This window comes from Oryzias latipes, chromosome 18, assembly GCF_053564925.1.
Source record: "Oryzias latipes strain Hd-rR chromosome 18, Olatipes_Hd-rR_3.1".
Lineage (NCBI taxonomy): Eukaryota > Metazoa > Chordata > Actinopteri > Beloniformes > Adrianichthyidae > Oryzias > Oryzias latipes.
Genome location: NC_136254.1, coordinates 9253339 through 9397517, shown reverse-complemented (window position 1 = coordinate 9397517; position 144179 = coordinate 9253339). Strand labels below are relative to the sequence as shown.

Below are 144179 nucleotides of genomic sequence, written 5' to 3'. Positions count from 1 at the left end.
TGAAGGGGTCTCATTTATCTTGGGAAATGATTTAGCCGGGGGCAAGGTTCTGCTCAACCCCTATGTTACTCCAGTTCCTGTGAATCAGGGTCCCGATGACGCAATGGTAAAACACCCAGGTGTTTTTCCTGTGTGCGCTGTAACGCGTGCACAGGCGAGACGGGAACAAGAGAAAACTGGAAAGGGTTGTATGGACTTAAGTGGCAGCTTCATGGCTGATCTTGAGGCATCTACCAGACAGTCAACTGAATCCCATGCTCACACTGGTGATTGTAAGCCTTTGACCCCAACTTCCTTATGGTTTGGACATTCTCCTCCCTCAGGAATTGCTTCAGAAGGACTGACGGTCATCTCCCGAGAGCAGCTGATTTTTGAACAACAACGTGATCCTTCACTGAAGCCCCTATTTGATATGGTTGGTGATGTTTCTAGGAAGAGAGGTGGTGATTATTCCTGGTGTGGTGGAGTGCTTGTGCGTAAATGGTCACCTGTACATGCACAGAAAAATGATAAATGGGATACAGTGACACAAATCATTGTGCCCACTATTTATAGATCTGATGTCTTGACCTTAGCACATGACAATCCCCTTGCTGGCCACTTGGGGGTCAACAAAACTTATGATCGTGTTCTACGATGTTTTTTCTGGCCAGGTTTGAAGCATGATGTTGGGCAACATTGTGCTTCATGTCATATATGTCAAGTAGCTGGGAAACCCAATCAGGTAGTTCCACCCTGTATCCAATACCAGCTATAGGAGAGCCATTTGAGCAGGTCATAGTAGACTGTGTGGGCCCTTTGCCAAGGACAAAATCTGGGAACAAGTTCCTCCTGACCATAATGTGTCAGTCTACCCGCTTCCCAGAAGCCATTCCATTGCGCAAAATCACTTAACTTATTTGGTCCATTGTCCATATGTTTTGGCCCCTTTTTGATTTACCCCTAGACTGGGACAGGTCTGCCTGTCCGGGGGCCTTAACAGTGCAGCTGCATTTGAGATCATCTGCAGAGGTTTGATTGTTCAGGCTGGTGTTCCTGTTCCAATAATCAATCCCAGTTCATGACAAGTGTCTGCAAAGGAATCAGCTTTGGTTTCAGAAAACTACTTTGATTGTTTCAGAAGCAAATCTTTACTTTGCTTTGTCTAAAATTGAATGTTTTGATTTCAATAGAAATAAAATTTTTCTTGTCTTTATTAAATCAGTTGAAATACTTTTTGTCTTCCTTCTCAGTCGAGGACGTTGTGACAGTTGTGTTATTGTTGTCTTAAAGAAGGAAACTAGAAGTTAGTGAGTCTTTTCCATTCTATCTTTACAGAAAACATCATGTTTTTTTAGTTTCTCACAGTTCTTTGCTTTTCCTGAAACACACTTTCATTTTTCTCTTTTCCATCAGGATTTTCTCATCAGTGTGATTTGATTGTGAGGATGGGACACACTCTGCTCTGTAAACTGGAGTTCATCTGTGAGTTTTTCACAAGAACTTTTGCTGTTTTCATCACATTCATCAGGAAAAATGTCAAACCAAAAAAAAACTATTTTTGAACTAAATTGTTAGAATTTCATGTTTCAACTGCAGCTGTTTTCTCCACAGGATTCAGCTGAACTCTATCAGGGATCATGATGAACAGTTTTCTTTAGAAAGAAATCATTTTTCTTGGTTTATTTACTAAAACTTTGACATTATTGTTAGAGAAACCATTGACTTAATGTCACATTCATTGACAGTTTTAGTTTCATTTCTTTCTATTGTTGAAATATTGTATCAGTTTCTGAATCTCTGATGTTTCCATCTTTCATGTACAGTAGTGCTGTATTCACTCCTCCACAGTGGACACACTGAAGGTGACACTTTTGGACTTTTTGTTGTTTCTTTTCATAGTTTTTACATTCATGTCAGTTTAAGTAGCATTTTTAGACAAAGTTTCTTTATTAAAAACAATGTTCCTTTCTGTTTATGTTTGTTTACATTGTAAAATATAGAAATATAGTTGTTGTTTTTATTTTAATTAAATTGTGCTTTGTTCTAGATGCTGTGTTGACCTTTGAACCCCAAAAGTCAACTTTTTTTCCTGGAGAAAATTTAACCTTCAAATGTGACATGAAAGAAGGAAGAACAGATGACTGGAAATACATATTTAATACAAGTGATTGGACACCTTATCCTAACGTGACACGACAAGATTTCAAAATAGATTTTCTGATTGAAAGTCACAGTGGTGATTATCAGTGCTGTGGTCTCAGGAAGGGTTCAGATTATACAAAGTGCAGCAGAGTCTCTATACGTGTATCAGGTAATTTCTTAGTGTGTTTTTGACATGACTCATTTAATGAGAAAATTCATTTTTAAGAATTTATTCATGTTGAAGAAACAAAAGCATCAATTTAAGATGTATGTTTTTACATAATCATTGCTAAATGTATAAACTCTACTTATGGATATTACTGATGCAACATTATTCTCATAATTAGTAAGTGTAAATGTGTTTGTCAGACATTGCAGACAGAGCCAGAGCCACACTGACAGCAGCAACAACAACTGTGTCAGTAGGAGACAGAGTGACACTGATCTGCTCTGTGGAGAAATCTGCTGGTTGGAAATTTGAGTGGTTCAGAAGAACCTCACACACCTCTGAAGACACAATCAATGATGGACTAAATGGAAACATCAGAGTCTCACAAGGAGGAATCTACAGATGCAGAGGATATAGAGGAGAACCAGCCGTCTACTCTGATAAAAGTGATGAAGTCACCATTCAAATAACCTGTGAGGGATTTCACTTAATTGAAAGCTTTTCACAATCATTGATTTGAACATTAAAAATGTGTTTTATTGTTTTTAAATCTGATGGAAACAGTTTCCAACAAAGTCAGTGTAACCCAAAAACCCAGCTGGTCTCAGATCTTCAGAGGAGAGAGGATCACTCTGACATGTGAGGTTCAGGGAGGTGAAGGAGTTCAGTGGGAGTATGAATGGAGAACACCTCAGTCACAGACATTCAGGACAAAGCAGAAAGACTGGACTATCACTGCTTCCATCAGTGGAGACTACAGCTGTAAGAGCAGACCCACAGATGATTCATATTCTGCAACAAACTGGAGTGAAGCTTTAAGGTTGTCTGTTTTAGGTAAGAGTTTTATTTTTAGCAGAATGTAGAGATTATTTTTAATTCTCTGCTACCTTTAACTGTGACGGACTGATGACCTGTCCAGGGTTTCCTCTGCCTTCGCCTGCAAGTGGCCGGGATAGGCTCCAGCAGCCCCATGAGCCCAAAAGGAATAAAACGGAATAGAAAATGATCAAACCTTTAACAACAACTAGAACTTGAAGCCCAAAGGCTCATCTTTATCAAAGTGTTACTAGCCATTTCTATAAACAAAACATAAAATGTAAAAACACAACACTGATGTGAAAATAAGTTACAGACTTATGCTTAAATGTTTAAAAATCATGGATTGCAACAAAGAAAATCAAGATAAAATCATAAAAACTGCAGAATTCTGCAGGTTGCAGCCAGGGCTTACTCAGGAGACTGATGAGCTGGAACTTGCAGTGTGCAGAATAGACACCAGAGGGCGCTGCAAGTGACGGGAGCAGCCAGCAGACTGAGAGTATGGAAGCGATTCTGTCGCTTAATTAAAAATGAAAGTCAAAACCAGAAATGCTGTTTCATTTTTTTTAAAATGAAGCTGCATTTTCTGACTCAAAATTAAAATGAAAGAGCAATTTTTCTTTTTCTTCTTCAACACTGCTTTTCTGTCACTTAATTAAAAATGATAAATAGTATAAATAGTATTTGGCATTTCATTTTCAAAAGGTTCTCTGGTAAATACGTTGCAAAATTAATTTAGAAATGTTTAATTTGAAAATTAAAATGGTTTAACAGAAATGCTTTTTCATTTTCAAAATGTAACTGCATCAAATGACTCAAAATTAAAACAAAAAATCAATACTTCTAAATGCTTTTTCATTTCTACTTAAAAACTGCATTTCTGTTATTCCCTTTTAATTTTTCCAAATGAATTTTGCTACACATTTACAAGAGAAATTTTTGAAAATGAAATGTCAAATACCATTTTCTTTATTTTTCTGGAGAACCTGGAGCATTAATTTTGACAGGATAGTCAGTCAATAGCTTGAACTCGTGAACAGAGATCATTAACGTGGCTGGTAGTCAGAAAGAATGGCTAGACGTTCCGACGTTGACTGAAGCTGCAGTCATAAATACTGAGGCGCACAGCAGGTGGAGAGAATCAGACCTGATGAGCAGCCGCTGCGAGGGTGAGGCGACATCCCTGTCATGACAAAAACAAGATTGTCGGCAGAATAATTATTACGAAATAATGTATGCACAAAAATGATGTCACAAGAACAGACAGACGGCTGGATCTAAATGCAGCAGGGGGGTATTCCAGAAAGCAGGTTATGCTAGCTCCCACGATAAGTTTGAGGCTAAGGAAGTTGATAACCTCAGCTTTCGGTTCCAGAAGTGAGCGACCTTGGGAGCATTTCGGTAAGACAACTCAGGCAGGCTTTACTTAGGCCACTCCCCTAGGGCGGGTCAGTTAATCAACTCACTTGTGCAGCATCCTATTTAAGTCCAGGTGTGTAAGTTGTTCATCCTTCTTTACTGCAGCACTGCGTTCTTTGCCGGTTCGCCGTGCTCGCTTTTCTTCTTCTCCTTCCGCGTCATGATGTTCTACCCACGTTCTTTCGAGTGTGGGTCCCCCTTCTCACGGGGGACGGGGGACGTCCGTCTCCCCGCGTCTGCCCCTCTTTTCGGCTAACAGCTGTCCCGGCTCCCGGCGCATCTTCGGAGCCGCGTTCCTCGCGTATTCCAGCGCGTGTCTGTGGAGAAGCGTCCTGGAACATTTCGGTTGTCTGTGGCGATCGATTGGGAGATGTATCGGTCTTATCGAGTGTCATGATCGCGGGATGGTTGGTGAGCGGCGTTGCTACTATCTCTCACGCTTCTGTGCAGTGTTTTCTTCCGGATTCTCTTCCTGCTTGGCGGTCGTGGGTGACGTCACCCCCCTAAGGACCCTGGGACTTGTAGTTCTTTTTAAAGGCACGGTGCGTTTCTTCGGAACCTGGTCCGGTTTCTGCTTTGTGGGCCGTCATTCAGTGCTGTTTTGTCGTGGTGGCTTTGTTTTACTTCTTTTCTGTTGAAGCTGTGTGCATTTGCTGGTTTCACCTGCATTTGGATTGGTCAGTGTATGGTCTCCTCTCTTCTGTGTAAGCGTAGGAAATGTGAGGAGCGTTCCCCTGGCCTTCAGGGAAATAAATTCCTTCCCATTGTGTATGTGTCTGTTGTGCGTGGCCCTGTTTTTCTCTGACTCACTGATGTTTTGTTGTTTCTCTGGTTTTAGGGCTTTGGGTTGATTTGTGGGGGGGTTTGTGATGGGCTCTTCCCTGAGCCCTATTATTTTTTCCGTTTTGATTCGGTCCTAAGGTGGCCACTCAGGCATTTTCAGGTGTGACGCGGTTGTGTCGTCTGTCTTCCTCGGTTCCTCCATTTTATTTATTCATGTATTGTTATTTGTTTTTTGCATCAGCGGCTTTTCCCTTGTGATCCTTCTGGTTTTTGTTTTGCGCTCAGCTGGCTTTGCCATCCCTGTGATCTTTTCCACCGGACGCTGTACATGGCTGGGGGAGGCTGATTCTGCTGATGCTCCTGCTGTTCTGCCTCTCCATTCCTCCCGGCGGCGTCTTCTGGCTTAAATGGGGTTTGACGTGTTATGTGTCGGTGTTCCTTCGGCTGTCGTATCTGTCATGTTTAACTTCAATTGTCAGAAACCCTGTGCTGGATTTAGTGTAATTCTATTGGGCCCCCTTTGTTTTGCAGTTTTCTTTTTTTTTCAATGTTTCTCTGTTCTGTTTTCCTCGTCGCCTGGCTTTTGCAACTCTGTGGTCGCAACTCGTTTTGGATCTCTGTTTCCGATTTATTTAGTTTTCTGAATATGTGTAATGTGTAAATCTGTGTAATTCTTTATTGTTTTGACTACGATAATCGAACTTAATCAAATCAAATTTAAGGAAGGCATTTGGTTCTCTGCCTGTCCGGATTTATTTTTACACGGATCTCTGGTTTATGATGCATACTTCTCTGCCTCCATGTAGTCTCTTGCGTTTGTGCGGCACGTAATCTTTCCCATTTTTGGAGGTACGATATGAATCGGTCGCTGTTGGGCCACCTGTGTTTTGCTGTGTGCATCCTCCCCCACTGCCGTCTGTTCATCTTGTTTCTCGTTCTGGGTTGTTCCTTCCCGGGCCCCCGTGTTCCCTTGTTCTGGATTTTCTGTTTTGCTTTTCTGGTCTCTAATTCTCTGCGCTTAGCGTGGTTTTATTATTGCGATGTTGTTTCAGGTCATCAGTCTCCCTACACTTGTTTTGTGGCTCCACCCTCCTTTGGGGGAGAGGAAAATGTATGAGGACTTGTTTATGAATGTCCGGCCACCAGAAAAAGTTTGGTCGTTAATCCAAACATTCAGCTCTACTGGTCCATCAACGGCTCATGTGGTTCTGAGAGAATTCATCCGTGGAGATTATTACAACGCTTATTTCAAGAGTGCGATAATAGTAATGTGCCATCATTTAACATGGTTTAGTTTTAAATAACTTGTATTATGAGCTAAATTCCTGGCTGTAGAAATTATCACTGATGCTCTTTAGCTTCAGCATCAAGAGTAAAACTTTGGGTCGCAAACCAATCCTCAGTCTGCCCTGCTTCAAGCATATGACGCTCGACTAAGAGTATCTCCTTTTGAGTCTTATTCTTATCCGCCTCTCAATGCATGAGGTTCAGCCATTTTATCAGACCCTACGATCTCTCTTCAAATCTCAAAATTTTCTTCATTATGGTTTCCAGGCACCCCTTTGGCAATTAACTTTAAGTTATACGTGCTTTTGTTGTCCATCTATTGTGAACCAATGATGTCAAGTTGTAACCTCAAATCTAGCCGAGCTGCTGTCCATGCTATGTGGGATGGCGACCTTCCTCATCTACGTAATCTCCTTGGACCTTGGTTATTCTTTTATTCGCCTGCTCCTCTGTGGCCTTCCTAAGGTGCGTCCTTCCAGGAATGACTAAATGTTACTTCTCTCTTACTAATGGTGCATATATAAAATATATTTTGGTGATATATTACGTGCAGATTCTGTATTGACTGTCTTTCTTGTTGGGATCTATGCTAATGGTTTTCTATGGTACTATGAATACAGCACCTTCTCTTTAAACTCACTACTTGATATCTCCTTCTCAGAGTTGTTCTTAAAAGAATTCATTCCCTTTCATCATAAGCTTTCTAAACTAATCAGGTCTAAATTATTTATGTATTCATTGCCAAGACTAATACTGCTTTGTCTATCTATGCATCGCTTCCTGAGCCTGCGGCCCACTCTCCCCGGTCAGCAATCCAGTTTCTGGAGGATGATGTCAAACCCTTGACAAAGTCGGATGGTTTCCAAGTTCCAAGTCTCTGCTCGTCCTGCTGCTCCCCTGCAGATTGTTGCCCCTTCACCTGATCTGGATATGCAACGACTACTGCATTCCACGCACCTACTCTGCCCTGAAGTGGTGGGGTGGTAAACCTCTTCCGAATTTCAATGACTTATCTTACTTGAATCAACTGATGTTAGTATCAGAATGGCATACAAAATTTCAGATTAGATTTTATGAAAATTATTTGCCAGGTGGAAGCCTCAAAATTAGGATGTTCTTAAGCTGTGTTACGATATGTGTTTAGTCCGAAATTCGAGGTTACTTGGGCTCGTATCTTATGAGCCGGATGGAAGCATTAAAAAATTATAGCGTTAGCTCATTCATAGTTCTCAAATGGAAGCTTTTAATTATGGATATCACTTATGCTTTATTATATTATTCCAGTGGAAGCTTCAAACTTGTATGTTAAGTTGTGCCGTCTACTTGCCGCTACTCGGAATGGAGTGGCCCGACGGTCTATGGTGCCGGGTCACATAACAGATCCACCAGATAGTGTGTTTCCTTCTTGGCATTCTGCTCGAACGGGAGCGGCCCAATGGTCTATGGTACCGGGTCACACATAGCAGACTCAATAAATAGTATGTTCCCTTCGTGGCGCTGTACTCGAACGGGAGCGGCCCAACGGTCAAAGGTGCCGGGTCACACATAGCAGATCCACTAGATAGTGTGTTCCCCTCTTGGCGCTGTACTAGAATGGGAGCGGCCCAACGGTCAAAGGTGCCGGGTCACACATAGCAGATCCACTAGATAGTGTGTTCCCTTCTTGGCGCTGTACTCGAATGGGAGCGGCCCAACGGTCAAAGGTGCCGGGTCACACATAGCAGTCATACTTGTAAGTCTGAACATGGAATGCCTCTGAAACACACTTCATCTGATTACATACTGATATACATTTAATTTCTTTCCAACCTTGATTAAATTGGTGTTGGGGGTAGTTATTACCCAAAAGTTTATGGAAATTTCTCTCTCTTGGAATTGCACGGAGTTTTATGCCAAACCAAAGGAAAGTGAAATGCAAAGTCAAAGGAAAGTGAAATGCAAAGTCAAAGGAAAGTGAAATGCAAAGTCAAAGGAAAGTGAAATGCAAAGTCAAAGGAAAGTGAAATGCAAAGTCAAAGGAAAGTGAAATGCAAAGTCAAAGGAAAGTGAAATGCAAAGTCAAAGGAAAGTGAAATGCAAAGTCAAAGGAAAGTGAAATGCAAAGTCAAAGGAAAGTGAAATGCAAAGTTAAAGGAAAGTGAAATGCTTACTTGGAGGAATATGAAATGCTTACTTGAAGGAATATGAAATGCTTACTTGGAGGAATGCGAAATGCTTACTTGGAGGAATGCGAAATGCTTACTCAGAGGAAAGTGAATGCTAAGGAAAGCGAATGTCAAAGAATGTGAAAGCAACAAGTATGTGGAAGCAAACTAAAGATGTGAAAATAAATATTATTACTACTGCATGAGTTGTCTGACTGAAATGGAGGTATGTTTCAGGGTAGGTCAAGTTACCATGGCAACTCATGCTCTGAACATAACATGGTCCGGAGCAGGTTTAGTTGAAACTTAGTTTGTTTACAGAGAGGTGAAGCAGCATGACGTGTCCATTTGAAGATGATTTATTGGATGAAGAAGCTCAAATAATACTTTTTCCACCATGAGAGAGTGATAAGACCACATATGGATGTCGGAAAGAAACTTTTTTACTTAGAAAGTTCAAGAAATATAAGTAATTAAGATGGAAAAAAATAATGGAGTAATGTGACATTTAGTTAGATAAATACATAAATTTGAGTTGTATAAACAATTATTGAGTTTGAATAAATTTAACTAAATTATTTAAATTATTTTTCAGCCGTGTTATTTTTTTGATGGACTTATAATTTCTATCCGCCGTCATTAAAATCTCAGACTGCGTCTCACTTCCGTCTCAAGTGTCGCGCTTTCTTTTTTTTTTTTTCTTCACGCGTTTCCATGGTGACTCCAGAAATCGGCGATCTATTGAGAATTTCTTTATGTACCGTGCGTTAACCCAGGGTTACCAAGTCGAGCGTAATTACGCCAACTCATATCTGGTCTTTTGGAACCGACATACCCAGAGTAAGCAAGTTCAGGCGGATTTCAGCCAGAGTTCAGGCTTAAAGTCAGTGTAGTTTAAACATGCTTCCTGGAATACCCCCCTGGCAGTGATGGCTGGTCAATAAGGACACTCACAGTTATTAATATACAAGAAACAAGAAACTCTGAATTTATTCTATCAACCTCTTTGAGATGGAAACATGTGATGAAATTTTTCTCTATATTGTTATTAAAGGCATCAAAATAGATGACAGGAATCCATATAAATAATTAAATTAAACAAACATGTTTCTATTTAAGAAGATGGTCACATATTTAATTTCTTATATTTTAAAAAAAAATCATAAATTTAAAGTGTATCATGATTTTTCTTGTAAATGCATTTTAAATTAATAAAATCTGTTCCTTTTATTGTTTTGAAATCTATTCCAGATCCTCCAAAGGCTCAGATAAGTAGAAGTGGAGGAACTCTGACCTGTTCTGTGAATCCATCATCATCTGGTTTGAGTTATTATTTTTACAGAGGAGAGAAAAACCAGGAAGTGCTGACAGTGCAAAATACTGATTTCCATTCTAATAGAGAAATCAGAGTTTCACAGGGAGGAGTCTACAGATGCAGAGGAGGAAGAGGAGAACCAGTTTATCACACAGAGATCAGTGATCCAGTCACCATTGTTGGTGAGTTTCTTTGTGTTTTCTTTCTTCATTATTGAAATAATCAGCATGAAAACTTCCAGAGCTTTAAGAAGTTCAGACATTCACATTTATTAGTCATTGAAGTCACTCACTGTTCATCTGAGGAGCTTCTTCACTTCTGACTGCTGGTGAGGAAGTTCTCTTTCTTTCTGTCTGTTCTGACCATCTCCAAGCTTTGACACAAACGTTAAATAACTAGACGTCATGTGATCAGATCCAAAGGTCAAAGATCCAGTTTGGATCAGGATGGTGGACTAATGTCTCATTATTTAAAGAGAGTCTTCATGTGGTTTAGTGCTGATGAGTCTGGTTACTGCTCTGTTATGGTGTCAGTTGTGAATGGGAGCCCAGATTCCTGATAAAGGATGTCAAAGATGACAGAGGACAGAAAGTGGGTCACCCCCCCCCCCCCCCATGTTTCTCCATTTGGACATAGATTTTTATTTATTTATTTAAGGATCCCCATTAGTCTTAACCAAAGGAAAGACTACTCTTCTTGCTGTCCGCATTAAAAGACCACATGCATTGATACCCAAAATCATGAAAAAACATACATCAAAAAAACAATACATAGGAAATTAATACATTCAAGATAAAACTCAAAAACCAAAAATAAGAGTCTATTTTATTTAAACAAATGTTCAGTGAAATTAAGTTATAAAATATTGATTTTTGTAAATTCATTTTTCAGAGGCCTCTGGTTCGTGGTAGAGAGAGTAAAAGTAACAGAAGCTTATCTAGTGTTAAAGTATCTTTTATGTTGGTAGGCAACAGCTGCAAAAGTGAGTGACCTTGGGAGAATTTCGGGCAGATTACTCTAGCAGTGCGTTTACTTTGGTTAATCCCTTAGGGCGGTTCAGTTAATCAACCAGGGGGCTATTCCAGGAAGCATGTTTAAACTAGCCTGACTTTAAGCCTGAACTCTGGCTGAAATCCGCCTGAACTTGCTTACTCTGGGTATGTCGGTTCCAAAAGACCAGATATGAGTTGGCGTAATTACGCTCGACTTGGTAACCCTGGGTTAACGCACGGTACATAAAGAAATTCTCAATAGATCGCCGATTTCTGGAGTCACCTTGGAAACGCGTGAAGAAAAAAAAAAAGCGCGACACTTGAGACGGAAGTGAGACGGAGTCTGAGATTTTAATGACGGCGGATAGAAATTATAAGTCCATCAAAAAAGTAACACGGCTGAAAAATAATTTAAATAATTTAGTTAAATTTATTCAAACTCAATAATTGTTTATACAACTCAAATTTACGTATCTAACTAAATGTCACATTACTCCATTAATCTTTTTTCCATCTTAATTACTTATATTTCTTGAACTTTCATATGTAAGTAAAAAAGTTTGAGCCGGAAGTAATTTTTGAACTTTCATATGTAAGTAAAAAAGTTTGAGCCGGAAGATATGCTCATTTTTATAACTATAAAAAGAACGGAAAAACATGCACGGAATGCAAAAACTCATTAAATAATTTTCCATCACTGTCATGACAGATGTAAGTGGTAGGGGTGCAATATTAACTCATCATCCTCTCCTTTAATCTCACTCATGGTGCAGAGACGTAAGCATAGTGGGACAAAATAGCTCGGCAAAACATGGTGAAACACAGTAAAACAGCTAAACAACTAAACACATTTGGTCAAAAACCCACACTTAAACCCAAATCCGTCCAGACAGGCAAAGGGAATGATATCCCAGAATCCCTTGTGGTGCCGATCTAACAGCAGCATCAAAGTTACACCTACTTAATTAAATTAATTTGAAAGAAAGGAAAATAATTGTCTGAAAACTACGTGTTATTTTTAAGGTGACCTAACAAAAAAATGATGAACTGAAGCAAATAATTAAGTTAGATCAAAGTAAAAAAGTTACATTTTCCAACATCCATATGTGGTCTTATCACCCTCTAACGGTTGAAAAAGTATTATCTGAGCTTCTTCATCCACTAAATCATCTTCAAATGGACACGCCATGCTGCTTCACCTCTCTGAAAACAAACTAAGCTTCAACTAAACCTGCTCCGGACCAGGTTATGTTCAGAGCATGAGTTGCCATGGTAACTTGACCTACCCTGAAACATACCTCTATTTCTGGAACCGAAAGCTGAGGTTATCAACTTCCTTAGCCTCAAACTTACCGTGGGAGCTAGCATAACCTGCTTTCTGGAATACACCTCTGTTCAGCGTCCCATTTAAGTCAAGGTATGTAAGCTGTCCGTCCTTCTTTACTTCAGCGCTGAATTTTTTCGCCCACCCCCCTCCACAGCTTCCAACTGTGAGCTCTGTTAGGGGTAGTTATTACCCAAAAGTTTATGGAAATTTTTTCAAGGAATTGTACGGAGTCTTATGCAAAAAACTGAAAGAATGTGAAAATGCAAAGTTAAAGGAATGTAAAATGCAAAACAAAAGATGTGAAAATAAATACTATTATTACTGCATGCGTTATCTGACTGAAATAAGCTAAAGGGTTTGTGCAGGGTTCAGATTTTATGCAGAAACAAAATTAGACTACATGCAAACCTGTCCTGAACCTTCATGCATGAAAGACACGGATGCATCCAGTCTGTATTAGTCCTAAAAGGACAACCCAGAGCTAATCTTGCAGCCCTGTTTTGCACTTTCTAAAGTCTTTCAAGGTCATCTTTGTTTGCATTTGACCAAATAGCAGAGCAGTAATCTAAGTGACACATGACTAAAGTCTTTGATCTCTCTCTTTCATAAGTTGCTGTAGATCAACATCCAACCAAGGAGCTTGACTAGATCTCTCAGTTACTTTCCTTATTGGTGCATGTTTATCACATTTGGCTGAAAATAATTTATAAATATCTCTATAAAGGATTCTGCATGTGTGTGACATAGTACTTTGTACCATTGCACTTTCAACATTTCACTGTGATGTTGTTTATTTTCATAGTTTTTACATTAATGTCAGTTTAATGCATCATTTGTGAACCAAACACCTGATTGTAATTTTTTTTAATGAAAGATGTTCCTTTTTGTTAGTGTTTGTTTACATTGTAAAATCAAGTCAGTTTAAACTAAATTGTGTGTTTGTGTTTGTCCTAGAAGCTGTGTTGACCTTTGAACCCCAAAAGTCAACTTTTTTTCCTGGAGAAAATTTAACCTTCAAATGTGACATGAAGGAAGGAAGAACAGATGACTGGAAATACACATTGAAGAGAAATGATTGGACACTTTATTCTGACATCACACAACAAGATTTCAAAATAGATTTTCTGTATGAAAGTGACGGTGGAAATTTTCAGTGCTGTGGTCTCAGGAAGGGTTCAGATTATACAAAGTGCAGCAACAGAGTCTCTATACGTGTATCAGGTAATTTCTTAGTGTGTTTTTGACATGACTCATTTTATGAGAAAATTTAGATTTAGGAATTTATTCATGTTGAAGAAATTAAAGTATCTATTTAAAATGTATGTTTTTACATTATCATTCCTAAATATATAAACTCTGCTTTTAGATTTTACTGATGCAACATTATTCTCATAATTATTAAGTGTAAATGTGTTTGTCAGACATTGCAGACAGAGCCAGAGCCACAATGACAGCAGCAACAACAACTGTGTTAGATGTTGGCCTCTGTTTAGACAGATAAATACATCTATTTTTGAACTCCACACTCACAGCACACAAACCAAAGGCTGAACTGAAGATCACAAAGTCTCCAGTAGGGGGCAGAGTGACCCTGAGCTGTTCAGTGAAGCCTTCATCATCTGGTTGGAGTTTCTTCTGGTTCAGAGGAGAGAAACCCTCCAAACTGCTGAGAACACAAGATGCTGATTTCCTCTCAAATGGACAAATCAGAGTTTCACAGGGAGGAGTCTACAGATGCAGAGGAGGAAGAGGAGAACCAGTTTATCACACAGAGTTCAGTGATCCAGTCACCATTGTTGGTGAGTTTAAACAGGTTTTACTGGAATACCAAATCTTAAAATATAAACATTTTAAAGCTTGTTATTTTTAACTATATCTATAAAACTGTTAAATTTTGGTTCTAAAGCTCTTCACTCTTATTTTTTAAGTACAACTTTTTCTTCACTTTTAACTAGAAAGTCACTGGAACTAATTTGTCTTCTAAAAAGGCCAAAATGAGCCCTGCTGTAAATGTAAACACATAAAACTAACAAAAGGATGTTGGTGTGACACTGTGTGCTTGATTTGAAAACAGCTGTAAAATATTAATTCTTGATTATTAAATTACTGTTTTATTTTTTATGGTTTTCATTGGCATATTTTAAAATACCCAGCAGGGAGGGGTATTGGTAACTATAGAGCATAGCTGTGTTTCTGTTGCAGTTCCTGCAAAAATCAAAGTGTTGCACGCTGACAGAGTTGGTCCATCATCTGTAAAAGTGAAACATTGACAATAAATGATCTCTGTTGAAGAGAAGCTGCTGATCATTTCTTCCAATAGTGTAGTTTGTCATAGAGGCTCTGTCATAGAGCAGCAGAAGTCACAGCAGAGCAGCAGAGAGGTCAAAACAATCATGAAGAAAGTGAAAAATCTCCTTCTTCATTTCTGTCTGACAGCAGAGTTATCAGAGTTCTGTCAACCTGTGGAGCTTCTTCTATCAGAACCAAAGGTGTCACATGAAAGAGTTTGGTCAGAAACACAACAAAGTCACTAAAAACAACACTATTTCTCCACCAGAACCTGTCCTGAGAGTGTCTCCATGGTGGTTGAGTCCTGGAGCCTCAGTGACTCTGAGCTGTGAGGTTGAACATGTGTCTGCAGGATGGAGCTTCTACTGGTATAAAGCTGTTCCTGATCTATCACACAAGTCTGGCTCTTACAGCTATGAGCTGCTGCCTGCTAGCTCCAATGGGACTGCAGACAACTCCTACATCATTCATGGACAGACACACACAGCAGGATATGTGTGCAGAGCTGGAAGAGGAGAGCCACACTTCTACACTCTTTACAGTCAGCCTCACTTTGTCTGGTCTGGAGGTCAGACTTCTGATTGTTGATTCATTTCTGTCAACACTGAATGATTTCTCTTCACATTTCTAATGCTGTCAGATTCTGCTCTTTAGTTTGCTTCTTTCCACTTATTGCTAACAGTCAAATGTCATTCAAAATGTTGTAAACAAATGTTTCTTTTTCATTTGCATAGAGCCATTCTAACTCCAAGCCATTGAATGAAAATCCATTGAAACACATTTGTTTTTGTGTCTCTTTGCTCTCCAAATGAAGCTAAAGTGTGCTGATCTTCATCCTGTTTGTTTTCAGATCTTCATCCATCAGCGTCTCTCTCAGTGAGTCCTGACAGAGTCCAACACTTCACCTCTGACTCTGTCTCACTGAGCTGTGAGGGAAACTCTGCTGAGTGGAGAGTCAGCAGGTTTCTGCTTCCTGACTTCCTGTCATTCTGTTCTGACTGGGGAACAATGAATGGATCAACATGTCATGTTCAGAAGATCCAGTCCAGTAATGCAGTGTACTGGTGTGAGTCTGGATCAGCATTCAGCAACGCAGTCAACATCACTGGACACTGTGAGTGGAAACATGTTTGGATTCCTATTTTTAGCTTGACTTTCATCATTGGATTGATTTGAAACACATGCAGAAGTTGAAGATGGATTTAGATGATCAACTGGATGTCAAAGCAGAATGAAGCAGACGTCAAACATGTTGGGATCATATGTGATGAAGATGAATGTTGATGTTTCCAGATGATGATGAGCTTCTCCTGCTGAGTCCTGTCCATCCTGTGACTGAGGGACATTCTGTTACTCTTGGCTGCAAGTTGAGGACAGAAAATCTTCTTTCTAAAGTGTTTTTCTATCAAAATGACACAATCATCCAAAGTGAGAGCAGAGTGGAGATGATCATCCCTGCAGTGTCAAAGTCTCATGAAGGCTTCTACAAGTGTCAATCCTCAGGAAAAGAATCACCACAGAGCTGGTTGGCAGTAACATGTCAGCAAATCTCTATTGATTCATTGTAAATCCTTTAGGTGATAATATTTACATATATTTGAATAAAACATGTTTTTTTACAGCTACATCCAGACCTGACAGCTCCTCATTTCCTGTCTTGGTTGTTGCTCTAACTTCTGTAGTTTTGGTCATTTTTCTATTCATGATCTGGTTTCTCTACAAAAGATCAAGAGGTGAGAAATATTACTATTATTAGATAATATTCATAATAATCTCATGTTAATCAATAACAGATTTTTCTTTTTTCCAGATTCAGACATCATCAGGTTTGTGCAGCTCTGTGTTTTTATATTTAAAGTGTGACAGATGATTTTCTTGGAGATGATGTTTTCAATCATTCTAATCTTTCTATTTCTTTCTTCCAGCAGCTCTCAGGACAACAACCAGAGCTCTGCTGCAGACCACAGAGAAGCTCAGCACAGAAATGACTCCATGCTCCTCCATGGTTAGTCTAAACTTTGACTGGTCTGGATTTATTCTAGAAGTTTGACTTTAGAACAAATGAACTGAACAGAACAGTTTCATCTCTTGATGTCTGATCTGGAAACTGATGGAAACATTTTGTTCCTGTTGGTTTAGAAGAGGTTGATTCTGTCTTTGTGAAATTCTTTTTTAAGGTGGTTCTTCTCTGTTTCAATCACACAAAGGTCCTGAGGAGATTCAAACTGATCCAGAAGATGAAAACAAAGGTAAAATGAAAGAATCAGTCAAGATTAAGAACATTTATCTGTTCATTTACATCTAAATTATTATTCTGTGGTACAAAAATGACAGATTTTCTCTATCAGACATATAAAAATCAGAAAAGAAAATATATTTTTATTGTAGACTTTTAGATGAAAGAAGAAGAAATGTTCCAAATATAAAAATATGAATAATTGATGTTTCAGGTGAATCCAGGAAGGTTACATATTCTTCAATCAAGCTTAAAACCGTCACTAAGAAAAGTGAGAAAATCAAAACATTTATTCAACATTTAACTAAAGAAAAAGCTTCAAGATAGATTTATGAACCAGTTGAGTCAAATCCAATGTTTTCTGACAGAAAAGAGACAGAAAGCAGCAGAGGAGACAGTTTACTCTGATGTGAAGACAGGAGCGTCTGCAGGTAAGATCTGCCACTACATGGAAACATCTTCTCCATCCATGCAGCTGCCTTTCCAAATGACTGTCAGGCTGTCAGCTTCTGTCATGTTGGATGTTGTTTGCTTTTAGATGGCAGTCAGCTGTATGCACAGATCATGAAGAAAAACAAAGGTAAGTCAAATCTTCATCTTTGTAACTTCACTGACTGAAAACTGCTGGAAAGGAAACTGCAGGATTCATTCAAGTCAATATTTTCAAGTCATTCACTTGTCACAATGTGAAATGAACACAACTGTCTTTATTGTTTTCCAGTTTCTACTTAATATTTGATTTGATTTTCTGACAGGAAAATGGTCTCATTCAGCTGATGAGATGCTTTACTCTGAAGTTCAATGAGGACAAACACTTGGTAAGTTTCCATCTGATTCTCTAGAGATCAAATCTGATAGAAATGATAGAAACTTGAATTTGTTGATGTAGGTTCTGCATCAAGACCATGCTCCACCCTCAGCTGCTGAGTAACTCTGCATTTTGGCTTTTCTTGTAGATCCACAGAGCCAGCAGCATCCATCAATGTGATGAACAAACGTCTCACCTGTAGGTGGCGCTGCTAGGACAGCCGCACGTTTGCTGGGCTCCAAACATTTGCCTCTCTTTTGGTCTCATTTGAGTATTGTTCAGTTTTTTTATTTCATATGTGATCTTAACAACTTTCCTGCAGCTGCCTAACATATAATCCTAAAGGAACTCAGGGATGAATTGAATCTGCTGAGATTTTCTCTGGATTGTTAGTTTTTCCTTTACTAACCAAACAGATTCAACTTAAAGTCTCACTCTGATCATCTTTTGATCTATTCTAAAAGCGTTCCCAGTGGTCTTTGAATTATGATTTCACTGTTTTTAGCCAAAATCAATAAACTTATGTGGTTTTCTCAGTTGTGGGCAGGAATTTTGATGTGGAGTAAGCCTTCCCCCGTTTCCCATCATTCTCTGCTTACACTCTCTCCAGCTAGCTTACAGCCCCTCAAACTAACTTTAGCAGTGCAACAACAATGGCCAGCAATACTGGAACTATCCAGCCAACAGTTTTGATCCAGATTCCAGATCAGACGAGGAAAACAAAGACGTTCATGGATCTAGTCGTCTACAAGTGATGCATCAGAATGGAGCAGAGCAGGGAGCTAGTGGCCCAAAGATTGTAGGACCTACATCACACCTACAAGGTTCTTCAAGAGGCATTTTTTCATCTGCTCCTCATTCCCAATGATTTCATTGAAAAATGCATTTTTAAATTTATTTTTCTTTATAAATATCCTCCATCATTAGAGAAATGCTGTAAAAACCTGTTTAAATCACCAAAAACACAGTTTTCATTAGAGTGGGTCTAAAATGCTAACAGATGATAAAAAAGAACATTAATAACAGACGACTTCAAAGAAAATTGTAGTTTTTCTCTCTTGTCGCTCTGTTCTTTAAAAAGATGCTTGTTTTGGCCTCAACTACAAAAGGGGTTTATTCAGACATACCTTTGGTTTGTCTGAAGATTAATAACCCCTCTTGTTAAAGTAAAATCTGTCCAACACAAGAGGCCCTCAGCTCTCATCTGTCTGCCCAGCTGTTGGACAGGACAAGTTAAAAACAAAAAAAATGCTCGTTTTTTTTTTTTTTTTTTGGGGGGGGGGGTTAAGATTTTTTATTACATTTAAAAAAAAAAAAATATATATATATATATATATATATATATATATATATATATATATATATATATATATATATATATATATATATATATATATATATATATATATATATATATATATATATAATACTTTTCATATTATAATTGTGTGATGATAAACATATAAATATATATACTGTATATATTAACTGGTTTCTTTGGACTTTTTTATATCAATAAAAACTTTTTTCACACGTGCATTTATGATTGTTTTCATCATTTCTGTTCTTGTCATTCTGGGATTTTTATTTGTAACATTATTCAGTTTTCACTGTGAGCTCATGAGAGATCCTTGAAGAACAAAACATTAACAACCTGCATCATTTCCTGAACTGCATGACATGTTCATTCTTGAGGAACAGAGACACAGAACAACAGAATGAATCAACCTCAGATGTTTTATCAACAGAACTTTTAATTTTTATGGAGGATTTCAACAAACCTGCAAAGACCTCTGAGATAATTCCCCTCTGAGAACTTGATTCATTCCCTGACCTTAGTGGCTCAGGTGGGTGAGCAGGGTGTCCACTGATCCAAGGCTCAGTAGTTAAACCCCCACTCCCCCCTGCTAACTGTTGTGTCCTTGGGCAAGACACCTCACCTTCCCTGCCTCCAGTGTGGCTCCACTGGTGTATGAATGTCCTGGTGATGGTCTGAGGGGTATGGAGTTAATTCTGTCTCAATAATCAGAAATGCATATAAACTGATTTACAGATTTATTGATGCAGACATGTAACATAAATTCACATATCCACATGAAGTGTTTTCACGAATGCACACAAACTGTTTCACAAACATAATTTTGAAGAACACTTGTAATGTATGAATCACATGAATGACAGAATGTGCATTTACGAATCGCCTCTCATTTGTGAATCTCTGTATATGTGAGAAATGCGTGTGGTGAATATTGAGACTCTATTAACTGGCCAGGTCTTGCCAGCACAGAGGTGCTAATGCATGCTTTTATTTCCAGCAGATTAGATTACTGTAATGCCCTGCTCTCTGTTCTTCCCAGAACAAGAATATCAAACCTCAAACTGCTGCAAAATTCAGCAAAACGCGTGTAGAGGACCAGGGGGCGGGAACATATTACACCCATTTTAAAATCGCTGCATTGGCTCCCTGTGTGCTTCAGGATTGATTTTAAAGTTCTTTTATTGGTTTACAAATGTTTTTATGGTCTCTGGCCTTCATATTTATCTGATAGGATTTTAAAGTATGAGCCCTCGCGGACCCTGAGGTCATCTGAGACCGGCCTTTTGGTTATTCCAGAAGTTAGAACAAAAACATACGGCCAGGCCTCATTCAGTTTTTACGGACCTCGCCTGTGGAACAGCCTCCCAGAGAGCCTCAGGGCTGCAGAGACTGTTCATGTTTTTAAAGGAAGGCTTAAGACCTACCTTTTTAATTTAGCTTTTAGTTGAATTTTAGGAATTTATTTGATATTTTAATAATTTATTTTCTGTTTTTGCTAGTTTTATATGTGTATGTATATACATTTATTTATTCATTTATTTATTTGTAATATTTTATTTATTTATTTTTAATTTTTTTAGTCACACTTACCATTTCATATGTCTATTAAGGTTTATGTAATTATTTGTTTCTTGCTCATTTTTTAAATCTATTTTAATTTGAATTTTATTCCTTTTACATTTTATTACACTCCAGTGTAATGACCCTTCTCAGTGAGCGGGGTCGCTGCAGTGGGATGTCCTGGGTCTGACTTTTTTGATTGGATCTGGGGGGTTCTGTGGTAGTGTTCTCTGTGAACTTGGGTGGGGGGTCGCTGATGTGGACATGTCCCCAAAATATCGTTTCCCCACTTCAGGAGGAAGCCAGGTCTCTAGATTCCATCATTTTATCACTTTTTATTATCATGGTGTGCGTATGTGTGTGTGTGTGTGTGTGTGTGTGTGTGGGGGGGGGGGTCGGCACTGTTTGTCTTGTCATCTTGTTTTTAAATTTTGTTGTATTTTATGCACGGCACTTTGAGTGACCTGTGTTGTTGTAAAAGTGCTTTATAAATAAAGGTTGATTTGATTTGAAATATCCTCAATGGCTAATGTATCTGTCAATGTATTAATTCAACAGCCAATCGGGCGTGTTTACTTTCAGCCAATCGTATGAATCTGTGTATCAATGTGAGAACTGGGCCTCTTCCGGCGGAAGCATCACACAGACTTGGAGGAGATATTGACTTTCGTGGAAGAAGAAATGATTGGAAGTGGACAGCTGCAGGGATATCGATGGCTTCATCAACGGGCATTGCAGAGAGGTTTTGTTGTTTCTCAAGAGATAATTAGAGCTCTGATAAAGATTTTGGATCCTGAAGGGGTAAATTTGCGTCGGGCACGCCGTCTGCGGCAGTATAAATGCAAGGGTCTGAACGCATTATGGCATGTCCTATGACAAACTAAAGCCTTATGGAATTGTAATAAACAGTTGCATCTATGGATTTAGTCGTCACGTAATGTGGATGGAAGCATATACCACCAACAGCGACCCCAAAGTTATTGCTGATTATTACATGAACACAGTGACGCGCGTTGGAGGATGCCCTCAGCGCCTGTGAGCTGATCCTGGGACAGAAAATGCGTATGTCAGAGAAATGCAAATGTTCTCCGCAGACATCATACGGACCATCACGCCGGACAACAAAGCTTCATCTATGGTTCCAGCACTGCCAATCAACGAATTGAATCATGGTGGGGGATCCTTCAGAAGCAGTGTGCTCAGTTCTGGATGCACAAACCCTCAAAGATGATGGTCATTTTACGGGCGACCTCTTGGACAAGAATCTGGTGCAGTTCTGCTTCCTCAATTTAATTCAGGTATTCATTAGAAATATCTTTAACACCTTTCTCATCTTTCCCTGACAACAACTTGTTTTAGATAACACTTTAGATGAGTAGTAGTTTGAGCCAAAACGGACAATTTAGACAAAAGAATTTGGAGCACAAAACATGACATGAAGCTATATGTTTCTACTAGGTTCCTAAAATACATGAAGTCATTTTTAAATAAACATTTTTAGCTGACCCTAAAAGTTATTATTATTTTTTCAGATTTAACAATGTAAAATGTGTACGTGACTTTGTCTTTACAGGAGGAATTAGGGGAGGTTGTGGGAACATGGAATTTGCACCAGCTAATGACAAGGCCTTCACAGAGTTTACTCAGAGGACGCCCCATCCTTCTCTACTCCATGCCACAACTCTATGGAGCAGAGGACAACCTCCAGCTGGTGAACACAGATGACATTGCTGTGTGTAAGGAAGAGTGCACACCAGAAGGACAATACCCTTGTGATGAAACGATCTTTGAACTTTGCATACTGCTAATGAGTGAAAACAACTGGAATGCTCCTGAAGATGCCTACAGTGCTGTGGAACTGTATTCCACCTAAGAAATGAAATACTTGATCATCTTTAATTAAGTCTGTATGTCAGACACATTTAAGGTTCAGATTCTTAAAATATATATGACTTAAATCCAACAAAACAAAGTAATAATCCCACCAATGCAATTTAATGTTCTGTTTAATGATGTGAAGTTCTGTTTGTCTAAAAAGCTTAGTAAATGTTACACTAAGTCCTGAAGCTAACTCTTTTACCTCGTAGATTTTGTTATGAGCCGGGTGACGGTTAAAAAATGTATTTTTTATATATATTTTTTGCTTTGTATGAAAAATTGTAAGCTGCCCTGTAGCAAGTGAAAGTCTTGAATTTGAATTATTGTGGGGGCTAGAAGGAGATCAGCAGAATACCCCCAGAGATAACTAAATATGTGAGCTTACAATGGAAGACAAAGCTCTACTGCTGTATGTACAGGCAATTTTATTGTTAAACTTGAATTATTTCATGTAAATAAATTACATAACAAACAAAGTAAAATGAAGAACATGTGCTTTTTCTCAAAACTTTAAGACACCTCCCAGGTGACTGTACTGTACTGGACTCCTTCAGGATGCAGAATGAGACCAAAAAATACTCATAATGTTACAGTCATGAGTTTTGGAGGCACAATACAGTTTGATTTCAGTAATATTAGATGTTTTGTTTTTCTTAAAATAACAAAAATAAACTTCCTCACATTTTTTTGACAAGCTTCCATTCCTTGTATGAACAGGTGAAGTGAAATTCTATAAAAGTAGAAATATTTTAATATAAACATAAAATTACAAGAGAGCAGTCTGAATTTTTATTTTTTTAACTTCAAGAACAATATTTGAAAAAAGTCAAAAATGTTTACTTACAGATGCCAGAATACTGAGATGTAACTTTACTTTTGTCAAAGCAATGTGGGATCCCCAGTTTTGATTACACAATATCCATTATCCAGACGTTGTTCTTGAGAATTGAGTTAAATTCACTCCAAAGTCAGGAAAATGGTCATAGCTGTCAGAGAGTTCCAGGACCATCCCACAGGTATGTGCAATCTGCCTTCTTTTGTAAGTAGATTTACTGGTAAAATCAACTTTGATATTGTTTCTACCTAACACATCTGAGCCAGTGCAAAATCCTCATTCAGCTCTCTGATGTATCTTTTCAGGTGTTGTGCCACCTCTGTTTGTTTTGGTGTCATCACAGAAAGGAAGTTTAAGAGGGCAACAACTTTTTTTGCCGTTGGTTGGAGGTCCTTGTATGTTTTAGTCAACTCCCCAGGGTTTAGGTTCACATGTGCTTTTGTGACCTCTTGCCAGCAGTCTATGACAAACATAGGTTTCTGGACAAGTACCTTGTGTGAAATTTCATCCAAAATTCCTGCTATATTAATTGCAGTGACCATTTTTCTGCACTCATACATGCTCAAGACTTCCATTAGTTCATCAATATCAGCAGATAAAAAAATCATGCAATGCATTCCTTAGAATGTCCTGTTCTTGTGTGCTCACAAATTGCAGAAATGTTTTTTTAGGTCACTGGTCACCTCCCCATACAGCAATTGTTCTAAAAACGGTGGGGCAAGTTGGATTGGCAAATACTGACAGTCTCTAAATCCTTTCAGAAAAATTCTTCCGATTGCTTTCCATTTAGCTGCACAGAAGTCATGCCTGAGGAAAGGATCTTTCAGAGTTTTTCCTAGGGTGCACCGTTCCTAAAACTCTGTCCAAAAACTACTGTAGACATCCCTGATCACACCTGAGCCAGTTGCTTTTTCAACTGAATTGTCGGGGAGCAAACGTTGGATGTTTAAGTCTTTGTCCAGGATGTTTGTGTCACTAAAAGCCTCAATCATTTCATTGAAGCTGTTTGCATGGTGTAGAATCAAGGTTACTTCAGGTATTACAGGCTGAGGGTTTTGCAAGATGTCATCTGGATCAAAGATAATTGTGTCACTGAGAGATGTAACTTCTAACTCTGATGAATGCTGTGCACCTATTATTATTTCAGGGTCAGAAGTCTGAGATTCATTAATTTCAGTGAGATCCAGTAGAACTGCATAGCTTGGTTCACCAGAAAATGTGACATTTTGGATTTCATTGTTAAATGTGCTTGATTGTGAATGTTCGTGGTTGGAAGAAGAGTGAAAACTGCTTCTTGTAGAAACATTGCGCAAATCTTGCATAGAGTTTCAAGGTAGTTCTGCAAAATGTGACTGCTCATCTGTGTTCATGTTTGAATTTTGACTACAACTTTCCTCTGAAGTAATTCATTCAATATCACTGGGATATCTAACACAACTATTTGCATCTTTGCTATTGTCATCGATATCATCATCATTTTCAAGTTCTTTAAATTCAGTTGCAATGTAGAAACGCAAGACTGGTAGCTTCACAGAGTTATATATCTTTTCAATTGACACATCTCTGGGGAAGCAATTTTGTCCAAAATCCCAAACATCAAATTCAAACTTGGATTTCAGCCCTTTGTTAGATTTCCCCCTGGAAAAAATAGTGCTTTTCCTTCTTTTAGTATCTCATGTAAACCTGCTTTAATGTTGACTTTCACTTTCCTTGTCCCTCCACCTCGTTTTGTCCTAATCTGCTTTGAAACTCCATTTTCACTGTGAATTCATCCAATTTCAATGTTTCTCATGACCTGTTTTGATCTACTTAATGACTGGTTGACTGTTTCTGGCATTTCTTTAGACTGCTCACTTTCCCTTCTAAGTTTCAGGTTTTGTCTTAATTTCTCAAAAAGAACACGTTTTCTTTCTGATGATGTCGTTTGACGCCTGCAAAAGTTAACTAAAGCGAGTCTATCTATATGATGGAAGATGATCTGCAAGCTGAGCATCCTCCATGAGCAGCACAACCTCTCTGTCACTCTGTGAAAATAAAAGACAATAATTTAGCAAGGTCAAGGTACTAATTCAGGACTTCAAGGTTACTTCAGGATTCCATCAGCACTTGTAACACTTTCCTTAAATCTGTGATTAGCTTCACCAGTCAGCATCACTTATCAATCTCCAAAATATAAAGACAGCAGTTTCATGATAGAGGGCTTATCACCAAAGACTGTTTAGAAAAGACAACTGGCAGCTGGTTACCCTCATCATAATCCACAGGACCTATTGGCAAAGCTGAGGCTTCATGGAAAGATTCTCAAAGGTCTTTCCCAACTTTTGTGTCTTTTCTTCTAATGGAAATATATTTAATTTCAAAAGGCATATTTTCTTAACTTAAAATGCACCTTCCTTTTGCTGAAGCTACAAGTTAACAGTTACAGTTAACAGGCGTTTAATAAATGATCCAAGGGATCAGAATTTGCTGCCACTCATTGATTAATAAAGGATTAATAAACAAAGGAGCTTCAAAATACATACAATGTTCTTAATAAACATTCAGCTTACCTGAGAAGTCGGTCTGCTGCTGCACATGCCGTTCACATGCTGGACTATATTCCATCGATTTAAATCTCTTAAATTTACGAGATAATTTCTCGTAGATTTAGGAGAAAAAAACTCCTACATTTTTTATTCGTAAATTTCCTACATAAAATCTCGTTATTTAACTATTTTTTTATTTTTTGGTGGCCCTCCACCAATAAACATACACATCCTCATTCTACAACAGAAGTTTCCATCTCGCGAGGAAATACGACAAATTTACTGCGTTCTAATTATTCATTTCCATTGTATTCATTTCTATTACAAGCTGCGTGCGTTCTTTAGTGCGCCACACGGCCGCCTGCTGGAGGATTTTGTGTTGGGGGGGTCGCAGAGTCTGCTGCTTCCTGCTTCATCACAGCGGTGATCAAAAATCCCACACCATCACAGCTCTACTCCAGAGCAGTTTAATAAAGAATCTGTCAGTGTTGTGCAGCGCAACGTTACGTGTGTGTATAAATAAAGGCGGAGCCTCCTGCCTCATGTTTTTCATGGGTGTCAACGGCTTCATGGCCACCGGAAAAGTGGAAAAGTGTCTGCAGTCTCGTTTATCACTGGGCAATATATAATATTCTGAGAAGATGTCTGTGCCAGAGAACAGAGGTGAAGGCTCACGTGCAGCTAGAGAGTGGTCCACTGCAGAAGAATCAACACGCACCAACAACACACTTGTGTGCCCTCCTTCCTCCTACACAGGCAGCGGGCTGTATATATACATAGTCATTTTACAACACTGGTATATATACACAATATATAGTTAGTTCATTAGTTAGATAGGTAGTAGTTAGTTGTTACTGTTATTTGTTAATAAAGAATACTGCGTTGTAATTGTACTCATTTCCAACGCGGCCGCCGGGGGATTTTGTGTCAGGTGTGGGGGGGGGGGTGCAGTCAACCGTGACACCGCGCCCCCTGCTGGTTCAAAAATCCTACACCGTCACAGCTCTACGTGTTTCAGTCTCATTTCTTGTTTTGGTTGCTCCCTCTTTGCTGAAGCCTTTTGCTTGTCACTAAAACTGATCTTTACCAGAACTTTTTGAAGGAAGTTTTCAGATCTCAACATCCATAGATGAGTCTCTCTGGAGAAACCAGGACTAGTTTTCCTCCTTTTTCTGTCATTTTTCTTTCTTGAACCTTCAGGAAAGAGAAATGACTCCTTCATGTTTAGTCTGGGACATGGCCACCAGAGGGCGACATGTCACCTGACTGCACTGAGCTCATTCATTTGTACTGGCTCCCTTTGTATGTGTGCACGTGTGTGTGTGTGTGTGGGTTCTGTGTAATCTTACTCTGATTGCTTCCCAGAACCGGGTCTTTGTGAGAATCTGCCTGCACTTCCCTGCTCTCGGTTCCAGGATCATTCAGGACTGGCCTCTCAAAACAACATCTGGGGAACTTCTACAGAGCAACCATAGAGAGCATCCTCTGTCAGAGTGCTACGGTGTGGTACGGGAGCTGCACCACTCAAGACAGGAAGGACTTGGCCCGGGTGGTGAAAACCACACAGGAGATTGTGGGAGGACATCTCCCACTACTCGACTTAGTGTACGACAGCCAGATCTGATGGAAGGCTGGTCGTATAGCTGCAGACCCCGCCCACCCAGGACACCAACTGTTTGTACCTCTTCCCTCTGGAAAAAGATACGGGAGAATCAGAAGCCACACGAACAGACTGAGAAACAGCTTCTTCCCCAAAGCTGTGAGGTCCATCCACCCCCCAATCACAATTCTGCCCCCCCTCCCACAGATTTAATATAACCCACTGGAAGCTTGGAAGCCACCAGGGCGGCTCCAACCCTACAGCATGGATTCACAGTGAGAGTCCAAGACCTTGTGTGTTCATGTTTGTGGATTGTCTGATATGTGTGAACTTAAGTTGTTCTGATTGCAGATAGATTGAGAGTCGACTTCCTCGCTTTGAGCCCAGAAGTGGAGCTGACTCCAGCAGCTGCTTCAGGTCAAAGGTCACAGAGGTGGTGAGAGGTCGTCCAGATGAGGAACTAACACATCCCTTATCAGAGCTGAAAGAGAGCAGGACAAACGCTCAGAACTGCTCCAAACAAAAGTCCACAACTTAGCTCTCATTCCCAAAAGAACTGAGGATTTCAAACTTCTATGTTAGACCATGACACTCATCTGATGTTAGCGGATTTTAGCTAACTTTTTTGCTCCCTCTGTGCTGAAACCATCTGCTTTTCACTCAAAAAGATCTTTTTGAGGGAAGTTTTCAGATCTTAACATCAAGTCAGAAAACAAAATAGAATAGAATAGAATAGAATAGAATAGAATAGAATAGAATAGAATAGAATAGAATAGAATAGAATAGAATAGAATAGAATAGAATAGAATAGAATAGAATAGAATAGAATAGAATAGAATAGAATAGGTATTTAATAATCCCTAAGGAAATTTAAAAGTGGCCATCTGCTCATGCTCAGAAAACACACACACATTAAAAACAATAAAATAGTAAAAATTGCAATAGATTAAAAAGATTAATAGATAAAAAAGAATTAGATTTATCATTTAAAAATCAGTGGGTAAAAAAAAATTGAACATAAAATAACAAGAAATTCCTTTTAAGATGCTCTGCCAGAGAGTTGTATTGCCTGATGCCACGAGGAACAAACGATTTCTTCAGTGTTTCTGTGGAGCAGCGCTGGGACAGCAGTCTGTTGCTGAATGTGCTTCTCCTGCTGTTGGTGAAGGCCTCATGTAGAGGATGTGAGGGATTCCTCATGATGGCCCTGAACCTGGTCAGAGTTTTCTGCTCTCCCTCCTCCTCCACAAGATCCAGCTTCAGTCCCACCACAGAGCTCGCCCTCTGGATGATTTTGTTGAGCCTGGAGATGTTCTACTTGCTGGTTTTGCAGCAGCACATAGCAGCATAGAGGAGAGCACTCTCCACCACCGACTGATAGAACAAGTGCAGCAGTTTTGTGCAGATGTTAAAGGAGCGCAGCCTCCGGAGAAAGTACAGCCTGGACTGGGTCTTCTTGTAGAACTGGTCTGTGTTGGTAGTCCAGTCCAGCTTGTGGTTCAACCCCCAGGTACTTGTAGGTCTGTACCATCTCCACTCTTTCTCCCTCTATGTGCACAGGCTGAGGTTTTCAGGCTTTCCTTCTGAAATCCAGACCCATCTCCTTGGTCCTCTGGATGTTATGAAGTGCTCAAAGATCACTTCATAAACACAGAAAAATGTCTTCTTCAAGCTAAGAAATTGGACCTCTGGAGGGGAAATCTAAACTGTTGTTGTGGTCTATATTTAAGACTTTTACTTTCATTTAAAAACTTTTTTCCTGTGCTAAATATTTTTTTCTTCTTTCAATCAACATTTACACTAAAAACTTAGTAACTGACAATAAAGTCCTTCAAAGAGGTTAATGTGCAAACTTCCAACAAAGATTCACCCAAAAAAAAAAGAATTTATCTGTCAGAATGGGTCAAACCCTAAAACCTGTGTTTTCTTAGAGGTTCAGTTTCATGGAAGCGATTGTGTAGCATGAATAAAAAGAAAAGTCAAAACCAGAAATGCTTTTTTATTTTCAAAATGAAGCTGCATTTTTTGACTCAAAATTTTTCGCATTAAGATCCAGGCATCCAGGTTTGAGCAGTCCAGGTCCAGCGGTTTGTGAACAGGACCCGGTTTTAGGTGATCTTAATGTGAAAAATGCAGCAGAATGTTCCATTAGTGCCCTCGTGAATCAGAAGCTGTGAATCGCAAGCCAACTTCAGCGTCTGACCGCTCAGATTTAAAAACATATGATCGAGCAGAGCAGGCCTTTAAATATAATCATGACAGTAATAAAAGCACATTATGAAGATAGTCTCCTGCAGCTTCGTGCTGAGTGAGTGTTTTGGTCCAACCTGCGAACGTTTAGCATCGAGAAATCTGCTATCTGTTGATGGGGCTCCGGCTGTCATCAAACAGCAAATTCAGCGCGAAGCTGCAAATAAATGTGTAAATATGTGGGAATTACATCAGTTTTTATTTTTGTTCTGGACACCACTGGAAACACAAATTCATATGATGGTTTCTCAGATCGTAGCAGCATTTCTGCCTTCAGCGATCATCGGAGCTTCGCGCTACGCTTTGCGAAGGCAGCTGGCGGTCCAAAGAACAAAGCTTGTCCGCGGTGCGTCAGGAGGAAGACCGCAGAAGGCGGACATGCTGCTACGTAGTCCATAAAAGCTGTGTAAACTCATCAGAAGTTCACAACAAACACAAAACCGTCTTCTCTGCCGCTAACACAGTCTGCTCTTAGTCTGTCTGTGTCTCTTAGCAGACGGACACACGGAGAAAGCAGTGACGTCATCGCCCCGCCTCCCAACTGGAAATGCTTTTTCTAAATGAATATTGAGACAAGTTTCCCAGGGTGGATGTGAAAATGCGAATGCAATCCCCTCTTTGCATTTTCGTCTTAATTATGACACACAATAAGCAGTTTTAAGTATAAAATGAAAAAGCATTTTGAAGTATTGATTTTTCATTTGAATTTTGAGTCGAAAAATGCAGCTACATTTTGAAATTTAAAAAGCATTTCTGTTAATCCATTTTAATTGTCAAATTAGACATTTCAAATTCAATTATGCTACACATTTACCAGAGAACGTCTTGAAAATGAAATGTCAAATTCCATTTTAATTTTAATTTTAATTAAGTGACAGAATAAGCTGTGTTGAGGAAGGAAATGAAAAAGCATTTTGGTGGATTGCTTTTTCATGTTATTTTTGAGTCATAAAATGCAGCTTCATTATGAAAATGAAAAAGCATTTCTGGTTTTGACTTTTCTTTTTATTTATGCTACAGATTCGCTTCCATACAGTTCTGGACTTAAACCAGGTTAGACCGTCAGAGTGAACCTTGACGTCTGCAGATTTCAGCTGCATTTCTATTTTCCTCTCCAGTAAGAACAAGTTCTTCTTCCTCTGAGGAAGAGCTTTATTTCTGTCTCTTCTCCTGAATCAGCAGCTGAGGCAGCATCTCATCCTCAGACTCAAAAGTCCTAAATGAGACACGACCACCATAAACCCCCTGATCGTCCACACAGCGCCTCATCAGATGAAAGAAAGCAGAAAAGATGAACATTAATCCAGCTCCCCAACAAAGGAAAATGTTTTCTTTGGCGCCACCTTCAGGCCAAATGTGCTATTATTTTGAAAATCACATGAGGTTCTTTGCTGATGTTTCCTATAGAAATAAAACCCTTCTGTAAAGCTGTTCTGGATCTGTTTATATGTGTGATGCCTCAGATGAGCCAAGTTTTCCTAAATTGGCAGAACTTACTGATTCCTCCTCTGCTTTCTCTGTTTTCAAATCTGTTTGTTTTCCTGAACACAAACATGCAGAAACCACAAAAGGCCATGAAGAAAGTCAATCTTTTCTGTTAGTGTAGAAACTTTAGCTTCTAGATGAGTAAAGGATTGATTTGGAACTGGTCATGGTAGTTAAAGCTGACTTGGATGTTGCTTCTGTTCAGGTTATGACACAGTCCACTCCTCTCCTTCATTCTCATATTCTCATTTCCAGGCTAGACTGCTGCTCTTTTGGGCATTATCAGCCCTCACCACCACCTCTGCTCCACCTTTAACCCATCTGGACAGAACATTACAGGCAGGACTTGTGCTTTTGTTTTGTTTTTTTTACCTGGAGTTCCATTTTTTTTTATAAAACTAAGATTAAAAATAACAGCTGGTTAAATTCCTTAAACAATAATTTCAGTGAAATTCACTTAATCTTCTCTTTCTACATCACTGACTCTATGGTCACCCTAAACCATCAAAACTCTCACCTTACTTTGTCCTGTCTGATTGTTCATTTCTAACATGGCCACGCCCCTTCAGGGCTTCATTTACACCTGTCAGGATCCTTGGGGTGACATCAGGAATCATCAGTCCAATTCATATATGAATATGATGGAACTACCTATCAGCCTCTAGATTTCTCTCTGCAGATTCTCTCTATTCAGTTTAATTCAAATATTCAGAGGTCAGAAGATCTCAACGTGCTGCAAATGAGGAAAGCAACACACGATCTACAGGACAGTTTAACACCTGCAAATAAAAACACAAAAACTCTGTCAACACACCAACACAGCAGCACTGCAACAATGGAAAAACAAGGAGACACTGCAAGAATTTGACCAAATGGCGGCGCTGACAGCTGGCTGACAGACAGCCACACTCCTGAACACTGCTCACATATCATGTTATTTATTATACAGCAGAGGAACCGGTTCCGGTCCGCATGGAGTAAGCAGCACGAAGGATCAGCTCCGAGCTTGATTAAATTGTATTATACTTCCCAGAGTTACACTCTTCCAGTAAGCCGACTACTACGTGACTGGAACTTAAAAATGGATACAAGGAGAGGAAAGAAATATACGCAGACGACGATAGAGGCGGGCGCGCAGCTTTCAACTGAGGAGAAAAGCAATACAGCTGACGCTGGCCGCGCCCCCCCGAAGGAGGAAGGGACAATTTCGCTCGCAATGCTGCGTGCTGAGCTGAAAAATCACTTTGAAATATACAGAGAAGATATGAAAAGTGACATTAAAGCCCAAATAGAAATCCACTGCAAGGAAATACGCGATGATATTGCTTCCTGGAGATGTCAGACTGAAAGCAACAAAGAAACTATCCGAGCTGAATTCGCAGGCCGGGTAGACAAACTAACAGCAGCACAGAAAGAAGCTGCAAAAACACAAGATGACATGGAAAAATCTTTAAATGACATGTCTGACAGAGTGGTGGTCCTTGAAAAATCATATCAAGTGCTGGTAGATGATAATAAGAGGCTGGCGGACAAATGCTCTGACTTGGAGAACAGAAGCCGCAGCCAGAACATTAGAATTGTTGGGATCGCAGAAGGCATTGAAGCAAGTGATGCAAATAAGTTTGTGGCTAGATTTCTCGGGGAAGTGCTCGGAGAAGAGAATTTCAACCGGGCTATTCTGATTGATAAAGCTCACAGAAGCCTCGCACCAAAACCACGCATAGGAGAAAAACCTCGTGCCCTAATTGTCCGGCTCCACTACCTCTCTGACAAAGAGAAAATGATGTCTCTGTCCCGGGCTAAGGGTAAATTAAGCTTCGAAGGATCCCCAGTTCACATCTTTCCAGACGTGAGCCCGGAGGTTGGACGACAACGAGCAGCGTTCAACCAGGTGAAGGCAAAGCTTCGCAGCGCGGGAATCCCATGCAGCATGCAGTTTCCAGCCAGGCTTGTGGTAACAGTGGATGGCATGCGACACGTCTTCAGAGATCCACCATCTGCGGAAAGATTCATCAGGTCCAACTCCCTGTGCCCACAAGAGGAGAGCTGAAAGTCTAGCCAGTCAAAAACTTTATGAGCTGGGAAGTACCGGTAAATATTAAGCTTATTAAAAAGTTATGTTGTTCACAGGAGCTTAGTGGTAAGTCATATGTTCTCTTACTTCTCTGAGTTTATATACTCAGATTTTTCTCTTTGTAGTTGCACTCTTTAGTTAGGTTCTGGCAGAACTGTTTGTTTAAAGAGTTCAGAGAAGGAACAGTGTGTTTTCTTGTTTTGTTCATATTTTCCCCTGCAATTAATCAGAATATTGTTATGGATAGAGGTTGTCTGTAAAATACTGAAAATGTGATCTTTTTGTCCTTACAATCTAAATGTCTACTGATAACAGAACGGGTTCTACTGTAGAAAGGGGGGTGAAATGGGTGTCGTGGAATTGCAAAGGATTAAATGGAGCAGTAAAACGGGGAAAGGTTTTGACACATCTCAGAAAATTAGGAACTGACATTGGGTTCTTACAAGAAACTCATTTAAGAGAAAGAGAAAATAAATATTTAAGTGCAAAATGGATAGGACAAACTTTTCATTCCAACTTTACAGCTAAGAGCAGAGGAGTAGCAATAATTATCAGAAAATCAATCCCTTTTTTTCCTTCTACTGTAACATCAGACCCTCATGGGCGGTATGTTATGATCACAGGAAAATTACATAATGATTATGTTACTTTAGCTAATATCTATGCTCCCAATATTGATGATGAGAATTTTATTAATACTTTTTTTCATAACTTCCAAATATATATTCTCATAAATTGATCATTGGAGGAGACTTTAATCTAGTTATGGATCCAATTATGGATAAATCATCACAAAAATTATCTGCCATCTCAAAATCAACAAAAGCTATAAAAACATTTATGGAAAAATATAAATTGTTTGATCCATTTCGCACGTTGTCACCAAACCAAACTATTCTAGAATAGATTTTTTTTTGGTGGACTATACGTATTTATCAAAAATCAGCAATTGTGACTACGAGGCGATCATAATATCTGATCACAGCCCAGTAACTCTTCAAATAGCAGTAGATCAGAACCCAATGAACAAGAAGTGGAGATTTATTAATACACTTTTGGGAGACCGCAAAATTGTAGAAGATATTAAAAAAGAAATGAAGATATTTCCTGATATAAATGACAAGCCGGAAATCAAAAGATCACTTAAAGTGTACATTCGAGGGCAAATTATTTCATTAAGTAGTCATGTAAACAAACAACAAAAGGAAAAAGGATTAAAACTAACCGAAGATTTAATCACAATTGACAGACAATATGCCATATCTCCTACACCTGATATTTACAACAAAAGGTTGTCTGTACAGAGTGAACTTAATTTGCTCTATACAACTGAGACTGTAAAACTACTAACACAACTGAAACACAAATATTATGAACATGGCGAGAAGACTGGAAAATTATTAGCCCAACAAATTAAAGAAAATACAGCATCAAGACTAATTACTGAAATACAAATAAATTCAGGGCAAACCACCACAACTTCGAAAGTAATTAACAATGTGTTTAAACGTTTTTACTCCAAACTTTACTCCTCAGAATCTATAAAAGACCAAATCTTAATAGACAATTTCTTTGAAAATATTCATATACCCACAATCGGCTTAGAAAATAAAAAGTTGTTAAAGGAACAAATTACAAAAGAAGAAATAAAATTTGCAATTCACAGCATGCAAAGTTCCAAATGCCCAGGTCCTGATGGGTATAGTGCAGAGTTTTATAAAATGTTTAAGGATCAGCTTGCCCCACTGCTGCTGCAGGTCTATAATGAAGCTTTATCAACAGGACATTTACCACCAACTATATACGATGCTAACATCTCATTAATCCATAAAGTTGGCAAAGACCCGACCGAACCGGGATCTTACAGACCAATTAGCCTTTTAAATGTAGACAATAAAATACTAGCTAAAATATTAGCTAGACGTTTAGAAAGCATTCTTCCAACTGTTGTGTCTCAAGACCAAACAGGATTTATTAAGGATAGACAAATGTTTTTTAACATCAGAAGGTTGTTTAATATTATTTACACCCGTAACCCTAAAAATGAAGGGTTGGAGATGAGCTACTCTCATTGGTCGCAGAAAATGCGTTGACAGGGTTGAATGGGATTTTCTCTTTTTAACCCTGTCTAGGTTTGGCTTTGGACCTAATTATATCTCTTTGATAAAGTTACTTTATGCCTATCCCAAGGCATCAGTACAAACAAACACCATTTGTTCAAGTCATTTTTCTCTTCAACATTCAACAAGACAGGGCTGCCCCTTATCTCCCCTTTTATTTTCTTTGGTCATTGAACCCCTCGCCATATCCTTGCGTTCCTCTAGCACCTATAAGGGGATTATGAGAGAAAATACAGAGCAAAGAGTGTCTTTATACGCAGATGATCTGCTTTTGTACATTTCAGACCCTCTCACGTCAATACCTTCAATTATGACTATCCTTTACTAAATTTAATGACATATCAGGATACAAGATTAATATTTCAAAGAGCATATTGTTTCCCATAATTTTCAGCAATACAAACTTGAATATACTGGCATCATTTCCTTTTGTTGTTTCGAACAATTTCAGATACCTTGGCATTAACATAACAAAAGATATATCTGGACTTTGGAATTTTCTGAATCTTTACCAACAAACAGATAAACAAATTAAGCGTCTAGGTAATCTACCCATCTCATTAGCTGGTCGTGTAAATATAGTTAGAATTAATGTATTGCCAAAATATTTATTCCTTTTCCAATGCATCCCTATTATAATTCATAAAAAGTTTTTTTTTTTAAATTGATTCTCTTATCTCATCATTTATTTGGAATAAAAAAACACCCAGAATTAAAAAGGTTTTTTTGCAAAGACCAAAATTCTTGGGAGGATTAGGACTACCTAGCTTTAGTCTGTATTATTGGTCCTGTAATATTCGATGTATGTCCTTCTGGGACGGAAAAACCAGACCTGACTGGGAACGGTTGGAAAATCAAGCTTTCTTCCCAAATACAGTAAAGTCACTGCTATATTGTGCATCAGATTTTTCTAAATTTAAATGCCAGAACCCAGTTGTATCTCAGTCCCTTAAAATTTGGTCCCATATAAGGAAACATTTTAAATGGAATTTTTGCTCAGTACAAATGCCATTGACCAACAATCAAGCTTATAAATTACTATCACATGATACATTTAAACAATGGGGCTCTAAAGGGATCCACTTAGTAGCGATTTGTTCATAAATAAGACCTTCTCTACATTTGACCAATTAAAACAAAAATATAATCTTGATAACAAAGACTTTTTCAAATATTTACAGATTTGCGACCTTATTAGGGCCATCTTTCCCACCTTTTCCAGTCAACCAGAAGAAAATGTTATGGATGAGATTTTACTCAATGAGCCATTGAAAAAGGGCTCAATTTCTAATATATCATAACCTTTTTAACATTGAATGTACTGCTAGATTGGATCATCTGAAAGAAGCCTGGAGTTTGGACTTGAAAACAACAATTACAGAAGAACAGTGGATAAAAGCTCAGCAATGAGTTCAGTCCTCATCAGTGTGCAGCAGACATGGTTTAATCCAGTTCAAAATCCTTCACAGACTTCACTTGTCCAGGAAAAAACTATCAAGAATGTTCTCAGGAGTGGACCCTTCATGTGAACGCTGTGGACACGCTTCTGCCTCACTGTCCCACACATTTTGGGACTGCAAAAAAATCATTCCTTATTGGACAAAAATATTAAAATCTTGTCTCTAATATTTAAGGTTAAGTTTGCATTGGTCCCTATAGCAGGATTATTTGGAGTGCCAACTACTGGAATTTGCTTAAACAGTAAACAAAAAAATGGCTTGAATTATGTTACCCTATTGGCTAGACGTCTAATCCTACTCAATTGGAAAAGCAAATTTCCCCCAACATATCTTCATTTGGTAAGAAACATAATGCAATACTTAAATTTAGAAAAGATTAAATTTTCATTGAAACAGCAAGAAAACCTTTTTTATGAATCATGGCAACCATTTATTGATTATTTCAACAGTATATAGAAAAGTTAACCTCTATTTAGACATGTGATAGTAAAATAGCAGGGTTTTTTCTTTTTTTTTTCTCTTTAACTTCTTTTTTTTTGTTGCCCTTTTTGTAGTTGTTGTTTTGATGTTGTACTGTTTGTATTGTTTGCTGAAAAAAAAGAATAAAAAAAAATAGATAAGATGGAACTACCTCTCAGCCTCTAGATTTCTCTCTACAGATTCTCTCTATTAAGTTGAATTCAAATGTTCAGAGGTCAAAAGATCTCAACGTGCTGCAAATGAGGACAGCAACACACGATCTACAGGACAGTTTAATACCTGCAAATAAAAACACAAAAACTCTGTCAACACAACAACACAGCAGGGGCCTGTTTCAGAAAGGAGGTTAAGTGTAAACTCTGAGTGCATTAACCCTGAAATCAGGGAAACCCTGGGTTTTCTGTTTCAGAATGGGAGGTTTGTTAAACCAGAGAAAGCAGAGTAAGTCAAACCCGTTTCTGAAAGAGAGGTAACTTATACTCGGAGTCCGTATCCATGGTTACTTATGCTGTGAACCTAACCTGGTCGGGAGCAGGTTTTATTCTCCAAACTCAAAGTTTCTGCCGGTCCCCTCCCCTTTTTAAAGACGAAGCGGCATTTTTCGCTTTAACCTTCATTGCCCAAATTTCCGTCACACAGAGACGGTCTAAGTGACAAGAATGGCTTGTTCTTTTTTGGAGGACCCAATAGACGAGGAGGCTGCATTAATTCGTAGAGAATTACATTTACGTCGTGCGAGGATTTTGAGAAGACTCAATATTTTGTCATTTCCCCATACGTTTTTGTTTGAGCGTTACCGTTTTTCGTTGCAGTCAATTACATATATACAATGAAAACAACATTAGATATGTATTGCTATGTAGATGTTTCATATGTCAAATATTGTCAACAAAGCCTACATCCATGACATGCTCAAATTTGACCGGATTGAATTATGTTTTATACTTCATTTTTAGCTGCTGCCATGTTCTTTTGATTCCTGCAGGATTGCATCTACATGAAAATGAAATAAGGGACATTGAATTAGATTAATGTAACAATTACTTTTTGGAAACACAATTTGCTAGTACTGCTTACTTTCTTAATCCCATATAAACCTATACCACTTGATCAATACAAGGGTAGTGTTGCAGCGTGTGTGTGCTGAGCGGGGTGCGAGCCACGAGAGACAAGGGGAGGGGCGATTGCAGGTGCAGATGGGGGGGGGGGGGGACGGAGCGGGGGTGTGTGCGTGTTATATATTGTGTGTTCGGAGGACGGAGCACTTAGTTCAATAAAGAGAAGGTGTCATTCCCAGAATAACTGTTTTGGAGTCATTCTTAATCCGCTCTGGAAGTTGAGGGTTTCCAACGGGAAGTGAACCCCGAAGGAGAATTCCCTTCAGCCCTGAAGGAAATCTCCCCTGCGCTTCTGACCACGGTCGGAAAGACGAGAAAAAAGAAAGGAGAAGTCTTCGCGCAGCGAAAGGTTCAACAGTAGACAAAAGTTCACTTTTAAAAACACAATTGCATGTATTAATATTAAACTGACCAACGTTTGCAAGAGGGGGAGGTTAACAAAAAAGTCCTCTAAACATTACAGTCGTTAAATGCATTTTTCCCCCAGATTGGTTCTGTACACTATGCAGCATTTCATGCAATTACACCAGGAATAACACTTCAAAAGTACACCTAAATATCGCCATTTTTATTTCACACCTTACGCTATTTAAAAAGTTATAACAGTCAATATTTTATAACAATGATTTAAATGCAAACTTACGCATTAACTTGAGCAGCTATGTTTTCCCACGCTAACTGTCTCTGTTTTGCAGATGCAGCAGTGTTGCTTTTCTTCTGGAATATGTGCTCATATTCACTGTAACTCTGCAGCAGCACGTCAAGTTCAGCTGGCGAAAAATACGCAGACCTCTTTTTTTCACGGTTGCCATGGTGACTCGTGATATCTGCGCTCCATTGATAATGGCTTCTTATAGACGCGGTGCGCACGCTCACCTCCGAATCAGTCCACTCAGAGTTGATTGATCTAACTCGGATCAGCTTCTCTGAAACAGAAAACTCAGAGTTGTTAATCTCCCGATTGACCAACTCAGAGTTCAAGTTTAACCTTAGAGTTGGTTGAATCTCCTTTCTGAAACAGGCCCCTGCACTGCAACAATGGAAAAACAAGGAGATACTGCAAGAATTTGACCACATGGTGGCGCTGACAGCTCGATGACAGACAGCCACACTCCTGAACACTGCTCACATATCATGTTATTTATTATACAGCAGAGGAACCATAGAGATTAAGATAACATTATACAGTTTTATCTTTGTTATAGTATCATTATTTTATTGTTATAAAGGGAACCAAGAGTTTATAATATTCTCATTTACCATGTTCAATCAAGTGGAGAACATGCATGATCAAGTATGTTTCCAGCAACATACATGTGATTGTTGCACCTTTTTGGAGACTTTAAATTTGAAAATCTGTGTAAATTTATCAGAGTTTTGAGGTTATTTTAAAATATGAAGTTTTGTGCTGATTGAGCTGCAGTTTGTGTGACTATTGATTGTTGTTACTGTGATGCTAAACACTGATCCCAGAATGCAACACAGACAGATGCTAGAAAGCTGAAAGCATTGTGTTTGAAACAATAAACATTTAAAATGTCTAAATCTATGAAAACATTTTGAAATTATTTCATTTGAAATTTATTTTTATGGTCCAATGAACACAAACAAACACAATGAAGAGATCTTCAGTCAAGTGCTTTTGTTTACAAGCTTTGGTTCAAAATAGAAATGTCTGGTTAAAGGCAGTGTGAATCCAGACCAAAAGGAAGGTTCAGGACTGGATCCAGACCAAATTAAGTGGACTCAGTCCGGACCAACAGACTCAAATGACCAACAGAATCAAATGACAAAAGACATAAATCCAAACAGCTTTGTGTGTTCATGTACATCTGTGAGTGTTGTTGTGTCTGTCCATGAAACTTGTGATGTTTCATTCATGGTCAATGCAGCTTTTGAACACTTTTATCATATCACGACTCTGGAGAGGTTGAACGTTGTCAGCAGGTTTAATGATATTTAAAGAGTAAAAGCAAATGATCAATACAGTTAATGTATAAAAATATCCATAGCATTCCATCATTACTGTACAAAACTCATAAAATAATAGACTGATAAACATATTTATTTCACCAAAATCAAAAGTCATAAAACTAAATGTTCACCACGTACTGGCGATGCAATCTTTGAGTTGAGACGTATGCAGCAAATTCTTTAAATGACACAAATAAGTGCGTGGATGCATGCATGTCTTTCCTGTTTCTGAATGCGCAATTCTTTACGAGGGATCTCCATCGCTGGTAGATCTATTGTCGTAAGTCAGCTCGCCGATGATACGACTCTCTTTCTTAAAGACAGCTCACAAATTCCACTAGCAATAAATATAATTAAGTTATTTTCCAAACATCCGGTCTTTCATTAAATCTGAAAAAAATGTGAACTCCTCCCAATTAAATCTTGTGATTCAGATTCACTCTTTAATATTCCTGTAAAGACATCAGTCACATATCTTGGTATAATAATATCAAAAACTGAAAATGATAGAGGTAATACTAACTTTTTTCCAATTATTGATAAAATGAAAAAGAGGTTTAACCTCTGGCTTTTACGTGACCTTTCCATTAAAGGTCGAATTCTCCTCTCCAAGGCTGAAGGGCTCTCCAGGGTCATTTATGTCTCAGTCTCTTTATGTCAGTAACATCGTTAGCAAAACTGTTGATAAACTGCTATGCGACTTTGTCTGGAAAAACCGAACTCATCATATAAGGAAATCTGTTCTAATGAATGATTATACTAGTGGGGGTCTGAACTTTCTGGATTTCAGTACCTTAAATATGACTTTTAAAATTAATTGGATAAAAATACGAACTCTCTGTGGAACTTCATTCCAAATTATATTTTCTCCCAGGTTGGTGGCCTCGACTTTTTACTGCTCTGCACCTACAAGCCCGACAAAGTGCCCATCAAACTTTCTTCATATCATAAACAGATGTTACTTGCTTGGTCCATGATTTATAATCATAATTTTTCTCCTCACAGGTTTTACATTTGGAACAATAGATATTTTCTTTACTGTAATTCCCTCGCAGTCAGTCCAGACACAAGTGGTTTTCTTAAACGGGTGTCTTTATTGTCTTACACACACCGTGAAAACTATAGAAAGCACAAAAAAAACAATTAATGCTTATCAAAACAAGTACAAATTTCGAAAATAAACATTTACACTCACAATAAAAATACCAACATAAAATAAACATACCTCGTTGGCTGTATGCTGCCAAAAAAGGGAATTAGAACCTCTTTGGGAATTAGAACCTCTTTTCTTTCTTAAGTTTCTTTTCTTGCTTGACGCTGATCTTCCTTATGGATCTTACTTCGTGCTCTCTTTTTCCTTCTCTGCTTTTCTAACTTAATTTGACCGAAGCGACATCTACAGGTGGCTTATAAAACTACACATTTAAAATAACCTTAAAACCCTTCAAAAAAGACACACTAAATTCAAAAGAAAATGTGGCAGCTACATTTACAAAAACAAATCTATCTTTATCCAACAGTGGTTTGATAATAATATCAGACTAGTTAGTCAATTATTCAATCAACAAGGTCAACTTTACACTTACATCGAATTCCTTCAGTTCTACCAGATCCCTGTTTCTATGAAGGACTTTTCGGTGGTTTTTGATGCCGTTTCCCTCAACCTCACCTATCTTTATAAAGGAACTCCTACTCCATCTGCCCCCCAACCACAGCTTCATGTGACGGACACTGCTGTCGGAAAACTCTGCTTCTCTGCTTTGACAAATCAAAACAAAGCCATCCGAAGACTGTTCCAGCAGGAGCTAAAACCAGAATCCCCGGCCATAACTTTCTGGACCTCACTTCATGGTCAAATGTGTTGGGAAAAGGTTTGGCTTCTGCCAAACAAATATCTTCTAAACAACAAAGTGAAAGAGGTTTCATTCAAGATCATTCATAGGTTTTATCCAACAAATCAGTATATGCAAAGGCTAAAAAGGGATATTGATAAAAACTGTTCTTTCTGTTCTCAGTCAGAGGAAACGTTGGTGCATATTTTTTGGACCTGCAAGTACACTGAAAGAATATGGGACAGATTGACAAATTTGATAAAAACTCAAATTTATCCACATTTTAATTTAACCTGGAAAAACATCTTATTTGGTTACGTTAATTATAAGACATTTTTATCTCAATTTTATTTAATAAATCTTCTGATTTTATTAACCAAGTATTATATTCACAAATCTAAATTCAGCAATAAAGCTCCTAATTTTCTTGATTTACTAGCCCAAGTTAGATGTTACTTACATTCCATTTCCCCCAGTACAAACAAAAAAGCTATTAAAACGTATCACCTTGCCCAGCTGTATAATTTAATATAAGTTTATTTTTTTTGCTTGTATATCCCCTGGCGTTTATTTTGAACATTCGATGTACAGTTTATTGTTCCTTGTTCTTTTGCTGTATGTCACTTTTGTTCTGCATAAAAAAAAAAAGTGCGCAATTCTCAATAAAGTTTATTCAAATAAATGCGTTGTACAACAATACCTGTAGCAACTGCTAGAGGTCACTAAAAACAGGTCGAAAAAACTCAGCCCACTGATAGAACATTTAAAACACATTCATGGAACCCTTGTGCTATCCTAGGCACTTTAACATTGGGAGTTGGGTCGAGAAAGACGAGAATGGAGCAACATTCTGTCGTCCCGCAATGTCACAACCAGCATTGGTCAGGGTCCACAAAAACTAAATATCTGTCCTTTGAACAGCTATATGGTGGACATGCCACTATCTCTTTCAAATTTTACGATTAATGGCAATTTTGAATTTAATTTTAAATAAATAATTCTGTCTTCCTAAAGCTGACTTTTATGCTCGGTACAAAGTTAACAGGCTCCATGTAAAAAAATAAATTAATTAATAAAACTGTTTTTGTCGTTGTTGACAGCTAATGTTCAGATTTATTGTTAGAAATTACTTTTAAAAGAATCTTGGAAGCTACTTGTGTATTTGTTTCTTTAACACACTTTGCTTCATCATCTGGACAATAACGAGCGGTAAGAGATGCACAATGACGCTTTGATTATTTTATCATCACCATATGATCCTACTTTCTTCCGCTACAGTGCCGGCTCCGCACTTGTAGTCATGACAACGCACAGCACCACATAAAAAATAGTCCGCTTGTTGTGAAAAAGTGATCTGAACTGAACAAAAAACAAGAATTAAGTACTAAAACTGATTGATTTTTTTTCTTTTTTTGCAAGAGACCATGGTACAAGCAGGATAATGGCCTTAGAAGTTTGCATTATCACTTTTTAACACACTACGCGGAAGCAACCGTCTGACGCAAAGGCTTCCACGGCCTTTGATCTTTGGGGCACAGATGGAAATTTGCTCCTAAACTGATGAGAACTGGTGACCTCCAATGGAGGATCTGACATGGGGCTGTTCTTTGGAACTGCTTTATCTTTGTTCTCAACCTTACTGTTTCTGACTGCTGCCCTTTTTGTGACCTAAGGGAGACACTTTCTCATGATTTCACTCTTTAAACGGCTCTGTTTACTCGAGATTTTTGATTTTTATTTATTTATGGGTCAGGGTTCAAGAAGGTGGACAAAGAGAAAAGACAACTGCTTCATTTCATTGTTGGAGAAGCCAAACTTGCAGTTCATGTCAGCAGGAAGCATAAATTTGTGGATCAACCTTTTACTGATTCTGTCTCAGTGACTCAGTGACACTTTCTGAGTTCAAACAAACTGAACTGTTATAATAGAAATAATCCATTAAATCAACCAAAAAATCCCCTCAGATTACCTATGTTGGCATAATCTGGATTATTTTCTGGGTCTTCAAGGCGTCTGAGTGACTCATAAAGAGGAACATCACCTTCAAATACAAAACCAGAAGAAAATGAAATTAGAAATTTCATACAAACTTTTCAAACATGTTCATTCAATGATTTCTTCATGAAAAATAAGAAGTAAGAATTCAAGCTGACCATGGAGCAGAGAGGCATATGTGTTGTGTTGAGCATCAATCTCATCTGGAACACAATTCTGATTTTGTTCATCAGACCTGCTGAGATGAAAGAAATCAATAACTAAATAAACACAGACATCAATCAATAAAAGCTGAAAAGTACCAACCTGATGGAGCTTGAATCTGTAAATGACAACATCACATGTTTGTAAAGTCAACAGCATCATTGCAAAACAGTATCAATCATATTGTCATCAATGGGATTTTAAAAGAACATTTCTCACCTTTTGACTTTTTGCAGAAATAAAACATCAGTGGGAAAATCATCAGTAAAAAGACACAAACTGGTCTAACAACCAAGACAGGAAATGAGGAGCTGTCAGGTCTGGATGTAGCTGTAAAAAAACATGTTTTATTCAAATATATGTAAATATTATCACCTAAAGGATTTCCAATGAATCAATAGAGATTTGCTGACATGTTACTGCCAACCAGCTCTGTGGTGATTCTTTTCCTGAGGATTGACACTTGTAGAAGCCTTCATGAGACTTTGACACTGCAGGGATGATCATCTCCACTCTGCTCTCACTTTGGATGATTGTGTCATTTTGATAGAAAAACACTTTAGAAAGAAGATTTTCTGTCCTCAACTTGCAGCCAAGAGTAACAGAATGTCCCTCAGTCACAGGATGGACAGGACTCAGCAGGAGAAGCTCATCATCATCTGGAAACATCAACATTCATCTTCATCACATATGATCCCAACATGTTTGACGTCTGCTTCATTCTGCTTTGACATCCAGTTGATCATCTAAATCCATCTTTAACTTCTGCATGTGTTTCAAATCAATCCAATGATGAAAGTCAAGCTAAAAATAGGAATCCAAACATGTTTCCACTCACAGTGTCCAGTGATGTTGACTGCGTTGCTGAATGCTGATCCAGACTCACACCAGTACACTGCATTACTGGACTGGATCTTCTGAACATGACATGTTGATCCATTCATTGTTCCCCAGTCAGAACAGAATGACAGGAAGTCAGGAAGCAGAAACCTGCTGACTCTCCACTCAGCAGAGTTTCCCTCACAGCTCAGTGAGACAGAGTCAGAGGTGAAGTGTTGGACTCTGTCAGGACTCACTGAGAGAGACGCTGATGGATGAAGATCTGAAAACAAACAGGATGAAGATCAGCACACTTTAGCTTCATTTGGAGAGCAAAGAGACACAAAAACAAATGTGTTTCAATGGATTTTCATTCAATGGCTTGGAGTTAGAATGGCTCTATGCAAATGAAAAAGAAACATTTGTTTACAGCATTTTGAATGACAGTTGACTGTTAGCAATAAGTGGAAACAACCAAACTAAAGAGCAGAATCTGACAGCATTAGAAATGTGAAGAGAAATCATTCAGTGTTGACAGAAATGAATCAACAATCAGAAGTCTGACCTCCAGACCAGACAAAGTGAGGTTGACTGTAAAGAGTGTAGAAGTGTGGCTCTCCTCTTCCAGCTCTGCACACATATCCTGCTGTGTGTGTCTGTCCATGAATGATGTAGGAGTTGTCTGCAGTCCCATTGGAGCTAGCAGGCAGCAGCTCATAGCTGTAAGAGCCAGACTTGTGTGATAGATCAGGAACAGCTTTATACCAGTAGAAGCTCCATCCTGCAGACACATGTTCAACCTCACAGCTCAGAGTCACTGAGGCTCCAGGACTCAACCACCATGGAGACACTCTCAGGACAGGTTCTGGTGGAGAAATAGTGTTGTTTTTAGTGACTTTGTTGTGTTTCTGACCAAACTCTTTCATGTGACACCTTTGGTTCTGATAGAAGAAGCTCCACAGGTTGACAGAACTCTGATAACTCTGCTGTCAGACAGAAATGAAGCAGGAGATTTTTCACTTTCTTCATGATTGTTTTGACCTTTCTGCTGCTCTGCTGTGACTTCTGCTGCTCTATGACAGAGCCTCTATGACAAACTACACTATTGGAAGAAATGATCAGCAGCTTTTCTTCAACAGAGATCATTTATTGTCAATGTTTCACTTTTACAGATGATGGACCAACTCTGTCAGCGTGCAACACTTTGATTTTTGCAGGAACTGCAACAGAAACACAGCAATGCTCTTTAGCTGAAATGGACTCAGTATTATTCAATTCTGTCTATTCCACAGTTATGTTGGTTTTTCATCACAAATTGATCCTGTCACTAAGTTGCTATAATTACCAGTACCCCTCCCTGCTGTGTATTTTCAAATATGCCGATCAAAACCACAAAAAAGGAAACAATAGTTTAATCATTAAAGATGAGAACAATTGTTGTTGATTTTTAAATAATTTTACAGCTGTTTTCAAATAAAGCACACAGTGTCACACCAACATCCTTTTGTTAGTTTTATGTGTTTACATTTACAGCAGGGCTCATTTTGGCCTTTTTAGAAGACAAATTTTTTTCAGTGACTTTTGTAGTTAAAAGTAAAGAAAATGTTGTGCTTAAAAAATAAGAGTGAAGAGCTTTAGAACCAAAACTTAATAGTTTTATAGATGTTGATCCAAATAATAAACTTTACACATAAATATTTTCATATTTTGTGCTCCAGTAAAACCTGTTTAAACTCACCATCGGTGGTGACTGGATCACTGGACTCTGTGTGATAAACTGGTTCTCCTCTTCCTCCTCTGCATCTGTAGACTCCTCCCTGTGAGACTCTGATTTGTCCATTTGAGAGGAAATCAACATCTTGTGTTCTCAGCAGTTTGGAGGGTTTCTCTCCTCTGAACCAGAGGAAACTCCAACCAGATGATGAAGGCTTCACTGAACAGCTCAGGGTCACTCTGCCCCCTACTGGAGACTTTGTGATCTTCAGTTCAGCCTTTGGTTTGTGTGCTGTGGAGTTCAAAAAATAGATGTATTTATCTGATATTTTATGTCTTATCCTTTGTTTGAACAAACGTAAAAAATACAAACAAGACTAATTTACCTAAAACAGACAACCTTAAAGCTTCACTCCACTTTGTTGCAGAATATGAATCCTCTGTGGGTCTGCTCTTACAGCTGTAGTCTCCACTGATGGAAGCAGTGATAGTCCAGTCTTTCTGCTTTGTCCTGAATGTCTGTGACTGAGGTCTTCTCCATTCATACTCCCACTGAACTCCTTCACCTCCCTGAACCTCACATGTCAGAGTGATCCTCTCTCCTCTGAAGATCTGAGACCAGCTGGGTTTTTGGGTTACACTGACTTTGTTGGAAACTGTTTCCATCAGATTTAAAAACAATAAAACACATTTTTAATGCTTAAATCAATGATTGTGAAAAGCTTTCAATAAAGTGAAATCCCTCACAGGTTATTTGAATGGTGACTTCATCACTTGGATCAGAGTAGACGGCTGGTTCTCCTCTAAATCCTCTGCATCTGTAGATTCCTCCTTGTGAGACTCTGATGTTTCCATTTAGTCCATCATTGATTGTGTCTTCAGAGGTGTGTGAGGTTCTTCTGAACCACTCATATTTCCAACCAGCAGATTTCTCCACAGAGCAGATCAGTGTCACTCTGTCTCCTACTGACACAGTTGTTGTTGCTGCTGTCAGTGTGGCTCTGGCTCTGTCTGCAATGTTTGACATTTCAATATAACAATTATGAGAATCATGCTGCATCAGTAATATCTATAAGTAGAGTTTATACATATAGGAATGGTAGTTGATAAACATACATTTTAAATTGATGCTTTAGTTTCTTCAACATGAACAAATTCTTAAATATAAATTCTCACATAAAATGATTCATGTCAAAAACACACTAAGAAATTACCTGATACATGTATAGAGACTCTGTTGCTGCACTTTGTATAATCTGAACCCTTCCTGAGACCACAGCACTGATAATCACCACTGTGACTTTTATACAGCAGATTTATTTTGAAATCTTGTTGTGTGACATCACAATAAAATGTCCAATCACTTGTATTAAATGTGTATTTCCAGTCGTATTTTCTTCCTTCCTTCATGTCACATTTGAAGGTTAAAGATTCTCCAACAAAAAAAGATGACTTTTGGGGTTCAAAGGTCAACACAGCATCTAGAACAAGCACAAACACACAATTTACAAAAAAAAACAACAACTTGATTTTACAACGTAAACAAACACTAGCAAAAAGGAACACTGTTTTTAATAAAATCATTAGTCTAAAAATGATGCATCAAACTGACATGAATGTCAAAACTATGAAAAGAAACATCAAAAAGTCCAAAAGTGTCACCTTCAGTGTGTCCACTGTGGAGGAGTGAATACAGCACTACTGTACATGAAAGATGGAAACATCAGAGATTCAGAAACTGATACAATATTTCAACAATAGAAAGAAATTAAACTAAAACTGTCAATGAATGTGACATTAAGTCAATGGTTTCTCTAACAATAATGTCAAAGTTTTACTAAATAAACAAAGAAAATGATTTCTTTCTAAAGAAAACTGTTCATCATGATCCCTGATAGAGTTCAGCTGAATCCTGTGGAGAAAACAGCTGCAGTTGAAACATGAAATTCTAACAATTTAGTTCAAAAATAGTTTTTCTTTGGTTTGACATTTTTCCTGATGAATGTGATGAAAACAGCAAAAGTTCTTGTGAAAAACTCACAGATGAACTCCAGTTTACAGAGCAGAGTGTGTCCCATCCTCACAATCAAATCACACTGATGAGAAAATCCTGATGGAAAAGAGAAAAATGAAAGTGTGTTTCAGGAAAAGCAAAGAACTGTGAGAAACTAAAAAAACATGATGTTTTCTGTAAATATTGAATGGAAAAGACTCACTAACTTCTAGTTTCCTTCTTTTAGATAACAATAACACAACTGTCACAACGTCCTCGACTGAGCAGGAATAAAAAAAGCTAAACTGATTTAATAAAGACTGATGACAAGAAAAAAGTTATTTCATTCTGGTAAGTCTAGAATACTCACAGTGTGGACTGACTGATAGTAGTTCTGCTCTTTGTTCATCCGTGTCCTCTCTTCTAACAGCAAATGTCTTCATTCTTCTAAACCACTAAGATCAGCTTCTGGGATGTGAAGAGTCACATGGTCTCAGTGCAGAAACATTTTCTATTTCTGCATTTTATGGTCACTTCCTGGTTGAAGTGTTAACCTCACATCATTCACACCAGATGAAGAAGAAAATATAAAAACTGCTGCAGCATGAAGTCATGAGAAGATGAACTTTGTCCATTTTCATCCTTTCAGTCGCTCATGTTCTAAAGAATTTTCTCCCTGAAATGATTTAGTCATTTGTTGCAGTTTCTTTGTGTTTCAGAAACACTTTGAAGCTGCTCTGAAAGTCACTTTTTGTGTGAATAAAGCCTGAACTTCTCCCAACAAAGAACACTGCCCCCTTTTTCATCACTTCAACCTTTGATTTACAGACTGATTGATTTCACTGTTGTTTCCATCTGAATGAACAACAATGTGTCAACAATTGGTGTTGAAGCAGTGAAGGTGACCTGCTTGATGCTGACATGAGTTGTGAGTCAAATGTTTGGAACCAGGAGGAAGATCAGCTCCTCTCACAGCAACAACAGAGAGAAGCAGGAAAACACCAGCAGACCACAACCATTTGACTCCTTCATGCTCAGCTGAGAGATTCTTGACTTTGTTACTGTCAGATCACAAAATAGCAGATAAACATAAACACATGATGTTATTTCGTAAAAATAACTACTAAAATGAAGTTTTGTTCTAATCAAAAAATCTTAATCTTTCAGAATTATTTAAATTATTGTTTGATATGAGAATCTATTTCAGAAAATCATTTGAGCTCTCTCTAACTGTGAATGTGGTTTGTCTGCTTCCTCTGTCTCACACTTATCTGAGAAAAACTGCAGCAGCTCTGACCGCAGCGTTTCTTTTTTTACTGTGATTTTTTCTGCTCAATGCAGTTTGTGGGCTGGAGTTTCTTCTTCCTGAGGAAGTGTAGCTGCTGCTGAGCTTTTTTAACCAGGGCAGAGGTGTTGGCCATTCAGGAGAGGTCTGCAGAGATGTGGACCTAAAGGAATTTGAAGGATCTACTCGCTCCACCTGTTTGCTGTTGATGAACAATGAAGCTTAGGATGCTCTGTTCTGCCAGAAGTCCAGGATGAGTTCTTAAGTTTAGGTGATGTTCAGTGCCAGGTTGATGAATGCACTCTAGACTGTGGAGGCCTTTTGAGTCCAGACTGAAATGATTCCAGCTTTATGACATGGTCCTGCTGGAAGTAGCCATCAGACGTTGGTCCACTGTGGTCATAAAGGGATGGACAAAACTAGAGCAAAACTTAGAACAAAACTTCATTTTATTAGTTATTTTTATGATATAGCATCATATTTTTATGTTTAACTGCTGTTTTGTGATCTGACAGTAACAAAGTCAAGAATCTCTCAGCTGAGCATGAAGGAGTCAAATGGTTGTGGTCTGCTGGTGTTTTCCTGCTTCTCTCTGTTGTTGCTGTGAGAGGAGCTGATCTTCCTCCTGGTTCCAAACATTTGACTCACAACTCATGTCACCATCAAGCAGGTCACCTTCACTGCTTCAACACCAATTGTTGACACATTGTTGTTCATTCAGATGGAAACAGCAGTGAAATCAATCAGTCTGTAAATCAAAGGTTGAAGTGATGAAAAAGGGGGCAGTGTTCTTTGTTGGGAGAAGTTCAGGCTTTATTCACACAAAAAGTGACTTTCAGAGCAGCTTCAAAGTGTTTCTGAAACACAAAGAAACTGCAACAAATGACTAAATCATTTCAGGGAGAAAATTCTTTAGAACATGAGCGACTGAAAGGATGAAAATGGACAAAGTTCATCTTCTCATGACTTCATGCTGCAGCAGTTTTTATATTTTCTTCTTCATCTGGTGTGAATGATGTGATGTTAACACTTCAACCAGGAAGTGACCATAAAATGCAGAAATAGAAAATGTTTCTGCACTGAGACCATGTGACTCTTCACATCCCAGAAGCTGATCTTAGTGGTTTAGAAGAAAGAAGACATTTGCTGTTAGAAGAGAGGACACGGATGAACAAAGAGCAGAACTACTATCAGTTAGTCCACACTGTGAGTATTCTAGACTTACCAGAATCAGAACATTTTCATTTCTTGGTGACTGAAAGAAGTTCACTGCTTTGTGGACAATCTGGACTTGAAGATTTCTCTGCAGCACATTTGAAAAAGACATGAAATTGTCTGATAGGTGCAGCTGCATTTGAGATCATCTGCAGAGGTTTGATTGTTCAGGCTTGTGTTCCTGTTCCAATAATCAATCCCAGTTCATGACAAGTGTCTGCAAAGGATTCAGCTTTGGTTTCAGAAAACTACTTTGATTGTTTTAGAAGCAAATCTTTACTTTGCTTTGTCTAAAATTGCATTTTTGTGGCTGATGATGTTTTAATGTCTTTCAATCATAGATAAAATCATTAAATATCATTTTTCTCTTTTCCATCAGGATTTTCTCATCAGTGTGATTTGATTGTGAGGATGGGACACACTCTGCTCTGTAAACTGGAGTTCATCTGTGAGTTTTTCACAAGAACTTTTGCTGTTTTCATCACATTCATCAGGAAAAATGTCAAACCAAAGAAAAACTATTTTTGAACTAAATTGTTAGAATTTCATGTTTCAACTGCAGCTGTTTTCTCCACAGGATTCAGCTGAACTCTATCAGGGATCATGATGAACAGTTTTCTTTAGAAAGAAATCATTTTCTTTGTTTATTTAGTAAAACTTTGACATTATTGTTAGAGAAACCATTGACTTAATGTCACATTCATTGACAGTTTTAGTTTCATTTCTTTCTATTGTTGAAATATTGTATCAGTTTCTGAATCTCTGATGTTTCCATCTTTCATGTACAGTAGTGCTGTATTCACTCCTCCACAGTGGACACACTGAAGGTGACACTTTTGGACTTTTTGTTGTTTCTTTTCATAGTTTTGACATTAATGTCAGTTTAAGTAACATTTTTAGACAAAACCCCTGATTGATTTTAAAATGTGCTAGTTTGTTTATTTTCAAAAGTTTTTTTTGTAAATTGTATGTTTGTGTTAGTTCTAGATGCTGTGTTGACCTTTGAACCCCAAAAGTCAACTTTTTTTGTTGGAGAATCTTTAACCTTCAAATGTGACATGAAGGAAGGAAGAACAGATGACTGGAAATACACATTTAATAGAAGTGATTGGGCATTTGATCATGACGTCACACAACAAGAATTCAAAATAACTTCCCTGATTGAAAATCACAGTGGTGATTATCAGTGCTGTGGTCTCAGGAAGGGTTCAGATTATACAAAGTGCAGCAACAGAGTCTCTATACGTGTATCAGGTAATTTCTTAGTGTGTTTTTGACATGAATCATTTTATGTGAGAATTTATATTTAAGAATTTGTTCATGTTGAAGAAACTAAACCATCAATTTAAAATGTATGTTTTTACATTATCATTCCTATATGTATAAACTCTACTTATCGATATTACTGATGCAACATTATTGTCATAATTATTAAGTGTAAATGTGTTTGTCAAACATTGCAGACAGAGCCAGAGCCACACTGACAGCAGCAACAACAACTGTGTCAGTAGGAGACAGAGTGACACTGATCTGCTCTGTGGAGAAATCTGCTGGTTGGAAATATGAGTGGTTCAGAAGAACCTCACACACCTCTGAAGACACAATCAATGATGGACTAAATGGAAACATCAGAGTCTCACAAGGAGGAATCTACAGATGCAGAGGATTTAGAGGAGAACCAGCCGTCTACTCTGATCCAAGTGATGAAGTCACCATTCAAATAACCTGTGAGGGATTTCACTTTATTGAAAGCTTTTCACAATCATTGATTTTAACATAAAAAAATGTGTTTTATTGTTTTTAAATCTGATGGAAACAGTTTCCAACAAAGTCAGTGTAACCCAAAAACCCAGCTGGTCTCAGATCTTCAGAGGAGAGAGGATCACTCTGACATGTGAGGTTCAGGGAGGTGAAGGAGTTCAGTGGGAGTATGAATGGAGAAGACCTCAGTCACAGACATTCAGGACAAAGCAGAAAGACTGGACTATCACAGCTTCCATCAGTGGAGACTACAGCTGTAAGAGCAGACCCACAGAGGATTCATATTCTGCTACAAACTGGAGTAAAGCTTTAAGGTTGTCTTTTTTAGGTAAGAGTTTTATTATTTAGCAGAATGTAAATATTATTTTAATTCTCTGCTACCTTTAACTGTGACAGACTGATGACCTGTCCAGGGTTTCCTCTGCCTTAGCCCGCAAGTGGCCGGGATAGGCTCCAGCAGCCTTGTGAGCATGAAAGGGATAAAATGGAATAGAAATCGATCAAATGCTACCTTTAACAACAATTAGAACTTGAGGCCCAAAGGCTCATATTTATCTAAATATTACTAACCTTTTCTACAAACAAAACATAAAATGTAAAAACACATCAACACGGATAGGCTATCAATAGCTTGAACTCGTGAACAGAGATCATTAACGTGGCTGGTAGTCAGACAGAATGGCTAGACGTTCCGACGTTGACTGAAGCTGCAGTCATAAATACTGAGGCGCACAGCAGGTGGAGAGAATCAGACCTGACCAGCAGCCACTGCGAGGGCGAGGCGACATCCCAGTCATGACAAAAACAAGATTTTTGCCGGGATAATTATTACAAAATAATTTATGCACAAAAATGGTGTCACAAGAACAGACAGACGGCTGGATCCAAATGCAGAAGGTTTCTTAGCGCAGTTAAAAGTCCACAAGGTTTAATCAGGATCAGTTAGAGAGGGGTCCATAACAGCCATAAGATCATCAGAGGGGGGGGGGGGGGGGGGGTGTAGTAGTCAGGATCCAGGCCAGGGTCGGGGCAAGGCAGCACGTAAATAGAGTCAGGGTCAGGGGACAGAAGATCAGGTCCAAATATAACGCTTAGTAAGGAAGGCAGAGTGGCACAAACAATACTTTGCACTCAGCTCAGTGCAGTGCAGTGATTAAGTCAGTGTTTTTCAACCAGTGTGCCGCGGCACACTAGTGTGCCGTGGGAGATGGTCAAGTGTGCCGTGGGAAATTGCCCTCATTAACTGATCTAAAAACATTTCCCATCTCCAGGAAATCAGCTATTTGTTCATCCAAACAGGTCCTGATAAAACACTGAGTAGTTAGGAATATAAACGATCATAAAATACTTTTTTCTTTGTGTTTATTTGATTCTATTAAAGACATTTTGATAAGAATGACGGCACCGCGATTTAGCTGCAGCTATTACTGTGTAAAGAAAAGTCCCGCAGCTTTTACTGTCTGCACGACTCCACCAATCATTCTTGAAGGCTTAATCACATGTCATCAGTCTGACCAATCAGAAGTGGTTAAAGTCTCCACTTCCTTGTTCCAATTTAGCTCATAACTCACTCAGTTCCAACAAAAACACCAGCTAAAGCTCGTCTTTAGCGGTGTAGCTTTCCACAGAATCCGGTATCAGACCGTGGAACAAGTGAACAAAACCATGAAGCTCAGAGACGAGAGTCTTTCTGCCGTTTTCTCGCAGTTTTCACACTACATCTCCCATGATGCATTGGCTTAAAGGGACAGCGTACAATGAGTCGTCCTTCTTACACGTCTTGAAAACACAACGAACATACAGTTTGTATGTAACTTAACTTTTATTACATCTTTTAGAAAAACATCTGCAACTTCCTACTTTTTCTGCCACAATTATCACAAAAATGCACGTCAGATTGCCGGGAGGGGGGGCTGTAGATCAAAACAGACTATGAGTTTCTGCTTTTTTTTTTTTTTTTTGGGGATGCTGGTGTGCCGCGGGATTTTTGTCAAGGTTAAAGTGTGCCGTGGCTCAAAAAAGGTTGAAAAACACTGGATTAAGTATGCTGTGGTTGATTGAATGAATCAGAGTCAGGCGTGCAGCATCTAGGAAGTGAGCACTGGGGATGCTGGGAGCTGCAGAGAACTCATGGGAACTCTGGACAGTCCCCGCCGGTGAGCAGAAGAGGAGATAGAACTCAGACTTCTGATAAATGGTTGATTTTACAACCAAGGAGAATAAGTTTACTGGGTTATGGCTTAAACCACACAAAGTCAGAAAAACAAGAAACTCACACCTGTAAACAACAAAACGCACCTCCATCAGCTGTTCATTCCTTCAGTCCTTTTAAAAAAAAAGAAGTCAGGTTAGACACAAGAAAATGTTTTTATGGTCAATTATCTCCACAAAGGTTTTATCTGAACTCAATCTAAACTGCTGGTTGATCAACAGCTTTTGTCATTGAGACTAAAAAGGACTTTTTACAGAAAAACACCTGAAGACTTCAATAGTTTGATGTAAAACAGGAAGTTCAAGAACACAAACAAAACATTGTGTTCAAAAATCGAAAACTGAGACCCAGCTGTCACATTCTGAAGCTCTTCTGGCAGTGATGGCTGGTCAATAAGGACACTCACAGTTATTAATATACAAGAAACAAGAAACTCTGAATTTATTCTATCAACCTCTTTGAGATGGAAACATGTTATGAGTTTTTCTCTATATTGTTGTTAAAGGCATCGAAATAAATGACAGGAATTATTTTAGACAATTACAGTTAACAAACATGGTTATTTTAAAGATGATGGTCACATATTTTATTTATCATATTTTAACATGAAATTATCAATTTAAATTTATTATGATTTTAATTGTAAATGTGTTTTAATATGAATAAAATCTGTTTATTTTGTTTTGAAATCTATTCCAGATCCTCCAAAGGCTCAGATAAGTAGAAGTGGAGGAACTCTGACCTGTTCTGTGAATCCATCATCATCTGGTTGGAGTTATTATTTTTACAGAGGAGAGAAAAACCAGGAAGTGCTGACATTGCAAAATACTGATTTCCATTCTAATAGAGAAATCAGAGTTTCACAGGGAGGAGTCTACAGATGCAGAGGAGGAAGAGGAGAACCAGTTTATCACACAGAGTTCAGTGATCCAGTCACCATTGTTGGTGAGTTTCTTTGTGTTTTCTTTCTTCATTATTGAAATAATCAGCATGAAAACTTCCAGACCTTTAAGAAGTTCAGACATTCACATTTATTAGTCATTGAAGTCACTCACTGTTCATCTGAGGAGCTTCTTCACTTCTGACTGCTGGTGAGGAAGTTCTCTTTCTTTCTGTTCTGACCATCTCCAAGCTTTGACACAAACGTTAAATAACTAGACGTCATGTGATCAGATGCAAAGTTCAAAGATCCAGTTTGGATCAGGATGGTGGACTAATGTCTCATTATTCAAAGAGAGTCTTCATGTGGTTTAGTGCTGATGAGTCTGGTTACTGCTCTGTTATTGTGTCAGTTGTGAATGGGAGCCCAGATTCCTGAGAAAAGATGTGAAAGATGACAGAGGACAGAAAGTGGGTCACCCCCCCCCATGTTTATCCATGTGGACATAGATTTTTATTTATTTACTTAAGGATCCCTATTAGTCTTAACCAAAGGTAAGACTACTGTTCCGGGGGGTATTCCAGGAAGCAGGTTATGCTAGCTCTCACGGTAAGTTTGAGGCTAAGTAAGTTGATAACCTCAGCTTTCTGTTCCAGAAATGGAGGTATGTTTCAGGGTAGGTCAAGTTGCCATAGCAACTCATGCTCTGAACATAACCTGGTCTGGAGCAGGTTTAGTTGAAGGTTAGTTTGTTTTCAGAGAGGTGAAGCAGCATGGCGTGTCCGTTTGATGATGATTTAGTGGATGAAGAAGCTCAGATAACACTTTTTTCACAGTGATAGGGTGATAAGACCACGTATGGATGTTGGAAAAATATTTTTTTTATTTTGATCTAACTTAATAATTTGTTTCAGTTAAGATAAATCATTTTTTTTTGTAAGTCAGTTTAAAAATTACACGTAGTTTTCAGACAGTTATTTTACTTTCATTCAAATTAATTCAATTAAGTAGGTGTGACTTTGGTGCTGCTGTTACATCAACACTGCAAAGGACTGTGGGATATCATTCCCTTTGCCTGTCTGGATGGATTTTGGAAGTGTGGGTTTTTGACCAAATGTGTTTAGTTGTTTAGCTGTTTTACTTTGTTTTGCCATGTTTCGCTGAGTTATTTTGCCCTTCTGAGCTTACGTCTCAGCACCATACCTGAGAGTGAAGCAGAGGATGATTAGTTTATATAGCACCCCTACAGCCTTTACACATAATGGTAATGATGGTAAATTCTTTATTGAATTTTTGCACTCCGTGCATTTTTACCCCGTCTTTTTTAATGTTATAAACTTAGACATTTGAGAGTTCAAGAAATATAAGTAATTAAGATGGAAAAAAGATTAATTGAATTGTAGTAATATGTCATTTAGTTAAATAAATACATACATTTGAGTTGTATAAACAATTACTGAATTTTATAGATGTGAAATGAGGTTGAATAAATTTAACTCAATTACTTGTTACCAATAGAAGTAATTCCTTTAAGTTGGCAAAATTGGATACGTTATATATATGCGTCACAAGGAAAATGGAAATAAGATCAGAAACTCGTGCGTTTACTTTGTCTGTTCTTTTACTACAAGCAGAAACTTTCTTTTGCTGATGCAGCCGTATTACTTTTTGATGGACGTATAATCTTTATACTCCGTCATTAAAAGCTCAGACTCCGCCTCACTGAAGTGTTGCGCTCTCTTTTTTTCTCCACGCGTTTCCATGGTGACTCCGTAAATCGCAGATAGATTGAGAATGTCTTTTTGTATTAACCCAGGGTTACCAAGTCGAGCGTTATTACGCTAACTCATATCCGGTCTATGAGATATGAGTTGGCATAATTACCAATGAGTTCTATCACTAGAGGAGACACGCCCGCTTTAGGAGCCTGGCCGACGGTGGCAGAGCGCGACGCCATCTTGGTGAGGTCGACGACGCCCACATGACAATGATTTCTATTGCTTTTAGTGGTGTCTAAGTAGCTTTTATATACTATATATATATTTTATATTAATATATATTTATACATATATGTAAATATATTATATTTATATATATAATATATATATAGATACATCATTTGTTGTTGTTAAAGAAGAGAAACAGTCAGCCTTAAAAGCTCAAACTTTCATGAAAATGCATTGTTGCAGGACTTCTTACAAATAAAAAAATTATTACAAAGAATTTTTAAAAATAATTTCTAAACATTTAGAAGTTTAAATGAATTACTTCTATTGGTAACAAATAATTGAGTTAAATTTAATCAAACTAATTTCTTACATCTATAAAACTCAATTATTGTTTATACAACTAAAATGTATGTATTTATCTAACTAAATGTCATATTACTCCAATTCAATTAATATTTTTTCCTTCTCAATTAATTATATTTCTTGAACTTTCATATGTCTAAGTATGAGCCGGCAGATATGCTGATTTTTATAACAATAAAAAGGACGGGGAAAAAATGCGCCTTATACACAAATTCATTAATGAATTTTCCATCATTATCATTAGAAGTTTGGCTGGTAGGGTGCTATATAAACTTATGATCCTCTACTTCACTTTTGCACATGGTGCAGAGACATAAGCACAGTAGGGAAAAATAACTCGGCAAAACACAGTAAAACAGCTAAACAACTAAACACATTTGGTCAAAAAGCCACACTTAAACCCAAATCCATCCAGACAGGCAAAGGAAATGGTATCCCAGAATCCTTTGCAGTGCCGATCTAACAGCAGCACCAAAGTTACACCTACTTAATTGAATTAATTTGAATGAAAGTAAAATAACTGTCTGAAAACTACGTGAAAGTTTAAAACCGACTCACTAAAAAAATGATTAATTTTAACTGAAACAAATAATTAAGTTAGATCAAAGTAAAAAGGTTTATTTTTCCAACATCCATATGTGGTCTTATCACCTTCTCACGGTAGAAAAAGTATTATCTGAGCTTCTTCATCCACTAAATCATCTTCAAATGGACACGCCATGCTGCTTCACCTCTCTGTAAACAAACTTAGCTTCAACTAAACCTGCTCCGGACCAGGTTATGTTCAGAGCATGAGTTGCCATGGCAACTTGACCTACCCTGAAACATACCTCCATTTCTGGAACAGAAAGCTGAGGTTATCAACTTCCTTAGCCTCAAACTTACCGTGAGAGCTAGCATAACCTGCTTTCTGGAATACCCCCCTGTTCAGCGTCCTATTTAAGTCAAGGTATGTAAGCTGTACGTCCTTCTTTACTTCAGCGCTGAATTTTTTTGCCCCACCCTCCTCCACGGCTTCCAACTGTGAACTCCGTTAGGGGTAGTTATTACCCAAAAGTTTATGGAAATTTTTTCAAGGAATTGTACGGAGTCTTATGCAAAAAACTGAAAGTATGTGAAAATGCAAAGTTAAAGGAATGTGAAATGCAAAACAAAAGATGTGAAAATAAATACTATTATTACTGCATGCGTTATCTGACTGAAATAAGCTAAAGGGTTTGTGCAGGGTTCAGATTTTATGCAGAAACAAAATTAGACTACATGCAAACCTCTCCTGAACCTTCATGCATGAAAGACACGGATGCATCCAGTCTGTATTAGTCCTAAAAGGACAACCCAGAGCTAATCTTGCAGCCCTGTTCTGCACTTTCTAAAGTCTTTCAAGGTCATCTTTGTTTGCATTTGACCAAATAGCAGAGCAGTAATCTGAGTGACACATGACCAAAATCTTTGATCTCTCTCCTTCATAAGTTGCTGTAGATCAACATCCAACCAAGGAACTTGACTAGATCTCACAGTTACTTTCCTTATTGGTGCATGTTTGTCACATATGGCTGAAAATAATATAAAAATCTCTGTAGAGCTGATTCTGCATGTGTGTGACATAGTACTTTGTACCATTGCACTCTCACCATTTCACTATGATGTTGTTTATTTTCATAGTTTTTGCATTAATGTCAGTTTAATGCATCATTTGTGGACAAAACAATCGGATTGTAAATTTTACTAATGAAATATGTTATTTTTTGTTAGTGTTTGTTTTACATCACGTTATTTTTAAATTAAATAGTGTATTTGTGTTTGTTCTAGACGCTGTGTTGACCTTTGAACCCTGGTCAACTTTTTTTATTGGAGAATCTTTAACCTTCAAATGTGACATGAAGGAAGGAAGAACAGATGACTGGAAATACACATTAAAGAAAAGTGATAGGACACTTTATTCTGACGTCACACAACAAGATTTCAAAATAGATTTTATGTTTGAAAGGGACGGTGGTGATTATCAGTGCTGTGGTCTCAGGAAGGGTTCAGATTATAAAAAGTGCAGCAACAGAGTCTCTATACGTGTATCAGGTAATTTCTTAGTGTGTTTTTGACATGACTCATTTTATGAGAGAATTTAGATTTAGGAATTTATTCATGTTGAAGAAACTAAAGCATTTATTTAGGATTTAAGTTTTTACGTTATCATTCCTAAATGTATAAACTCTACTTATAGAAGTTACTGATGCAACATTATTCTCATAATTATTAAGTGTAAATGTGTTTGTCAGACATTGCAGACAGACCCAGAGCCACACTGACAGCAGCAACAACAACTGTGTTAGATGTTGGCTTCTGTTTATACAGATAAATACATCTATTTTTTAACTCCACAGCACACAAACCAAAGGCTGAACTGAAGATCACAAAGTCTCCAGTAGGGGGCAGAGTGACCCTGAGCTGTTCAGTGAAGCCTTCATCATCTGGTTGGAGTTTCTTCTGGTTCAGAGGAGAGAAACCCTCCAAACTGCTGAGAACACAAGACGCTGATTTCCTCTCAAATGGACAAATCAGAGTCTCACAGGGAGGAGTCTACAGATGCAGAGGAGGAAGAGGAGAACCAGTTTATCACACAGAGTTCAGTGATCCAGTCACCACCAATGGTGAGTTTAAAAAGGTTTTACTGGAGCACAAAATATGAAAAAATAAACTCTTTAAAGATTGATATGTTGAACAATATCTATATAACTGTTAAGTTTTGGTTCTAAAGCTCTTCACTCTTATTTCTTAAGCACAACATTTTCTTTACTTTTAACTACAAAAGTCACTGAAAAAAATTTGTCTTCTAAAAAGGCCAAAATGAGCCCAGCTGTAAATGTAAACACATAAAACTAACAAAAGGATGTTGGTGTGACACTGTGTGCTTGATTTGAAGACAGCTGTAAAATGTTTTTAAAAAATTGTTAATCTTTAACTATTAACCTACTGTTTCCTGTTTTATGGTTTTGATTGACATATTTTAAAATACACAGCAGGGAGGGGTACTGGTAACCATAGCAACTTAGTGACAGGATCAATTTGTGATGAAAAACCAACATAACTGTGGAATAGACAGAATTGAATAATACTGAGTCCATTTCAGCTAAAGAGCATTGCTGTGTTTCTGTTGCAGTTCCTGCAAAAATCAAAGTGTTGCACGCTGACAGAGTTGGTCCATCATCTGTAAAAGTGAAACATTGACAATAAATGATCTCTGTTGAAGAGAAGCTGCTGATCATTTCTTCTAATAGTGTAGTTTGTCATAGAGGCTCTGTCATAGAGCAGCAGAAGTCACAGCAGAGCAGCAGAGAGGTCAAAACAATCATGAAGAAAGTGAAAAATCTCCTGCTTCATTTCTGTCTGACAGCAGAGTTATCAGAGTTCTGTCAACCTGTGGAGCTTCTTCTATCAGAACCAAAGGTGTCACATGAAAGAGTTTGGTCAGAAACACAACAAAGTCACCAAAAACAACACTATTTCTCCACCAGAACCTGTCCTGAGAGTGTCTCCATGGTGGTTGAGTCCTGGAGCCTCAGTGACTCTGAGCTGTGAAGTTGAACATGTGTCTGCAGGATGGAGCTTCTACTGGTATAAAGCTGTTCCTGATCTATCACACAAGTCTGGCTCTTACAGCTATGAGCTGCTGCCTGCTAGCTCCAATGGGACTGCAGACAACTCCTACATCATTCATGGACAGACACACACAGCAGGATATGTGTGCAGAGCTGGAAGAGGAGAGCCACACTTCTACACTCTTTACAGTCAGCCTCACTTTGTCTGGTCTGGAGGTCAGACTTCTGATTGTTGATTCATTTCTGTCAACACTGAATGATTTCTCTTCACATTTCTAATGCTGTCAGATTCTGCTCTTTAGTTTGCTTGTTTCCACTTATTGCTAACAGTTAAATGTCATTCAAAATGTTGGAAACAAATGTTTCTTTTTCATTTGCATAGAGCCATTCTAACTCCAAGCCATTGAATGAAAATCCATTGAAACACATTTGTTTTTGTGTCTCTTTGCTCTCCAAATGAAGCTAAAGTGTGCTGATCTTCATCCTGTTTGTTTTCAGATCTTCATCCATCAGCGTCTCTCTCAGTGAGTCCTGACAGAGTCCAACACTTCACCTCTGACTCTGTCTCACTGAGCTGTGAGGGAAACTCTGCTGAGTGGAGAGTCAGCAGGTTTCTGCTTCCTGACTTCCTGTCATTCTGTTCTGACTGGGGAACAATGAATGGATCAACATGTCATGTTCAGAAGATCCAGTCCAGTAATGCAGTGTACTGGTGTGAGTCTGGATCAGCATTCAGCAACGCAGTCAACATCACTGGACACTGTGAGTGGAAACATGTTTGGATTCCTATTTTTTGCTTGACTTTCATCATTGGATTGATTTGAAACACATGCAGAAGTTGAAGATGGATTTAGATGATCAACTGGATGTCAAAGCAGAATGAAGCAGACGTCAAACATGTTGGGATCATATGTGATGAAGATGAATGTTGATGTTTCCAGATGATGATGAGCTTCTCCTGCTGAGTCCTGTCCATCCTGTGACTGAGGGACATTCTGTTACTCTTGGCTGCAAGTTGAGGACAGAAAATCTTCTTTCTAAAGTGTTTTTCTATCAAAATGACACAATCATCCAAAGTGAGAGCAGAGTGGAGATGATCATCCCTGCAGTGTCAAAGTCTCATGAAGGCTTCTACAAGTGTCAATCCTCAGGAAAAGAATCACCACAGAGCTGGTTGGCAGTAACATGTCAGCAAATCTCTATTGATTCATTGGAAATCCTTTAGGTGATAATATTTACATATATTTGAATCAAACATGTTTTTTACAGCTACATCCAGACCTGACAGCTCCTCATTTCCTGTGTTGGTTGTTGCTCTAACTTCTGTAGTTTTGGTCATTTTTCTATTCATGATGTGGTTTCTCTACAAAAGATCAAGAGGTGAGAAATATTATTATTATTAGATAATATTCATAATAATCTCATGTTAATCAATAACAGATTTTTTTCTCTTTTCCAGATTCAGACATCATCAGGTTTGTGCAGCTCTGTGTTTTTATGTTTAAAGTGTGACAGATGATTTTCTTGGAGATGATGTTTTCAATCATTCTAATCTTTCTATTTCTTTCTTCCAGCAGCTCTCAGGACAACAACCAGAGCTCTGCTGCAGACCACAGAGAAGCTCAGCACAGAAATGACTCCATGCTCCTCCATGGTTAGTCTAAACTTTGACTGATCTGGATTTATTCTAGAAGTTTGACTTTAGAACAAATGAACTGAACAGAACAGTTTCATCTCTTGATGTCTGATCTGGAAACTGATGGAAACATTTTGTTCCTGTTGGTTTAGAAGAGGTTGATTCTGTCTTTGTGAAATTCCTTTTTAAGTTGGTTCTTCTCTGTTTGAATCACACAAAGGTCCTGAGGAGATTCAAACGGATCCAGAAGATGAAAACAAAGGTAAAATGAAAGAATCAGTCAAGATTAAGAACATTTATCTGTTCATTTACATCTAAATTATTATTCTGTGGAACAAAAATGACAGATTTTCTCTATCAGACATATAAAAAACAAAGAAAAGAAAACATCTTTTTATTGTACACTTTTAGATAAAAGCAGAAATGATCCAAATATAAAAATATGAATAATTGATGTTTCAGGTGAATCCAGGAAGGTTACATATTCTTCAATCAAGCTTAAATCCGTCACTAAGAAAAGTGAGAAAATCAAAACATTTATTCAACATTTATCCCCAAAAAAGCTTCAAGATAGATTTATGAACCAGTTGAGTCAAATCCAATGTTTTCTGACAGAAAAGAGACAGAAAGCAGCAGAGGAGACAGTTTACTCTGATGTGAAGACAGGAGCGTCTGCAGGTAAGATCTGCCACTACATGGAAACATCTTCTCCATCCATGCAGCTGCCTTTCCAAATGACTGTCAGGCTGTCAGCTTCTGTCATTTTGGATGTTGTTTGCTTTTAGATGGCAGTCAGCTGTATGCACAGATCATGAAGAAAAACAAAGGTAAGTCAAATCTTCATCTTTGTAACTTCACTGACTGAAAACTGCTGGAAAGGAAACTGCAGGATTCATTCAAGTCAATGTTTTCAAGTCATTCACTTGTCACAATGTGAAATGAACACAACTGTCTTTGTTGTTTTCCTGTTTCTACTTAATATTTGATTTGATTTTCTGACAGGAAAATGGTCTCATTCAGCTGATGAGATGCTTTACTCTGAAGTTCAATGAGGACAAACACTTGGTAAGTTTCCATCTGATTCTCTAGAGATCAGATCTGATAGAAATGATAAAAACTTGAATTTGTTGATGTAGGTTCTGCATCAAGACCATGCTCCACCCTCAGCTGCTGAGTAACTCTGCATTTTGGCTTTTCTTGTAGATCCACAGAGCCAGCAGCATCCATCAATGTGATGAACAAACGTCTCACCTGTAGGTGGCGCTGCTAGGACAGCTGCACCTTTGCTGGGCTCCAAATGTTTGCCTCTCTTTTGGTCTCATTTTAGTATTTTTGTTCAGTTTTTTTATTTCATATGTGATCTTAACAACTTTCCTGCAGCTTCCTAACATATAATCCTAAAGGAACTCAGGGATGAATTGAATTTGCTGAGATTTTCTCTGGATTGTTAGTTTTTCCAACATCAACCAATCTGCAGCTGCAGTCCAGGATCAGCTGATGTCTCTGGTTCACACAGTCTGCTCTATCAAGGCTGATCATGAACAACGTGGAGCTTCAGACTTTTCTGTCCTTTAAGATCCTGGACGTCCAGATCCAGGTCAGTCTGGACTTTCAGACAGAGTCTTACTTCCACCAGAACCATCAGGAAACAACTGGACTTGTTCTGTTGTTGAACTGAACGCTGCAGAAGGAGTCTGAGTCCTTATATGGTCAGACTTTGAGACTATTCTTCTCCATAATTAATTACTTTTTTTAAACTTCTGATTTACTTTTTAAACTTTTTTCAAGTTCTTATAATGTAAAATGTTTTTAACTTTACTAACCAAACAGATTCAACTTAAAGTCCCACTCTGTTCATCTTTTGATCTATTCTAAAAACGTTCCCAGTGGTCTTTGAATTATGATTACGTCATTTTTAGCCAAAATCAATAAACTTATGTGGTTTTCTAGAACATAGTTTGTGCAGATCAGCAGGAGTTCAGTAGAAATTCACCTCTGAGATGTTGGTAGGACAGTTGCCATGGACTAAGCCTGCCCCCATTTCCCATCATTCTCTGCTTACACTCTCTCCAGCTAGCTTACAGCCCCTCAAACTAACTTTAGTGCTGCCACAACAATGGCGAGCAATACTGGAACTATCCAGTTGTACAGTTTTGATCCAGATTCCAGCTCAGACGAGGAAAACAAAGACGTTCATGGATCTAGTCGTCTACAAGTGATGCATCAGAATGGAGCAGAGCAGGGAGCTAGTGGCCCACAGATTGTAGCACCTACATCACACCTACAAGGTTCTTCTAGAGGCATTTTGTCATCTGCTCCTCATTCACAAAGATTTGAGGCAGAAAATTGTAATTTCAAACGTATTTTTCTTTATAAATATCCTCCATTGTTAGAAAATTACTGTAAGAACCTGTTAAATAAACGTTTTCATTAGAGTGGGTCTTTAAAATGCAGATGATAAAAAAGGAACATTAATAACATCAAGAAAATCCTAGTTTTTGGACTTTAGGGAGATGATGTGTTTTTTTTTAAGTTTTTAATGTTTTTTATTACATTTAAAGTCAAAATATATATTCTTTTCATGTATAAATGTGTGATGAAAAACGTATAAATATATATACATATACCTTAACGGAGTCTTCTTTGGACATTTTTATATCAATAAAAACTTTTGTTACACTTGAGTTTTTCATGGTGTTCATCATTTCTGTTCTCTTCATTTGGGGATTTTAATTAAGTTTTCACTGTGAGCTGATGAGAGATCCTTGAAGAATAAAACATCAACAAGCTGCATCATTTCCTGAACTGCATGACATGTTCATTCTTGATGAACAGAGACACAGAACAACAGAATGAATCAACCTCAGATGTTTTATCAACAGAACTTTTCCTTTACATGGATAATTTCTCATTTTGAATGTCCATCAATGTTTGATACACTTTTTAATTGTAATTTTGGTCTGGTGGAGGCGTGCTGCAGGGCGGTTACTGGCAAGAAGACAGCTAAGAAGGTACGCTGGAAGGTGTTCATAGATTGCCAAGACAACTGTGAGAAGCAAAGTTGTATGAATGATTCTGCAGATTTTAATGAGTTGCTGTGTCTCATTGTTGTGGTGTTACTGCATTGTTTTAAGAAAATTCGTAACAAACTACAAAGTAGCTTTTAGGATGACGTCACAGCCGTGTGCCGCGTATCAAGACACAGAAAAACACGTCAGAAGTGTTTTCAGCTGTGTTGAAATAAACATTCTCAAATAAACAGCTGGACTCTTTTCTGGTTGATAACACGACAATGGTTGCTTTATAATTCTCTAAGACTCATCCTTTGCTTCTTTCCTTCTTTGTTTACATCACATGATGACCGGCTACGGTGGCCATTTTGATCCACGTGGTCTGAGCACTTAGTGTTTTCAGACTGAGAGAAATCTGAGAGAGAACAGAAGCTCAGTTCAACTGGAAACACTGAGACCAACACGAAAGACGGGTCAGAGAGCAGTTCCTGGTCCCAGACCAGAGTCTGCTTGGGTGTATTCAGACTGAAAGTTTGTTCCAGATTATCAGGGGAAACACACTCTGGTTCATTTTAACAAACCAAATAATTCCAGTCTAAATATACACTAAGTAGTTGCTAGGGTTAACAGGTCAGAGCAACAGAGAGTGGAGGAAGGAGAGGAAGAGGTTTGTGCAAGAAGCAGGTTAGAACAGGTGGAGGAAGACTTCAGGTGTGATGTGTGACTAAAGAGTTTAAGCAGAGTGAAAGGAAAGGTGAAGAAGACTGTGGTGAGAGCAGCCATGTTGTTGGTTTAGAGACTGAGAAAGAGACAAGAGGCAGAGAGGAAGATGTTGAGTTTCTATAGTGACGAGGATGGATAGACTCAGGAAAGAATACATCAGAGGAACAGATCATGTTGGATGTTAAATGCAGGGAAACAGATTGAGATGGTTTGGACACGCTGAGAGGAAGGACAGGCTCATTTCACAGGGAGGAAGAGGAGGAAAACCCAACGTTCAAGGCCATCCTGGTTCAGCTGGAAGCCACCAGGGCGGCTCCAACCCTACAGCATGGACTCACAGTGAGTCCAAGACCTTGTGTGTTCATGTTTGTGGTTTGTTTAATATGTGTGAGCTTAAGTTGTTCTGATTGCAGATAGATTGAGAGTCGACTTCCTCGCTTTGAGCCCAGAAGTGGAGCTGACTGCAGCAGCTGCTTCAGGTCAAAGGTCACAGAGGTGGTGAGAGGTCATCCAGATGAGGAACTAACACATTCCTCATCAGAGCTGAAAGAGAGCGGGACAAATGCTCAGAACTGCTCCAAACACAAACCCACAACTTAGCTCTCATTCCCAGAAGAACTGAGGAAAACTGGGATTTCAAACTTCTATGTTAGACCATGACACTCATCTGATGTTGGAAAAAAATCTGCAAATCTTTAAGTAACATAGAATGCAAAGAAACAAAATCTAAATCAACTTTATTTTCATGTTTATTTCAGTCTCATTTCTTGTTTTGGTCGCTCCCTCTGTGCTGAAGCCTTCTGCCTGTCACTCAAAATGATCTTTTCCAGAACTTTTTGAAAGACGTTTCCAGATCTTAAGATTCACTCAGAAAACAGATGAGTCTCTCTGGAGAAACCAGGACTAATTTTCCTCCTTTTTCTGTCATTTCTTTTTCTTGAAACTTCAGGAAAAAGAAATGTCTCCTTCATGTTTAATCTGGGACATGGCCAGCAGAGGGCGACACATCACCTGACTGCACTGAGCTCATTCATTTGTACTGGCTCCCTTTGTATGTGTGCACGTGTGTGTGTTCTTTGTAATGTTACTCTGATTGCTTCCCAGAACCGGGTCTTTGTGAGAATCTGCCTGCACTTGCCTGGTCTTGGTTCCAGGATGAGATCCGTCTGATTGTTGTCCTCAAAACAGGAAGTGCTCAAAGATCACTTCAGAAACACAGAAATATTTATGGAATTACATATCTGCCATAAACTGAAAGGGCGTAAAGACAACTAAGCGGGCGTATTCAGGAACTGAGTGAGTGAACCTTAAAACCGCGCAGGCGCAATTCTAACTGAACAGTGATCTTGCGCGGTCAATTCCTTTTTGCCCGCTCATGTGGATTTACGCTCAGTGTTAAGGGGGCGTTTTTGTCAGTTTTGGGGCAGGAACCTTTCTGGTTTATCTGATTGGCTGAAATTTGCATGGCTTATCGGCGAGGCAGAGGGGCGGGACTGCCATTTTTCAGTGCAGGGGGGGGGGGGTAACAGGCGGCTCTTGAGCTGCATGTCGCTCTCTGCCTTTTATCATATTTTCTATATTCAGTACTTTCACAACCATAAGGTGAAAGTCTTACATTTTCTCCAAAATGTACAGAGCGGCCCTAATGTGTTGTTGTGTGACTTCAGTAAAGAGGATCTAGGAGAGAACAGCATGAGAACGGTACGGAGAGAGGAGAGGACGTGATAGAAGACCCCCCCCCCCCCCCCCCCCCCACAGTACAAAGGAGCAGATATGTGAATAATGCAGAACAACTTCGTTTTGGAAACCCTGGAAATGCAAAGACACACGTTTATGAGGCATAGTTTAAACTGCAAGCTATCAGCTACGCAGAGGAACACGGGAATAGAGCAGCTGCAGTTCGGTTAAATTAGATCTTCACAGATTCGGACTTCCTGCGTCAATAACTCTTCTGATAAACTTTCAAATGTGTCAGCAAGTATCTCAATCATTTTGTATTAACACAGAGAGTGAACCACAAATGCATTTCTGAAGAAAAAAGATCGTTTTTTTTCCCTTTTAATCAGAATTGTTCGTTTTAAGCTGTGAATGCAAACAGAGCAGCGAGCCGGCTGCCAAGGGACCGTCAACAAAGTGCGTAACCTGTGAAACACCATTCTGTAAAAATCAGTGAACTTTTAAAAAGCGAATAAATGTCTATATTTATATGAACTGGTAATGAAGACTCATCAGCATAGTCATGCTACATTATAATTTATTATACTAAATTTTGTTAGAAAGTCAACCTCCATTTTATTGCTTATAGTTTTTAAAATTTAATAGAGATATGAATCATAACATAAATGCTCAACAGCTCTGAAGATACTAATGCTTCTGTCACCAAACCTCCTGTACTGACTAATCATGACCTTATTGTCCTACTGCAACAAAGATTATGTCATAATTCACGTTGTTTATTGTTAGGAATTTTTCATATTTAAATATTGATCAGATTTGGTCAAAAATGCTCAATGGCTTTGAAGATGCTGTAGTTAGTGACACAAAACTTCCTGTACTGACTAATCATGACCTTATTTTCCTACTAAAATAAAGATAAAGCATAAAGATAAGCATAAAATAAAGATGGACTTTCCTACAAAATATGTATTGTAACAAGAATATGCTTTATAATAATTTTTTTTTTTTTTTTTTAGGATTATTGATTTTTACACAGTGGTGTTTCACAGAGGTTGCACTTTGTTGACACTCCCTTGGCAGCCGGCTGCTGCATGTCTGCATTCACAGCTTGAAGCGAACAATTCTGATTAAAAGGCAAAAAAACGATCTTTTTTCTTCAGAAATGCATCTGTGGTTCACTCTCTGTGTTAATACGAAAGTATTGAAATACTTGCTGACACATTTGAACGTTGATCAGAAGAGTTATTGAAGCAGGAAGTCTGAATCTGTGGAGATCTTTCTAACTTATCGAACAGCTGCCAGAGAATTTGAAATGATGAATCCATGGTTCACAAGTCTGGACGCTGGAAAACCAACTCCGACAAGACAAGAAGACGCAGCAGCAGCTGAGTTTCCGCGGAAAAGGAAAGGCCTGTGTTGGAAGATCGAGGCTCAGCGCTGCTACTTCCAGCAGATGACAATGAAAAGCTGTCCCTCCTCCCCCCTTACTGGGACGCAGGGCCGGCAAGTTACGCCACACTTCGGGACTGCAGGACTTAAACTTGGCCTGAGGTGTCTGCTTTCACTGTTCTTTGGACCCGCACGGCTAAGAGACGGACTCTGATGATGAGGAAAGTGAAGCAGGCGTGTCTGATAGAGATGTAGTCCAGCTGTTTCAGATGCAGAAGATGAGGACTTTGATGGATTTTAAATGCTGATTGATGACTGAAAAAATAAATCACAACCAACTCAGTTTTGCGCTCGCTGCCTTTTTTAAACACACACCAGCGTGCACGTTTCACCGGTATGTGTGTTTACGTTAAATACAGAAAAAACACTCAAAACTGAAACGGCGCCGTTTAATCCAGTGCTGTTGTAAGTGTAGCCCATGTAATATGTTTTGTGTTAATTTCACCAAAATCGCTTTTGTTGTCTTTATTTTGTTGTTTTTATGGGAATGTTTTAAGCTGAGACTTTTATTTTGATGGTTCGCTGCTACTTCCTGTCCTTTCGCGGCATTCACCTCAGTCTCTGTGAGGACTGCCGAGAGGAGGTAAGCAGCAGACTTTGCTCTAACCAGTTTGGGTAAAAAGGGGAGTTTAGTTAAAGTTTAAAATATAAAAACATGTTAACAAGTTAAAACTTTCCTCACATCATTTTTATTTTTTCTTATCGCGTGAAATATATTGTTATGGGCAAATGCAGCACTTGGCGGTATGCTAGCCTTGACGGGACTTGAGCTAGCATGTATGGTCTCACATGTGACTCTGGGGGTTTTCTCCGCCTTCCTCAGGTGTGTGTGTGGAAGAGTGAGACCCGACGCGACGTTTATGTGCTGTATTTTTGTTTTCACACAGGTATGTGAGCATTTATTTTCATCAGATATATTTCATTGCCTTTTGCTTTTTATTAGTTGATTTATATTTGTTTGGGGTATATTTTATTACACAGTGTTATTTGTATTGATGTTTTGTAATTTGAAATGATACAAAAATGCCATTCAATGAGCGGAAGTGTGCTATATATGTACTTTTGTAATATGTAGAGTCTCTGTGAGGACTGCCGAGAGGAGGTGTGTGTGTGGAAGAGTGAGACCCGACGCGACGTTTATGTGCTGTATTTTTGTTTTCACACAGTAAATTCCCTCATATGATGGCAATCCCGGTGTGAGACTCTTTATTCATTGAGGACACAACGCAGAAGTTTTTAGCCGATGCTGCACACACCCAGCAGCAAGAGTGTGCCCGGCTACATTGGTGCCGTGACCCGGATCCACACCGCTCAGAGTGGTTCTACATCGTTCCTGGAGCTGTGGATCAACGCCAGCTTGGTCACCAGAGGTTGCTGCAGAGCGCCCCAAAAGGGGTTATTTTCTACTTAAGCAAAGAGAAACGTAACAGACGTTTGTATGCAAATTTACCAGACACTTTTCTTTTTCGGTTTAAGAGTTTGTACAGTACTTTGTTTAACTTCAGGTAATTTGATTACTACACTACAAAATGGCATTTTTTGATGATGAGGTAGGAAAACCAAAAGTTCCTACTCAGACGTTTTCTTTCGGCGTGGGTAGAGGGAGACGTATGAGTGAGTTACTCCAAACTCCGGTCAGAGATGCAGATACTAGGTCACCAGCCTTTTGTTCCACCCGCATCTTGGGGAGTGTACCTACTGGCCCTAACCAAAATGAAACTGTTTCAAGTTTTCCTGTTGTTACTGACTCAAGTTTAGACTCGTTGATAACGCATATTGCTCAGCAAGTAGGGCAGACTATAAAGGATCAGTTAAAAAGTGAGATGGGACAAGGATTGAATGAGACACCTGCCCAGAGTTGTGTGAGTCAGCCGTTTAGTGATCCCAGTCACCTGAATTTGTCCGGTGCAAAATTTGTTCTCCAACCAGACGCGAAAGAGCCTCCAGTCTTCAGGGGAGATGGTTCGGACAAGAACACAGTGTGCGAGTGGCAAGAGTTAATGGAAACTTATTTCAGAAAAAGAACCATACCTCTTGGTGAACAGCATTCTGAAATAATGTCTAAGCTAACAGGCAAAGCTAAAGATGTGGTAAGGATAACTCTGCGCAGCAGTCCATCCATGAAGCCTCAGGAAAATCCCAAACTCATCTATGACATTCTCAGACAGCACTTCAGTGATGTGACGTACTCATGTATGCCAATGGCCGATTTTTATTGCACAGTCCCGGTGCCAGGAGAGGCCCCAGTTGAGTACTGGTTTCGACTGAATAAAGCTGTAGATGCTGCTGAGGAAGGGTTAAAGCGGCTAGGGAAGCACATGGAAGACCCTTGTCAGGAGGCAACCATGATGTTTGTTAAACACTGCCCGGATCCCACACTTCAATCCATTTTCAGATTCAAAGCCCCAGACAAATGGACTGCTAGTGAAGTCCAAGAGCACATTGATCGTTTCCAGGTTGAAAGAAAAGAGCAGGCCCTCTCTAGGCATGAACACACTCGTCCTGTTACAGTTCATGTCCAAATGCCTGAACCCAGCCCGTCAGAAAGTGCAACTCCTCCAGCAGAGCCAGTCAAACAGAAGGATAACCTTAATCCCTCATGTAACGACGACTGTCTAAAGACATTAATGACTATTTTTGATCGTGCACTATCACAGAATAACCATGCAGTTTCTGATTCTATCAAACCTGATCATTTTCAGCGACGCTCATGCAGAGTTTGCCAGTCCCAAGAGCACTCCACTCTTGCTCATTGCAGACAAAAGCGCTTGTGTTTAGCATGCTTTGAACCAAACCACTTAAAGAGGAACTGCCCTAACGATAAAGCCACCCAAAAATCAGGCACATCCACCCAGCAGAACACCCCGCCTTTAAACTAGCTGGCCCGCATTGGGTGAGGGAATGTGTGGGCATTCGTAATAATACCCTCGAAAGTGGTGATATGCAAGAACACTACGTTAAAGCTTGCAGTGTAGCACCAGCTGGTGCTAAGGTGATTGTGCAGAACACGCAGCGATTGGGTTCTTATGATGAACTGTTTTACACAACTGTCAAGTTTAACAACACATTTGAAGTACAGGGAATGTTAGATTCAGGATCCATGGCATGCACTCTCAGCGAAAAAGCAGAGTTGGAGATGTTGAACAAAATGGTGCTCTCAGGTCCTATTCCCTTAACTCAAGAGGTTGTACTTGTGGGTTGTGGGGGAGCATTGAGTAAACCTAAGTGCATGTATGAAGTGGAAATGAAGCTTTATGGACAGGACTGCATTGTACCCGTTCTTGTGGTGTCTGGACAGCGTGATGATTTGATTATAGGAACTAATGTAATCAGATTTTTGATGAGTCAGTTCAGGGTGACCAATGATTGTCTGCATTTAGTTTCCAGTGGCAGTCTTTCTCCAGAGTGTGAGCAGTTTCTTAATCTCATGGTTAACTCTTCCCAATGGCAATATGATGAGCTCCCAGATAAGATCGGGACAGTTAAGCTGCAGCAGTCAGTGACTTTGCTAGCCAGGCAAGAACACTTGGTTTGGGGTAAACTCCCGAAAAATGCTGTCATTTCGCTTGGTAGCACAGTTGTTGTTGAACCAACAACATCCAAGTCCATGCCACGTAACATCATGGTTGGCCGTGTAGTCACGCCATTGTGGGGTGACAGGTGGGTCGCTATGAAGGTCACTAATCTTTCTGATAAACCTGTCACATTAAAGAGGAATGCTAAGCTGGCAGATGTATCTACATGTGTTGCAGTAGAGGAGTTTTTGCTTTCACAAGGCTTGTGCCAGCTTGAAAATTTTGAGAAACAGGAGAAGTCGGACAGCTACCCCCTAGATGTAAAACAGAAACTGAAACAGGTGGGTCTTGCTGACATTGACCTAGACCAGTGCCAGGCAAGCCCCAGTGGTAAGGGAAAGCTAGTTGCTCTACTGGAACAGTACAATGACATTTTTTCTAAACATCCATTAGATTGTGGTGAGGCAAAAGGTTTTGTGCATCGTATCAGGCTTACGGACGAAAGACCGGTTCGAATGCCCTACCGGCGAGTACCACCTGCCCACTACCAGAAATTACGACAAGTGTTGTCTGAAATGGAGGAGCAAGACATCATTAGGAAATCAGTGAGTGAATATGCTTCCCCGCTTGTCCTAGTGTGGAAAAAGGATGGTAGTCTTAGACTCTGCACCGATTTCAGGTGGCTGAATGCCAAGACTTTCAAAGATGCACACCCACTCCCGCATCAGTCAGACTGCTTAGCTGCTCTAGGCGGAAATGCCTATTTTAGCACAATGGACTTGACCTCTGGATTTTATAATATCCCAATGGCAGAGAGTGATAAAAAGTACACCGCATTCACAACTCCCATGGGACTTTACGAATATAATCGAATGCCACAAGGATTATGCAACAGTCCGGCCTCATTCATGCGAATGATGCTCAGTATTTTTGGAGATCTAAACTTCAGCAGCCTTCTTTGTTACCTTGATGATTTGTTAGTGTTTGCAGCAACAGAACAAGAGGCTTTGATGAGGCTTGAGGTGGTTTTTCAACGGCTTAGGCTCCATAACCTAAAATTAAGTCCCAAAAAGTGTCACTTAATGAGGTCATCGGTTAAATTCCTGGGCCACATAATTGATAAGAACGGAGTTGCTGTAGACCCAACAAAAGTGGATGCGATAACAAAAATGACAAAGACAGATCTCATGGAAGATGATGGTTGCACTCCATCTGCAAAGCGAATTAAGTCCTTTCTGGGCATGGTGTTGTATTATCAGCATTTCATCCCAAACTGTTCCAGCCTAGCTAAGCCACTGTTTTCTCTTACGTCTGGCCAAAAGAGGCGCGGTAGAGTCAAGTTAAACAGCAACCAAGGCTCATACAGAAAACTCAAGCCCTCCGATTGGACAGATGAGTGTGAAGTGTCGCTTTCTAAACTCAAAGACAGTCTTTTAAACTGTGTCGTTCTTTCGCATCCAGATTTCACTCAGCCTCTGATTTTGTCCATTGATGCTTCGTTAGATGAGCTTGGTGCTGTGTTATCACAGGTTCACGCTGGCGAAACAAAGGCCCGGCCCATTGCTTTTGCAAGCAAGACTTTGAGCACCTCTCAAAAGAAATATCCAGCCCATCGGCTCGAATTCCTAGCCCTGAAATGGAGTGTGTGCGAGAAATTCAGTCATTGGTTAAGAGGCCATTCATTTACAGTATGGACTGACAACAATCCTCTTACCTATATAATGACTAAGCCTAAATTAGATGCCTGTGAGCAACGCTGGGTGTCTAAGCTAGCTCCTTACACATGTGATTTGAAACACATCCCAGGGACAAAGAATGTTGTAGCGGATACCCTCAGCAGAGACCCCTTCGCTAAAACAGTTGGCGAAAGACTCATAACTGAACAGTATGAACAACTACTTGCTGAGGCTGAGAATACCACCCCGGACAGTATTCAAGACACCTTCAGATTAAAAGTCCAATGTCAGAGAGTTAACAGATCAAAGCAGAGAGACACAACTCTTCAGTCTAACCCGGCCCTAAGTTGCTGTGATGAAGATGTGAGTGCTCTGCTGAATGTTCATAATCAATGGGAAGCTGTTGCTGAGACAAGAGCTGTGCAATTTATTCAAGCAGTGCAGGATTTGTTGCCTCCAGGACAGGACTCACTTCCAATGTTCACACTGGCGGAACTGCAGCAGAGTCAGGAAAATGATGTTGCCATTTCGGCTCTCATGCCATTTGTCAGTTGTAAGAAACGCCCATCTAGACGTGAAAGAGCAAAATTTGATTCAAGAACTATGGTTTTGCTAAAGCAATTTGAGAGACTTAAATTTCAAAATGGGGTTCTTTACAGAGTCACCAAAGATCCCATTAGTAAACAGAAGAGGCATCAGTTTGTTCTTCCAGAAAGTCTCAAAGAGAAAGCTTTGTGTGCTATTCATGACTTTGCAGGACACCAGGGACAGGCGAGAACAATGCATCTCGCAAGGCAGAGATTTTTTTGGCCGAAAATGGAGCTTGACATAAAAGACTATGTGAAGTGTTGTCAAAGGTGCATCCTGGCGAAGACTCCAGACCCTTCTGCTCGTGCTCCTTTGGAGAGTATTCGAACTTCTGCTCCTATGGAGTTAGTGTGCTTGGATTTCTGGAGTGCTGAGGATACGAAGCAGCGGTCAGTAGATGTACTCGTCATAACAGATCATTTTACAAAGCTGGCCCACGCATTCCCCTGCCCAAATCAAAAAGCTAAGCAGGTGGCAAAAAAACTGTGGGATCATGTGTTTTGAGTGTATGGTTTTCCCGAGCGCATTCACTCCGATCAAGGCACAAATTTTGAAAGTGAACTCCTTGCTGAGCTGCTCAAGTATTCAGGAGTGTCAAAATCCCGCACAACAGCATATCACCCCATGGGGAATGGTGGGACAGAGAGATTTAACCGAACGCTTGGAAACATGCTTCGGTCTCTCCCCCTGAGACAAAAGGAAAAGTGGCCTCAGCAGATACAGACCTTGACATTTGCATACAATTCAACAGTGCATGAAACTACTGGATATGCTCCTTTTCAGTTGATGTTCGGAAGGATTCCAAGACTGCCTGTTGATGTTATGTTTAAACAAGTGTTGAGTGATACTGTGGTGGTGGATTACAAAAACTATGTTAAAACACTCATGTCACATCTTCATGAAGCAGCTAGGATTGCTCAAAAACACAGCACTAAAGAACAAGACAAACAAGCTGAGGGCTACAACCGTAAGATCAAAGGCACTCATCTGAACATCGGAGATAGAGTCCTCATGGCAAACAAGGGTGAACGAGGCAAGAAAAAGTTAGCTGACAAGTGGAGCCCCACAGTGTACACAGTCAAGGACAGGAACACACAGAACCATACCTACAAAGTAGAAGACTTCAACGGAGTAACAAATGTTGTGCACAGGAACCTACTATTGGATGTGAGCTTCCTGCCAGTTGTGAAGGCTTGTGATGCTGATGAGGAGTTGTGCACACCTGACTCGTTTGATGTGGACAACAGCATGGTGCGGACTAGCTCGTGGATAATGAGTGGCTCTGAGTTTTCATGCAGTCAGATGGACCAGGGTGACAGAACATCTCATTTGGACCAGACAAGTCAAGATTCTCCAGAGCCAGACAGTGAAAGAGAGTCTCTGAGTGATGTAATTCCATCTCAATGCCTAAGTGAATGGAGCCCTCAGAGGGATGGAGGTGATGATTTGGATAGTCTGGATGTTGAGAATGTTTCCAATTCACCCCTTGCTCAGTTATCTTCATTGGAGCCTGAAGCTGACACACTGGCAGACTTGCACCTAGTTCACCCAGACCCTGATAAGGACACTTCTGAAGTGCTGACTCAGGCACATCCGGTGAAAAATGAGGAATGTGTAGTCACGACTCGAGTAGGGAGAGTTAGCAGAAAGGTCAACCGACTTATTGAAACTATGGTTCAGAGGCCTTTGGGTTTGAGAGAATTTGCAAGTTCTCTTAATAGGAAGTCTCAGTCATTGTTGACGTTCTTCTGAAAGTTCAGGGGATAGCGTGTTTTTTTGTGATACATGGTATTCAAGTATCCCTCAGAGTCTATGTGTACTGGTGGCAAGGTACTTGTATGGTGTAAACGGCATCATATTAATCTAGGAGACATTAAGGTCTGATCAACCTTATGACTACTCTGAACCTGTATGACAGGTAATTATCTAATTGACTGTGAAGCTTAGAGCTTTCTTGGAGCCCTTGCTTAGTGATGAGGTTTCGTTTTCTATTAGATACATTTTGGCGAAATCTAGGAGAGGAGGATGTAGCCCATGTAATATGTTTTGTGTTAATTTCACCAAAATCGCTTTTGTTGTCTTTATTTTGTTGTTTTTATGGGAATGTTTTAAGCTGAGACTTTTATTTTGGTGGTTCGCTGCTACTTCCTGTCCTTTCGCGGCATTCACCTCAGTCTCTGTGAGGACTGCCGAGAGGAGGTAAGCAGCAGACTTTGCTCTAACCAGTTTGGGTAAAAAGGGGAGTTTAGTTAAAGTTTAAAATATAAAAACATGTTAACAAGTTAAAACTTTCCTCACATCATTTTTATTTTTTCTTATCGCGTGAAATATATTGTTATGGGCAAATGCAGCACTTGGCGGTATGCTAGCCTTGACGGGACTTGAGCTAGCATGTATGGTCTCACATGTGACTCTGGGGGTTTTCTCCGCCTTCCTCAGGTGTGTGTGTGGAAGAGTGAGACCCGACGCGACGTTTATGTGCTGTATTTTTGTTTTCACACAGGTATGTGAGCATTTATTTTCATCAGATATATTTCATTGCCTTTTGCTTTTTATTAGTTGATTTATATTTGTTTGGGGTATATTTTATTACACAGTGTTATTTGTATTGATGTTTTGTAATTTGAAATGATACAAAAATGCCATTCAATGAGCGGAAGTGTGCTATATATGTACTTTTGTAATATGTAGAGTCTCTGTGAGGACTGCCGAGAGGAGGTGTGTGTGTGGAAGAGTGAAGGCCCGTACACACCGGGACGAATATTCGCCAGGCGTTATTCGCCAGCGTTTTTCGTCACGTTTTTTGTGTTCACACCCAGGCGATTTTCGCTGACGATGAGTGGAGTGAACATGCAATTTCATTCCCTGACATTAGATGGCGCTTAATGTAAAACAGAAATACTCCTGTACACAAGGTGGCGCTGCGCAACTTTACGCTTCTTAAAGTCGCTTTTCACTCAGAAGAAGAGAGCAAGTATTTACGCGCTTGTCAGAATCAAACAAAGAAAACATGAATATTTCAAGCACCAGTTGCTCCAACTGGTGCTTGGTTCGGGGATATTTTAGAATGTCCGTCATTATTGCTTCGCGGCAGTGTAGACGCTACTTGGCGTCTATCTTCTTCGCTGGTATGTGTGCTCAGCAAGGCAGTTTTGTGTTTGAGCGCCCCCAAGTTGTGTTTTACTGTAACTTCAGAAGCTCCAGACACGTGAGCAAAAGCGCCGTTCTCATTGGTCGAGTAGATTTCGACGCGACGCGTCGAAAAAAAAAAAACGAACCCGAGGCGTTTTTTTTTTTCGACGCTTTAACGCCTGGCGTTTTTTCGCGTCGGTGTGCACACTCTCATTGGTGCCCTTTGTTTAGTCACGAGGCGTTAAACGTCGGCGAAAATCGCCGGCGAAATTCGTCCCGGTGTGAACAGGCCTTGAGACCCGACGCGACGTTTATGTGCTGTATTTTTGTTTTCACACAGTAAATTCCCTCATATGATGGCAATCCCGGTGTGAGACTCTTTATTCATTGAGGACACAACGCAGAAGTTTTTAGCCGATGCTGCACACACCCAGCAGCAAGAGTGTGCCCGGCTACATAAGGAGAGGAGTGTGCTATGGGAAATAACATGGTTTTATTTGTGTGTGTGTCTGGCAGGTCAGTGTGTGGTGTGGCTCTTTGACTGTCACTTTTAGAAATGTCAGCTCTTTGTGTCAAACTTGTTTGTCCCCCCCCCCACTGTTAGAGGCATTCATAGAAAACAAAACGCGGATGTAACGTGGATTAAAACATTAACCAACGACCCAAAACTAAGGTAAGAAAGTGCAGCGGATTTTTTGTGCTTTAAGTTTTTCTCATGTGAAAATCACTGCATTTGTTACAGTTTTAATGCTTTTAATCCACGTTACAGCCGCCGTTCCTTTTCTATTAAAGCCCCAAAATGAAAGTCCCGCCCCGCTGCTTGGCATGCAAATTTCAGCCAATCAGATCAACCAGAAAGGTTCCTGCCCCTAAGTGACAAACACACCCCTGAATACCGCAATAAACAATATTTTCTGCTGTCAATCAACATTTATACTAAAAACTTTGCAACTGACAGAAAAGTCCTTCAAAGAAGTTAATGTACAAACTTCCAACAAAGATTTACACAGAAAAACAGAGTTTGTCCGTCAGAATGGGTCAAACCCTAAAACCTGTGTTTTCTTAGAGGTTCAGTCTGGACTTAAACCAGGTTAGACCGTCAGAGTGAACCTTGAGGTCTGCAGATTTCAGCTTCATTTCTATTTTCCTCTCCAGTAAGAACAATTTCTTCTTCCTCAGAGGAAGAGCTTTATTTCTGTCTCTTCTCCTGAATCAGCAGCTGAGGCAGCATCTCATCCTCAGACTCAAAAGTCCTAAATGAGACACGACCACCATAAACCACCTGATCGTCCACACAGCGCCTTAGATGAGCCAAGTTTTCTTAAACAAAGATGCTGTCACAGGCTTGTATTTATTAGAGCCATTGATTTATTAAAACCAGGACTGATTTGGAGATTTTATCTCTTTTTAAATGCATCATAGAAGCTGTTTGTTCTGGTTGAAGTCTTTGTTTTGAGTCTTTATTTTTTTATGGTATTGGGAGAACCGGGAGGTTTACCTCACCTTACTTTGTTCTAATTGTTCATTTTCAACATGGCCACGCCCCTTCAGGCTTCATTTACACCTGTCAGAATCCTTGGGGTGACATCAGGAATCATCAGTCCAATTCATATATGAATATGATGGAACTACCTATCAGCCTCCAGATTTCTCTCTGCAGATTCTCTCTATTCAGTTTAACTCAAATGTTCAGAGGTCAAAAGATCTAAAGTGCTGCAAAAGAGGACAGACTTTTTCAGTATGAATACACCCTAAGAGAAGAAAATGGCTGCAGTATAGATAGTTTTTATGAAATCAAATAAAAAAAGACCAAAATCCAACAGCTCTGTTCATGTACATATGTTAGTGTTGTTGTGTCTGTCCATGAAGCTTGTGCCATTTCATGTCACTTAATTAAAATGACAAAGAAATGTCAGATGCAGGAGGTTTTGAACACTTTTCTCATATCACGACTCTGGAGACGTCGAACGTTGTCAGCAGGTTTAATGATATTTAAAGGGAAAAACTGAAAGAAAATGATCAACAATTAATGTATATAAATATGCATACCATTCCATCATTACTGTTCAAAACCAAAAAATAAAATAATAGAATGATAAACATATTTCTTGACCAAAATTAGTAGTAATCCTTTATCTTCTATTCTGTTTTTGCCTTTCGGGGTCACTAGGCTGCTGGAGCCTATCCCGGCCACTTGTGGGCAAAGGCAGGGGACAACCCGTACAGGTCGCCAGTCTGTCACATGGTAGAGTGTCCACATTCACACATCCATGCACTCTTACATTAACACTTAGGGACAATTTTGACCAATTAATCTATGAAGCATGTTTTTGGACAGTGGGAGGAAGCCAGAGTCCCCACGGGGAGAACATGCAAACTCCACACAGAAAGGTCCCCCATTGATGTTCGTCATGGAGGTCCCCCAGCCTTGAACAGGGGCCTTCTTCCTTTGTGGCACAAAGCGCTAACCACAGCACCACCAAGCAGCCAAATCAGAATTAATAAAATTACATTTTCACCACGTATCGGGGATGCAACCTCTAACTTGAGAAAATTCTTTAAATGACACAACGCAGTGCGTGCATGCTTGCAGGTCTTTTCTGTTTCTACATGTGCACTTTTTCAACAAAGTTCATTCAAATAAATTCGTTGAACAACAATACCTGTTGCAACCGCTAGAGGTCACTAGAAACAGGTCGAAAATAATCAGCCAATTCAGAAGATTTAAAACACATTAATAAAACAGAACTTTAGAAAAGTGTTACAGTGACCCAAATCCTTGTGTGGACTCAAATACAATTCAGAAATCATTTCAATTGTAAAGAAGTTTTGTACAGTTTGTTAGTCGTGTTCAGCAGCTGCAGAAAGAGTCAGAAGCTGAGTTCCTCAGGAGTTTCTCATCTTTAAAGAAGTCTAAATCCAGGTGGCGCTCTTGGAGTTCCAGGATAGAAAAGCAGACAGCCCAGTTTTTCTTCATTCTTCTTCAGCTCCTGCTGATGACAGAGACATTGACTTTATTTAAGCTTTTTCTTCTAGAAATGTTTCATTCTGACATGTGAGAGATTCTCTGCAGGTGAGTCCTGAAGAATTCCAGTGTGATTCAAGGCTGTTTGATTCGTTTGTGCTCTAAGTGTTAGACAGTAAAGCACTGGCAGCATTCAAACTAGGAATCCATCAGTTCCACCAAAGTCAAGTTCAACCAGAAGAAAATCCTCATCAAAGACCTGAAGAATGTCAGTCTGAGAGCAGAAGCTGCACGAGTCAAACAAAAGCAGCAGAAAACATCAAAGTCCATCTATGATCTTCATCCTCTTCCTCCTGAGGAAGAGCACATGGATTCTGAGAGTCTTGGTGGATTTTCTAACTTGTGTTGCTCAAACCCTTCAGTCTCATAGAAAACATGCTTCTCCTTCTTGGTGTTCTAATATGTTCTTGTAGCATTTTTCTCATGATAGAGGACATTTATAAAGGAAATTTAGATTAAAACTACATTTCTGAGTATTTCTTTATTTAAATTGTTGTGAATTGATAGCAGACAACAAAATGCTGTCTTGAAGCATGTGAGTGGTCTGAGGCTGGAGGATTCTCTGTTTTTGATGGACACTAAACTTTTAGATTTACGTAGGTTAACTTCTTTTTATGAGAGTGTTTTTAAGTCTCTGCACCGTTTGAGTGTTGTGAAATAAAGAAAATTCTCTCCCTCTCTGTTTTAGCTCTTAAAGGAGCCGTTGATCTTTGGTTGGAGATTTGGGATGAAACCACCCCTGGACTTCAGTTGACCTTCATTTTGCACCTCTGTAGTTCTGACCCTGGAACAGCTGTCTTCACTGTGCAGACAGGAGGACGTTGTATATTAACCGAGTGAAAGCTTTGAACAGGACTAAGTTGCAGAACCGCCTTTCCAGTGCATGGACTGAAAAACTGAGTGGAGGGGAGGATGGACCGCAGTGGAGAGTTCTTTAAAAAGCTCCTAAACTGAAGAGAACTGGTGACCTCCAATGGAGGATCTGACATGGGGCTGTTATTTGGAACTGCTTTATCTTTGTTCTCAACCACTGTTTCTGACCGCTGCCCTTTTTGTGACCTAAGGGAGACACTTTCTCATGATTTGTAGCCTTTCAGGCCTCTTCTCTCTTTATATGTTTGTGTTTGCTGTTTTACTGTCAGTTTTTCTATTTGATGTTTTATTTATGGGTCAGGGTTCAAGAAGGTGGACAAAGAGAAAAGACAACTGCTTCATTTCATTGTTGGAGAAGCCAAACTTGCAGTTCATGTCAGCAGGAAGCATAAATTTGTGGATCAACCTTTTACTGATTCAGTCTCAGTGAGTCACTTTCTGAGTTTAAACAAACTGAACTATTGCAAAAAAAAATAATCCATTACATCAACCAAAAAATCCCCTCAGATTACCTATGTTGGCATAATCTGGATCATTTTCTGGGTCTTCAAGGCGTCTGAGTGACTCATAAAGAGCAACATCACCTTCAAATACAAACCAGAAGAAAATGAAATAAGAAATTTCAGACAAACTTTTCAAACATGTTCATTCAATGATTTCTTCATGAAAAATAAGTCAGAATTCAAGCTGACCATGGAGCAGAGAGGCATATGTGTTGTGTTGAACATCAATCTCATCTGGAACACAATTCTGGTTGTTGTCCTGAGAGCTGCTGGAAGAAAGAAATAGAAAGATTAGAATGATTGAAAACATCATCTCCAAGAAAATCATCTGTCACACTTTAAACATAGAAACACAGAGCTGCACAAACCTGATGATGTCTGAATCTGGAAAAGAGAAAAATCTGTTATTGATTAACATGAGATTATTATGAATATTATCTAATAATAATAATATTTCTCACCTCTTAATCTTTTGTAGAGAAACCACATCATGAATAGAAAAATGACCAAAACTACAGAAGTTAGAGCAACAACCAAGACAGGAAATGAGGAGCTGTCAGGTCTGGATGCAGCTGTAAAAAAACATGTTTGATTCAAATATATGTAAATATTATCACCTAAAGGATTTCCAATGAATCAATAGAGATTTGCTGACATGTTACTGCCAACCAGCTCTGTGGTGATTCTTTTCCTGAGGATTGACACTTGTAGAAGCCTTCATGAGACTTTGACACTGCAGGGATGATCATCTCCACTCTGCTCTCACTTTGGATGATTGTGTCATTTTGATAGAAAAACACTTTAGAAAGAAGATTTTCTGTCCTCAACTTGCAGCCAAGAGTAACAGAATGTCCCTCAGTCACAGGATGGACAGGACTCAGCAGGAGAAGCTCATCATCATCTGGAAACATCAACATTCATCTTCATCACATATGATCCCAACATGTTTGACGTCTGCTTCATTCTGCTTTGACATCCAGTTGATCATCTAAATCCATCTTCAACTTCTGCATGTGTTTCAAATCAATCCAATGATGAAAGTCAAGCTAAAAATAGGAATCCAAACATGTTTCCACTCACAGTGTCCAGTGATGTTGACTGCGTTGCTGAATGCTGATCCAGACTCACACCAGTACACTGCATTACTGGACTGGATCTTCTGAACATGACATGTTGATCCATTCATTGTTCCCCAGTCAGAACAGAATGACAGGAAGTCAGGAAGCAGAAACCTGCTGACTCTCCACTCAGCAGAGTTTCCCTCACAGCTCAGTGAGACAGAGTCAGAGGTGAAGTGTTGGACTCTGTCAGGACTCACTGAGAGAGACGCTGATGGATGAAGATCTGAAAACAAACAGGATGAAGATCAGCACACTTTAGCTTCATTTGGAGAGCAAAGAGACACAAAAACAAATGTGTTTCAATGGATTTTCATTCAATGGCTTGGAGTTAGAATGGCTCTATGCAAATGAAAAAGAAACATTTGTTTCCAACATTTTGAATGACAGTTGACTGTTAGCAATAAGTGGAAACAAGCAAACTAAAGAGCGGAATCTGACAGCATTAGAAATGTGAAGAGAAATCATTCAGTGTTGACAGAAATGAATCAACAATCAGAAGTCTGACCTCCAGACCAGACAAAGTGAGGTTGACTGTAAAGAGTGTAGAAGTGTGGCTCTCCTCTTCCAGCTCTGCACACATATCCTGCTGTGTGTGTCTGTCCATGAATGATGTAGGAGTTGTCTGCAGTCCCATTGGAGCTAGCAGGCAGCAGCTCATAGCTGTAAGAGCCAGACTTGTGTGATAGATCAGGAACAGCTTTATACCAGTAGAAGCTCCATCCTGCAGACACATGTTCAACCTCACAGCTCAGAGTCACTGAGGCTCCAGGACTCAACCACCATGGAGACACTCTCAGGACAGGTTCTGGTGGAGAAATAGTGTTGTTTTTAGTGACTTGGTTGTGTTTCTGACCAAACTCTTTCATGTGACACCTTTGGTTCTGATAGAAGAAGCTCCACAGGTTGACAGAACTCTGATAACTCTGCTGTCAGACAGAAATGAAGCAGGAGATTTTTCACTTTCTTCATGATTGTGCTGTGTATTTTCAAATATGCCAATCAAAACCATAAAAAGGAAACAGTAGTTTAATCAATAAAGATGAGAACAATTGTTGTTGTTAAATAATTTCACAGCTGTTTTCAAATCAAGCCCACAGTGTCACACCAACGTCCTTTTGTTAGTTTTATGCGTTTACATTTACAGCAGGGCTCATTTTGGCCTTTTTAGAAGACAAATTTGTTCCAGTGACTTTCTAGTTAAAAGTGAAGAAAAAGTTGTGCTTAAAAAATAAGACTGAAGAACTTTAGAACCAAAACGTTACAGTTTAATAGATATTGTTCAAAATAACAAACAGTTAAACAGTTTTTCTTTTTTTGTGCTCCATTTAAACCTGTTTAAACTCACCATCAATGGTGACTGGATCACTGAACTCTGTGTGATAAACTGGTTCTCCTCTTCCTCCTCTGCATCTGTAGACTCCTCCCTGTGAGACTCTGATTTGTCCATTTGAGAGGAAATCAGCATCTTGTGTTCTCAGCAGTTTGGAGGGTTTCTCTCCTCTGAACCAGAAGAAACTCCAACCAGATGATGAAGGCTTCACTGAACAGCTCAGGGTCACTCTGCCCCCTACTGGAGACTTTGTGATCTTCAGTTCAGCCTTTGGTTTGTGTGCTGTGGAGTTCAAAAAAGATGTATTTATCTGTCTAAACCGAGGCCAACGTCTAGAATAAAAGTCTCAATAAAACATGCATTAATAAATGAGTCATTCATTTATTTATTTTCTACATTCATTTTTATAAATACAGATATTTTGATATTTCCCACTGAACTCCTTCACCTCCCTGAACCTCACATGTCAGAGTGATCGTCTCTCCTCTGAAGATCTGAGACCAGCTGGGTTTTTGGGTTACACTGACTTTGTTGGATTTAAAAAAACAAAACAAACAAACACATTTTTAATGTTAAAATCAATGATTGTGAAAAGCTTTCAATAAAGTGAAATCCCTCACAGGTTATTTGAATGGTGACTTCATCACTTGGATCAGAGTAGACGGCTGGTTCTCCTCTAAATCCTCTGCATCTGTAGATTCCTCCTTGTGAGACTCTGATGTTTCCATTTAGTCCATCATTGATTGTGTCTTCAGAGGTGTGTGAGGTTCTTCTGAACCACTCATATTTCCAACCAGCAGATTTCTCCACAGAGCAGATCAGTGTCACTCTGTCTCCTACTGATACAGTTGTTGTTGCTGCTGTCAGTGTGGCTCTGGCTCTGTCTGCAATGTTTGACAAACACATTTACACTTAATAATTATGACAATAATGTTGCATCAATAACATCTAAAAGCAGAGTTTATGTATTTAAGAAGGATAATGTAAAAACATACATTTTAAATAGATGCTTTAGTTTGTTCAACATGCATCAATTCTTAAATATAAATTCTCTCATAAAATGAGTCATGTCAAAAACACACTAAGAAATTACCTGATACACGTATAGAGACTCTGTTGCTGCACTTTTTATAATCTGAACCCTTCCTGAGACCACAGCACTGATAATCACCACTGTACCTTTCATACAGAAAATTTATTTTAAATTCTTGTTGTGTGACGTCAGAATAAAGTGTCCAATCACTTTTCTTCAATGTGTATTTCCAGTCATCTGTTCTTCCTTCCTTCATGTCACATTTGAAAGTTAAAGTTTCTCCAATAAAAAAAGTTGACCATTTGGGTTCAATAGTCAACACAGCATCTAGAACAAACACAAACACACAATTGAATTAAAAAAAACTAGATTTTAACAAAAAGGAACATCAATTTTATAAAAAATAATAATAATAATCAGGTTTTTTGTCTAAAAATGCTACTTAAACTGACATGAATGTAAAAACTATGAAAAGAAAGAACAAAAAGTCCAAAAGTGTCACCTTGAGTGTGTCCACTGTGGAGGAGTGAATACAGCACTACTGTACATGAAAGATGGAAACATCAGAGATTCAGAAACTGATACAATATTTCAACAATAGAAAGAAATGAAACTAAAACTGTCAATGAATGTGACATTAAGTCAATGGTTTCTCTAACTATAATGTCAAAGTTTTAGTAAATAAACAAAGAAAATGATTTCTTTCTAAAGAAAACTGTTCATCATGATCCCTGATAGAGTTCAGCTGAATCCTGTGGAGAAAACAGCTGCAATTGAAACATGAAATTCTAACAATTTAGTTCAAAAATAGTTTTTCTTTGGTTTGACATTTTTCCTGATGAATGTGATGAAAACAGCAAAAGTTCTTGTGAAAAACTCACAGATGAACTCCAGTTTACAGAGCAGAGTGTGTCCCATCCTCACAATCAAATCACACTGATGAGAAAATCCTGATGGAAAAGAGAAAAATGAAAGTGTGTTTCAGGAAAAGCAAAGAACTGTGAGAAACTAAAAAAAAACATGATGTTTTCTGTAAATATTGAATGGAAAAGACTCACTAACTTCTAGTTTCCTTCTTTAAGACAACAATAACACAACTGTCACAACGTCCTCGACTGAGAAGGAAGAAGCTGATTTAATACATTTCATTTGTATAAATAAATCTAAATACATTTAATGGTTTTTATTTATAATTAAATGATGTTTGAACATCATTATCAGATAAAAACATGTACTTTTAGACAAAGCAACTTAAAGATTTTCTTCTAAAACAATCAAAGTAGTTTTCTGAAACCAAAGCTGAATCCTTTGCAGACACTTGTCATGAACTGGGATTGATTATTGGAACAGGAACACCAGCCTGAACAATCAAACCTCTGCAGATGATCTCAAATGCAGCTGCACCTATCAGACAATTTCATGTCTTTTTCAAATGTGCTGCAGAGAAATCATCAAGTCCAGATTGTCCACAAAGCAGTGAACTTCTTTCAGTCACCAAGAAATGAAAATGTTCTCATTCTGGTAAGTCTAGAATACTCACAGTGTGGACTGACTGATAGTAGTTCTGCTCTTTGTTCATCCGTGTCCTCTCTTCTAACAGCAAATGTCTTCATTCTTCTAAACCACTAAGATCAGCTTCTGGGATGTGAAGAGTCACATGGTCTCAGTGCAGAAACATTTTCTATTTCTGCATTTTATGGTCACTTCCTGGTTGAAGTGTTAACATCACATCATTCACACCAGATGAAGAAGAAAATATAAAAAAAACTGCTGCAGCATGAAGTCATGAGAAGGTGAACTTTGTCCATTTTCATCCTTTCAGTCGCTCATGTTCTAAAGAATTTTCTCCCTGAAATGATTTAGTCATTTGTTGCAGTTTCTTTGTGTTTCAGAAACACTTTGAAGCTGCTCTGAAAGTCACTTTTTGTGTGAATAAAGCCTGAACTTCTCCCAACAAAGAACACTGCCCCCTTTTTCATCACTTCAACCTTTGATGTACAGACTGATTGATTTCACTGCTGTTTCCATCTGAATGAACAACAATGTGTCAACAATTGGTGTTGAAGCAGTGAAGGTGACCTGCTTGATGGTGACATGAGTTGTGAGTCAAATGTTTGGAACCAGGAGGAAGATCAGCTCCTCTCACAGCAACAACAGAGAGAAGCAGGAAAACACCAGCAGACCACAACCATTTGACTCCTTCATGTTCAGCTGAGAGATTCTTGACTTTGTTACCGTCAGATCACAAAACAGCAGATAAACATAAAAATATGAATTTATATTAAAAAAATACTTAATAAAATAAAGTTTTCTTCTAAACAAAAAAGGTTAAACTTTTAGAATATTTTAGATTTTTGTGGAAAATGAGAATTGATTTCATATAATCCTTTGAATCTTCTTTTAACTGTGAATGTGTCATGGCTGACAACGAAAATAGACCTAGATGCTGAAACCCGAAATGATCACGCTCAAAGTCTGTTGGCAATGAAGGATTTTATTGCTGAGGTTGAACGGGAATCCGTGAAGTTGGAGTTCTGAGGCTGAGGCGAGGAGCTGACTGGGCGGTAAGTAACCATCTTGTAGTAGGCAAGGCCAAGGCAAGGCAAGATTATTTGTATAGCACAATTCGTACACAAAGTAATTCAAGGTGCTTCACAAAACAGAAAAATACATTAAAATCACAATACATCATAGAAATAGTCAACGTAAAATTTACTTTAAAAGAAAAGAAAAAATTTGAAAATTGATTTAAAAATAAAGGAAGGAAAGGAAAGAAAACTGCAGATAGTACCTTTCAGTCATATACACGGCTAAACAGAAATGTTTTAAGTCTAGATTTGAACATGAACACAGAAGAGGCCTGTCTTACGCCTTCAGGGAGGCTGTTCCAGATTTTAGCTGCAGAATATTGAAACGCTGATTCCCCTTGTTTAGTTCTGACTCTGGGTATCAACAGGAGGCCGGCCCCTGAGGTCCTCAGAATACGAGATGGTTCATATGGCACTAACATGTCAGAGATGTACTTTGGTGCGCGGCCATGGAGATACTTGTACACAAGCAGAGCTGCTTTGAAGTCTATTCTTTGAGGTACAGGGAGCCAGTGCAGAGACCTGAGCACAGGACTAATGTGATCATACTTCCTGGTTCTGGTCAGGACTCGAGCAGCAGCATTCTGGATGTACTGAAGCTGTTTTACGGCTCGTTTGGAGAGGCCGGTGAGCAGGCCGTTACAGTAGTCTAACCTACTGGAGACAAATGCATGAATAAGTATCTCCAGGTCTGGCTTTGACACTATGTTTTTGATTTTGGCAATGTTTTTCAGATGGTAAAATGCCGCTGATGTTACTGACTTGATATGGCTGTTAAAGTTTAGGTCAGAGTCCATGATTACCCCTAGATTTCTGACTTGATTTGAGGGTTTAAGAGACAAAGAATGAAGGTAGCTACTGACTCTTTCTCTTTGTTTCTGTGGGCCAAAAATAATAACTTCGGTCTTGTTTGAGTTTAGCTGGAGAAAGTTGTTCTGCATCCACGCACTGATCTGTTGGAGGCAGTGGCTGAGTGAATCCACCGGCCCATATTCACCTGTTGTCAGTGACACATAGATCTGAGTATCATCTGCATAGTTGTGATAAGATATGTTATTACTGCGTATTAACTGCCCTAGTGGCAGCATGTAGAGGTTGAACAGAAGGGGTCCCAGGATTGATCCCTGGGGCACACCACAAGTCAAGGCCATGTAGTCTGAGACACAACTCCCAATTTCAACAAAATATTTCCTGTCTTCTAGATAAGACTTGAGCCAACTTAGGGCAGATCCAGAGATGCCAACCCAGTCTTGGAGTCTGTGCAAAAGGATCCCATGATCAACAGTATCAAAGGCAGCATTCAGGTCTAGCAGGATTAAGACAGAGACTTTGCCATCATCAGTGTTCAGGCGGATGTCGTTGGTTACCTTGATAAGAGCAGTTTCTGTGCTATGATGGGGTGTAAAACCTGACTGGAAAACATCAAATGAATTGTTTAATAAGAGAAAATCAGTGAGCTGTTGGTAGACAACTTTTTCAAGGACTTTTCCTAAAAATGGCAGATTAGAGATAGGTCTGTAATTATTCAGTACAGTGGGATCAAGACCGCTCTTCTTCAGGAGAGGTTTAATGACTGCAGCCTCTGGAAATATTCCAGATTGAAGAGACATGTTAACTATTTGAGTAATTGATGGCAACACACTGTTCAAGACAGACTTTAGAAATCTAGTGGGTAACACATCAAGGCAGCATGTAGACGAGCTCAGACGGGTGATGGTCTCTTGGACAGTTTGTTCAGTGACAGGTATAAAGTGAGTCAGCTTAGAGTAGTGGAGTCTTGTTAGTGGTTTGGTCTCAGAGAACTGCTGGCGGAGCATTGGTTGAGCATGGCTTGTGGCTCAGCGAGGCTGGAGGGCTTGGCGTGATGAGAGCTTGGACTGATCGAGGCAGAAACTGGACCCAGCCAGGTGCTGTTTGCAGAGATTTGTCCTATAGACAGAAATGACAACTTGAGTCAGAAGTTCAGGCATAATCAGAGGTTCACTAGAACGCGAGGAGCATGAGACCAGGTTCTTCACCATAGTTGGCAACGATCTGGCGATGAATACTGGAAACCGGCCATCTGATATACTGCGGAGTTGATGATGGAAGTGGCTGCAGCTGAGTCCAAAGAGTGGAAGCGAAGGGAGGAGGGAGAAGACTCCCTGGGGAACCATGACAGTACTCCCCCCTCATCGACCGCCTCCAGGCGGTCCAAGACGCTGATCAAGATGAGCCCGGTAGAAGTCGTCAATAATGGAGTGGATGAGGGAACGAGAGACCCACGAACGCTCCTCAGGACCATAGCCCTCCCAATCCACGAGGAATTTTAGTCCCCGATGACGAACGTCCAAAACCCGACTAACAGTGAAGGCGAGGGCGCCATCAATGATACGGGCGTGAGGCGGGGCCGCGGACAGCAGGCAAAGCGGACTCTCCAGGATCTGTGAAATATGGAACGATGGATGTATCTTGAGTGCAGCGGGCAAGTTGAGGCGGACACAGGTAGGATTAATGATTTTGTCAATTACGTAGGGTCCAATGAAGCGGCGAGCGAGTTTCTGGGACGTGGACTGAATAGGAATGTTCTTGGACAAGAGCCAAACCTTTATGTATGAAGGTCCTACCACCCTGTGTCGATTTGCGATCCTGCAGTTAGCCTCCTTGGTACGAAGAAGGGCTGCTTTTGTCTGTCTCCAGACGCGCCAGCAGCACTGTAGATGGTGGTGCACAGAAGGGACCGCCAAATCGACTTTCTGTGCCGGAAACAGAGGTGGTAGGTAACTCAGGGAGGCCTCGAAGGGGGCTACACTGGTAACAGAGGAGGGATGAGTGTTGTGGGAATACTCAATCCACACCAGATGAGTTGACCAGTCCGAAGGGGTCTGCGCCGCCACGCAACGGAGAGCCGCCTCCAACTCCTGATTGGCCCGCTCCGCTTGACCATTAGTCTGTATATGATATCCAGAGGAGAGACTGACAGTGGCTCCGAGGGCAGTGCGAAAGGCCTTCCATACCTGTGACACGAACTGTGGACCCCGGTCGGACACAATATCAGCAGGTATCCCATGGTAACGAAAATGTGGTGGACGAGAACATTGGCAGTTTCCATGGCCGTAGGAAGTTGAGGTAGTGGAATGAAATGAGCACCTTTAGAGAAACAGTCAATGACTGTGAGGATAACAGAGTTGCCATGGGACGGAGGAAGACCAGTGACAAAGTCCAGAGAGATGTGTGACCAGGGTCTACCGGGCGTGGGCAATGGTTGGAGCAAATCGGAGGGTTGAGTGTTGGGTGATTTAGCACATGGTTTGAGTTTGCCTGACGTGATCTCCCTCTGAGACAGTACTGTGCCTACTCCCGAGTCAGAAGCATCAACTTCAACCCCAAATTGGCGAGCATGATCTGGTTGGATAAGTATGGGGGCAGAAACGAAGAGGTTATGTCGAAGGAATTCTGAGCTTCAGTAGACCAAACAAATGGTTGAGCAGGAGAAGTGAGTTTGGTTAAAGGAGAGGCACTTTGACTAAAGTTTTGGATAAATCTGCGATAGAAATTCGCAAACTCCAAGAAATGTTGCAGTTTTTTCCTGCTAGTAGGTGGTTCCCATGTGGAAACGGCCTCAATTTTGGAGGGATCAGGGCATATACAACGGGTTCGAGAATGTAATCTAAAAAAGGAATCGAGGAGACGTGAAACTGACACTTTTCGGCTTTTACAAATAGTCTGTTCTCAATCAGGCGTTCTAACATGCGTCGCACATGAGTTTTGTGTTGTTCAGGATCTTGAGAATAAATAAGGATGTCATCAAGATAAATGAAAACAAAACAATTAAGAAAATCCCGAAGAACGTCATTAACGAGATGTTGGAAAACTGCTGGGGCATTAGTAAGCCCGAAGGGCACAACTAAATATTTGAAGTGCCCCTGTGGTGTGTTAAACGCGGTTTTCCACTCATCCCCTTCTTTGATGCGAATGAGATGGTAGGCATTACGCAGATCAAGTTTGGAGAAAATTCTAGCCCCTTGAACAGAATCAAAAACAGAACTGAGAAGAGGAAGTGAATATTTATCTTTGACTGTAATCTGATTTAATTCTCTAAAATCAATGCAAGGACGTAGGGTCTTATCTTTCTTTTCAGCAAAGAAAAATCCTGCACCGACAGGAGAGGAAGAAGGACGAATGTGGTTGTTAGCGAGAGCCTCTAGGACAGGGGTCGGGAACCTTTTTGGCCAAGAGAGCCATAAATGCCACATATTTTGAAATGTAATTTCGAAAGAGCCATACAATAATGTAGCGTCTCTTTCCCACACTGAGGCACTGAGACTTAACCTCTTTTAAGATTCTTTAGTCTGGTTACTGCAGACCGCAACAAACGCCGTACAATTAATTCAGCAACTCCTGAATCTCTCCCGCCGAGACGAGAGCGCTTCTCCCAACTTTATATTCCCCTGCTCCCGCTGCAGCCCTCCCATTTCCCTTATTCGGCCCATAGCTGAACCCCATTGGTCCAAACTACCTAACAACAGGCTGAGCGACAGAACTGAGAGCCAATCAGATCTCTGCTTGACGCGGTCAATGAACTCCAGAACTTTTAACGCGGCCCAACAGCCATCCAACTCAGTCCGCGACAATTTGTTTAAAACTAAATATACAAATGAATGTGTGCATTTGATTTAATTTCAACATTTTTAAAGTACAATAAGTCTGTAGATTCTTTTTAATAACATTGTTATTCTGTTGCTAATAAATGATGAGTATTTCTCGTGGTAGTTTTGCTGATGGTCTAGTCTGGTTGATACGTGGTGAGTTTCTGCTTCATGCAGGCGTTGAGACTTTAAACGTGATCGTAGGTATGAATGTTCTGTAGATGTGAGAAAGACTGCTCACATGCAGACGGGGAGCCAAAAATATACTCACACGCCGCAGTGGGTGACAGGCAGCGGGTTTTACGTTTTTATAATCCCTGCGCGATTCACCTGCTGTCCCCACAACCCCACCCTCTGCTTTCTCCCTCACACATCCCGTCCCCGCATCTGCGCGCTCTTTCTCAGAGACGGGAGCGCGCAGTTTTAGGCACGGCAATTCACAAGTTTCCAGCTGGTACAAACTCTGTGAAATAATAGATAATAGTAACTGATAGCGCTGGCGCAGATTTCTCTCTCTAAGCACTGTTACTACTGCGCGCCTCTGGCATCACATCGCGCCCGAGAAGGACTGGTCTAATGAAAAAAAAAACTATAATTAAAGATTTGTCTGCGAGCCACATGTGACCATCAAAAGAGCCATATATGGCTCGCGAGCCATAGGTTCCCGACCCCTGCTCTAGGAGGTAGCTCTCCATAGCTTCCTTCTCAGGAGCCGAAAGGTTAAACAACCTCGCTTTAGGAATGCTAGCTCCTGGAAACAGTTCAACTGTGGATTGTGTAATTTGAGCCAAGGAAAACCTAATACAACAACCTAATGCTTTCTAACGCTCACCGAGGACAGACGTGTTATCCTCTCGCTCCTCCTGTGTCAGCCCTTCCCACGGCTTTTGTCCTGTCTACCCCTGAGCTGCTTTTTTGTACTCTGGAAATGGATCTGATCAGCTGGTCTCTGAATTCGATCGACAAAGTTTTTTTCACTCTAAGGAACGGTAAAGCGGACCCTTCCTGCCCAGACGGCACCCATGCGGCTGGATACACCATCGATCAATTGGGCAAGTGGAGGCTGGTGTGCCTGGCCCAGCTGTCTGTGGAAGACGTCGAGGATGTGTACGTATTTGGATTTCTGATAATTGGATTCCTCTTAATTGGGATCGAAGGATTTCTGATTTATCAGGCAGTCTGGGAGCGGAAGACGGAGAGAGTGGCTTCCATAGAAGATGGAAGCCACCTTGGAGCGAGTCGCCGCTCGGATCAAGGGAAGACTTGGCTAAATTCACCCACTTTATTTGAATTATAATCTGCCTCAAAAAGCAGGGCCAGTCCAGGACTCAGTCAGCAGAACAAACAACCTGCTGGCGCCCAAAAGTATGTAATCTTATCGGATTCCCCGAAGGAGCTGTGGACAACCGTCCTTGGCTCTACCAAAACAAATCCGCTTCTACAGAGTGGACTACAGCAGCTGTTCACAGGATTGATAACTGCAACTCACCCCCTGCTTCACCTCGGCTCTCCTACTACCCCCCCCTCCGTGTGCTGTCTGGACGACGTGCCTGGCTCTCGGAGCTGCACCTGAAGGACAGATTCATGGAGGACACCCCCCTTTCCTCCATCCTCCCTACCCTCCTGAGCCTCGTATTTTGTGTTACATTGTACGCAGTGTAGAGATACGACTTTTTTTGTCACCAATCCCCCCCCATCGTGGACCATCTGCACGCTACACCCATCCTCAAGGTGCGCATCCCACGAAGCAGCAGCCTCAGTCAACTCTGAACTGTATGTGTGTATTTGTTGTATGTCTGATCTTGTTCGGGTTGTACTGGAACACATCTTGTATGTCAGTGTAAAAGCTGTACATGTGACAATAAAAGCAATTCAATTCAATTCAACAACAGGATTCTGGGATGTCTGCATTATGTAGAATTGAATATGTTCATGATGGTTACCAGAGTTGATGAGTAGAATGGGTTTGGAACGATGAGTGATTCAAGACAGATGTTGTTCTCCTAATCCGGCAGCTTCAACAGGAGTGTCCAAACGTTATGTGGGTAAAGCCAGCTGTGACACTAGATCATGGTCTATGAGGCTTTGTTCCGCGGCAGAATCCACCAGGGCTTGAAGTTCATGGTACTTGGTGTGGAGGCAAAACTTGACAGGAATAAACAAGAAACTGATTAGAATGATAATTAGTTTTACCCAAACGCGGCCTGTCTTTTAGCGGGGGGTTCTGGAGTTTAAACGGAGTTGGCACTGGGAAATGAAATGGTCGGGTTTGCCACAATAGAAACATAAGCGTTCCTCCCTTCTTCTTTGTCGCTCTTCTGGTGTTAATTTCGACCGTCCGATTTGCATTGGTTCATCCGAGGGTCTTTGAGGTGATTCCTGTATGGGTGAGGCAGGAGGAGAATTAAGCAAAGGAACAGTACGATTGAGGTTGGTATATTGTCTACGTGACAAGCTGTTTTTTTCGGCTTGTCTTTCTTTCAGACGAGTATCAGAACGGATTGCTGCAGAAACTAACTCTTCAAAGGTAAGAGCTTCTGGTTGCTAACATAGATGGTCTTTGATAGCTTCATTTAGGCTTGTAGGAAAGAAATCTTTTCGCTTTGGAGATTTCTTCCATTCATGCGTGTTCAGCAGTCGAGAGAGGTAAAGCAAACCACGGATTCAACCGGATTAAAAATACACAAAGTTTTTTCCCCTAACAATAGTTCTAACACAGATTAAAACACATTGATGCAGATATCTGGATTCTCAAGTTAAAAGGCCTACAGATGCATAAGTTACATGCGAATAACTCGTAGGCAGTCTTGAGAACAATAGCAAACTTCCAAAACAGTCTTTTTAACATGTGTGTTGAAACTCCACCCCTGGAAGCATCATGGCGGCCGAATCTCCGCCCCTGGTCGCTGTGATTCGTTGGCAGAAGGCCTTCCTGCTTTCACCGGTCAATAGCTGGAGTTACAGCCCCTGGATTCGCTCCTCCCTGACATCGGACCAGATATGAAGGTGCACTCGGTTCAACGATGAAAAGAGTCCCCATTAGGTCCAAAATAAATCATTCCATGATAACCGAAAACTCCTATTACCGGCATTAGGGCGACCTCCACATGAGAACATGAATCTAGACAGGTTCCCAGGGGAAAGACCTCCAATCCAGATGGTAGAGATCTAGTCCATGGCATATTTATTGCTTCTCAGCAAAACTCCCACACTAGCACAAAGAATGTCCTATGTCTTCACAGGGGTTTGCAAGGGGAGGTTTGCCGCTGGAGCCATAAAGCAAAAAGGAATGTCACAGGAGTATAAGTCTTGAGAGTTCAAAATGAGTTCACTTCACACTAAAGATTAAGCGGCAACCTAATAAAGAATAAGATATAAAAACATACATTTCTATAGGCTTTGGTAAAATATGCCTTTTAAGGCCTTGTCAGGCCATCCAGCTTCTACTGCCAAGATTCTGAAGTCAATTACGTGATCGCTCACGGGGCGGTTACGTTGCCTTACATTCAATAACCAACAGGTGGTTTCGTCTTCTTTCCGTGGTTGATCGAAGACCAACTTGAATTTTTCAATGAATCTGTTAAACGATACTGAGAGATGGGATTGCCAGATAAATACGCCTGAGCCCTCTGCATGGCTTTGTGTCTGAGGAAATTAACTACCAATGTAATTTTGCTATGATATGACTGGTAAACTCTGAGAGCTTGTTGGAATATTAACTGACATTGAAGTAAAAAACCACTACAGTGTTCAACTTCCCCGTGGTAGGGCTCAGGTTGCAGGTGGAAGTTTTCAGGTGACGCAGCGGAAGTGGGCGCTGCCATATTGACTGTTGACGGAAGAGGAGCGGTACTCGTGGAAGCAGTAGCCATATGACTACTTAAGTCCATTAAGTCCATGCGACAAAACAGCTCATTCTGTGCAGATGTCATTTTCGAGAGGGCGTCGGCCTGACGGCCCAGGAGCACACCTTGTTGGGAGACCGTGAAACGCAGATCTTCCGGGTCAGTTGAGTCTATAGGCTGGCCAGTTCGTTCTGTCATGGCTGACAACGAAAATAGACCCAGATGCTGAAAACTGAAAGGATCACGCTCAAAGTCTTTTGGCAATGAAGGATTTTATTGCTGAGGATGAACGGGAATCCTTGAAGTTGGAGTTCTCTGGCTGAGGCGAGGAGCTGACTGGGCAGTAAGTAAGCCTCTTATAGTAGTGGAGTCTTGTTAGTGGTTTGGTCTCGGAGAACTGCTGGCCGAGCATTGGTTGAGCGTGGCTTGTTGCTCAGCGAGGTTGGAGGGCTTGGCGTGATGAGAGCTTGGACTGATCGAGGCAGAAACTGGACCCAGCCAGGTGCTGTTTGCAGAGATTTGCCGTAAAGACAGAAATGACAACTTGAGTCAGAAGTTCAGGCGTAATCAAAGGTTCACTAGAACGCGAGGAGCATGAGACCAGGTACTTCACCATAGTTGGCAACGAACTGGCGATGAATACTGGAAACTGACCATCTGATATACTGCGGAGTTGATGATGGAAGTGGCTGCAGCTGGGTCCAAAAAGCGGAAGCAAAGGGAGGAGGGAGAGGACTCCCGGGGGTACCATGACAGAATGTGGTTTGTCTGTTTCCTTTGTTTCACACTCAGCTGCTAAAAAGTGCAGCAGCTTTAACCGCAGCGTTAATTTCTCAGTTATTTTTTTTCTGTTCAATGGGCTTCATTTTTATTACAAAGTGTTCTACACCAGAAAAAAATGAAAAAGTTATTTTTTTTAATATATTTACTTTTCAGGTGTTGTATAAAAAGATCATTCATTTAAAGTCAATCAGTTTTAACAAAAAAACATGCTACATTTATACAGTGGAGCGCTTCTACATTCAACACCTAATGTATAAAAGTTTTCAGACTCTGCTGGATTTATTCCTTAAGTTTCAAGCAAAGAAAACTATAGACTGAAAATCTGAAACAGGAAATGAAATAACTTTACATCGACAATGATAAATATGTAACATAATGACTAAAACGACAAGAACACTGGAAAAATGTCTGCTGCAACATCCGGGTGGTTGGGTCAGAATTTGGCATCAATAACATGAAAGCATGGATCCATTCTGTCTTGTATCAACGGTTCAGGCTGGTGGTGGTGATGTCATGGTGTGTGGGATGTTTCATATCTTCTGACCATGTCCATCCCTTTATGACCACAGTGTACCAACTTCTGATGGCTACTTCCAGCAGGACAAGGCACCATGTCATAAAGCTGGAATCATCTCAGACTGGACTCAGAAGGCCTCCACAGTCTCCAGATCTCAGCCCAATAGAGAACCTTTGGGATGTGGTGGAATGGGAAATTAGCATCATAGATGTGCAACCGACAAATCTGCAGCAACTGTGTGATGCTGCCATGACAATATGGACCCAAAACTTGTATTAAGGTGCATGCTGCAGTAGTGTTTGCAGGATGGTGGAATGGAGAACAGTCTGTCTGCTGGCTGAGTGACTTTCTTGATGATGTTGATGACCTTTTATAGCAGTGAGATGGATACAGGTCTTGAATAGATGGTTGGGGTCCGCGCCTCTATCTAAATGGTCTTCTTGTTTGTGGCCAAACAACTTCCTTACCAGAGTGGGAGGTTGTTGTGAGAATCTGAAGCAGATCATTGATCCATCAGAGTGCAGTTGTTCCCACCAAAGAATGTTATTGTCAAATTTGACGATTATACATCGAGGTTGGGGCTGATGACTGAGGGGAATGAGACGGCCTAAAGGGATGAAGTCCTGAAACTTGGAGAGTGGAGTGCATTTAACAACCTGGCACTGAACATCACCTAAACTTAAGAACTCATCCTGGACATCTGGTAGAACAGAGCATCCCACTCTGCATTGTACATCAACAGCAAACAGGTGGAGCGAGTAGATCCCCTCAAATTCCTTTAGGTCCACATCTCTGCAGACCTCTCCTGAATGGGCAACACCTCTGCCCTGGTTAAAAAGGCTCAGCAGCTACACTTCCCCAGGACGGACCTGGGGGCTGGCTCGCTGGGATCCTCTGGGGCTCTCCCTCCCCATCACAAAGGGGGGAGGGCATTAAGGGGGTTGGGGAGGGGGGCTCAGATAATATGGCGGGGGAGGAGGGTTGTAGTGGGTAGGGTCATGGGGGGTGGCTGTGGGTGCGCGGCGATCTCTGGGTTGCTCGGGTCGGGTGCCGGGGCTGGCTTGCGGAGACGGGGTGCTGGTTGGGTGGTCGGCGGCTCATGGGTTCTCGGGGCCCTGGCTTCGTCCCTGGCCCTTGTCTCGGTGTCCGGCGCCCGGTGGCCCCATGGCTGCCACCTGGTATGGCCACGCGCTCCTGTCCTGCGGCCTGGGGGCCGGACGCCGGGTTCGCTTATGCCTTTGGGCGTCGGGGGGGCCCCTGTAGGGGGCCATTCTCTGCGCCTGGCTGGGTGGGTGGGCGATCCCCTCCTGCCCCCCTCCCGGGCTGCCTGGGTCCGGATGCCGGGGGGGCTCCTGGCCTGGGGGTCTCCCCTCCCCTCTCCTGGTCTGGCTGGTCGGGCTGGGATCTGGTTCACCTTATGAACACACGGTTCATTTTGTCAGCATGCATGTATCTCCACCGCCACGTGCACGTGCACACTGCCACACTGCTCCCTGTCGGCTTCATCCCTCCTCCTAACCCACAGTGTATTGATGGATAGACATTTTCCGCTCATCTTCGTGTCAGATTTTCACCTTTGATGTAATATTTGTCTTTCCTGCAGATCTGGTATAATTGTTACATCTTAAAATAATAACTTATTCAAATCAGTACGTGTATCCCCCACTTTCTCACCTCTTTTCCTTTTACTCTCTTCCACCCCCCCCCCCCTCACATTCTTCCCCTGTCCCTCCCCACCCACACACTAAATGTAACAAATAGATAAAAAATAATATAACAAAAAGGGGTTTATACAAATCTACACCCTGTTTTCTCGAAGCTATATAACCTCTTTCTGTGATAGTAAAACCTGTCCAACACAAAAAGACTTCAGCTCTAATCTGTTTGCTCAGCTGCTGTAAAAAAAGAGGAAAAAAAAAAGGAAGAAGAAACTCCAGCCCACAAACTGCATTGAGCAGAAAAAAATTTCCACGAAAAAAAAAATGCTGCGGTCAAAGCTGCTGCAGTTTTTCTCAGATAAGTGTGAGACAGAGGAAGCAGACAAACCACATTCACAGTTAGAAGAACATTTATATTATTTTCTGAAATTCTCATATCAAACAATAATCTAAACTATCCTAAAAGATTACTTATTTTTTATTAAAAGACAACTTCATTTTTTCTGTTATGGTTGTGGTCTGCTGGTGTTTTCCTGCTTCTCTCTGTTGTTGCTGTGAGAGGAGCTGATCTTCCTCCTGGTTCCAAACATTTGACTCACAACTCATGTCACCATCAAGCAGGTCACCTTCACTGCTTCAACACCAATTGTTGACACATTGTTGTTCATTCAGATGGAAACAGCAGTGAAATCAATCAGTCTGTACATCAAAGGTTGAAGTGATGAAAAAGGGGGCAGTGTTCTTTGTTGGGAGAAGTTCAGGGTTTATTCACACAAAAAGTGACTTTCAGAGCAGCTTCAAAGTGTTTCTGAAACACAAAGAAACTGCAACAAATGACTAAATCATTTCAGGGAGAAAATTCTTTAGAACATGAGCGACTGAAAGGATGAAAATGGACAAAGTTCATCTTCTCATGACTTCATGCTGCAGCAGTTTTTATATTTTCTTCTTCATCTGGTGTGAATGATGTGATGTTAACACTTCAACCAGGAAGTGACCATAAAATGCAGAAATAGAAAATGTTTCTGCACTGAGACCATGTGACTCTTCACATCCCAGAAGCTGATCTTAGTGGTTTAGAAGAATGAAGACATTTGCTGTTAGAAGAGAGGACACGGATGAACAAAGAGCAGAACTACTATCAGTCAGTCCACACTGTGAGTATTCTAGACTTACCAGAATGAGAACATTTTCATTTCTTGGTGACTGAAAGAAGTTCACTGCTTTGTGGACAATCTTGACTTGAAGATTTCTCTGCAGCACATTTGAAGAAAAGTACTTTGATTGTTTTAGAAGGAAATCTTTACTTTGCTTTTCCTTAAATCTAATGTTTTTTTATTTTTTGCTAATGATGTTTAAATGTCATTCACTCATAATTAAAAACCATTAAGATTTTTGGCGTTAAATTTTTATAGAAATAACTTTTTTCTTGTCTTTATTAAATTAGTGGAAATACTTTTTGTCTTCCTTCTCAGTCGAGGACGTTGTGACAGTTGTGTTATTGTTGTCTCAAAGAAGGAAACTAGAAGTTAGTGAGTCTTTTCCATTCAATCTTTACAAAAAACATCATGTTTTTTTAGTTTCTCACAGTTCTTTGCTTTTCCTGAAACACACTTTCATTTTTCTCTTTTCCATCAGGATTTTCTCATCAGTGTGATTTGATTGTGAGGATGGGACACACTCTGCTCTGTAAACTGGAGTTCATCTGTGAGTTTTTCACAAGAACTTTTGCTGTTATCATCACATTCATCAGGAAAAATGTCAAACCAAAGAAAAACTATTTTTGAACTAAATTGTTAGAATTTCATGTTTCAACTGCAGCTGTTTTCTCCACAGGATTCAGCTGAACTCTATCAGGGATCATGATGAACAGTTTTCTTTAGAAAGAAATCATTTTTCTTGGTTTATTTACTAAAACTTTGACATTATTGTTAGAGAAACCATTGACTTAATGTCACATTCATTGACAGTTTTAGTTTCATTTCTTTATATTGTTGAAATATTGTATCAGTTTCTGAATCTCTGATGTTTCCATCTTTCATGTACAGTAGTGCTGTATTCACTCCTCCACAGTGGACACACTGAAGGTGACACTTTTGGACTTTTTGTTCTTTCTTTTCATAGTTTTTACATTCATGTCAGTTTAAGTAGCATTTTTAGACAAAACACCTGATTATTATTTTTTTTTTCTCATAAAATTGATGTTCCTTTTTGTTAAAATCTAGTTTTTTTTAATTCAATTGTGTGTTTGTGTTTGTTCTAGATGGTGTGTTGACTATTGAACCTAAATGGTTGACATTTTTCATTGGAGAAACTTTAACCTTCAAATGTGACATGAAGGAAGGAAGAACAGATGACTGGAAATACACATTGAAGAAAAGTGATTGGACACTTTATTCTGACGTCACACAACAAGATTTTAAAATAAATTTTCTGTATGAAAGTTACAGTGGTGATTATCAGTGCTGTGGTCTCAGGAAGGGTTCAGATTATAAAAAGTGCAGCAACAGAGTCTCTATACATGTATCAGGTAATTTCTTAGTGTGTTTTTGTCATGGTTTGAGTTTGTTGTGTCTTGGTTTTCGTTTTAGTTCTTGTTCTGTCTTGTTTGGTTCTTTTTCCTGTTTTATTTTGAAAGGTTTCCTGTCTTGTCTTGTTTCTTCAGTTATATTACTTCCTTTGGTCCCCATCTGCCCTGATCGTGTTCACCTGTGTCGTGTCTGCCCTGTCTGTATATAAGTCTTGTCTCTGCCTTCCTCCTGTGCTGGTCCATTAGTATTGTCATGGTGTTTTTTGTCTACCTGTCTTCATGCCACGTTCCATGTTTTTGCCACGCTCATGTTTCTGTGTCCCACGCCACGCCACAGTAAGTTTTTGTTTGTTCTGTAATCCTGCTCTGCAGCGCTTTTTGTTCATTAAACCCTCTAGTCCCTGAACCGTGTGCCTCCGCCTCGGTATCTGGGTCCTACCGGTGTGGGTACCGGATGTTCTCGGGTTGCCGGATGTTCTCGGGGTCCTTCGAGGTCCTTCGACCAATGATGATGTCACACTATTTGATTGGCTGTAAGTTGCCACGACCAATGAGTTAACGTCGCTAAGTTTTTTTAAAAAAAACTTTATTGGCAATTGCGGTATCATACATTAACAATTACATTAACGTTAACGAACAATAACAATGTAACAATATTGCCTCGAAGATCAGTCACCATTGCAAAATATAACATATTAACATAGAAAATGAAGAATAGAGGGGAAAAAAAGAAACGATGAACATAACACACAAATAAATAAAAACATAAGTAAAATAAAATAAAGGAACATAGAAAAAATCTAAGTAGTCTAATACTAGTTAAGTTAGGGGTACTCGTGAAGTTTTTATTTCTGAACAAAACTAAGCAATTTCAAGACATTCTTCTTTTTCATATAATGAAGTGATTGAAAGCAAAAACAGAGCTCTTTATTAAGTGTTATAAAAAGTGGGTTGGGCTTCAAAACTTGACCTCACCAAGATGGCGGTGCTCTCCTCTCATGAGGAACCACGTGATGTCTCCTTTAGTGATATAACTCATTGGAAGGACCCCCCTAGGACCCCGAGATTGCCGGATGTTCTTGGGGTTCTGTCTGTCTGTCTGTCTGTCTGTGAGAGCGCCACACCGAATGTATAAACTCTACTCATAGATTTCACTGATGCAGCATGATTTTCATAATTGTTATATTGAAATGTCAAACTTTGCAGACAGAGCCAGAGCCACACTGACAGCAGCAACAACAACTGTGTCAGTAGGAGACAGAGTGACACTGATCTGCTCTGTGGAGAAATCTGCTGGTTGGAAATATGAGTGGTTCAGAAGAACCTCACACACCTCTGAAGACACAATCAATGATGGACTAAATGGAAACATCAGAGTCTCACAAGGAGGAATCTACAGATGCAGAGGAGGAAGAGGAGAACCAGCCGTCTACTCTGATCCAAGTGATGAAGTCACCATTCAAATAACCTGTGAGGGATTTCACTTTATTGAAAGCTTTTCACAATCATTGATTTGAACATTAAAAATGTGTTTTCTTGTTTTAAAATCTGATGGAAACAGTTTCCAACAAAGTCAGTGTGACCCAAAAACCCAGCTGGGGCCTGTTTCAGAAAGGAGGTTCAACCAACTCTGAGGTTAAACTTGAACTCTGAGTTGGTCAATCGAGAGATTAACAACTCTGATCAGCTTCTCTGAAACAGAAAACTCAGAGTTAGGTCAATCAACTCTGAGTGGACTGATTCGGAGGTGAGCGTGCGCACCGTGACTATAAGAAGCCATTATCAATGGAGCGCAGATATCACGAGTCACCATGGCAACCGTGAATAAAAGAGGTCTGCATATTTTTCGCCAGCTGAACTTGATGTGCTGCTGCAGAGTTACAGTGAATATGAGCACATATTACGGAAGAAAAGCAACACCGCTGCATCTGCAAAACAGAGACAGTTAGCGTGGAAAACATAGCTGCTCAAGTTAATGCCTAAGTTTGCATTTAAATCATTGTTATAAAATATTGGCTGTAATAACTTTTTAAATAGCGTACGGTGTGAAATAAAAGATGGCGATATTTAGGTGTACTTTTGAAGTATTATTCCTGGTGTAATTGCATGAAATGCTGCATAGTGTACAGAACCAATCTGGGGGAAAATGCATTTAACGTCGGTAATGTTTAGAGGACTTTTTTGTTAACCTTCCCCTCTTGCAAACGTTGGTCAGTTTAATATTAATACATGCAATTGTGTTTTTAAAAGTGAACTTTTGTCTACCCTTGTATTGATCAAGTGGTATAGGTTTATATGGGATTAAGAAAGTAAGCAGTACTAGCAAATTGTGTTTCCAAAAGTAATTGTCTAATTCAATGTCCCTGATTTCATTCTCATGTAGATGCAATCCTGCAGGAATTAAAAGAACATGGCAGCAGCTAAAAATGAAGTATAAAAACATAATTCAATCAGGTCAAATTTGAGCATGTCATGGATGTAGGCTTTGTTGACAATATTTGACATATGAAACATCTACATAGAAATACATATCTAATGTTGTTTTCATTGTATATATGTAATTGACTGCAATGAAAAACGGTAACGCTCAAACAAAAACTTATGGGGAAATGACAAAAAATGGAGTCTAGGTCTCAAAATCCTCGCACGATGTAAATGTAATTCTCTACGAATTAATGCAGCCTCCTCGTCTATTGGGTCCTCCAAAAAAGGACAAGCCATTCTTGTCACTTACACCGTCTCTCTGTGTGACGGAAATGTGGGCAATGAAGGTTAAAGTGAAAAATACCGCTTCGTCTTTAAAAAGGGGAGGGGACCGGCAAAAACCTTGAGTTTAGAGAATAAAACCTGCTCCCGACCAGGTTAGGTTCACAGCATAAGTAACCATGGACACTGACTCCGAGTATAAGTTACCTCTCTTTCAGAAACGGGTTTGACTTACTCTGTTTACTCTGGTTTAACAAGCCTCCCATTCTGAAACGGAAAACCCAGGGTTTCCCTGATTACAGGGTTAACATACTCAGAGTTTACACTTAACCTCCTTTCTGAAACAGGCCCCTGGTCTCAGATCTTCAGAGGAGAGACGATCACTCTGACATGTGAGGTTCAGGGAGGTGAAGGAGTTCAGTGGGAAATATCAAAATATCTGTATTTATAAAAATGAATGTAGAAAATAAATAAATGAATGACTCATTAATGCATGTTTTCTTGAGACTTTTATTCTACACGTTGGCATGTGTTTAGACAGATAAATACATCTATTTTTGAACTCCACAGCACACAAACCAAAGGCTGAACTGAAGATCACAAAGTCTCCAGTAGGGGGCAGAGTGACCCTGAGCTGTTCAGTGAAGCCTTCATCATCTGGTTGGAGTTTCTTCTGGTTCAGAGGAGAGAAACCCTCCAAACTGCTGAGAACACAAGATGCTGATTTCCTCTCAAATGGACAAATCAGAGTCTCACAGGGAGGAGTCTACAGATGCAGAGGAGGAAGAGGAGAACCAGTTTATCACACAGAGTTCAGTGATCCAGTCACCATTGGTGAGTTTAAAAATAATTTAATGGATTACAGAATATGAAAATAAAAACTGTGGGAAGTTTATCATTGTGAAAAATTATCTATAAACTTTTCAGTTTTGGTTCTAAAGCTCTTCACTCTTATTTTTTAAGCATAACTTTTTCTTCCCTTTTAACTAGAAAGTCACTGGAACAAATATGTCTTCTAAAAAGGCCAAAATGAGCCCTGCTGTAAATGTAAACACATAAAACTAACAAAAGGACGTTGGTGTGACACTGTGGGCTTGATTTGAAAACAGCTGTGAAATTATTTAACAACAACAACAATTGTTCTCATCTTTATTGATTAAACTACTGTTTCCTTTTTATGGTTTTGATTGCCATATTTGAAAATACACAGCACAATCATGAAGAAAGTGAAAAATCTCCTGCTTCATTTCTGTCTGACAGCAGAGTTATCAGAGTTCTGTCAACCTGTGGAGCTTCTTCTATCAGAACCAAAGGTGTCACATGAAAGAGTTTGGTCAGAAACACAACCAAGTCACTAAAAACAACACTATTTCTCCCCCAGAACCTGTCCTGAGAGTGTCTCCATGGTGGTTGAGTCCTGGAGCCTCAGTGACTCTGAGCTGTGAGGTTGAACATGTGTCTGCAGGATGGAGCTTCTACTGGTATAAAGCTGTTCCTGATCTATCACACAAGTCTGGCTCTTACAGCTATGAGCTGCTGCCTGCTAGCTCCAATGGGACTGCAGACAACTCCTACATCATTCATGGACAGACACACACAGCAGGATATGTGTGCAGAGCTGGAAGAGGAGAGCCACACTTCTACACTCTTTACAGTCAGCCTCACTTTGTCTGGTCTGGAGGTCAGACTTCTGATTGTTGATTCATTTATGTCAACACTGAATGATTTCTCTTCACATTTCTAATGCTGTCAGATTCTGCTCTTTAGTTTGCTTCTTTCCACTTATTGCTAACAGTCAACTGTCATTCAAAATGTTGGAAACAAATGTTTCTTTTTCATTTGCATAGAGCCATTCTAACTCCAAGCCATTGAATGAAAATCCATTGAAACACATTTGTTTTTGTGTCTCTTTGCTCTCCAAATGAAGCTAAAGTGTGCTGATCTTCATCCTGTTTGTTTTCAGATCTTCATCCATCAGCGTCTCTCTCAGTGAGTCCTGACAGAGTCCAACACTTCACCTCTGACTCTGTCTCACTGAGCTGTGAGGGAAACTCTGCTGAGTGGAGAGTCAGCAGGTTTCTGCTTCCTGACTTCCTGTCATTCTGTTCTGACTGGGGAACAATGAATGGATCAACATGTCATGTTCAGAAGATCCAGTCCAGTAATGCAGTGTACTGGTGTGAGTCTGGATCAGCATTCAGCAACGCAGTCAACATCACTGGACACTGTGAGTGGAAACATGTTTGGATTCCTATTTTTAGCTTGACTTTCATCATTGGATTGATTTGAAACACATGCAGAAGTTGAAGATGGATTTAGATGATCAACTGGATGTCAAAGCAGAATGAAGCAGACGTCAAACATGTTGGGATCATATGTGATGAAGATGAATGTTGATGTTTCCAGATGATGATGAGCTTCTCCTGCTGAGTCCTGTCCATCCTGTGACTGAGGGACATTCTGTTACTCTTGGCTGCAAGTTGAGGACAGAAAATCTTCTTTCTAAAGTGTTTTTCTATCAAAATGACACAATCATCCAAAGTCAGAGCAGAGTGGAGATGATCATCCCTGCAGTGTCAAAGTCTCATGAAGGCTTCTACAAGTGTCAATCCTCAGGAAAAGAATCACCACAGAGCTGGTTGGCAGTAACATGTCAGCAAATCTCTATTGATTCATTGGAAATCCTTTAGGTGATAATATTTACATATATTTGAACCAAACATGTTTTTTTACAGCTACATCCAGACCTGACAGCTCCTCATTTCCTGTCTTGGTTGTTGCTCTAACTTCTGTAGTTTTGGTCATTTTTCTATTCATGATGTTGTTTCTCTACATAAGATCAAGAGGTGAGAAATATTATTATTATTAGATAATATTCATAATAATCTCATGTTAATCAATAACTTATTTTTTTCTTTCCAGATTCAGACATCATCAGGTTTGTGCAGCTCTGTGTTTCTATGTTTAAAGTGTGACAGATGATTTTCTTGGAGATGATGTTTTCAATCATTCTAATCTTTCTATTTCTTTCTTCCAGCAGCTCTCAGGACAACAACCAGAGCTCTGCTGCAGACCACAGAGAAGCTCAGCACAGAAATGACTCCATGCTCCTCCATGGTTAGTCTAAACTTTGACTGATCTGGATTTATTCTAGAAGTTTGACTTTAGAACAAATGAACTGAACAGAACAGTTTCCTCTCTTGATGTCTGATCTGGAAACTGATGGAAACATTTTGTTCCTGTTGGTTTAGAAGAGGTTGATTCTGTCTTTGTGAAATTCCTTTTTAAGGTGGTTCTTCTCTGTTTGAATCACACAAAGGTCCTGAGGAGATTCAAACTGATCCAGAAGATGAAAACAAAGGTAAAATGAAAGAATCAGTCAAGATTAAGAACATTTATCTGTTCATTTACATCCAAATTATTATTCTGTGGTACAAAAATGACAGATTTTCTCTATCAGACAAATAAAAAAAACAAATTAAAGAAAACATATTTTTATTGTAGACTTTTAGATAAAAGCAGAAATGATCCAAATATAAAAATATGAATAATTGATGTTTCAGGTGAATCCAGGAAGGTTACATATTCTTCAATCAAGCTTAAAACCGTCACTAAGAAAAGTGAGAAAATCAAAGCATTTATTCAACATTTAACTAAAGAAAAAGCTTCAAGATAGATTTATGAACCAGTTGAGTCAAATCCAATGTTTTCTGACAGAAAAGAGACAGAAAGCAGCAGAGGAGACAGTTTACTCTGATGTGAAGACAGGAGCGTCTGCAGGTAAGATCTGCCACTACATGGAAACATGTTCTCCATCCATGCAGCTGCCTTTCCAAATGACTGTCAGGCTGTCAGCTTCTGTCATGTTGGATGTTGTTTGCTTTTAGATGGCAGTCAGCTGTATGCACAGATCATGAAGAAAAACAAAGGTAAGTCAAATCTTCATCTGTGTAACTTCACTGACTGAAAACTGCTGGAAAGGAAACTGCAGGATTCATTCAAGTCAATGTTTTCAAGTCATTCACTTGTCACAATGTGAAATGAACACAACTGTCTTTATTGTTTTAATATTTGATTTGATTTTCTGACAGGAAAATGGTCTCATTCAGCTGATGAGATGCTTTACTCTGAAGTTCAATGAGGACAAACACTTGGTAAGTTTCCATCTGATTCTCTAGAGATCAAATCTGATAGAAAAGATAGAAACTTGAATTTGTTGATGTAGGTTCTGCATCAAGACCATGCTCCACCCTCAGCTGCTGAGTAACTCTGCATTTTGGCTTTTCTTGTAGATCCACAGAGCCAGCAGCATCCATCAATGTGATGAACAAACGTCTCACCTGTAGGTGGCGCTGCTAGGACAGCTGCACGTTTGCTGGGCTCCAAATGTTTGCCTCTCTTTTGCTCTCATTTTAGTATTTTTGTTCAGTTTTTTTATTTCATATGCGATCTTAACAACTTTCCTGCAGCTGCCTAACATCTTATCCTAAAGGAACTCAGGGATGAATTGAATCTGCTGAGATTTTCTCTGGATTGTTAGTTTTTCCAACATCAACCAAGTCTGCAGCTGCAGTCCAGGATCAGCTGATGTCTCTGGTTCACACAGTCTGCTCTATCAAGGCTGATCATGAACAACGTGGAGCTTCAGACTTTTCTGTCCTTTAAGATCCTGGACGTCCAGATCCAGGTCAGTCTGGACTTTCAGACAGAGTCTTACTTCCACCAGAACCATCAGGAAACAACTGGACTTGTTCTGTTGTTGAACTGAACGCTGCAGAAGGAGTGTGAGTCCTTATATGGTCAGACTTTGAGACTATTCTTCTCCATAATTACTTTTTTTAAACTTCTAATGTACTTTTTTAAGTCCTTATAATGTAAAATGTCTTTAACTTTACTAACCAAACAGATTCAGCTTAAAGTCCCACTCTGATCATCTTTTGATATATTCTCAAAGTGTTCCCAGTGGTCTTTGAATATATTATTACGCCATTTTATGCCAAAATCAATAAACTTATGTGGTTTTCTCAGTTGTGGGCAGGAATTTTGACGTGGAGTAAGCCTGATCCCATTTTCCCATCATTCTCTGCTTACACCCTCTCCAGCTAGCTTACAGCCCCTCATCTAACTTTATTGGTGCAACAACAATGGCGAGCAATACTGGAACTATCCAGCCCAACAGTTTTCCTCCAGATTCCAGCTCAGACGAGGAAAACAAAGACGTTCATGGATCTAGTCGTCTACAAGTGATGCATCAGAATGCAGCAGAGCAGGGAGCTAGTGGCCCACAGATTGTAGCACCTACATCACACCTACAAGGTTCTTCTAGAGGCATTTTTTCATCTGCTCCTCATTCACAAATATTAGAATAATAAATGCAATTTTAAACTTAATCTACCGTATAAATATCCTCCATCGTGAGAGAAATACTGTAAAAACATGTTTAAAACACCATAAACACAGTTTTCATCAGAGTGGGTCTTTAAAATGCTAACAGATGATAAAAAAAGAACATTAATAACAGACAACTTCAAAGAAAATCCTAGTTTTTGAAATTTAGGAAGATATGTTTTTTTTTTTGGTTTTTAAGATTTTTTATTACATTTATAATCAAAATATATATTCTTTTCATGTATAAATGTGTGATGAAAAATGTATAAATATATATACATATACCTTAACTGAGTCTTCATTGGACATTTTTATATCAATAAAAGCTTTTGTCAAATTTGAATTTTTGATTGTTTTCATCATTTCTGTTCTTGTGATTCTGGGATTTTTATTTGTAACATTATTCAGTTTTCACTGTGAGCTGATGAGAGATCCTTGAAGAACAAAACATCAACAAGCTGCATCATTTCCTGAATATGACATGTTCATTCTTGAGGAACAGAGACACAGAACAACAGAATGAATCAACCTCAGATGTTTTATCAACAGAACTTTTCATTTTCATGGATAATTTCTGATTTTGAACGTCCATCAATGTTTGATACACTTTTTACTTGTAATTTTGGTCTGGTGGAGGCGTGCTGCAGGGCGGTTACTGGCAAGAAGACAGCTAAGAAGGTACGCTGATAAGTGTTCATAGATTGTCAGGACAACAGTGAGAAGCAAAGTTGTATGAATGATTCTGCAGATTTCAATGAGTTGCTGTGTCTCATTGTTGTGGTGTTACTGCATTGTTTAAGACAATTTGTAACAAACTACAAAGCAGCTTTTAGGATGACGTCACAGCCGTGTGCCGCGAATCAAGACACAGAAAAACACGTCAGAATTGTTTTCAGCTGTGTTGAAATAGACGTTCTCAAATAAACAGTTGGACTCTTTTCTGGTTGATAACACGACAATGGTTGCTTTATAATTATCTAAGACTCATCCTTTGCTTCTTTCCTTCTTTGTTTACATCACATGATGACCGGCTACAGTGGCCATTCTGATCCAACACGTGGTCTGAGCACTTAGTGTTTTCAGACTGAGAGAAATCTGAGGGAGAACTGAAGCTCAGTTCAACTAAGACATACTAAGACCAACACGAAAGACGGGTCAGAGAGCAGTTCCTGGTCCCAGACCAGAGTCCGCTTGGGTGTATTCAGACTGAAAGTTTGTTCCAGATTATCAGGGGAAACACACTCTGGTTCATTTTAACAAACCAAATAATTCCAGTCTAAATGTACACTAAGTAGTTGCCAGAGGAAGAGGTTTCTGCCAGAAGCAGGTTGGAACAGGTGGAGGAAGACTTCAGACTAAAGAGTTTCAGCAAGAATGAAAGGAAAAGTGAAGAAGACTGTGGTGAGAGCAGCCATGTTGTTGGTTTAGAAACTGAGAAAGAGACAAGAGGCAGAGCTGGAGATGTTGAGCTTTTCTTTAGCTGCGTTTACATGGACAAAAGTAAACGGAATGAACGCCTGATTGGAAGAAAATTGCATCATGTAAACACGCCGTTCAGAATAGTTTGCCCCGATCAGACTCATTCGGATCAAAATTTCTTTCTGATTGAGATAGCTGGGTTATGCTGATTTTTGATCCGATTGCTGTGCATGTAAATAGTTCATTCTGATCGTGTGTCACTACTGCTCTGGTTTACGTCATGCATAGAAGGTGTTTCGCTCCAGAGAAAGCTTTGGAGCTCAAACAGGACCGACGACGCGCGGACGGCTCTGCCCTCCTTCTCCTTGGAGAAAGAGGGAAGGGAGACCGAGTGAACTGTGTCTCTGAGCAGAGCAGCCGGACTTATAGCTTTGTGTTTGAGGGGAGGATGCTTTGGTACATGTTGGAGGCTTCGGACTGCGATCCGTCCCGCAGCTCTAGGTGAACGAGCAGATGAATTCAGGAAAACCGGGTCTCTCGGCAGAACTTTGTCTCAGAGCAGAGCTCGGTCTGCCAAAGCCAGTGTGTGAGCTTTTCAAAGCAGAAATGCCGCTCAGTCCTTAGAAGCCGTTCAAACAATCAACGTGGATTTGTGTTTCCAGTCGTGTCCCGACAAAATAAAGGCTGATGTTATTCCCACATATTTACGTGCAGCCAAGATGCAGATTGCAGCGTTTCCCGCATGGATTTTATGTTCATCCAAAGCTAATGTTGTTTTTAGCGCGTGTTAGCCTTCTCCTAACACTTTTTCCAGCTCCGTTCTGCCACAAAAAAAGCACTGACCACATGGATTTAAATAAAATGATGAGCGAACAGACGCTTCATAATGACCATAACGATAATAAAAGCACATTTCAAAGATCATCTCGTATATTACAGAGCTGCCAGATATCTATGTATGTGGCAGCTCTGCTTGTTTACAGTGGGACTCATTTCCTCTTCTGGTATTTTAGAGAGAAATGCGCATGTCCAAATGATTTATTCCGACCCAAAGTGTGACCATGTGAACGTTTGTTATAATCGTAAAAAAATTTTTTTGGGCTCTTGTACACGGTTGAATTATAATCCGATCTTTGATCCGATCAAAAGATTTTGCAGATGGAACCGTGGCTATTGATAGTGACGAGGATGGAAAGACTCAGGAAAGAATACATCAGAGGAACAGATCATGTTGGATGTTAAATGCAGGGAAACAGATTGAGATGGTTTGGACACGCTGAGAGGAAGGACAGGCTCATTTCACATGGAGGAAGAGGAGGAAAACGCAATGTTCAAACCCGTCCTGGTTCAGCTGGAAGCCACCAGGGCGGCTCCAACCCTACAGCATGGACTCACAGTGAGAGTCCAAGACCTTGTGTGTTCATGTTTGTGGTTTGTTTGATGTGTGAGTTTAGGTTGTTCTGATTGCAAATTGAGAGTCGACTTCCTCGCTTTGAGCCCAGAAGTGGAGCTGACTGCAGCAGCTGCTTCATGTCAAAGGTCACAGAGGTGGTGAGAGGTCGTCCAGATGAGGAACTTACACATTCCTCATCAGAGCTGAAAGAGAGGGGGACAAACGCTCAGAACTGCTCCAAACACAAATCCACAACTTAGTTCTTATTCCCAGAAGAACTGAGGAAAACTGGGATTTCAAACTTCTATATTTGACCATGACACTCATCTGATGTTGGAAAAAAAATCTGCAAATCTTTAAGTAACATAAAATTCACAGAATAAAAATCTAAATCAACTTTATTTTCATGCCTATTTAAGTCTAATTTCTTGTTTTGGTCGCTCCCTCTGTGCTGAAGCCTTCTGCTTTTCACTAAAACTGATCTTTTCAAGAACTTTTTGACTGAAGTTTTCAGATCTTAACATCTACTTCAGGAAAGAGAAATGACTCCTGGCTCTGGCCTGCTGACCCTAGCCTGGGTGGCCGGTGTGGTCACCCGATGGGCGTTTGTTCTCTATCTGCTACCGTGCCGGTGTTGGGGGGGGTTCCAGCTGCTGCTGCTCTGGCAGGGCTCTTGGTGTGGGGATGGCTGGACACTCTCCCTCCTTCCTTTTACATTCCATCATCCCCAGTAGCAATTTTTGGCACAGGCAATACGGTCAATTGCCTGGGGCGGGAATGAAGGGGGGGTGGCGCCGGCGGCTCAGAGCTTGTAAAAAAAATACATGCACTACTATTGGGATACTTATGTCACAGAGTTTGTAACAGCCTGAAACCTGGCGGCGCCCCCGCCCCGCAGCTGTGCGCTCTCCTGTCTTTGAGAAGAAGACGCAAGTGTGTGAGAAGAAGGAGAAGGGAGGGGGCGCGGGGTGAAGGGCGCGGGGTGAAGGGCGCACTGTGAGCGCCCTTGTATGGAGTGATATCTCTGCCACCACGTTGCACACAAAACCTTCTAAGTTTTTGTCTCAAAAATGTTTTTTTTTTGCTTTCAAAAACTTTTTTTTGCTTTCAAAAACGTTTTTTGCATTTGCAAAACACATTTTTTCGCGTGCGTTGTGTCAAATCTCGCTTTTGTCCTATCTTTGATTTTGCTGACTACTTTGAGCGCGACTTAGCGTGATATGACTGCCACTGGCATCGCCAAAAAGAAATTCGCATGCGTTGTGTGTCATCTCACTTTTTTCCTATCTTTGCTGAGTTAAGTTTCGGTTTGATGTAACCAAGCTGCCATCAAACAGCTGCTGATTGGTCCAGATTATAACCAATCAGGCGTCTCTGCCTCATACTGACAGTACTCCGAAGCAGACATGGACTTTGTGTCGTTTCTGTTCGTACGGGGTTCTGCCGGTTTCAACGATTCTGGCCCATTTCTCTGAGAGTAAAATCCAGAAGGAGCAGCAAAGCAGCTAAAATCAAACAGAGTTTAGTATTTATTCATGTCAGTGTAGTGATGAATGTGTTTAAAATGTCTGCAGCAGAAAAAAACGTCCGAGCTCTGACTCCGTCCAGCAGAGAAGCAACACTTTTTAAGATTTGTATCTGAACAATTGTTTTATTTTAGTCAAAAATGGTTGAAATATTAAGAGAAAATAGCATTTTTTACGACTAATGTTTTTTAACTTTGGACAAACGCTCACAAGTTCTAAAACATAAATGATAATAAAGGTCAAAAAATGCCTCTTCTGTGTTATATACATTGAGTTTACTGTGGTGAGCCATCATTCTTCTGCTTATTATTGCTGTTCATCTGATCCCAAACACGTGTGCAGCATTAAATAATATGTGTTTTGAATCTTTTATTGTTTTATTTTAACAAAAAGACCTTAAAGAAAATCACACTTTTCACTAATAATTTGCTCTGCAGGATTCACAGATCACACACAGGCCTGTTGATTTAATGTCAGCAGATAAACATGACAATTTCAGGAGATCCTCAGCCATAAATTCAAAAATCTGACTTAATAAAAATGAACTAATGCTAAAAAAAGAAAGTATCAATTATTGTTAAAATTATATTTAAAAAAAATTAAAACGTCTTTATCAAAAAATACAAAAATGACGGTAAAAAGAGCTGGTTCAGCCTCTGAGCCTCGGCAGCAGACAATTCAATTCAATTCAATTTTATTTGTATAGCCCAAAATCACAACAACAGTCGTCTCGATGGGCTTCGAAGTTAAACATGAAATCAAAAGGATCACGAATACAAAGAGTTCAATAGAAAAATACTAAAATGAACTAACAAACTGACTAAGCTATACTGGCATCCCTGCCCTTAAACCCCCCTTCGCGGTAAGGAAAAACTCCCAAAAAAAACGGATTCCGGAAAAAACGAAGAAACCTCAGGGGTGCCCACATGAAGGAGGGATCCTCCCCCAGGACGGACAGGCAATTTACCAGAACTCTTAGAGAAGAATTAACTTATCTAAATCTACAACTACATATATAAAAGTCCAGCAGACGAGCTTCATCCAGCCGTGGTTGTGGGGACAGTCAAAGGCGCGAGTCGAGCCGGAGACAGGAACCACAGCCAGGTGTAGGAGCAGGAGCAGAGACGAGGTACTCTGTCAGGTACAGAGCAGAGACGAGCCAGAGATGAGCCAGAGGTAGGATCCACAGCCAGGTGTAGGAGTAGGAGTAAAGTCGAGGTAAACGGTCAGGAACTGGAGCACGGATGAGCCAACTGGAGTCTGGAAGCACTCCCACTCCCCAGGAGGGGAGAGGGAAAGAGGGACAATACATGAATCGCACTGTACCAAACAGAGGCATGGAGAACTAAATGATAAATTATGATCAAGAATAGAGGAGAGGAAGGGTAGAAGTAAAAAAGGAAAGAGGACAGAACCCCAGTGCACCATAGTTACCCCAGCTTCAACTTCTAGCAGCCTTTTAAAAGAAATAGTTATTATTAAGTTTAATTTAAACAAATTAACATTAAGTTAAATAATCTCTGAATACTAACTAGTCTGACAATAAGCCTGTCCAAAGAGGAATGTTTTCAGTCTAACTTTGAATGTAGAAACTGAATCGGCCTCTCTTACATGTGCTGGGAGTTTATTCCATAAAACAGGAGCTTGGTGGCTAAATGCTCTACCTCCAACCGTACTTTTACTAATTCTAGGAACCACAAGCAGTCCTGCATTTTGCGAGCGAAGTGTTCTCATTGGATGGTAAGGGACTATGAGGTCCTTAATATAGGACGGGGCCATTCCATGTAAGGCCTTATAGGTTAACAGGAGGATCTTGAACTTGATTCTAGAATCAACTTGGAGCCAATGGAGCGAAACCAACACAGGAGTGATGTGATCTCTTCTGCTAGTTCCAGCTAACAATCTAGCTGCTGCGTTCTGAACAAGCTGGAGACTTCTTAAGGAACTCTTAGGACACGCTGCTAACAAAGAGTTACAGTAATCCAGCCTCGACGTAACAAATGCATGGATGAGTTTTTCAGCATCACTCTTAGAAAGTATATTTCTGATCTTAGCAATATTCCGCAGGTGAAAAAAGGCAGTTCTACACGCCTGAGATATGTGAGCCTTAAATGATGAATCCTGGTCAAATAAAACCCCAAGGTTTCTAACTGTGGAATTGGGGGCTATACTTATGCCATCCAGGGAGACTATCTGAACAGACAGAGCATCTCTGAGGTTTTTAGGACCAAGTATAATGACCTCAGTTTTTTCTGGGTTCAAGAGGAGGTAATTAATTGTCATCCAGGTCTTGATGTCACTGATGCAGGCGTTCAGTTTCTCTATCTGGTCATTCTGGTCAGGTTTCATGGATAAATACAACTGCGTATCGTCGGCATAACAATGAAAATTAATGTTGTGTTTCCTGATTATGTTTCCTAGGGGTAGCATATAAAGCGTAAACAGGATCGGTCCCAAGACTGAGCCCTGTGGGACTCCATAGTTGACTCGAGTGCACTGAGAGGAATGGCCATTTACATTAACGAACTGATATCTATCGGACAGATAGGATTTAAACCACTGGAGAGCAGATCCTCTGATCCCTATGTCCTGCTCTAGTCTATGGAGTAAAATACTGTGGTCGATAGTGTCAAAGGCTGCACTGAGGTCCAACAGGACCAGAATAGAAAGTAGTCCTTTTTCTGAGGCCAATAACAAGTCATTAGAGACTCTAACTAGTGCAGTTTCCGTACTGTGGTGGGGTCTAAACCCCAACTGAAAGTCTTCAAAGTGGCTGTTGTCCTGTAGGTGGCAGTAAAGCTGCTTAACTACTACTCTTTCTAGGATTTTAGAAATAAAGGGCAGGTTTGATATCAGTCTATAGTTGGCCAAGATGCTAGGATCCAAACTGGGCTTTTTCAGAAGAGGTTTAACAACTGCATATTTAAAAGACTGTGGCACGTGATCCGTTTCCAGAGAGGCATTTATCATTGTTAATATGGGATCATTAATTAGGGGAAAAGTTTCTTTAAAAAGTCTAGTGGGAATTGGGTCTAACAGACACGTTGAGGATTTGGAGGACGTAATAATTGATGTTATTTCCGCTTGATCCACAGCAGTGAAGCAGTCCAATGTTATAGAGGTTTCTATGGATGCCTCCATTTCTACCGCTTCAGCCTGTTCTGGGCTGATAGTAGGAATAACTTGATTTAACTTATGTCTAATATTTGAGATTTTACTATCGAAAAATGTAAGAAAATCATCAGAGCTGAGAGAAACAGGAACATGTGGTTCTACTGAGCTCTGACTGCGAGTTAATTTAGCAATAGTGCTAAAAAGAAATCTTGGATTGTTTCCATTCTCTGATATTAAGGTTGAATAGTACTGGCTTCTAGCTCTACGCAGAGCTTTTTTTTATAATTTAATAGGCTGTTTCCAGATATCCAGAGACTGCTCTGAACCTGAGCGGCGCCATTCTCTTTCCAACTTACGGGTTTCTTGTTTAAGAGAACGAGTTTCAGCGTTAAACCACGGTGCTACTCGGTTTTGTCTGACGAACTTAGGTTTCAAGGGTGCAACAACATCGAGTGTACTCCGGAGGGCTTGTAAGGCATCATTAACAAAGTGGTCATTTATACTAGGACTGATGCTATGGGAGCTGGTCTCAGAGTATTTTCTCAGAATATCACTAAGTACTGGCTGAACTGTGTGTTTAAACTCAGACACAGAACGGTCAGTAAAGGTTCTTCTAAGCTGTTTCTTATTCACTGGGGCAGAAGGATGTTCCAGTGTAAACCGGAAGGTAATCATAAAGTGATCAGAAATGATGGGGTTAAGAGGAAGGACACTCAGCTGGCTGATCTCTATACCATGGGTTAGAACAAGATCCAGGGTGTGCTTATGACAATGAGTGGGTTCATTCACACTTTGGGTGAAACCAACATCATCTAATAAAGCTGCAAAAGCCTTTCCTAAGCAGTCACTGGGGTCATCAACATGAATATTAAAATCCCCTAATATTATAGTTTGATCAGAATCTAAGACAATAGTCGATAGGAAGTCGGAAAACTCAGTTAAAAATTCTGAATATGGGCCGGGGGGGCGATAAATAATTATGAGTAAAACAGGTTTTGGAGTTTTCCTGTTCGGGTCATTTATAGACAATATGATGTTTTCAAATGAATTATAAGCATTTTTAACTTTAGGGCTGAGAAGTAAGCTAGACTGTGATATTACTGCCAAACCACCTCCTTTCCCAGAAATCCTGGATTTCTGATAGTTAGCATAAGTGGGGGGGGTTGCTTCATTCAATCTAACATAGTCATCCTGATGGAGCCAAGTTTCTGTTAAGGCTAAAAGACTAAAGGTTGTTATCAATGATTAACTCATTGACTAAGAGGGACTTGGAGGAAATGGATCGAATGTTTAATAAACCGAATTTAATTACTATTATTTAATTTTTAATTATAATTATTATTATAATTCTGCTTGTGAGAACTGCTGTCTGTCACTTTAAGGTTTCTAAGACGCGCTCCTTTCATTTGTCTTTCAGCACATAAGCTAAAGCTCGGACCTGCTTGACTTTCCCTGCATGGGTTTTGCACCGGCACTAACCCTAAGGGAGGCTGAGAGGAGCGTTTTACACTGCTGCTCTGCGCCCGGGTCTCGTCTCTGGATTGTCAGGTTAACAGACTAAGGCTAGCAGAAATGTTTCTAGAAAGAAGAGCGGCACCGTCCCGGGTGGGATGGACGCCGTCTCTCCGCATGAGACCGGGCTTCCCCCAAAACGCGCTCCAGTTATCCACAAAACCAACGCCGTTTTCTGGGCACCATCTAGAAAGCCAGCGGTTAAATGTTGAAAAGCGGCTGTACATTTCATCACTGACTAAGTTCGGCAGGGGAACAGAGAAAATTACAGTGTCGGACATCGTCTTAGCCAGTTTACACACCGAAGCTACGTTTAACTTAACCACCTCTGACTGTCTCCGTCGGACATCATTACCGCCTGCGTGAATCACGACTCGACGGAACCTGGACTTACTCTGAGCTAACATCCTAAGGTTCCCCTTGATGTCACCAACTCTGGCCCCCGGATAACACCTGACTGTAGCCGCTGGGAGCTCCACGTTTCTAACTTCAGAACAGCCTATAACCAGAGTTGAGTGTTCAGCGGGTGTGTCGCTGAGGGGGGAGAACCTATTACCTATTTACCTAGTCTCGGGTGCTCTAAGTTTTTGCGTTTAGCACTATGTTTCCTCCCAACCGGTACAAACCCCTGACTGTCTCCCGGCTGTTGGGAGGGCGCTGGGGTGCTAACTAAGTTAGCCCTGTTAGCGCAGCCCGCGCTACGAGTAACGACCTGGCTAGCCGGCTTAGCTTCCACTGTGCGGAGCCAGTGGAAGCTAAGCCTGGCCTCCAAGTCTAACACAAGACTACACTTAACACACCTACCGCTATCTTCACTAAAGGAGGCAGGGTCATCACTAAACATATGGCACATGGGGCAGGAGAGAGGAGGAGAGGCGGAAGGAGTGGTGGCCATGCTAGGTTCTAAGCTAAGGCTAGCTGTGTTTAGGTAAAGAGAAGTGGTTTATTTAGCAAAATGAGAAAGTGAACAGAAAGCGGTTTAATAGTGGTGAATTCGCTAATAAAAGGTACTAGATGTGAATATTAACCCAGATAACCCTTAGAGTAAGCAATAGTAGTAAGGCTAATGCCAAACAAGAGGACAGCAGTCACACACGACTAGCACTGGGAATAGCTCACCCGGAAATGAAGTCACAGGAAATCAGCAAAAACACCATGTTAGATTCATATGGCAATGTGATTGGTTAGAATCTGGACCGATCAGCAGCTGTTTGATGGCAGCTTGGTTACGTCAAACCGAAACTTAACTCAGCAAAGATAGGAAAAAAGTGAGATGACACACAACGCATGCGAATTTCTTTTTGGCGATGCCAGTGGCGCTAAGTCGCGCTCAAAGTAGTCAGCAAAATCAAAGATAGGACAAAAGCGAGATTTGACACAACGCACGCGAAAAAATGTGTTTTGCAAACGCAAAAAACGTTTTTGAAAGCAAAAAAAAGTTTTTGAAAGCAAAAAAAAAACATTTTTGAGCAAAAAACTTATAAAGTTTGTGTTCAACTTAGAAAGTTTTGTGTGCAACGTGGTGGCAGAGATATCACTACATACCCTTCATCCTGGCTGGATCATCTTCAAGGAGGGCGACGGTCGCAGGCCGCGGCTCAGTGCTCATTCATTCATCTTCTTAACCGTTTATTCCCTTTCGGGGTCACGGGGTTGCCGGAGCCTATCCCGGTCACTTGGGCGTAGGCAAGGGATACCCTGGACTGGTCGCCAGTCTGTCGCAGGGTGGAATATCCTCAATCACACATCCATTCACTCTCACACTCACACATATGTACAATTTAGAGTTGCCAATCAACCTATGTAGCATGTTTTTGGACGGTGGGAGGAAGCCGGAGATCCCGGAGAAAACCCACGCATGCACGGGGAGAACATGCAAACTCCACACAGAAAGGTCCCCCATTGATGTTGTGTTTCTCATGTCCCCCTCAGCTGGGAATTGAACCGGGGGCCTTTTTGCTGTGAGGCAAGAGCGCTAACCACTGCGCCACCGTGCAGCCCAGGCTCAATGCTTGATGAAAGAATAAAAATAAAAACTGCGACTGCGCCAACATGTAGCAAACTGGCACCCCTGGCTGCAGCTGCACGCACTCCTGCTGGAAATGTGTGAAGAAAAAGCGGGGAGGGGGGCTGCAGGGAATCAGTTCAACTGTGGGTCACTTCCAAATGAAGTGGCCAGGTGGGGGTCAAGGACGGGGGTGGAATCTACTTTAAAAACTTTTTTAAAAATCAGTCATACGGTGACATTCTATAACCTACATTTTAATAAAGGTATAAAAAATCATTCTTTTTTTGGGTTATTTTTGAATTTAAATAAGCGACTCGTCGCATTTCGGGCAGACACTCGGCAGAATTGCAGGTTACTCCCCTAGGTTAATTAACCCACCTGCTTAGCGTCCTATTTAAGTCAGGTGTACAATTGTTCATTCTCTCTTACCTTCAGCGCTCATTCTTCGCCGGTCTCCGAGCCCGCGGGTCTCCTTCTCTTTTGGCGTCTTGCCGTGTTCCCCCGTCCTTGGGAAGGATGATCCCCATCTTTCTGATGTGGGGTTTTGGTTTCGCCGCGTCTGCTCTCCTTAATTTCTCCTCCGATCCGCGGGCGGCTGACGATCCGCGGGCGGCTGACGGCGCACAGCGCGTTCGTTTCGCCGCGGTCGCGTGCATCTGCAGGGGGTGTGCTTTCCGCAATGTTCGGGATGTCCGTGCCCCCCGATCAGGAGTAGTCGGGTCTTCTCGTCTGCCGTGGTCACCCCAATTTATCCACGGTGAGCGTCATGCGGTACTTTTCCCGTGTAGTTTTCTATGGCTGCGTCTCACTTCCTGTTTACTTCGGTGACGTCACGCCCCTAAGGACCCTGGGAATTGTAGTTTTTCTCCGGGTCCTTTATGATGCACTTCTGATTCTTTTTCTGCTGCGTAGTTCTGCGTCGTCCGGTTGTTTTATTTTTTTTTTCAGGGGTTGTGGGGTCCTTTCTGTGGTTGTGAAGGCTGGCAGACCTCGTTTGGACAGGTTTCTCATGCTGGCTGAATTTATCGTGGCTTTTAGCATTTGTTTTCTATTGCTGTTTTGTTCTTTGGGAGCTGTGTGTAAATCTTGATTGTCTTTAATTTGATGCTGGCTTTATTATTATGGCGGTTCTTCTGTTTGTTTTCTTCGTTGTTGTAGCTGCTGGTTAGTTGGAATGTGAATCAGTGTCTCTTGGACCCGTCTCTGCTCTATGGACATTTTCCCTTATGATTGGTCTCTCTTATGCAGCGTCTATGGCTCATTTTATTCACTCAGCGATCCTCATTCATTGCCCCCGCACGTTCTGCTCCGCCTGTTTTTTCCCTGCTCTGTGTACCCCAGTGGGTCCTGCCCTGTCCTCAGGGACTTGCGTCGGCCGCATTAGTGAGTGTGTCGGTCTCGTCGCGGCCTTGTTTTCTCGGCTGGGGGTAGTTCGATCCTGGGCCGCGTGTTCCTGTTCTGGATTTTCGTGTTTTGCGTTTGATCTTTCCTTCTCTATGCCTGGAGTGGTTTTGTGATGACTGTTGTGTCTTCAGGCTCCCTCCACTTGTTCTCCTGTGTCTGCGCCTTCTGGTTTGGGGGAAAAGGATTTAAGAAGAGTGGTTTGTGTTTGACCGGCCGCCAGAATCTACAGCTCTGATGGTCCTTAAGGGGTCGTCCGGTCTGTTTCAATATTGAATGATAGTATTGTGTCATCGGTTGACTTGGTTAATTAACACTTTGAGCAACTTCTACCCTGACCATAGGAAATATATCACTTGCGCTCTCAAGCTTAGTTCAAGAGTTAAATCTTGTGTCCACAAGTCAGTCTTCGGTCTGCCTTTTCTAAGCAGATGGCACTCTGCTAGATGCATCCCCATTTGGAGGCTTGTTATACTCCGCCTCTGAATGCTTAAGGTTCAGTCTAGCAAAAATAATATCAAAACCTATGATCCCTCATGGCTCTCAAGTTCTCTTTTGCAGTATCCAGTCGCCCTTGGCTAAATAAAAAATTTAAGAACCATTAATATCATATACAAGGCATCAAATCCAGCCGAGCTGTAATCCTCTGCTACGTGGGATGTTGACCTTCCTCATCTACAAATCTCCTTGGCTACTCTTCCCATCTACTACTCCTACTCCTCGATGGCCTCCTGAAGGTGCGTCCCTCTGAAACTGTCAAAGGTTACTTTTATCATTGGAATATATAAAAAAATTGGTGTTAAGATTTCGTGCAGGTCATATATTTCACTATTATTTCACTGTTGGAATTTGTAATTATGGTGGTTTCTAGGGTGCGATAAATCCACAATGGGTCTTTACCTTAACTATCTACTAAATTTCACTTTCTCAGATTTGTTTTTAAAAGCACTGTTATTTAATTTATCTCAATCATTTTGAAACTGATCAGTTTCTGGGTTATTTATATATTCTTGTCAAGACTAATACTGCTTTGTTTTTTATCTATGCATCGCATCCTGAGCCTGCGAACCCTCACGCCCCGATCAGCTTCTCCGTTTCCAGGAAATGATGTCACCCATGCATTCCCTGATCTGGTGCTGCAACGATGACTGCTCAACGTACCTATTGCTGCACTGAAAGTGAAGGGGTGGTGGACCTCCTCTGCGTTCCAAGGACACTTCTGGCTTGAATCAATCTATGTCAGCTGCAGAATGAGTGTGAAATTCTTGGATTATAAATGTTGAAAGAAAATTATTTGTCAGGTGGAAGCCTCAAAATTTAGGTTGCTCTAAGTTGTATCAATTCAATCATTTTAATTGGTATGCCAAATGGGAGAGAAACTTTGTGGCCGTTAAGCTCGTTGTGGTATTGTCGTTGGAGTTCGTAATAATGGAAGTTATTAAGCCTGCGTGAGTAGCATGCATAATGTGTATATAATGGCGTCGAGCCCGTCATAGTGTGATGGCAGCTTAGAATAATGGATTTTACTAAGCTTGTGTGAATATTATGCCAGATGAAATGTTTATGGCCGTTAACCCGTCATAGTATGTGATGGAAGCTTCAAATATGGGGTTATTTCATTCATGGCATAGGATGTCATCGGGAGCATTGTATTGGATGTAAGTTTGTGTCATCCTAGGGTCGTCCATGGCGGCTAGAATTATAGTTCCGCACAGCGTTTTGCGGACGTGGGCTTTACGTTCTAAGATCAGGTAGGAGTACTTCTTATGTCGGCTCCCATTTCATTTCTTTCCCTCTCTCTTTGAGGTAGTATGCTCCCCTGGTGAATGGGAGCGGCCCAACGGTCAATAGTGCCGGGGTAAACACATAGCAGATACACTAGATAGCATGTTCCCTTCGTAGAGTGGTTCTCGAACGGGAGCGGCCCAACGGTCAATGGTGCCGGGGTAAACACATAGCAGATACACTAGATAGCATGTTCCCTTCGTAGAGTGGTTCTCGAAGGGAGCGGCCAAACGGTCAATGGTGCCGGGTAAACACATAGCAGGTACACTAGATAGCATGTTCCCTTCGTAGAGTGGTTCTCGAACGGGAGCGGCCAAACGGTCAATGGTGCCGGGTAAACACATAGCAGATACACTAGATAGCATGTTCCCTTCGTAGAGTGGTTCTCGAAGGGAGCGACCCAAACGGTCAATGGTGCCGGGTAAACACATAGCAGATACACTAGATAGCATGTTCCCTTCGTAGAGTGGTTCTCGAAGGGATCGGCCAAACGGTCAATGGTGCCGGGTAAACACATAGCAGATACACTAGATAGCATGTTCCCTTCGTAGAGTGGTTCTCGAAGGAAGCGGCCCAACGGTCAATGGTACCGGGTAAACACATAGCAGTCATACTGGAAAATGAAATGAAATGAAGTGAAAATGGAATGCAGCCAAAAAACACACCTCATCTTATTTACACACTGATTATACATTCACATTTTCTTCTTCTGGATGATCTTGGCGTTGGGGTTTTTTGTTACCCTAAAGCGTAAGGAAAATAATTATCTTAAGAGAAGTCCTCCCTCAAGTAGAAGCCGCGAATGATGAGTATAAAATGCATGGTGTTTAAATTGAATCAGGTTGTGTAATCTTGTTGGCTCCCCTCCAGTCTTCTTTTTCTCTCTCTCTCTTCAGATAGTATGCTCCCCTGGTGAACGGGAGCGGCCCAACGGTCAATGGTGCCGGGTAAACACATAGCAGATACACTAGATAGCATGTTCCCTTCGTAGAGTGGTTCTCGAAGGGAGCGGCCAAACGGTTAATGGTGCCGGGTAAACACATAGCAGATACACTAGATAGCATTTTCCCTTCGTAGAGTGGTTCTCGAAGGGAGCGGCCAAACGGTCAATGGTGCCGGGTAAACACATAGCAGATACACTAGATAGAATGTTCCCTTCGTAGAGTGGTTCTCGAAGGGAGCGGCCAAACGGTCAATGGTGCCGGGTAAACACATAGCAGATACACTAGATAGCATGTTCCCTTCGTAGAGTGGTTCTCGAAGGGAGCGGCCAAACGGTCAATGGTGCCGGGTAAACACATAGCAGATACACTAGATAGCATTTTCCCTTCGTAGAGTGGTTCTCGAAGGGAGCGGCCAAACGGTCAATGGTGCCGGGTAAACACATAGCAGATACACTAGATAGAATGTTCCCTTCGTAGAGTGGTTCTCGAAGGGAGCGGCCAAACGGTCAATGGTACCGGGTAAACACATAGCAGATACACTAGATAGCATGTTCCCTTCGTAGAGTGGTTCTCGAAGGGAGCGGCCAAACGGTCAATGGTGCCGGGTAAACACATAGCAGATACACTAGATAGCATGTTCCCTTCGTAGAGTGGTTCTCGAAGGGAGCGGCCAAACGGTCAATGGTGCCGGGTAAACACATAGCAGATACACTAGATAGTATGTTCCCTTCGTAGAGTGGTTCTCGAAGGGAGCGGCCAAACGGTTAATGGTGCCGGGTAAACACATAGCAGTCATACTGGAAAATGAAATGAAATGAAATGAAATGAAGTGAAAATGGAATGCTGCCGAAAACACACCTCATCTTATTTACACACTGATTATACATTATACATTCACATTTTCTTCTTCTTCTGGATGATCTTGGTGTTGGGGGTTGTTACCCGAAAGTGTATGGAAAAATAATTGTCTCAAGGAATTGAACGGAGCCTTATGCCAAAACGAAGTTGTGAATCAAATTGTGAATGTCATCCTAAAGATGTTGTGAAAACCTAAAGATGTCGTGAAATAAATGTTCTTCTGCAAGAGTTTTCTGACTGAAATAAGCGACTCGTCGCATTTCGGGCAGACACTCGGCAGAATTGCAGGTTACTCCCCTAGGGCGGGTCTGTTAATTAACCCACCTGCTTAGCGTCCTATTTAAGTCAGGTGTACAATTGTTCATTCTCTCTTACCTTCAGCGCTCATTCTTTGCCCCTCCCTCCTCCCCGGCTTCCACCTGTGGGCTCCGTTACGGGGGTTGTTACCCGAAAGTGTATGGAAAAATAATTGTCTCAAGGAATTGAACGGAGCCTTATGCCAAAACGAAGTTGTGAATCAAATTGTGAATGTCATCCTAAAGATGTTGTGAAAACCTAAAGATGTCGTGAAATAAATGTTCTTCTGCAAGAGTTGTCTGACTGAAATGCCCAAATAAAAAATGGGAACACAAAACAATGTTGTCACTAAGGTGACAGTTGGTTTAGTCGACGGACTTGATGCCGTTGTGAGGACATTTATTGCTAAATGCCAAAAACATCTGGAATATGGACAAAAAAAGGTTAAAGCCATCTGGTGCCCAATTTAGAGAAAAAAGAAAAGAAGAGAAGGAGAAAAAAGATAAAGAAAAGGGTATTTCCTCACAGGTAGATGCACGTTTTCTAATGCTAATGTTTTTTGGTCGATGACCAAAGCTGAAGTAGGCCCAATTGTTGCAAATAACGTCATTGAGTATTTTTTAATTAATTATTTTTTTGTTTATTTTAGCGTGTTATTTATGTGATAAAAGATTTGTGCTTTATAATGTTTATTTTATATTGTTTATTCAATATTGTGTTTGATTACATATTTTCCTACCTAACTGTATTTTTGCCATGCTTATGGTCTTTTATTTTTACATAATATAATTATTTATAATGCGGTGCAGAGTTCTGATAAACGTATTTTGTATCAATTTCTTAATTTCAATGACAAAAAAACATGTCAGCTGACATGGACAAAGTTCTGTTGTGACTCTTTTTTTTTGGGGGGGGGGGGGCTCTCGCCTGGGGAATAATTCAGGGTAGAACCGCCACTGATCATCCACAGAAGAACATAATGATCCACCCGAGCACAGGTGTTAGCTCACCTTTGCACAAATACTTTGTATGACTGACTGAAATATTTCACGTTTTGGTCTGAAGGCATAAGTATGCGTGTGTGAACATTAGTTGTATTGTGTACATGTTGACCTGTGAACATTTTTGGAGCCTTCAGGTATGTTTATAACTTTTGAGTGTGTGTGGACAGGCCCCGCCCTTATAGATTTGTATCACTTTCAAACCAAACCCTAACAATTATAAATATCCACCAACTTGTTCCCGTATGCTTCTTCATAGTTTTACCCCCTTCTATAATCACAGAAAAATGTTACAAATATAATTAAGATTTATTAAGTTTAGCCTAAAATAAAAAGGGGACAATTCAAAAAACACCTAGTGTGTCAGAAGATTCACAACCCCTACTGTAACAGTAAAATATGTCCAACACAAAAGGCTTTCAGCTCTCACCTTTTTGCTTATCTGTTGGACAGGACAAGTTATAAAAATTAAAAGAAATACAAGAAGAAAAGAAGAAGAATATGAAAAACATTTTAAAGGACTGAAATTTAATTTTGTTTTTGAGTCATATAATGTAGTTATATTGTGAAAATGAAAAGGCATTTCTGTTGATCCATTTTTGAAAATGAAATGTCAAATACTATTTTCTTGAACATTTTAAATAGGTGACAGAACAACAGTGTTGAAGAAGAAAATGAAATAGCGGTTTGGCAGATTGCTTTTTCTTCTTTTAATATTGAGTCAACAGATGCAACTTTTTTTTTAAGATGAAAAATGGTATTGACTTTTATTTTTAATAATGCTACAGAAAAACATCCACACTTTCCTTCAGAAACAAAAAGAAAGATGTTCTGGATCCGTTTACATGTGTTATGCCTTAGATGAGCCAAGTTTTCCTAAATAAAGATGCTGTCACAGGATTTTATTTATTAGTGCCATTGATTTATTAAAACTAGAACTGATTTGGAGATTATTTTATCTCTTTTTAAATGCATCATAGGAGCTGTTTGTTCTTTGTTTTGAGTTTATGTTTTCAGTTATTCTGAAAAAAGAAGTATTGTGGAGTTAAATTACCTGGAGTTACATTTTTACTTAAACTAAGATTAAAAATTTCAGCTTGTTGAATTCCAAAAACAATCATTTCAGTGAAATTCACTAAATCTTCTCGTTCTATGCCATGTAATATGTAAAACTCTCACTTTACTTTGTCCTGTCTAATTGTACATTTCTAACATGGCCACGCCCCTTCAGGCTTCATTTACACCTGTCAGAATCCTTGTGGTGACATCAGGAATCATCAGTCCAATTCATATATGAATATAATGGAACTACCTATCAGCCTCCAGATTTCTCTCTGCAGATTCTCTTTATTCAGTTTAATTCAAATGTTCAGAGGTCAAAAGATCTCAACGTGCTGCAAATGAGGACAGCAACACATGATCTACAGGACAGTTTAACACCTGCAAATAAAAAGACAAAAACTCTGTCAACACAACACAGCAACACTGCAACAATGGAAAAACAAGGAGACACTGCAAGAATTTGACCACATGGTGGCGCTGACAGCTGGATGACAGACAGCCACACTCCTGAACACTGCTCACATATCATGTTATTTATTATACAGCAGAGGAAACATAGAGATTAAAATAACATTATACAGTTTATCTTTGTTATAGTATCATTATTCTATTGTTATACAGGGAACAAAGAGTTTATAATATTCTAATTTACCACGATCACTCAAGTGGAGAACATGCATCATCAAGTATGTTTCCAAAAACATACATGTGATAGTTGCACCTTTTTGGAGACTTTTAATTTGAAAATCTGTGTAGATTTTTAGGTTATTTTAAAATATGAAGTTCTGTGCTGATTGAGCTGCAGTTTGTGTGACTTTTGATTGTTGTTACTGTAATGCTAAACACTGATCCCAGAATGCAACACAGACAGATGCTAGAAAGCTGAAAGCATTGTGTTTGAAACAATAAACATTTAAAATGTTTAAAAGTAGGAAAACATTTTAGAATTATTTCATTTGAAATTCATTTTTATGATCCAATGAACACAAACAAACACAATGAAGAGATCTTCAGTCAAGTGCTTTTGTTTACAAGCTTTGGTTCAAAATAGAAATGTCCGGTTAAAGGCAGTGTGAATCCAGACCAAAAGGAAGGTGCAGGACTGGATCCAGACCAAATTAAGTGGACTCGGTCCGGACCAACAGACTTTTTCAGTCTGAATACACCCTAAGAGAAGAAGATGGCTGCAGTATTGATAGTTATTACAGAATCAAAAGACAAAAATCCAAACAGCTGTGTGTGTTCATGTACATCTGTGAGTGTTGTTGTGTCTGTCCATGAAACTTGTTTAGAAAAGTTGTTACAGTGACCCAAATCCTTGTGTGGACTCAAATACAATTTAGAAATCATTTCAAATGTAAAGACATTTTTTACAGTTTGTTAGTCTTGTTCAGCAGCTGCAGAAAGAGTCAGAAGCTGAGTTCCTCAGGAGTTTCTCATCTTCAAGAAGTCTAAATCCAGGTGGCACTCTTGGAGTTCCAGGATAGAAAAGCAGGCAGCCCAGTTTTTCTTCATTCTTCTTCAGCTCCCTGTTGATGACAGAGACATTGACTGTTATCAATAAAGTGGAAAAAGTAGAAATAGTTACTACAGCCCTGCATGGTTAGCATACACCTTAAAAGGTGAGTAAACTAAAGGCAATCAACTCAGTTTGCATGCACTGTAAACCCGAATAGATTCAGTGAACTCAACATTTATGAGGAAACTGATTATATAATATTTTCAAAGTTATCTTACTTAAAAATTATAAGTTAATTAGAACTTAGAATGTTTGAGTTGACACTTAACTCTTTAACTAAATTTAATCTACAACTTTTTACTCAAACACAATCCTCTTGGGGTCGTGGGGCTGCCAGATCTATGGTGGGAGGAAGCCAGAGTCCCAACATGCAGACTCCACACAGAAACGTGTTCTGTTACAGGCCTTAACTGGGGTTTTCCGCTCTGAGGCAGGAGGACTAACCGCTCCGCACCGCATCTTAAAGAATTGACTCTGTATGTGGCTGACTTCATGTCATAACGTTCATGGACGTACGTTATGACGTAATCACATCTCTTCACTTAAAAGTTTTGACACCAAGGTTTCATTTACTCACAATGTTTTAGTCCAATAAAGATATGAAGTCAAAGTTGAATCAACTTATAGGTTTTAAGCTGACTTGACTACTACTTGGTTTCTACTTTTGAGTTCTATCATTATAAAACTTTTGGGCTCATTGTACTGTTCTTGAAAACAATAAGGCATCCCAAATGGCCAAAATTCTGTATTTCAATGTTTCCTTTTTTTAAACTGGTTCTTACAGCGAACATGACCATCAACCAACAAGCCTTTTCAAACAAGGAAGTACTTAAATACTAAAAAACGAACCCAAACCTGAGTGAATTCACAAAAACCTAAACCTAAATGACCAAAACAGCTAAAAGGACACAGATTGCTCTTGCACTTTAAATTTAACACATTTTAACTAAACTACTATGGAGTGATATTTCTGCCACCATGTTGCACACAAAACTTTCTAAGTTGAACACAAAACTTTCTAAGTTTTTTGCTCAAAATTTTTTTTTTTTGCTCAAATTTTTTTTTTTTGCTTTCAAAAACGTTTTTTGCGTTTGCAAAACACATTTTTTTACGTGCGTTGTGTCAAATCTCGCTTTTGTCCTATCTTTGATTTTGCTGACTACTTTGAGCGCGACTTAGCATGATATGACTGCCACTGGCATCGCCAAAAAGAAATTCGCATCCGTTGTGTGTCATCTCACCTTTTTCCTATCTTTGCTAAGTTAAGTTTCGGTTTGATGTGACCAAGCTGCCATCAAACAGCTGCTGATTGGTCCAGATTCTAACCAATCAAGTGTCTCTGTCTCATATTGACGGTGCTCCGAGGCTGACATTGACTTTGCATTTTGTGTCGGTTCTGTTCATACAGGGTTCTGCCGTTTTCAACCACTCTGGCCCGTTTGTCTCAGAGTAAAACCCAGAAGAAGCAGCAAAGCACCTAAAATAAAACAGAGTTTAGTATGTATTCATGTCTGTGTAGAGACCAACGTGTTTAAAACGTCTGCAGCAAAAAAAAAAAAACGTCCGAGCTCCGACTCCATCCAGCCGGATAGCGTTAAACTTTTTAAGATTTGTATCTGAACTTTTGTTTTATTTTAATAAATAATTTTTGAAATATTAAGAGAAAATAGCATTTTTGATGAATAATATTTTAAAACTTTGGACAAACGCTCACAAGTTCTAAAACATGAGACACTGGTGAAAATTTACATAAAAGTTAAAAATGCTTCTTCTGATAAATGCATTGAGTCTCCTGTGGTGAGCCATCATTCTTCTGCTTATTACTGCTGTTCATCTGATCCCAAACACGTGTGCAGCATAAAATAATATGTGCTTTAAATTTTTTATTGTTTTGTTTTAACAAACAGACCTTAAAGAAAATCACACTTTTCACTAATATTTTGCTCTGCAGGATTCACAGATCAAACAGACCTGTTGATTTAATGTCAGCAGATAAACTTTACAGTTTCAGGAGATCCTCAGCCATAAATTCACAAAACTGACTTCATACAAATGAACGAATGCTAAAAAAAAAAGAAAGTACGAATTATTCTGAATTATTTAAAAAATGAAAACGTCTTCATCCAAAAATGAGCGTAAAAAGAGCTGGTTCAGCCTCTGAGCCTCGGCAGCAGACACCATGTTAGATTCATATGGGGATTTGATTGGTTAGAATCTGGACCAATCAGCAGCTGTTTGATGGCAGCTTGGTGACGTCAAACCGAAACTTAACTTAGCAAAGATAGGAAAAAAGTGAGATGACACACAACGCATGCGAATTTCTTTTTGGCGATGCCAGTGGCAGTCATATCACGCTAAGTCGCGCTCAAAGTAGTCAGCAAAATCAAAGATAAGACAAAAGCAAGATTTGACACAACGCACGTAAAAAAATGTGTTTTGCAAATGCAAAAAACGTTTTTGAAAGCAAAAAAAAAATTTTTTGAGCAAAAAAAGATTTTTGAGCAAAAAACTTAGAAAGTTTTGTGTTCAACTTAGAAAGCTTTGTGTGCAACATGGTGGCAGAAATATCACTCCATAAACTACAAATAACAAAATAAGTCAACCAAAATGTAACAAATTAAACAAGGATCCATTCCCCCCTTGACTTTAGCTCAGAGATCGCCCCGGCAACCAATCTCAGCCTCTGGGCCTCTTGGATGTATCCGTGTGTGCACTCACAGCCACACCTACAGGAAGTGAGCTCAAAGAAATAAAAGCATATGTGAACAAAATACTAAATATGTTACGTGTGTCATTGATGTGCAAGAGCACCTGAACTTATGTTAGGTAAGTGGAGCCTGTCCCTCACATTACAACGAGCATGAAGCCTGGCTGGTGTTAATCTGTAAATTTGCATGCAGACAGAAGCTGTGAGAGATTTTCAAACCTTCTTTCACATCCTGACAAAAAGTTCTTATGGGAAGTGAAAAAAAGGGAGGGGACTTACGTGATGGTCAGTCACATCAGGTACACAGTATTCAGTTGAGTTGCTGCCTGCAGACAAACAAACACATTTAGCTTGTTGGTGTGGGCGCTGCAGGAATTGAAACAAGTCACAGTAACAGAGAGGAAAAAAAACAACAAGAACTGAAACAAGTCACAGTAACAGAGAGGAAAAAAAACAACAAGAACTGAAACAAGTCACAGTAACAGAGAGGAAAAAAAAACAACAAGAACTGAAACAAGTCACAGTAACAGAGAGGAAAAAAAACAACAAGAACTGAAACAAGTCACAGTAACAGAGAGGAAAAAAAACAACAAGAACTGAAACAAGTCACAGTAACAGAGAGGAAAAAAAACAACAAGAACTGAAACAAGTCACAGTAACAGAGAGGAAAAAAAACAACAAGAACTGAAACAAGTCACAGTAACAGAGAGGAAAAAAAACAACAAGAACTGAAACAAGTCACAGTAACAGAGAGGAAAAAAAACAACAAGAACTGAAACAAGTCACAGTAACAGAGAGGAAAAAAAACAACAACGGATGTTTTCATTGATCTTTTACCTTCCTGCTTTTGTTTGCAGCAACAAGCAACCAATACAACAGGAATTATGATCAGCAGACCTGCTTTAAAAGCTGCCCCAATCACCAGCAGGTTCAGCTGAGCATGTGAAACTTCTGTGAAAAAACAAAGAAAATCATAAGAATACATCTACAAATGTATGTTTCTACTGTATATCTATCATTTATAAGGAGTATTTACCGACAAGTCGTGGTTCAAAAATGTAACACCAGTAAACAACCATGTGTTCAGTATAATAGCCTATTTTTTCTAACTTGTCCTGTCCAGCAGCTGAACAAGCTGATAACAACACGATAGCCTATTTTTATTAGTAAAAATTAGGGGTTCTTTTTGGTATTCGTATTGGTACTTTTCTGTGTGAAAACAAGAACGGAGAAGACAAATAACAAACTATGTACATGAAAACCTTTTTTTTAAGAACCATGGCTTCAGATTTAGAGGTGCCGACCCTCATCCCAGCCACTTCACACTTGGCTGCAAACCGCCCCAATGCATGCTGGAGGTCCTGGTCTTGATGAAGCAAACAGGACAACATCATCTGTAAAGAGCTGAGAATAAATCCTGTGGTCTCCAAACCAGACCCCCTCAGGGCCCTGGCTGCACCTAGAAATTCTGTCCATAAAGATTATAAACAGAACCAGTGCTAAAGTGTAGCAGTGCTTACTGTACTGGCTATGCAAACCAAGCTCCTGCTCCAGTCACACACAGACCAGACAGCACTAAGTAAGGCTCCCCAGACCCCATACTCCAAGAGCACCCTCCACAGGACACCATGGGGGACGCAGTCGAACGCCTCCTCTAAGTTCCACTGTTCCATGACCAGGAGGAAAACTGCACTGTTGCTCTTGGATCTGAGTTTCGAGGAACTTTCCTCTCCAGTACCCTGGCATAGACTTTTCCAGGGAGGCTGAGGAGGGTGATTCCCACTTATTTAGAACACAACCTCCGGTCCCACTTCTTGAATAGGGGATCCACCATATCTGCCGGTCCAATTGTACGGTTCTCGTCTGCCACTCAATGCTACAGAGACGTGTCAGCATACAACTTGCCATATTTTCTATATAGCGTATTTTCACGACCAGACGACTATATTGCGGTGCACCTAATGTGTTGTTGGTAAAGAGGACCTAGGAGAGGACAGCATGAGAACGGTAAGGAGAGAAGTGGGGACGTAAAAGAAGACATCCCCCACCCCCCAAATAGTACAAAGTGCAGGTATGTGCATAATGCAGATCAACATCTTTTCGGAAACCCTGACAATGCAAAGAGACACGTTTCTCAAACTCAGTTTAAACTGCAAGCTATCAGCTACGCGGAGGAAATGAAAAGCTGTGAGAGAAATCAAGATGAATGAATCCATGTTTCACAACTGTGGGATGGTGGAAAACAAACTCTAACAAGACAAGATGACGCAGCTGAGTTTTCATGGAAATAAAGCGAGGACTGAAGTTAATAATCTGTCTAAATGGACGAGCTTGTAGATTTGATATGAGAACTTGTAAAATAGAATGTGAAAACTTGTGCACCAAAAATCTGCATCTGTGTGTAAAAATCTTCTGCTGTGAACTGAGAAATTTCCATTTGCATGTGTTCATTCAGAGTTACAACGTCAATTCTGTGATTACAACTGCTTTAATGTGCTTCTGGGTTTGCGTGAATCTGCTGGTGCAAATCACAAGTGCACTTCAACTGCACTCTGAATTCTGACACATTCCTTGCAAGAAACTTGTGTCAAAACTGATCAGCGTCCGATAGTTTTTTAAATTTTTTTTTATTGAAGGAACAATTTAACAAACAATCGCGGCATTTCTGTCAATGATAACAATATCAATGCTGAGATAAAGGTAGACAAAAACCAAATGTGAAAACAAATATAACTTAAAAAAATAAATAAATAAAAATAAGGGGCTATTACACAAGTTTAAATAGATCAAATAAATTACACAATGTCTGGGCATTCTTATGATTCATGTAATGTAAAGATTTAAAGATTACTTTGAGACGGTTTAGTAATCCATTAATGTGAGGTTTCACCTTTAAGAATTTACAAGTATGTATAAAATGCTTAGAAATTAGTACATTAATCAGAAAATCCAGATTTTTGTCAATTAATTGTAATCGAATTTTAATTGTATTCCAATTTAAACGGTTAATGATGATATTTTTAGATTTGAGCCAATTATGAAAAGAAGACCAAAACTCTTTTATATGCAAACATTCAAAGAAAAGATGTTTCACAGTTTTTACATCATTTCCACAAAAGACACAATCATCACTATCCCAGTTAAAGCTGTGTCCACTATTGGAACTAGGGGGGAGGGAGGGTCAGAGGAGGGGGGAGTCAACCAATCAGAGTGCAGAAATCTCAACACTTTCAATCTTTCAAAGAGATTGAAAGTGTTAAATCACCTGAATGATCTTAAAGCAGATATAGCTCTGCTGCAGGAGACCCATTTATCTTTATCAGCTGGTCAACTCCTGTGCTGTTCCCAGTATCCAGCTATGTATTCTGCCAGTTTCAACTCCAAACAAAGAGGGGTTGCAGTTTTGATTAATAAAAATGTTACATTTACTCATAAGGATACAGTTACTGACCCAGAAGGCAGATTTGTAATCATTAATATATCCATTCAGAATAAAGACTTTTGCATCGCCAGCATCTATGGCCCGAATGTTGACGACTCTTCCTTCTTTCACAGATTCTTCACCTCACTCTCAGTTCACTCTGACTCCACAATCATTATAGGAGGAGACGTCAACCTTGTTTTGGACCCTGAACTTGACAGACTCAGCACAGCAGCAAACCAGCGTACATGGCAGTCTGCAAGTATTCTAAAGCAGTACATGAATGATCTGGGTCTCTGCGACGCTTGGCGCTCATGTCATCCAAGCACTAAGGGGTTCACCTTTTTTTCTCCAGTTCACCATTCACAATCTCGTTTAGATTATTTATTAGTCAGTAACTCCCTTTTGAAAGAAATTAAAAGTTCCAACATTCATCCAATTATTATCAGTGACCATGCACCAGTTTCTGTTACTATTTCAAGGGAAGTACCCAGACCCTCGGGTTCAACCTGGAGGTTTAATACGTCTCTGTTAAAAGACCAGGAATTTATTGAATTCTTTAAAAAAGAGTGGGCAACCTTCTTAGAATTCAACGATACTTCTGAAATATCACCAAGTATTCTTTGGGAAGCAGCAAAAGCAGTCATGAGAGGGAAAATCATCTCTTATTCAACGCATAAAAAACGCAAGGAGAAAGCAGATTTATTAGAATTAGGAAATAAAATAAAAACTCTGGAGACTGCTTATGCTGCTTCTGCACAGGAACACATACTGGGCGACCTGAAAAATTTAAAACTGCAGTTAAATGACATCATCAATAAACAAACACAATTCCAGATACAAAGGCTTCGACTGGAAAGATATGAAAACTCAAATAAATCTGGCAAATTTCTAGCTAATCTGCTTAAAATTAATAAAGAAAAATCAACAATCACTTCGATTATGGACCAAACAGGGAATGTCACCCATGACCCGGTAAAAATTAATAATGCGTTTAAAGACTTTTATCAAAACTTATACACTCCACAGATCAATCCATCAGAACAAAGCATCAACTCATTTCTCAACAATATAAACCTGCCCAAGTTAAACGAAGATCAAATCACAAATTTAGACTCTCCGCTCTCGTTGTCTGAGCTTCATGAAGCTCTGTTACTTATGCCTAATGGTAAAGCACCAGGGCCTGACGGCTTTCCTGCAGAGTTTTATAAGGAATTCTGGGAACAACTGGCACCAACGTTTTATAAAACGGTAAAATTTATCAATGAAAGCCAATCTCTACCACCTAACATGAACTCTGCCAACATTATCCTTCTTCTAAAACCAGACAAAGACCCCACGAGTCCTTCAAGCTATCGCCCCATTTCTTTAATTAATGCAGATGTAAAAATTATCTGCAAAGCAATAGCACAGAGAATAGAAAAAGTCACTCCTCACATAATTGACTTTGATCAAACTGGATTCATCAAAGGCAGACACTCGGATGACAATGTCCGCAGACTCGTTAACATAATAGACTTTGCCACCATCAAAAACCAGGAAATGACTATACTATCACTGGATGCTGAAAAAGCCTTTGATAGAGTAAATTGGAAGTTCCTCATTGCTGCCCTCCATAAGTTTGGGTTTGGAGAATCATTCATCAATTGGATCAAAATATTATATCACAACCCCAATGCATCAGTTAGAACTAATAAACAGACTTCCAACAGGTTTTTTCTTGGAAGAGGAACTAGACAGGGCTGCCCACTCTCCCCCTCGCTTTTTGCAATATTTATCGAGCCTCTAGCTGCAGCAATAAGACAGAATGAGAGTATTAAAGGAATTAAAACCAAACACAGCCATCATAAAATTAGTCTCTATGCAGATGACATATTACTGTTTTTAAGTAATATACATTCTGTAAATGAAACGGCAACAATCATTAATGAATTCTCTTCTATATCAGACTATTCCATTAATTGGAATAAATCTGTTTTATTACCACTGAACAGTAATGCGGAGCAAGGACTCACAATACCAGTTAAATCAGGCAATATAAAATATCTAGGTATTTATTTTTCCCCCAAAATATCAGAACTGGTGCTGCTAAACTACACCCCATTACTGAAAAACATACAGGACGACCTAACACGCTGGACCAACCTGCCTTTGTCCCTTATGGGCAAGGTAGCCACGGTTAAAATGAAAATCTTACCCAAAGTTAATTATCTCTTCTCAATGATTCCCACACAACCGCCATTAAAATGGTTCAAAACATTAGACTCATCCATATCAAGCTTTCTATGGAACAATAAACCTGCAAGAATTAGTCTAAAAACTTTAAAATCTGCAAGAAGCTGTGGAGGCTTAGAATTACCTAACTTCCACAATTACTTTCTTGCAAATAGATTACAATACATCTTAAAATGGTTAAAAAATAATCCAGAAACCAACTCATGGTTAGACTTGGAACAGGCGTTATGTGGAAAGATCAACCTGTCAGATCTTCCATTTATTAGTCAAATAGTTAAAAAACAGGATTGTTTCAAAAGTATTAATATAAATGCCACTTTAACAGCCTGGTGGGAATTTCTCAAAATATCAAAATCATCAATTCAACCGTGCAAAATGACACCCATCTGGAACAACCCAGACATCCTCATAAACAAAAAAATTATCCACTTCCCAGATTGGCAAGCAGGGGGCATAAAACAACTAGAGCACATAATTATTGATAGAAGATTCATAACTCCCCAGGAACTTCAAGACAAACATGGAATATATAACTTCTTGGAATATCAGCAACTTAAATCAATTATTACTAAAAAGTTTAAATACAGAGACAACGATTTAAAGCTACCAGATGTAGTTACCACTCTGATCAATTTCTCAATGAATAAAACTCTCTCCAAAATATACAAACTTTTATGTAATTTAGATAACAATATTTCACTTCCGACAACAAAATGGGATGCGGATTTGAGCATCAGCACAGATGAAAGTTTTTGGTCAGAACTTTGTCTAAACACCTTTAAAATGACAAAAAATCCAAATCTGCAGCTAATCCATTTCAAAACTCTTCACAGAATTTACTACACTGGACAGAGGATGTTCAAGATGGGTCTCAGTAACTCAGACATTTGTCAGCACTGTGACAGTAATCTACCCGACAATTACATGCATGCACTATGGTTCTGCACGCCTGTCCAGGCTCTCTGGCAGCAGGTATGTGCCGATCTATCAGTCTGGCTTAAGGTTTCAATCACAGCTTCACCGTCACTTTGTGTGCTTGGTGACATGAGTGCCATCGATGTAGAAGGAGGATTAGGCTCTATCATTTTCATAACTCTTTGCATTGCTAAAAAAACTATTTTAATAAATTGGAAAAGCAAAAAAAATATAAATATAAGTCAACACAGAAATCTGCTGCTTGATCATATCAGCTTGGAAAAAATGTCAGCCCAAAGTTCAAGTAACTTTGAAAGAATTCGGTCTCTCTGGTCTCCCATAGCTAACTCCGTGACTTAGGGGGTGGGGGGGGCATGGTCGTCGCTGCTCCTTGCCCTTCTGCCGTGGGCCGGGGTGGGGGTCGGGGCCTCCGGTGCCTGGCCGGGGGTGGTGGGGGCTCCGTTGGTCGGGGGGTCGGGTCCGGCGCCTGGGTGGGGCGGCCTGGGGCGCTGCGTGGTCCTCTGGGCTTGGGTGTGGGGGTGCGTGGTGGGGGGGGTGGGGTGGTGGTCTGGCTTGGCTTGGGGGGGTGGTCCCTTTGCCTGTGCTGGGGGGGGTTGGCGGGGGGCGCTGCTCGGGGGGGGGGGCCCAGCGGCGCTGGATGGGCTTCCCGTCTACACCTGGGGCTGGGATCGGCCCTTCCCTGGCTCTGGGGCGGGACGGGACAACCCTCTTGGGGCCCCCGGTCGCTCTGGGTGTCATCCGCTTCGGCTGCGGGGTCTGGGGGTGGGGTGGGGGTCTTGTCGGCCCTGTCCTGTGGGGGGGCATTCTGGGGGAGGGGGGGGGCCCTATTGGTACGGGGCAGGGGGGGTTGACGGGTCGGGGTCTCCGCTGAGGCCATCGGCGGTTTCCCCGGCCGGTTGGCTGCCTCGGTCCCGTCGAGGCCTGACCAGAGCTCTTCTAGGGCCGGCGTTTGGGGGTGGGGGCCTGGGCTTGCTCCGGGGGGGGCCGGCGCTTTCTGGCTCCCCTCTCTCTGTGTGGGGGTGGTGGTGCTGGGCCTGGGGTGTCTGCGCCTCCGGGGGTGGGGCCCCGGGGCTGGGTGGGCCTGGCCCCCTTGCTGGGGGGGGGGGGCGGGGGACGGCTGTTTGACCACCGGGGGACAGTCTATCATCTGTCCCCAACTTACCCCCTTCCTCATATAACCTCATAATAGGGTGAGGGGGTGGGGGGCTTAGCCTGCGATGAGCCTTGGGGGGGGGGGTTCACTAGGCAGTGACCCCCCTCCTGTGGTTGCCGTATGGAGTGGGCCCCCCCTCTTTCAGTTTTATTTGCACCTTAGACATGTAGGGCCCTTGGTAGGGGGGGTGCTTGGACATCACTGCCAGCAAGCAGCGGATGTCCTCCTAGCACCCTACCCGCCAATTTTAACCGCACCTTAGACATTTAGGGCCCCTTGGTGGGGAGGGTGAGGGGACGTCACTGTGAGTAATCAGGAGACGTCCCCTTAGTGCCCTACCCGCCAATTTTAACCGCACCCCCCTTAGTACACACACCCCTCCCCCCTCAATATATACATCCCAACATAAACACACACACATGCACACACACACTCTCTCAAACACACATACACGCACACACATTTTGCAAGGAAGGTGGGACCTAGGACCATCTGTCCCCTGCCTCTTCCCTGGTGGGGGGTACGGGCCCCTTTGCAACGGCGGCTGTGTCCCCGGGGTGCTGGCTTCCTGGGCCCGGCGGTGCTCTCTCCGCGCGGTGGGGGGGTTCACATTACATCTGAGCCGGGGGTGTTCGTGTCCCTGGGGGGTGGGTTCTGGTCCTTGCTCCTGAGTGCTGGGCCCCGCCAAATTTCCAACTGTGGCCGAGCCTGGTCGGGCCATATTTACAACACCCCTTGTGGGCCCTCTTTTTTCCCCGGGGTTCCCCCCTCCTGGGCGGGGGCGGCGGGCCCCTGCCTCGCTCCTCCCTGGGCCAACCGTTGGCCGGGCGGATGGCTGCCTGGAGTGCGGAGTGGGTCTCCCTTGGGGGGTCCTGGCCCGTACCTGGGGTTGGGGCGGGGGGATGCCCGGAACTCCTGGGTGGTGGTGGGGTGCTCGTCTGGGGCTGTGGGCGTCCTTCTCCGGTGGGGCCCTGCGTTGGGTTCTCCCGGCGCGGCGGGGGGGCTGCTCTCCTGGTTGGGCTGGGGCGGCGCCCTCTTTCCCTCCGTGCCTCCCTGCTCTCTGGCTCTGGGGGCCTTGCGGCGGCCCTGCTGGCCCTGGCCTGGGTGGCGGGCTTGGTCGCCCGGGCGGCGGTTGTTCCCTGCCGGTTCCCGTGTGGTGTTGGGGGGAGTCCGGCTGCCGCTGCTGGTGCGGTGGGGGTCTTGGGGTGGGGATGGCTGGGCACTCTCCCTCCTTCTTTTCACGTTCCACCATCCATTTTAGAAGAACATAAACACTCACCTGAGCACAGGTGTCAGCTCAACAGACTGAATGACTGAAATATTTCACACTAGTTGGTTTTAAGGCATAAGTATGCGTGTGAACACTATCTGTTTTGTGTACATGTCGACAGGTGGACATTTTTGCAACTAACAAGTGTGTTTATAACATTTGAGTGTGTGTGTGGACAGGCTCCGCCCTTTTTTTTTGTTTTTTTTTTACATTTGAACCTTACCATAATGATTAACAACCAGTAAACTTGTTGCTTTATGCTGCTTCATGGTCTTATCCCCCTTCCCCTCCTATTATCACCCCCTACCCCCCCTCTCTCTAACGTCCCTCTTTCTTCTTCCCCTCTTTCCTTTTCCGTCCGGTCCAACACCAAAGATTTTCAGACATGTTTGAAATTAATAAAGTTTGGCCTCAATTACAAAAGGGGTTTATTCAGACATACCTTTGGTTTGTCTGAAGATTAATAACCCCTCTTGTTAA

The 144179-nt window shown here is 40.3% G+C and overlaps 5 protein-coding genes and 3 long non-coding RNA genes across 9 annotated transcripts in view; 5 read left to right on the top strand and 3 right to left on the bottom strand.

Annotated features, from left to right (window-relative positions):
• The first annotated feature begins 14808 nt into the window (after positions 1-14808).
• LOC144987379 (uncharacterized) lies at positions 14809-18248 on the top strand. The gene is made up of 12 exons (XM_078936745.1): positions 14809-15236; positions 15519-15782; positions 15962-16207; positions 16291-16401; positions 16479-16494; positions 16594-16673; positions 16876-16917; positions 17119-17175; positions 17273-17335; positions 17443-17484; positions 17660-17722; positions 17861-18248. The coding sequence occupies exons 1-11, from the start codon at positions 14876-14878 to the stop codon at positions 17707-17709; spliced, it is 1332 nt and encodes a 443-aa protein (XP_078792871.1). The 5' UTR covers positions 14809-14875; the 3' UTR covers positions 17710-17722; positions 17861-18248.
• A 25609-nt stretch (positions 18249-43857) lies between these two features.
• Positions 43858-46270, bottom strand: LOC144987320 (low affinity immunoglobulin gamma Fc region receptor III-like). The gene is made up of 5 exons (XM_078936663.1): positions 45805-46270; positions 45259-45522; positions 44834-45079; positions 44640-44750; positions 43858-43889 (listed from the first exon to the last, which is right to left on the bottom strand). The coding sequence occupies exons 1-5, from the start codon at positions 46163-46165 to the stop codon at positions 43858-43860; spliced, it is 1014 nt and encodes a 337-aa protein (XP_078792789.1). The 5' UTR covers positions 46166-46270.
• A 14691-nt stretch (positions 46271-60961) lies between these two features.
• LOC144987140 (uncharacterized) lies at positions 60962-64177 on the top strand. Of its 2 annotated transcripts, XM_078936199.1 has the most exons (8): positions 60962-61255; positions 62120-62419; positions 62702-62965; positions 63145-63390; positions 63473-63583; positions 63663-63678; positions 63778-63857; positions 64060-64177. In XM_078936199.1, the coding sequence occupies exons 3-8, from the start codon at positions 62860-62862 to the stop codon at positions 64155-64157; spliced, it is 657 nt and encodes a 218-aa protein (XP_078792325.1). In that variant the 5' UTR covers positions 60962-61255; positions 62120-62419; positions 62702-62859; the 3' UTR covers positions 64158-64177. The 2 variants fall into 2 exon arrangements, with proteins under 2 accessions (XP_078792325.1, XP_078792326.1); XM_078936200.1 differs by lacking the exons at positions 60962-61255; positions 62120-62419 and having other exon boundaries at positions 62442-62965.
• A 122-nt stretch (positions 64178-64299) lies between these two features.
• Positions 64300-66522, top strand: LOC144987287 (uncharacterized). The gene is made up of 5 exons (XR_013651164.1): positions 64300-64358; positions 64455-64517; positions 64625-64666; positions 64842-64904; positions 65043-66522. It is a non-coding gene; the product is annotated as an uncharacterized LOC144987287 (long non-coding RNA).
• A 4362-nt stretch (positions 66523-70884) lies between these two features.
• On the top strand, positions 70885-83909 carry LOC144987378 (uncharacterized). The gene is made up of 3 exons (XR_013651260.1): positions 70885-80126; positions 81781-81855; positions 83324-83909. It is a non-coding gene; the product is annotated as an uncharacterized LOC144987378 (long non-coding RNA).
• Positions 83910-84434: 525 nt separating this feature from the next.
• LOC144987151 (low affinity immunoglobulin gamma Fc region receptor II-b-like) lies at positions 84435-86112 on the bottom strand. The gene is made up of 4 exons (XM_078936203.1): positions 85638-86112; positions 85092-85355; positions 84667-84912; positions 84435-84583 (listed from the first exon to the last, which is right to left on the bottom strand). Exons 1-4 carry the CDS (start codon positions 85996-85998, stop codon positions 84450-84452), a joined length of 1005 nt encoding a protein of 334 aa, XP_078792329.1. The 5' UTR covers positions 85999-86112; the 3' UTR covers positions 84435-84449.
• Positions 86113-95639: 9527 nt separating this feature from the next.
• Positions 95640-112396, top strand: LOC110013936 (uncharacterized). The gene is made up of 14 exons (XM_078936662.1): positions 95640-95818; positions 98637-98695; positions 107321-107584; positions 108132-108431; positions 108714-108977; positions 109157-109402; positions 109486-109688; positions 109788-109867; positions 110070-110111; positions 110314-110370; positions 110468-110530; positions 110638-110679; positions 110842-110904; positions 111043-112396. The coding sequence occupies exons 1-7, from the start codon at positions 95640-95642 to the stop codon at positions 109617-109619; spliced, it is 1446 nt and encodes a 481-aa protein (XP_078792788.1). The 3' UTR covers positions 109620-109688; positions 109788-109867; positions 110070-110111; positions 110314-110370; positions 110468-110530; positions 110638-110679; positions 110842-110904; positions 111043-112396.
• Positions 112397-130976: 18580 nt separating this feature from the next.
• LOC144987373 (uncharacterized) overlaps positions 130977-144179 on the bottom strand; it is a 17359-nt gene continuing 4156 nt past the window's right edge. Inside the window, exons 3-5 of the long non-coding RNA XR_013651255.1 lie at positions 135522-135635; positions 134964-135010; positions 130977-131987 (exon numbers count right to left, since the gene is read on the bottom strand). This is a non-coding gene — a long non-coding RNA (uncharacterized LOC144987373). The remainder of the gene's footprint in view (positions 131988-134963; positions 135011-135521; positions 135636-144179) is intronic.

Coding starts and splice junctions, on each gene's coding strand:
- LOC110013936 (XM_078936662.1), top strand. CDS start 95,640: ATGGATCTGATCAGCTGGTCTCTGAATTCGATCGACAAAGTTTTTTTC. Junction 107,585..108,131: donor CAGTGATCCAGTCACCATTG/GTGAGTTTAAAA, acceptor TTTCTCCCCCAG/AACCTGTCCTGAGAGTGTCT. Junction 108,432..108,713: donor TCACTTTGTCTGGTCTGGAG/GTCAGACTTCTG, acceptor GTTTGTTTTCAG/ATCTTCATCCATCAGCGTCT.
- LOC144987140 (XM_078936199.1), top strand. CDS start 62,860: ATGAATGGATCAACATGTCATGTTCAGAAGATCCAGTCCAGTAATGCA. Junction 62,966..63,144: donor AGTCAACATCACTGGACACT/GTGAGTGGAAAC, acceptor TGATGTTTCCAG/ATGATGATGAGCTTCTCCTG. Junction 63,858..64,059: donor TGACTCCATGCTCCTCCATG/GTTAGTCTAAAC, acceptor AATCACACAAAG/GTCCTGAGGAGATTCAAACG.
- LOC144987379 (XM_078936745.1), top strand. CDS start 14,876: ATGAAAGAGTTTGGTCAGAAACACAACAAAGTCACTAAAAACAACACT. Junction 16,208..16,290: donor GAGCTGGTTGGCAGTAACAT/GTCAGCAAATCT, acceptor GTTTTTTTACAG/CTACATCCAGACCTGACAGC. Junction 16,918..17,118: donor TCCAGAAGATGAAAACAAAG/GTAAAATGAAAG, acceptor TTGATGTTTCAG/GTGAATCCAGGAAGGTTACA.
- LOC144987320 (XM_078936663.1), bottom strand. CDS start 46,165: ATGAAAGAGTTTGGTCAGAAACACAACAAAGTCACTAAAAACAACACT. Junction 44,751..44,833: donor GAGCTGGTTGGCAGTAACAT/GTCAGCAAATCT, acceptor GTTTTTTTACAG/CTACATCCAGACCTGACAGC. Junction 43,890..44,639: donor TTTCTGCAAAAAGTCAAAAG/GTGAGAAATGTT, acceptor TGTCTCCCTTAG/GTCACAAAAAGGGCAGCAGT.
- LOC144987151 (XM_078936203.1), bottom strand. CDS start 85,998: ATGAAAGAGTTTGGTCAGAAACACAACCAAGTCACTAAAAACAACACT. Junction 85,356..85,637: donor TCACTTTGTCTGGTCTGGAG/GTCAGACTTCTG, acceptor GTTTGTTTTCAG/ATCTTCATCCATCAGCGTCT. Junction 84,913..85,091: donor AGTCAACATCACTGGACACT/GTGAGTGGAAAC, acceptor TGATGTTTCCAG/ATGATGATGAGCTTCTCCTG.